Source organism: Theropithecus gelada, chromosome 3 (genome assembly GCF_003255815.1).
Source record: "Theropithecus gelada isolate Dixy chromosome 3, Tgel_1.0, whole genome shotgun sequence".
NCBI classification, from domain to species: domain Eukaryota; kingdom Metazoa; phylum Chordata; class Mammalia; order Primates; family Cercopithecidae; genus Theropithecus; species Theropithecus gelada.
The window spans coordinates 175175299-175312726 of NC_037670.1; the positions used below are offsets into that span (position 1 = coordinate 175175299).

Sequence of the window (137428 nt, forward strand, 5' to 3'; positions counted from 1 at the left end):
TGGCCCAGAAGGTAGTGGCCTTGCGGAAGAAGCAGCAACTGGCCATCGGGCCCTGCAAGTCACTGCCCAACTCGCCCAGCCACTCGGCAGTGTCCGCCGCCTCCATCCCGGCCGTGCATATCAACCAGGTTCGGCCTGCATCCTGCCCCGCCCTGCCTGTGTCCGCCATGTCTGTCTTGCCTCTGTGCGTCCTGCCACTTGTGCTGGCCTCCTGCTCACACCTGTCCACCTTCCTCTGGCCTCCCAGCCTTGCATGTGGCTTAGAAACATTGGTTGGAATTCCATTTAGCCTGCACCATAGCCTTGGCCTCATCCCTGCCCCATGGTGCCTGACCCTTCCCGCTGCAATCCCCACTTCTGTCTGCTCTCCACCATTCCACGGCCTGCATTCCCTACCCCGATGCCCTCTGCTGAAAGTCCTGGGCCACCCACAGATGGTGTGGTCAACGCAGCAGCCACTGCACTTTATCTCTGCGAATGGCCATCATCTTTCCAAGGCCTGCCCTGGCTGCAGCTGGCGTTCCAGGACAGCCTGGTTGCATTTCAGGGACCCCCCCTTTAGGGCTGTGAGAAGGCGGCAGCATTCCCACGTGGGAAAAAGGAGGAGGAGGGCTGTGTCCTTCTCACTGTCTCTGAGCAGCCCCGCCTGACACCGACAGAGTGGGACTTGTGCAGCTCACTTCTGCAGTGGTCCCCGTCCCAAGGGGCAGGTTGTGGAGGGGCAGTGGTCCAAGCACCTCTTGTACAGGTTAGGATTCAAGGGAGGCAGCCGGGCAGGCCACACGCTCTAGTGAGGGCAGTTGCGGTGCGGGCCACCTGGTTGTGCCGTGCATGTTTTCCTGAGTCCTGGAGGAGCTGCCATACCGTTTCTTCTCCGTTCTGTGATCTCTGTCTTTTTCTCTTTCTTTCCCTTCTCTGTTCTACATCTACACCTTACTCTGACTGGGAGTCGTAGCTCTGTTCTCTCTGCCCCAGCTGTCCTGGAATCCCTTTTCCCTGCCACGGGCATGCTAGGAACCACCCTCAGCCTCCCGCAGTGCCCTGGGCCACCCCCGGCTCCCGGCTCCCGCCTCCTGGCCTCCTGCACTCTAAACATACATCCCTGAATGTGAGAGTTTGTCCGGGGTGACCCTCTACCTCCTTCCAGACCACCTGCAGGTTAGGACTCCAGTCTGTTCACTGCCAGGCTCTGCAGCTGATTCTCGCCTGCCAGCCTGTGCCTCTGACTTAGCTCCCTGGTTGGCCAGAAGCACTCTTGCCGGGGTCCCAGGACGAGGGTTTGCTGCCCTAGTGGGGCAGCCCTGGCAAGGTGACAGTAGATCCTGCTGGCCTCTAGGCCAGGTGAATGTTTCTCCCATACCGCCTGTAGGGGCTAGTGGCCCCTCTGCTGCCCATGAGCCCTGGCCAGGCCCCCATGAGCACAGGGATTCCTGGCACCCGCCTGGTGCCCGTCCCGCTCCCTGACCCAGAGCTGCCCTCAGCAGCCCTCTCTGTCCTTAGGCCACGAATGGCGGCGGCAGCGCCTTCAGCGACTACTCGTCCTCAGTCCCCTCCACCCCCAGCATCAGCCAGCGGGAGCTGCGCATCGAGACCATCGCTGCCTCCTCCACCCCCACACCCATCCGCAAGCAGTCCAAGCGGCGCTCCAACATCTTCACGGTACGTGACCGCCCTCCTCCCCCGCCCAGCCGCCTTTGCTGCACAGGCAGGGCTGAGCGCCGAGCTCCCAGCCAGGAGGGGCGTGGGCAGCCCCAAGTCAGGAAGACGGCACCTGCAGTCTCTCCCTCAGATACACACGGCTCCTGAGGGTCCTTGCCGGTGCCCTCAGAGTCTTCCATACTGTTCCTCTGCGCCCACAAGGGGCTTCCAGTAGTGGCCCTCACCCTGTCCCTGCAGTCCTCCCTGCCCTCTGCCGCACACACTCACCCTCCCCGCCGCCTTCCTCTCTCCTAGGCCCCTTTAGGGTGTCTGTCAGCTTGAAGGTATCCTTGGACTCACTTGGCCTAACTCCCCTGACCCCCTTTGATTCAACAGCTAATGAACCGGCGGCCGGAAGGCTGTTTGCCCAAGGCGACACAGAGGGTTAGCTGGCCCAGCTAGAGTCAGAGCCCAGGCCTCCCCGTCCGCCTTCCGGCTCTTTTTCCGTTACCCCACTGCCGAGGGGAAAATTCATGCTTTCCACCCACCGCTGTGATTGGTTTAACAAAGGCTTAGCCATCTTTTCCTGGGCTTCACCACGCTGCCTCGTTCCTCCCTCTCAGGTTTGTCCTGTCTCCTTGTGAGCTCCTCACTCACCCCTCACAAACCTCACACCCCACACCCGGGGGCTGTTGTGCTGGCCCGGCTGAGGGTGGCCCCTGGCTCTCAGGCCCCAGGGCCTGCTGTTTCTCCACTCCCAATGTGCGACACACAGAGCCCATCCAAACCCTAACCCTCCAGCCGGGCTTGGCTGGATGTTCCAGGAGTCTTGGGCCAGACAAAGGTGGGTGAACCCCCGTGTGGGTTGTCACGAGAGTGCCCGCCCCTCCGCGTCACTCCATGCGCCTCTTTCCAAGAGCAGGGCTTGGCTTGGCTCTCAGCCTGGGCCTGAGTGCGGCCGGCCAGGCCAGATCTCCGGACCCTGCCCGGACAGAGCTGGCGCTTCCAAGCCCTGCTCACTCATCCTCGCCTCTGCCTGCCCAGCTCACTTCTCCCTCCCTGCTGCCTGCCTCCGTCCCGAGCCCGCCACCTGCCCTCGCGGCCATCCATGCTAACAGAGCCTCTGTGCTGACGGCTCTGCCACACATTGCAGCTGCCCGGCCCTGACCCTGCCTAGATGCGCAGCTTCTCCTTTCTGTCCATGGCCATTGAGACATTAGAGCGGGGAGGGGGGGCTGCTCGAGCCCACACCTGCTGCTGCTGCTGCTGCGGGGCCCTTGGGTGCCTCTGTCCACAGTGACTGCCGCCAGGGCCTGGGCACCCTGCTCCCTGGCATCATGCCTCAGTCATCCTCTGTCTCAGTTCCATTCTTAATCTCCCCTTTCCCTTGCTGGCGAGCTCTGTAGCAACCCCAGGGCACCCCCTGCCTTCCCCTGCCCTGCTACCTCTCCTCCACCCTTGCCCAGCCCCCGGCCTCCTCCCTTGCGCCCCGTGCTTCCTGCCATTCTGTGCTCTCTGCTGCCTGCCTCGACTGTGCTGCCCTCCATCCTGGCTGCTCACGGCACGGCCTTCCCTCTGGCCCTTCCATTCTCTCCATCCTCACAGCGGCGACCTTATATTTTCTTTCCATTGTTTCCGTGGTGACCTCACTTGCACCATTATCCCTGAGGCAGCCTCAAGACGCGTCCGTCTCTGTGGGTGTATCTTGGGACCTCCCCTCTCATCATTGCTGTTGGGGCCTCCCCTCTTCTCCCTCATCGTCCTCCCCAGCAGCGACGTGCTTGCTTGAGGGCGAGCCCCTTATGTCCTGCTTGCTCTGTGGCTAGTGACCCCCACTGGACATGGTTGTGCTGTCTGCAGTCTCTCCTGTGACTTCATGTGCTCATTTCGTTGCTGCTCTTGCCCCAGTTCCTGTCCGCATGGGGAGGTGCCCCTCTGGGCTCCCAGGGGTCCTCTGGTGGTTGGGGCCTCTTGGCTCACAATCTGGCTGGGGTGGGCTTCACCCCACTCCCCCCAACCGGCTCTTCTGTCTGGGGACCCGGTGGCAGCAGTCCCATCCACCTTCCTTCTCCCTGGGCCGAAGGGGCAGAGGGCTGTGGCGGTTCAGGCCGTGGAGCCTAGGAGGGGATGGGGCAGTGCCACCTGTGGAGCTGCTGGGCGGCACTTTGCTCTCTGGTGGCTCTTTTGCCCGGTTCTCCTTGTTTCCTTTGGCCTTGCTTTCTCCCACACTGCAGTTGTGGCCCTGTGTCCCCTCGCTCTGCCCTTGGCTCCTGGCAGCCTGGGAGAACAGGAGGGATGGGGCCTGGGCTGCCTTGTGGCAAACATACCATCCCCTGCTGAGGTGGACGCTTGGCCTGTGTCTGGCCAGCAGGTGCCGCTGCCGCCCGCCGCCGCCGCCTCCTCCTCCTGGTCCTTCTCCTCGTCCACCTCCTCCTCCTCCTCCTCCTGTCCTTCTCCTCCTCCTCTTCATTCCGCTGCCGCCGCTCCCCAGGCGCCTGGGTCTCTGCCCTCACCGGTGCTGACCGACTTGTGCGGGGCTTGAGTATAACTTGCCAAAATCTTTATTCTTTCGATATTTGCAGATATGTGCCACTGTTTCCAACTTTTCATCAACAAAAAGGCCTTTCCAACTCCTTCCAAATTAGAAGACCAGTTGGTGACACACAGCACCTCTGGACATGCCCCCTGTGCGGGGCCGGAGGCGGGCCGGGCCCTGGGACTGCTCTCAGATGAGAAGCGGCCGCCGAGCTCCCCACTCCAGAGACCCACGGGAACCTTTGTAACTAACCCCACCCCCAGGGAAGGCTAGGAGCGCCGGAGCCCGCGCTGGGGGCTGCCGGGGACCAGGCCCGGCCGGACGCTGCAGGCTCGCTGCATGGAGAAGAAGGCAGCTCTGCCCCACGCCCGGCGCTGGCCAGCGCGACGAGGCCCAGAGGGGCGGGGGAGTCCAAGCCCGCCCAGCCCGGCTGCTCCTGGGGGGCGCTTTCCTGCCCCTCCCCTCCTCTGCTCCTTCCTGCATGGACCTCTGCCGTTCCTGCTCCTGCTCCGGAAGCCGCCGCCGCCGCCGCGCTTGCCTTGCCCCCTCTTTTTGGCCTCCCCCTATTTCCTAGGATCCGCATTCGGGTGGACTCTGCCCCAGGAGCTTGACAGGGTGCAGGGCCTCTTCTGGCCTCTCTCCTCTCTCTGTCCATCCACTGTGCCCCTTGGGCCACGCCGACGCGCTCGGTGCCACGTGCCATGTGGTGTCTGTGCCGCAGATGGGCCATCTGCCCGCTCACTTGTGGACTTTGCGCTCCCGGTTGTCGCGCCCTGTGCTCCCGACCAGCAGCCCCACCGACCACCTCCTTGCCCCTGCTTCTCTTACGCCCCCGCCCCGGGCGTGCTCCTCGCGCCCTTGGCCTCTCTGTCCTTGCTCTTTTGTAAGGGGCGGGCCCGGCTCAGTGACCTGTGCTGCTCTGTATGGTGCCGTGTGTAAGAATAAACCCGTTGGAATACTCGTGGTCTCAGTTCCTTCCCGTCCCGCCGCCCCGGCCCAACCCACTGCTAGGGCTGCCCAGGAGGTGGGAGGCAGGAGGGAGGCCGGGAAGTCCAGGTGGGCAGTTCTCGGCAGACCCTGGGCCTCGTTAACACGCCTTTTGTTTTCTCTTCCAGTCTCGGAAGGGTGCTGACCTGGACCGGGAGAAGAAGGCCGCCGAGTGCAAGGTGGACAGCATCGGGAGCGGCCGCGCCATCCCCATCAAGCAGGTCAGCCCTTCTCTTCCCGTGTGCTCCAGGGCTCAGAATGAGGCCCAAGAATGTGGCTCTTCCCAGAGCCTCTTCTCATGGGGGAGATGGCATCAGAGGCCAGCACCACCCTCCCAGGCGGAGTCCTTAACAAGGGACAGGGTCTCCCGTGAGAAGCCGCCTTCCCTGCGCCGCCAACTTCTGGCCGCCAGATCTGCCTGAACCTTCTGATCACCACAGGAGGGCAGCAGAGAGCTACCTGCCGTGTTCAGCCAGTCGCTCAGCCTGTCCCGCTGGTTCTGGAGTTGGGTCTGGAGAGGGTTGAGTGGCTAAGGAAAATGAGCAACCCGAGGAGCCTGCGTGGAAGGGGATACTGAGGGCTAGTCCAGCGCTAGGTCTGTTGCCATGGTTTTGTTAATAAGGGCCTCTGATTGTCTTTAAAGAAAAAAGTTGAGACTCTACCTCCTCACCTCTCCCACCTCCTTTCTAGTCAGTTCTGGGAGCAGTGGGCCTGCCTTCTTCCAGACCTCTGGTCTTGGGTTCCTGCACTGGACACGGTATTGCCCCACAGAGGGCGTCTCTCTGGTGCGTTGAGCCAGAGCTGCTGGAGTAGAATGGGGAGGCGTGTCTTTGGCATGTGGGGAAGAGCCTGAGGGGCTGGGGTGCCCATAAGGATGGGGGCATTTGGCACAGAATTTCTTGGGATCTGGTGGCTGGAGAAGCCACGTACATAGGTAGCTGTACTGCCAGGTTTTGACCACAGAGGAGGCTGATGTGGCCAGAGCACCTGAGCCCAGTGTGGCAAGGCCTGCGGTCAGGTGTGGCTCTCCTGGGCTGGGACTCATGGGCAGTGTGACCGCTTGTGAGGAGGGGCCAGTGTGACCAGGATTCATTCTTTAAGGCTGGGGGTTTCTGACCCCCAGCGAAAGTCCATTTAGAATGAAGAGTCCCAAGCAGGGTAGTGTCCCAGAGGGCAGGGTCCCACAGGGTCCCATGCAGTGATCTGTATTGTTTCCGCTCACCCCTCCTTGAAATGTTCATTGCATTTATGTCTGACAGTGACCACTCCAGTTGGGCCAGCCTACTGGGAGGCCCCCTGAAAAGCCAAGAGCACAGTGACAGCAGCCAGAGGCTTCACTGTTCGTTCATGGAGTGCCTCTGTGTGTGTGTGTGTGTGTGTGTGTGTGTGTGTGTGTCTTTGGGCAGAATCAGACCCTGCACAAACCTGTTGCTCATTTGATCCCCTCTCTCCGGGCACCTCCTTTGTGGGGGCCCCTGCTAGATGATGCCCTGTGCTTTGGGCGTAGGCTTCTCAGCTCCCTACTTGGAGATGGGGAGTGCAAGGGAGGGCGTGGGCGGTGAGTGGGTGTGTAGACACACTTCACTGAATTCACTACGAAAATGGGACCACTTTCCTTAGGGTTGTACGTGCTCCCTTTCCTCACTGGGAGTTGTGGTCATCAGGGGCTGACTTATTTGTTCCCTGAATCTCTCACATGGGAAGGAAGGAGAGATGTTGGGTTGGGGAGGAAGCCCTGTGAACTTGAACCTGGGGTCCAGTCTTAGAGTCAGTAGGTCACGGGTGTTTTCACCCCTAAATCTCAGGGACGCTCAGTAGGAAGACCCTCTAGCTGCACAGCCCAGAGGGGTGCCGCCTGCTGGGGGCAGGTGTCAGAGGCTTGTGCCTGATGCAGTGACACCCTATAAGGGGTGCCCGCTCCTTCCCGTTCTGTAACGATCACTCGCTAGGGGCGGGGCGCATCCGTTCTCTTCTTCCAGCTTGGTGGCCATTTCTGGCGCTTCCCCGCTCGGACCTCCCCGCTGCCACCGGTCCAGCCCCGCCAGATCGGTAGCCCCTCCTTGCTCCGCCCTCCTGTCCCGTTCTCCCGGTTCTGTTCCTTCCCCTCCCCCCAGCTCCTGCTGGGAGTGGAGATTGCATTTCAGTTGCCATTTGCATTCCCAATCAATCCGGACTCCGCAATTAAGTCGGCTGGCGGAGCTGGGAGGGAGGCGGCGGCGGGAACGGGTCCTCTGGGGGCTGTCGCCTCCGCGCCTCCGCGCCGCTCCCATTCCGCCCCAGATTGCTTCCTGCTCCGCCGTGCGCAGCCGGCCGGCCGGGGAGGGAGCAGGAACCCCTGTAGCTTCTTTGGAGAGGGAGTGGGGAGAGGCGCGGGCTAGGCGGGTTTCCTCCCGTCCGCTTCCGTGAGCAGGCGGGTGAGCAGGGCGGGGCTGAGCAGCCGGGTCGTTCCGCCCGCGCCCCCGGCTAAGGAGCGTCGTTACAGCGGCTCCCCCGCCTCCGCCCGGGGCGGAGGACCGGGGCGTTCAGGGTGGAGGAGGGACCCCCGCCACGATCACATTCTCTGCCAGGAGGGAGGAGCCACACGTTCTGGGTCGGAAAGGTGTGGAGACCCGTTCCCACCCTGACTGTCAAGAGAAACTGCGCGCAGCGCAGGTCTTGAGCGGCTCCACGTTCCAGGCCGCTGGAGCTGGGAGCGGAGCTGGGCGGGGGCCGGGGCCCGCCGTGGAGTCTCCCGCTGAAGGCTGGGAGAGGGAAGCACGCCCAGTGGGGTGAGGGAAGTCGGGACAGGGGCGGGGAGCTGGGTCCCTCCCTCACACTTGGTAATTTCTTTGATCTGTGTGTTGGGGGCGGGTCGGGGGCAGGGGATTGAGGATGACTCCAGGGCATCTCCAGAGCCCGAGGGTCGCAGCGGAGGGGGAATAGTTGACTGCTTCTGAGCTCTCGGTGCACCTGGTCCCTGGCCAGTGACAGGAATAACACACCCAGAGGCAGGTCACCAAGGCCCAGCCGACCTGGAAGACTCCTTCACAGACCACGAAGCAGGGCCTGCTTGCCTTGTGGAAGGCCCCCTTAATGCCGCTTGTCTTCAGAAGCCCCTTTTGAAGGTAGGGTCTCCCAGGCCAAGGGGGCCAGGTAGCAGGATGTGTCTGCACATGGCCATGTACTTCAGCTTCCAGCCCGCATGCTCGCACCTCCCGCAATGGCATTTGGCCCTGGTGTGGCCGGAAGAGGAGCAGCAAGGATGTGAAATGTGCTGGAAAGTCGGCAACTGATGTCACAGCTGCTAGGGCCGCTGGAAGTGGGTGCCCTTTCTGGCCTCCACCCACCCCCCATCTGTTGGGGAGGGGAGAGGTCCAGGAAACGGGAATCACTTTTACCCTAATTGCTTCCATCTAGGGTTGAGCCTTCTATTAGGAAAAACTTAGAGGAGGAAGGTGTAGTTGAATCCCATATTCACCCCCTACCACTGGGTGTCAGGACCACGAGCTGCAGACAAGGGACTGCCATTTCCTTGTGCCTACATCTCTTAGTCCCCGTGTTGTTGGCTGTCTGCTGGCGGGGCTCTCCGTTCCTAAAGGAGATGCCATCCTGGGGCCTCTTCCCTCTCTGGGTGCCCCCTTCTCTAAGTATGGGAAGAGTCTGCTTTTTCAAGGGTCCCTGCTGGGCGTACTGCCCTTTCTGCTCTCCCAGCTAAGGGTGAGCCCCACACTCAGCCCCCCGTTTGTGGATCTACCTGTGCCCCTCTTCCTCTTGTGGGATTTTTGCCTTGAAGTCTCCAGGGAGCACTGCCTCTTCTCAGCCCTCTTGAGGTGGGGGTTTTGGAGGATGGGGGCCCGTGGATGGTGATGTTGGTCCTGGATCTGCCCCTGGTCTCCACTGTGGCACTCCCTAGTCCTGAATGACCCCTGCCTCCCATTCCCAGCTGTTGCCTGGGAGAGGCAAGCACACCCAGTGGGGTGAGGGGAGTCGGGACAGGGGTGGGGAGCTGGGTCCATCCCTCACACTTGGTTATTTCTTTGATCTGTGTGTTGGGGACTGGGGACGGAGGTGGGGGGGGGGAATTGAGGATGACTCCAGGGCATCTCCAGAGCCCGAGGGCCTTAGCCTTAGAGTACGCTAGTCCGGTTGCTGTTGTGTGTTGTTTGAGGGAGAGAGCCTGAGCCAGTGAGGGCGTCTTTATAGGGTTCTCACTAGAGGGAGTAGGTTTCTCCTGGGAAGGAGGCCACAGCTGTGGTTGAGCGTCGTCTCCTGCCATCTTCCTAGTGGGGTCTGTCTCCTGCATTAGTCGTCTGACAGCCAGGGTTTTAGGGGGCTTTTCCCCAGTTCTTCCAACAGATGTTTACTGGGTGTCAGCTGTGGCCCAGGCCTTGTCCCCAGGGCAGGCTCCTTGCTGTGGCACTTTCGCTTGTCCTTCTAGCCATCCTGCCTCTGCGTTCAGCGAGTCTCACTGGCTTACACAGGAAGTGTGGTTGCTGAGAGGGAAGGCTGGCTCTCCCTGCTGCCTGGCTTGGTGGTCTGGGGGATGCTTGGGACAATTAGGGGATTTTCTGCCCTATTATGGAGCTACCACAGGGGGTGGAAGGCCGGGACCTTACCAAAATCTCTGCTGTTTTGACCCTTGGAGCCTCTTGGGGAGGAGCATCACTGATGGCCACTGTCCACACCCCTGAGCGTCTACTCCTGACCATCTATACCCCTGACTGTCTACACCTCCGATCATCTACACCCGACGGTCTACACCCCGACAGGCTTCTCCTGTGGAGGTGGCGCCACACACTGGGGAGGGAAGATGCCCACCTGCCAGAACAGTGGTCCAGCTGCTTCCTGGTGGATGATGGGGGAGAGCCGAGTTCTGGGGAAGGACTGGTCTAAGGGGCCTTCCCAAGTTCAGTGATAGGTCCTTAAAGTCTGCTTTGCTCAAAGTGGCCCAGGAGAAGTAGGGAGGGAGGAGGGCATTGCCTAACGACATCGTGACCTTCCCGTGCCCTATGAGGCTGGCTTCTCCGGGGCTGGCTCCTGGTTTCTGATCAGACCTCTGTTCTCAGGGGATCCTGCTGAAGCGGAGCGGCAAGTCCCTGAACAAGGAGTGGAAGAAGAAGTACGTGACACTCTGTGACAATGGGCTGCTCACCTATCACCCCAGCCTGCATGTGAGTCTGGGAGGAGGAGTCTCCTGGGGGAGTATGGGGAGGGAGTAAAGGGAGGATAACAGAATGTGCGCAGCGAGCAGGCTCCAGGACTGGGGGGAAGCAGACCTTAGTGATTTCGAATGGATCATCCCTGGAGAAGGAACCTCGCACTGGAGCTTGGGACATGCACAAGACCCAGCTGGCCCCTCCCTCGCCCTCTGGGCAGTCAAGCTGTATATCAGACTTTCCAGTTGTCTAAGGTGGGGGATTCAGCCACTTCCACAGAATTTCTAGTTGGGGTGCCAATGTTGCCCAGCAGTTGTGTTAAGCTGGGCAGTGCCAGTGGGGAGCTGTGGGCTCCTAGGCCTGGGATGGTGGAGGACCATGGCTGTTGAGAATGGGCTGGAGCCTCAGACAGTTCTCCTGGGATGAGAGTGAGGGTAGCCTTGTCTGTGGTTAGGAGGGTCTGGTGGCCGCGTGGCCTGTGTCCCAGCTGGGGGGTGTTGTGGTGACTGGAGTGGCCCCTGTGCAGCTCCCTCCACCCTTCTTTCCTCCCCTCCCCTCACTGCGTGGCTCCAGCACACAGCTGTCACCGGAATCCATCTCTGTCACCACCCCACTGTGGGGCTAATGAGTTCTCCTGTGAAGCCCCTCAAGCACAGCGCGTGCCCCCCCCCCCCCCCCCCCAGAAGCCCTGGGCCTGCCTCTAAATCCGCCCAAGATGTCAGGAAGGCCTGACCCGAGAGGTGCTGGGTCCCTGTGTCCTGGCCATCACCCAGGCCCGAGAGCACCGCCCAGACAGTCCTGCGGAGAAGACGCGCAGAGAAGGCCTAGCCCTCCCGGGCTTCCGGGTATCTGACCATCCTCAGGCAATGGTCCTCCCCGTCAGCTCAGGGGACACCACCAGTCAGCCCCTCACCCTTCGTAACATGCCTTACTCCACAGGGCAGGGCCTGGTACCTGGGAGACTGGAGGAGGGAGCACCCGCATTCGGTGCAGCCAGCTCCTGAGCTCCTGCTCAAGCCACCCGCTCCCCACCGCGGGCACAGACCTTGTCCCGCTCGCGAGTCCTTGCGAGGCGATGAGAGAGGCCGCCAGGCCTGCTGGGAAGAGCGCTGATGACAGAGGCAGAAAGTATCGTAGGAGGCCAAAGGGCACTCTTGTGGTCACCAGGCTTTGTTACTGTGTACAGAGCCCTACGCTAAAGGAAGGGCCAGAAGACAAGGAGAGCCCCAGTATTTCCCTGTCGAAAGGCTCCAAGGCTTTCAGGGCCACTCACAGACAGGAAGTCCCAGGTAGGAGTGCTGAGGCCAGGAGACCACACCAGAGTCTTCTAAGTCCCAGCTTAAGGTGTTTCACGGCCGACACCACCAGGCAGCTTAGCCGTGCCCTTCGCTCATGTCCAGCTGCCCATCTCGGTGGCGGAGCTTGGGAATGGGCCTGTTTGTAATGTCTGTTTCCCCACCTGTGTGGAGCTGCCCTTCCCCTTCCCCCTTTGCCAGGTTCTTACCTGCTCCTCTCTTGTTTTATGTGACCCTAGCTTGGTGCACTGTCTGTGCCCTCTGCCAACAGTGGAGGCAGCGAGGATGAAGAGGAGTGGCAGAGGGTGTCTTGGGATGTGGAAGAAAGGGTGGGTTGTGGGGTTGGGCTGGGTTTTGGTTTCAGTAGAGGGAACACAGCCAGCTGGAGAGCAGAGCTCGGGGGTTGGTGGCTTTTCAGAGTCACCCGGCTGGTGGCTAAGACTTGGACTTATGACTTTGGCTGTGAGCATTACCCAGATTTTTCTGCACTTGCTAAGAGCACCTCCCTCTGGGGCTGACTGAGAGAGTCATGTAAGAGTTAATAACAGGGCGAGTGTTGTCAAGTAAGCGGGGAGCCAGGTTTGCCTGCCTGGGGCTAGGGTGGGCATCTGAGCCCCCCAGGAGTGCCCCTCCATGCCACACTTGTTGCACTGTGTGAGTTCTTAGAATTCACCCTGCAAGGCCAGGCCTGGAAGTCCTGGCACCCAGATCCTGTCACAGGCCCCAAAGCATACTTGGCTATACATGGTGCAAAAGCACGAGTGGAGGCATGGCCAGTCGTGGCTCCATGTGCTCACGGCTCTCTCTGGAGCTCTGGCAGAGGCCGCTTCACTTTGTGCCACGCCACCCTCCCCCGCCACTACACTTTCCCTCCCTCCGGGCTGCTGCCTCGCCTCCTCCATCTCCCCTGGCCATCCTCTTCCAACCTGAGCGTGCTCTTCAGTTGCCAGCAGTGAGCAGGCTGCCTCCCTACCTGTGAGCAGCCGCTTCTCTCTGGGGCTCTTCAAACCCTAAACCCTGGCAGGAAGCATGTCCAGGAAGGAGCTCCAGCAACTCCAGAGGCTCCGACAGAACTCTGGGCTGAGCCTGGCTCTCCGCTCCAGCAAGGGTCTCCCCTGAGCCCCAAGGGCATTGGGGCTGGTAACTCACCTATGGATGGGGGCTGGGCGGGACAGGACACACAGAGGATGAGTTCGTGGGCCAGCCCTGAGCCCCACGCCCGATTCTCGCCTGGCCCAAGAGAGCCCGCCACAGCCTCCCCCATTTTGCAGCCAGCGGAGCCATTCACACAATCACCTTCTGTTAATTCTATCTGCAACATCAATTAAATTGTTTGTAGAAACTAATTGAATGTGGCTTAATCACACATCTTAATAGCTTTCCACGCTCTGAACTCGTTGTTAATTCCAGTAATAAAACGAGATGAGAACGCTGGCTGGGTAATTAGCGAGGAGGCTGGGGAAGAAATTGCTGTTTGATGGTGGGTAATAAAGGCAGCCGTGGTGACCGCTCTCCTGAGCAGCCGCCACTGCCACCATGCTCCCCGTTCTGCTGACGGAGGGAAACGCTGCTGCCTGGCTGAGGTTCCCATCCCTGCTGCTGCTCCTCAAGCTTCTCTCCGCTCTCCTCTGGGCCCAGGCTCCAGGGTTGCCCGGGCACGGGAGTGTGGAGTCCGGGGCTGTGGGCGCCAGCCTGCCCTGGGAATTCGGAGTGTCTGGCTGGTGCCATCAGAGATGCTGAAGTTGAGCCATCCTTTCCCCTGAGGCCAGTTTCTGGACCTTAGCTCCGAACGGAGTTCACCTGTGCAACTCTTCTTCTTGGCGTGGGGTCAGCTTTTCCTGCCATGTCCCAGCCTGGGCATCCCACGGCTGTCGTGGGGCCTGAAAACTGTTGCAGCTTCTGTGACCTCCTTGTGAACTAGAGCAGCCCAAGCCCCTCCCCTAAGGAGGGAGTGCAGCTGTGCCTTTGGCCCAGCCAGCTGTTGACTGTTGTCTGTAGTAGCCGATCTAAGATGTGATTGTGTACAGGGACTGCTGACGGGGACCAGGGACGGGAAGCTGAATCTGTGGGATGCAAGTCGAGAGCCGTTGAGGCAGTGAAGTCATTTAGTCGACACTGGGCTGAAAGCAAGACAGAGGGCCAGTGGGGCCAGTGGCGTGCAGCCCAGTGTGCTGGAGAAGGATGGATGGAGGTACGCTGGGAGGGCAGGAGGGGTTCCTGGGTCTGCTTCCTTCCCAGCCACCTTGGCAAGGCCCCAAGCTGTGGGCAGAGTGCTGCTCCGCCAAGTGTGGGCCGAGCGGTTGTTAAAAGAGATCCTGCCTGGGCGGGAGGCTGCTCACTGATTCCTCGGTTATGTTGTTCTGTGGTTCTGGGACAACGAACAAGACTTTAGCACGTGTGCTTGGGGCCAGGCACTTAGTACTGTCCCTTACAGAGGACTGGGGTGGCTGGAGGGCACAGGTAAGCCCAGGGCTGCCAGGAGCAGCAGTGGCAGGGAGTGGGGGCTCCTTCCTGAACACACCTTCTAGGCGTGGCTCTTCTGCTGTGGTTGGTTACTCCCCTGGTCCTATTCCTGAAGGGCTGTCTGCCTGGGAAGATGCCATAGCCACCTTGAGAATGAAGGCGACTGCAAGCTTGGCCAGACCCACAGGGCTGGACCTGGGCAGGGAGGCCGCGTGCTGACGCCAGGCCTTTCCACCATTCCCCTGATGACACGGAGCCGTGGGTGACGTCCAGCCCAGCCACAGAAGTGCAGGTGGAGGCTGGTGTTTGGCGCCTCTTTCCTCCATCTAGGTGGTAACCTCCTCACCTTCTCTTAGTGACCAGGGACCAGGTGACTCCTTGTCTACTTGCTGTCCTCATTCCTCCCAGAGGGAGCCCTGGTGAGACTTCCTGCCCTTCCACTGCTTCCCAAGAGGCAGCAGGCCCCCTGGGCTCTTTCCAGCAGAGAACAGTGTGGGTTTTCCCTGGAGCTAACGGGGTGAGAAGGTAGAGCCAGCCTCGGGGGAAAGGCGTCTGATGGCCGGAGCGGTAAAGGTGAAGGCCGGGCTCCTCAGCGTGGGAGGACCGTGTCTGGGAAGACTCACACGACCGCCCTCAGGATGCAGACATTCCGGAGGCGCTCACGGAGGGGAAAGGAGGAGCAGATTTATGTCCAATCAGTGTCATTCAGTCAGAAGTTAAATCTGGCACCACCACCCAGGGTCTTCTCTCAGGAAGGGCATAGACCCATGGAGAGGAATTCGTGCCACTTTACCAAGGGCATTAGCTAGGAATTGCTGCGGAGCTCAAGGACAGCGACAGGGACCCAGAAGCAGGAGGCAACAGGCTGGGACAGCCCTTGGGACAGTGTATGATAATAAATACTTGTCGAACAGTTTAAAGGGAAGCCTCTGGAGGAGAGGCTGGAAGCAGGAGGCCCAGTGGGGGCTCCAGGCCAGGAAGCTGCAGGCCGCCACCCTCCCTCCCTGCACTCGGCTGTGGTGCTCCCTAAATGGTGGGGGGAGTCCAAGCACAAAGTGGTCCCCCATCTCCGGGGCCCTGACTTGAAGGCAGGGTGAGTCCCGAGCCCAGGACAGGCTGGAGGAAGCCTGCGTACAGGGCACAGGGTTGGGAATCTGAAAAAGCTGGGCTTGAATCTGACTCTGCTACCATTTAATTGTGTGTTCCTGGGCAGATAAACCTTTCTAAGCCTCAGTTCCTTCATCTACAAAACAGGCACTACCTCCCTCAGGTAGTGAAGATTACACGAGGTCATACGTGGAATGTATAAATACACTGATGTAGGATGGTAAATACCCTGCACGCGACAGGCAGATGATATGACAGCGATGACAGTGACTGCCGCCAGGGAATCAGTGGGACCTGTGAAACCACCTGTTGCTGTATTCCAAAGTCCAGCAGAAAGAATCAGAGGCTTCCCTTTAAACTGTGCGACAAGTGTTGATTATCAGACACTGTCCTAAGGGCTGGGACTATGCTAGGCTTTAGAAGTTTCTTAATGCCCAGGTGAGGGCTGCAGTGCTTGGTGGCCCCCCTGTCATCCATGTCCCCGAGTCTCTCCACTCCCCTCCTCAGCCAGGGGCTCTCCCTAAATCCCAGCATGGCCCAACACTCGGCCTGTTTTGTGCTGTTGCCTCCGAAGCCGTTGTTCCTGAGGCCTGAGCCTCAGCGCTTAGCTCCAGGTGCTTAGCCACCCCCAACTCTACCTCCCTCCTGGCAGAGTCCCCCTAGAGCTACTTTGAGCACCGTGGAGATCGGGGTGTAATCCAGACTCAGAGACATTCTGTGGCTTAGAATCCTGCTTTTCAAGATTGGAGCCTTCCCTCCCTCCCACAGCAGGGAGAGACCTAGGAGCTGCGAGGCTCAGTGCTGGAGTGACTGCTGCTAACCAGTCTTCATCTGTCTCCCCCACCCGGCCTTAGGATTACATGCAGAACATCCACGGCAAGGAGATTGACCTGCTGCGGACAACGGTGAAAGTGCCAGGGAAGCGCCTGCCCCGAGCCACACCTGCCACAGCCCCGGGCACCAGCCCCCGTGCCAATGGGCTGTCCGTGGAGCGGAGTAACACACAGCTGGGTGGGGGCACAGGTGAGGCGGCTGCTGAGGTGGGGTCTGTGGGGTGGCTGCTGTGGAGCCCAGGCAGGCAGGCATTCTGGGTTTGGCTGCTTCTCAGCCTGGGCACAGGGTGCTGGCCAGCATCACACTTCAAGGTCACCTCAGCCAAAGACATGTGCCCTAATGCAGCCCTAGTGGCGTTAATTGAGTTGGCAGCAAATGTCTAGAGCAGCAGTTGATCTGATGTCAGATGGGGCCAGGTAGCGTCATGTTTGGGCAGTGGTGCTGGTGGTCCTAGGCCCATCTCTGCATCCGGATCCGAGGCAGGCGACGGGTGGGGGCAGTGCCTCTGGGTGCATGGCCAGCATCTCAGCCAAGGTTGACATGTGGAGATGGGAGAGGCAGAAGGGGACGGAGCTGTCTGGGGTCAAGCTGGTGCATATTCTCAGGCCTGAGTGAGAGGTGGGATCTCTGCTCAGAGAGGGCTGAATTTAGACAGGAGCTGGAGGCAGGAAACTCCAGTGAAGAGCTGTCGTGTTCTTGCCTTTTCAACTGATAGTGCTGGCTCAGGCGAAAGGCCTCCTGTCCCAAGGAACTCCCTTCCTAGCGCCGCTTCATTCCTCCTCCTTCGGGCCCCCAGGCCCCGTGCTCTTCCAGGGTCCGTCCTTCCACACTCGTTTCCCTCACTTCCAGAGCCGCTGACTCCCGACTGCTTTCCCCCAGACTTCAGTATCCCCGACGTTGTCCTAGACCATTGTATCTCATGTTCCTGGGCCCAGGAACAGCTGCCCCAAACCCTGCCAGGCTGGGGCCATTCCTGTGCCCTGTCCCAGCAGTCAGTGCCTGGTAGCACAGGTCTGCAGCTGCATGAGTCACCTCCCTAGAGGGCCTGTGCTTGTCACAGTGAGGGGAGGATGTGACAGACTTAGTGGACAGGTGGCTGGGGATACGAAGTCCCCTGGAATGGATGGGAGAGACCCCAAACAATAAAGAATTGTCTCACTCAAAGTGCTGATGGGACTCCGCTGAGAAAGCCCAGGTTAGAGGGAAGGAAGGCGCAATGATGCCTCCAGGTGTGGTCCTTGTTGGAGGCAAGGCTCCTGAAACAGGTGTGCTGGGCCCGCTCTCGCAGAACCGCCATGGACCGGGCTGAAGGCAGGGGAGTGGCCGGGGAGGGGCCTGACACAACTGAGATGTGCCATACACTGTGGATATCTCTGCATCAGGCCCCAGGTCCACAGCAGCTCTGAAGTGGACATTATTGTCCCCATTTTAATGAGGAAACACAGGCTTGGCATAGCTAACAAACTTGTCTGTAAATTCCACAGTAAGTGGGAGACCTAGGGTTCAGCCTAATTGTGTCTGACTTGAAGAGCCATGTTCTTTCCTCCAAGCGACCCTGAGCTCAGAAAGGAAGCCTGTGAGGTGGATGGAGGGAAGGAAGGAAGCCAAGGGGGAGAAAGCCAGCCACTCCCCATCATGGGGCTATGCCAGTGGGGGACCTTGAGCCTGCTGTGGGGTTGCACTGGCCTGATGGCAGGTCGAACGCTGTCTTTAGTGCTCTACCCGGAGAGCGGGACAGAGCTGCAGGGAGCCCTCTGGCACCGGCCCCCAGGAGCCCCTTTGGTCAGCTTGAGGTTTCTCTTATCATTCCAAAAATGAGGAGCAGGCCCAAGTGAGTCCCTTTCCTTGATGGCAGGGAGCCAGAGGACAGCTGGGCTGTTTCCCTAGAGTGAGGGAAACGAGAAGATGCTGTCCTGTCCCGTTCCTGTCCCTGACATCCCTCACCTGGGAGCGGCAGTGGCATGGAGGAGGCAGCCCCGTGCTCTTGCTCCTGTAATGACAGCGCCCACACGCAGGAGCTCGCGGACGGTGCCCACCCAGCCCGCGTCCCGCTGCCGCGTGCCGACACCGACACCGACCCTCATGCACACTCACACATGTCTCTCGCTCACCGGGCGATGTTAACATCTCATTATCTTTGTTACTGTAATTACATTATCCGCTGCTTTATGCAGAATTATCCTCCGAGGACTAATTGATGGCTCCATGTTTAATTCATTAATCATTAGCATCAAATTCGACAATTACAGTGCACACTGATTGTGGGATTGCAGGCGTAATGAGGGGAGAATTAACAAAGGAAAGGGAAAGCACTTTCCCTCCCTCAGGGTTTTGGGCTGGGGGCTTGAGGAGGAAGTTGGGCCTGTGATGTCTTTGGATGGGGCTAGGGATGAGGGGGAATACGATTTGGAACCTGGAAGGCCATGAAAGCAGGCGTGAGGAGAAGCAAGGTGTCTGAGAAATGAGGGACCGAGTGTGCACCCCGGAAGGTTTCCTGAGGCGGGACCTGTGAGGGCGGAGGAGGAGAGGTGGGCAGGATTCTGAAGAGGCAGCATCTGTGTGTTCCTTCTGGGCCTGGAGATGGAGACCGGCCTGTAGCCTCAGTGCTGCACGTATATGACTAAGTACTTACTATGTGTCTGGTCGTGTTTGGGGTGTTGTGACAAATACAAGAGGAACATAAAACTTGCTCCCTGCCTTTAGGCGTCATCCCAGTGGCAGAGCAGTGACATGTTGGGCCGTTCCTTTCCCTTCCAGCTGCTGCAGCCCGGTGCCGCCTCCCCATAGGCTTCCCCTCAGTCCCACCGCCTGTAGGGCTGGTGTGAGGCCTGGTGCCTGCCCTTCCCCTGGCTGGGCCTCTGCCTGCTGTCTCCAGCTTTGGCCAGCTCCGAGCCCCTTCTCTGCTTTCTCACTAACGTCCAGCACCTGGCTGCCTCCTCGGCTTCAAGGTTCAAGCACCCCAGGTTTGGCCCCCCTGTTCTTAGACCTCCTAGGGCCATTTCCTTCTGGTCTCAGTCTTGGGTGGACTGAAGAAGGGGAAGGAAGCTTAGGTTCTTGGTGTTCCAACTCAGGCCTTCAAGTGTCACAGGCCTCTGAGGCCCCATGGCTGTTCCCAGAATCTCTCCAGCAGGGGCTCAGCCAGGGAGTGAGGTGGGAGAATCGTGCCGCTCTCTGTCCTCCTCCACTGCCGGCCGCGCCTGCCCCAGCCTTGGCTTTCCTAGAGCCTTTGATTCCCCCTGGCTCTGCCATTCTTCCCTGATGGGAAACGAAAGATTAATTTTCTCCAGCCCAACAGGATAATTACTAATACTAATTAGACATAATTACTTGAATTTGATACAGTTATTTCTCGTCAGAATGGCGGTAAAGCTGAGGCAAAGCAAATGGCATATGTGGACTAGAATGGAAGGTGCAGGGGCCCAAGCCAGGAGGAGCCCCACAAGGAACGCTGCAGAGATGGGCGTCAGCACCACCCAGCTCCACAAGTTGGGAGATCTCTGATGCAGAGACCTCTCCCTACTCCCAGATCACAGTGAGGGGACAGAGCTGTAGGCCTTTCTGCTCATGGAGGGAGGAGGGCATGAAGGTCTGGGGACAGGCTGCTTCCTAAGGCACACAGGGCCCCTGCGCGGCCTCTGGCTCTCCCAGAAGCTGGCCTGCTACCTGATGAACCCGTGCCCTGCTGGAATTTCTCCAGCTCTGCCCTGCAGCCCTATTTTTAGGATAGTATATTTGAGCATTCTCCCCGGCCCGGCCTCCCTTCCCAGTCTGACCCTTCCCACCCCCAGGTGCCCCCCACTCGGCCAGCAGCGCATCCCTGCACTCTGAGCGCCCCCTCAGCAGCTCGGCCTGGGCTGGCCCGCGCCCTGAGGGGCTGCACCAGCGCTCCTGCTCCGTTTCCAGCGCCGACCAGTGGAGTGAGGCCACCACTTCCCTGCCCCCAGGCATGCAGCACCCTGGTGAGTGGTGGCTCTGCTGCTTCCCACCTTTTCTGGGGCCCCAGTGACAGAGAGGAGGGGAACCGGGCAGCATTCTTTGCTTGGGAGCCTGCAGTGGGACAGTGTCCAGGCCAAGGGGTGGGGCCCAGCTGGGCCCTCCAAGGCTTGTCAGAGAGACCTTGCTTCGGGGCTAGTACTGATGTTGTCTTGAAAGCAGAGTAGGGGCACTGTCCCTTCTCCAGCCTCCACGTGCAGCCCTTTTCCCCCCAGAGACCCCATCGCCTGCAGCCCTGCCTAGGGCCAGCGCTAGAGGCCCGCCCTCTGCAGCTCCTCCTCCCCTTCGTCCCCAGGCGGCGCTGGTGGCGGCTCCCGCATCCCCATCAGCCCCCCGCGCAGTTAGCTCATCAGCCTCTCGGCAGGGGGACAGGGAAGCGGCTGAGTAGGGAGGTCGGAGGCTGGGCGCTCTAAGCCGTGTGTGCCACATTCCGAAGGCAGCAGCATCTTACGCGCTACTGTGGAGTGGAGGGGGGGTCCCTGTGGAGTTGTCCTGAAAGGTCATTTTCCACCTGACCTGTGCTGCCCCCCTCAGATAGGCCTCCACCCATCCTAGGTGGGTTGGTGACTCCACCGTCTCTCCCGTCTGTCCCTTCCACCTGCTTCGAGGGCCCTTCCGTTTGCCCCTTTGTCTGTTCTCTTTCTCTCTCTGCTTGTCTTCTTTTGACCCTACTTCTTACTTTCACCATTGACCACAGACCCCATCAGCAGTTCTGAAGGCTCAAAAGGGCATGGAGCCAGCTCTCCTGTCCCTTGCCCTTTCCATGCCCTTGTCCTGAGTGTAATGACAGGAAGACCCAGGGTTCCCCACTGTCACCCCAGCCAAGGGTGCTTTCCCTAATTGGCTTCCCAAAGGCCTTCCTTGAGTCTTCACAGTAGGAGCCCTGAGGCCCAGCCTCTGAGCTGCCATGGCCTCAGGAGCGTGGGCTGAGGGAGGAGCTGGGCGGTGCCAGCACAGGGATCTGCCCCACCTCTTGTTGCACGCCCAGCCCACCCCTGGGGGAAGTGAGCTTGGAGCGCATGAGAAGGGGAGCCAGGGGCCCTTCCCTTGGGTCACCGGTCCAGTGGCCTGTGCTGGCCTGCATGAGGGCCCTCTGTTGAGTCTGGAAGGAGGAAGGCAGGGAGGGAGGGAGCGTGTCTGCCTCTAATGAAGTTTGACATTTAGTGGTGAGCGCCGGGCGGGGTGTGGGAGACGGAGCTTGATTAGCGCGCTCTAATTGACAGTAATTAGGCAGCTCCCTGATTGTTTCTAATTCTGCTATTAATTGTGAGGAGCGGGGAGTGTGATTGAGGATAAATTTGGTGCGGAGCTGCTGGGGCTTCAGCTCCCCGTGAGTTCCCTGGGCTGCCTTCCACCCCTCCAGGCTGCAGAGGCAGCTTCCTCCCTTTGCCTCCATCCTGTTCTGCCTAAGTTTCCTACTCTCTCTCTCCACATTTGCCTCCTCCAAGGCTGGGGAGCTTTGGGACTGGGAAGCCCAGGCAGACCTCACCTAGAGAGAGGTGTCCGTCTGGCTCTCCTGAGTGTGGCCCAGCTACAGTTGGCAGGACTGGTCCTCTCCTCCTCCCAGTGCCCTGCGCCCCTCCCCTCCTCTGCCTCCCTTCTTCCCACACTTCTCCAACTCTCCCCTCACCAGCCAGTGGCCCAGCTGAGGTACTCAGTTCCAGCCCCAAGCTGGATCCTCCCCCATCTCCCCACTCCAACCGGAAGAAGCACCGGAGGAAAAAGAGCACCGGGACCCCCCGACCAGACGGCCCCAGCAGTGCTGCTGAAGGTTAGGGGGACCCAGAGGGAAACCGGGCACAGGAGGTGGGCAGTGGGACTTGGGGATAGTACCCTAAAAGTAACACTTATATTTTTTTTGTATTCAATGGATTAAGCACTTTCTAGTAGTTGCTAATCAAAGTAGTTCTACAACTTCTTTTGGTAATCTAGACCTGGTATCTTAGAAAAGTTCTTCTGCTAACTGAAACCCTTTCTGTTGAAATGTGGGCTTACTTCATTTATTCTTAAAGAAGGTAAACGACAGCAGACGGCTACATCAATAGCTCCTTTAAGATGTTCGGGCAGGACCTGTGTTTTCTGTCTCTTGTGTCATCCTGAGTTTAATAAGTGCTGGGTATTTACTGGGTGCTTAATACATGTGTACAGATTGACTGAGTCTCTCCTTAGTTTTCCTTAGGCTAAGGAATTCCAGGTCCTGAAGCCTTCTTCCATAGGACCTTTCTCTCCCTCTACTGATTATACTGCTGCTCCTCAGATTTTCCCCAAAGTATCTTCAAAACCTGCCTCTTCTTGGTGATTGGAGTTTCTTTGCTCCCAAATAAGTTTAACACTTCTATAGACTCATAATTTCTCACTTCTACTCTAATCGTCAGGGTAGAGGTATGGGTCAGGGGAGCAGAGACGCCTAGCCAACCTGCGACAGTGATGCTTAGTACTTACAGCATGGGGGCTCCCTTCTGGTCCGGCAGACCGAGCCCCACAAATGATCATGGAGATCTTGTAGTTCAAAGGCTGTGGTCAAAAGCAAGGTGAGGCGCAGTGGTGGTGCCTGGGGAAGGAGGCGCCGGTTCTATTTCTGTGGGAAGGCAGTTCTGCTAACAGTCCCTGAGAGCAAGGGCCCAGCAGAGGAGAAATTCCAGGGGAGTCGGCGTCACTGAGGTTGCCTGGGGCCAAGATGCAGTGAGGACTTACAAGCAGGGATGGCCTTGGCAGAACTGGGGTTCACCCTGGGGCCTTACCATAGGCACCTGTGCTGTCTTCCCAGCCCCCAGGACACAGTCACACTGCTTGTTAGGAATTGTTCACCCATGGGGCGGTGACCATTGGGAATGAGATTCATGCGGCTGTCTTCTGGGGCCTGGGGGAGCAGAGCTTGGAAGAGCTTCACCACATTGCTTGGGATCACAGTCCAGCCCTCAGTGCTTGTCACTACAGATGCCCTCAGGCCCCTATTTGCTCACATACTGCAGGTCCGAGAGAAAACCTCTCCTCCTCTCCCCCATCCACTTGCCCTTCCTGCCTGTCTATGCCATGGCAGTGGGGGAGGGGCCCAGCTCCCATGAGCCCCACGCTGACGCCGTCAGGAATATTGGGTTTAATGAGCTGCAAAATGAGGCGGCTGCAGCTGACATGTACGGATGGTGCCCACACCCGCCTTCCCCCACCCTCTCCCAGTGTTTGCCTCCTAGCACCCCGTCGCATCCTTCTCCAGATACTCAGCTCTTTCTCTGGGAAGCACCCCTCTGATTTGACACCCATTCCTGGCAGTGCCAGGGGTGCCAAGATCTTGCACCCCCCATCTGTTTTCACTTAAGCTCCACAGGTGGTTAGGAAGGCGGATTGGGAGCTCACACTAGTCTTGCAAGTTTACTCTGGCCTCCCCCTGCAAGTTGTCCTGGAGTGTGTGGCCTTGTGGCTGGGGAAGGATCTAGGGGAGGACACGTGCCAGTGGAGCAGGGTAGTGAGTGGCGTTGTGGCGATAGCATGCCCTGGGTGTGCACACAGGCCAGGAGCCCTGATGGCATGAACGCCCCCCAACAGAGGCAGAGGAGTCGTTTGAATTTGTGGTGGTGTCCCTCACCGGGCAGACGTGGCACTTCGAGGCCTCAACGGCGGAGGAGCGGGAGCTGTGGGTTCAGAGTGTGCAGGCCCAGATCCTTGCCAGCCTGCAAGGCTGCCGCAGTGCCAAGGACAAGGTGGGTACAGAGTGACTGGGCCCACACAGAGCACCTGGCTGGGGTGGGACTGAAAAGGGCCTCATGACTGACCAACCGCCCCTTGTCTCTCCTGCTGTGCGACAGACTCGACTGGGGAACCAGAACACAGCTCTGGCTGTGCAGGCGGTCCGCACCGTTCGTGGCAACAGCTTTTGTATCGACTGCGATGCACCTAGTGAGTGCAAGGCTGGTGGGGCTGGGAGCTGGGGACAGCCCAGGGAAAGCTTCGTAAGCATCAAGGAGCAGGGAAGAGGGCAGGGAAGACTTCCGTAGTTGTCCCAAGCTCTGGTGGCCTGCCTGCTGTCGCTATATCATTCTCCTCTCCTTGCCTAGATCCAGACTGGGCCAGCCTGAACCTGGGTGCCCTGATGTGCATTGAGTGCTCAGGCATCCACCGACACCTGGGGGCTCACCTGTCCCGGGTGCGCTCCCTCGACCTCGATGACTGGCCGCCTGAGCTGCTGGCTGTCATGACTGCCATGGGCAATGCCCTCGCCAACAGCGTCTGGGAGGGGGCCTTGGGTGGCTACTCCAAGCCAGGACCTGACGCCTGCAGGTGAGCGGATGGCACCCTGGAGCTGGCCAGGAATGGGGGAACCGCTGGGGGCTCCCAGCATGGGGAAGATTGGAGTGGCTGTGATGGTATTAGAAGGGTTAAAACTGTCCGTTGCTCTGCTTGGCAGTTGGCCCCTTGGGGGTGCCCCTCCTGCTCTGGTGCCTGTCACTCAGTCGCCTCACAACAACGGGCCCTTTCTGAGCGTTATCAGCAGGTCAGGGGCCAGCAGGAGGCGCATGCGCAGGGCCCCTATCATGGTGTGGTGCACAGCGCCCACTCCGGAGCTCTGAGATGGGGAGAATGGGTGGGAGATAGGGGAGTGCATGGCCCCCCAGTGCAGGCCCCCACCCGCTTTGTTCCAGCACTGCCAATCCAAGAGAGTTCAGACGGCCAGATAAGCTGCAACACGGGCCTGCCTGGAATCTTCCTGCCCTCTCAGCCCCCACATCCCCACTGTCCCCAGGGGGCCTCCCTTCTGTGTCCCTTCCTTTCAGCTTCTCCCACCCCCCTTTCCATTACCCACTGCCCCTCTGTGTGCCTGGTGTTTCCAAGGCTTCCCTCCTCCCTTTCTGCTCCGTCTCATCTTCTCTGTTTCTTCCTTCTTCCCCCTGGTGCTTGCTTCCTTTCCTGCCCACCTTCTTGGCCCCACCCGTTGCTTGGTGTCCTTCCTTGGCTCATGCCCTGATGGGCCTGTGGTTGCAGAGAGGAGAAGGAGCGCTGGATACGGGCCAAGTATGAACAGAAGCTCTTCCTGGCCCCACTGCCAAGCTCAGATGTGCCGCTGGGGCAGCAGCTGCTCCGGGCCGTGGTGGAAGATGACCTGCGGCTGTTGGTGATGCTCCTGGCACATGGCTCCAAGGAGGAGGTGAATGAGACCTATGGGGACGGGGATGGGCGGACAGCTCTACATCTCTCCAGTGCCATGGCCAATGTTGTCTTCACACAGCTGCTCATCTGGGTGAGTCACGTGTCTCTAGCCTGCCCTGACCACACTCTTCTTAGCCTTATTCTTTGAAAGCCACCTCTTCTTTCCTCCCCTACAACCAGTCTGTCTCCTCCCATGTCATGCCAACTGTGAACATGTGTTTTCTCCTACAGTACGGGGTGGACGTGAGGAGCCGGGACGCCCGGGGCCTGACTCCACTGGCCTATGCTCGCCGGGCCGGCAGCCAGGAGTGTGCAGACATCTTGATCCAGCATGGCTGCCCTGGGGAGGGCTGTGGCTTAGTGCCTACCCCCAACAGAGAGCCTGCCAATGGCACCAACCCCTCTGCTGAGCTTCACCGTAGTCCTAGCCTCCTATAAGGCCCAGGAAGAGGGCAGAGGGGCCAGAAGGACTCCATGGCCCGAAGACCATCCTCCTTGCAGGCACTGTGGGAACAGACACAGAGATGGACAAGCAGGGACATGCCGAGAGGACGAAGCAGAGGAAATTAGGGAGGAGAGTCAAAGGGATCAAGGAGAGTTGGGGATTTGAGCTGCAGCAGAGAGGGATGAGGGATTTAGCCCTCTGCCCTAAGGTGCCATTGAAAAGGGACAGGACCCTTCGGAGGTGCCTGTGAGGAGAGGGGAGCAGGACCTCTCCCTCCTCCAGATCCCTGCCTCCTAGTGCCAGCCCCTCACACGCCTTCATCCTGAAATAGGAGGACGGCCCAGTTTGGGGGTGCTGGATGAAAGAGACGAGGGGTGATCTGTGAGTCCCATGTAAACTTTGTACATTGGAATATTTATGTTTGTGTACATATTTGATGTGTGTGTGTATGATGAGCCAATAAACCAGATTGTGTGCGTGGTCTTGTTTCCCCCTTTTATGTTGCTGCCCTCCCAAGCGCGCCCCTCAGCTCTGCTCTCTCCTTGTCCTTTTCTTCTCATTGTTTACCATGTTCTGAGATTTTCTTCCCTCTGTTTGGCTGGGTCCTAGGTGGTCTGTGTGCATTGCTTTCTTTCGGCCTTCCCTTGGTAGGGTGTGGTTGAGTTTTCAGCAGCACAGCACAAGGCCCCTGATGAGAAGACACAAAGCTCTTCGCTTCCTACTGGGTGCTGCCTCCCCAACCTTCAGACAGCTTTTTTTTTTTTTTTTTTTTTTTGAGACAGAGTCTCGCTCTGTCACCCAGGCTGAAGTGCAGTGGCACGATCTCGGCTCACTGCAACCTCATTCTCCCGAGTTCAAGCGATTCTCCTGCCTCAGCCTCCCAAGTAGCTGGGATTACAGGCGCCTACCACCACACCCAGCTTATTTTTGTATTTTTAGTAGGGAGGGGTTTTTGCCATGTTAGCCAGGCTGGTCTTGAACTCCTGACCTCGGGTGATCCTCCTGCCTCGGCCTCCCAAAGTACTGGGATTACAGGCGTGAGCCAGCATGCCCAGCCATCAGGTAGCTTTTCCAGCTGCTCTCTTCATTTGTCATCAATATTCTACGTAGAAAGCTTGTTGCCACACCCTGTACTGGCCAGAATGCACCCAGAGAGAGGGCGTAAGCATTGCCCCTTTCCTACAAGTCTGGGAATGGCCATACAGCAGGATGTACAGGGAGATACTTGAGTCAGTACCCAGGAGAAGAACTGAAGGTGCCGCAGGATAAGTGGCAGCACTTCTCTCCAGATAGCTGTGTTACAACATAGACTGACTTGTGCCTGGGCTTTGCTTGTGAGGAAAGGGGAGGAGGTAGGTGGTTAACACCAGAATAGCTGCCCTAACTCCCACCATCTTGCCAAGCCAAGCTGGGGGCAGAATCCAGAGTTCCTGCTTTTCCTTCTGACTGAATCCCTTAGTCCAGAAGGAAGACCTAGGGGAAGTGCTTCTCCCTGCTGGTTCTGAAAGGATGAGAACTTGTTGAGTTAGAGTCTTGGCCCTCTGAGGAGTCTGTTGCTGTCCCATTCCTGGACCCACGTTGCTGGTAGCCCTTGTCTTCTCTTTTTTAAAAAAAATTTCCCACAGACCAGGTGCGGTGGCTCACACCTATAATCCCAGCACTTTGGGAGGCCGAGGTGGGCAGATCACGAGGTCAGGAGTTTGAGACCAGCCTGGCCAACATGGTGAAACTCTGTCTCTACTGAAAATACAAAAATTAGCCAGGCGTAATGGTGGGCGCCTGTAATCCCAGCTACTCAGGAGGCTGAGGCAGGAGAATTGCTTGAACCCAGGAGACGTAGGTTGCAGTGAGCCGAGATCGCGCCACTGCACTCCAGCTTGGGTGACAGAGCAAGACTCCATCTCAGGGGGAAAAAAAAAATCCCACAGACCTGACATAGGCCCTTTCTTTTTTTTTTTTTTTTTTTTTTTTTTTGGGACGGAGTCTCGCTCTGTCACCCAGGCTGGACTGCAGTGGCCGGATCTCAGCTCACTGCAAGCTCCGCCTCCCGGGTTCACGCCATTCTCCGGCCTCAGCCTCCCGGGTAGCTGGGACTACAGGCGCCCGCCACCTCACCCGGCTAGTTTTTTGTATTTCTTAATAGAGACGGGGTTTCACCGTGTTAGCCAGGATGGTCTCGATCTCCTGACCTCGTGATCCGCCCGTCTCGGCCTCCCAAAGTGCTGGGATTACAGGCTTGAGCCACCGCGCCCGGCCGACATAGGCCCTTTCTAAAACACCATGAGCATATGTTGGGTGTGGTGGGCTGGTGTGTTGTGCAGGTAAATAGGCAAGTAACACTCTTCAGAGAGGAAGCCAGGCTTTATTTTCTCAGCCCACAGCCCCTTTTGCAAGGCTGATGCAAACCTTACATATAGATAGGGCAAAATAGAGACAGGGCTGTGGGTTATGTGTAGGAGTAGGTGCCTGGGCTCCAAATACTAGCAATAGTCACCTCCAGATTCCCTATGGAAAACAAGCTGCTTGGGCTGGTTGAATACTGCTTTGAACAGGTTAGGAGGCTTCATAGGTAGAGCCAGAAAACCCCTGCAGGTCGGGGCCTTGGTTTGAGCTGCTTCTCATCTGTGGGCTTCCTGCCCAGGTGCTCTCTTGCCTGCCACCACAGGGGACGCATGGCCACAGAAACTCTGCTCCAGCTCTGCCAGAATGACAATGGCTCCGGTGATCCTCAACCTCTGCCTGGCTTATCTCCTAAAAAGATCTAACCATGGCCAGGTGTGGTGGCTCATGCCTGTAATCCCAGCACTCTGGGAGGCCGAGGTGGGCGGATCACAAAGTCAGGAGATTGAGACCATCCTGGCTAACACAGTGAAACCCCATCTCTACTAAAAATACCAAAAATACAAAAAAAAAAAAAAAAATTAGCCGGGTGTGGTGGCGGGTGCCTGTAGTCCCAGCTACTCAGGAGGCTGAGACAGGAGAATGGCGTGAACCTGGGAGGTGGAGCTTGCAGTGAGCTGAGATCGTGCCACTGCACTCAAGACTGGGCAACAGAGTGAGACTCCATCTCAAAAAAAGAAAAAAAAAAAAGGTTCTGGCCGGGCGCGGTGGCTCAAGCCTGTAATCCCAGCACTTTGGGAGGCCGAGACGGGCGGATCACGAGGTCAGGAGATCGAGACCATCCCAACATGGGCTAACATGGTGAAACCCCGTCTCCACTAAAAAATACAAAAAACTAGCCGGGCGAGGTGGCGGGCGCCTGTAGTCCCAGCTACTCGGGAGGCTGAGGCAGGAGAATGGCGTGAACCTGGGAGGCGGAGCTTGCAGTGAGCTGAGATTCAGCCACTGCACTCCAGCCTGGGCGACAGAGCGAGACTCCGTCTCAAAAAAAAAAAAAAAAAAAAAAAAAAAGGTTCTAACCCCATAGGTTTCCTGTGAAGGCTGAATCTAAGGTATCAGGGAGACTTAGCCTTGATCTAGACCAGGCTGGGAATGGGGCTGGTCTGGACTACATATTTTTAGCCTGATTCTCAAGCCCTGCTGAAATTGAGCCAAAAAATAGAGAAGACCTGCCCTAGCTCTGTGTCCTAGCTGGAGAACTGTGGAACCATTGTTAATGACCAGTTATGGCTCCAGGTTGCTTTGTTTGGTTGCCCAAACTAGCTAGGAGAAATGGGCTGCCAAGGGGAGCTGTCTTGGTCTCGCCATAAGAAGTGTCCAGCATGTGTCAGGGTGATGAGATGTTGATAAGTCTTCCATTCCAGGAATCAGGAATAGCCAGAAGCTTTCCCTCTAAGGAAAGTAAGGAGGCCAAGTATTTGAACTGTACTTCCATCCCCTTCCTGACATTAATACCTTCATTTCCTGAATTTCTTGGCCTCATTCACAGCCCATTTTTCTTCTCGATGGCTCTGCTCTCTACTGTATCTTCCCTCCCAAATCAATACAGGTCATATTTCTTCCCAGGAAGCCCAGTTACCATGAAACCAACTTCCACTGGTTTCTGTGCCCTTTGCCTGCTGTCTGCAGATGGATCTGTGAGCCCTGCTCCCTGTGTTCACTTTGTCCACTAATGCTGTTCCAATCCCCAAGCCTCTACTATGTCTATCACACAAATTCATTCCTGTCCCATCCACTTTGCAGTGCCCCTCCTCAACCGATCTCATTCTGTAACAGAAGAGGTAGGGGTATCCCAAGCTTCAAAAATGGTGCAACGGGAAGAAGAAGAGATGACAGTTAATGCCGTAAGAACAGAAAACTGGAAGTGGGTCTTTCCCCCTAGGCCCTTGGATCCGGAATATCAAAGGGTGGCAGAGACAGACTAAGCTGCCATGTCTTCTGCATAGAAAACAATTTATTCATGAGCTCACAGGTGATATGAATGCCCCAGTCATTAGTGACCTCCACTTAGTTAGATGGCTTGGACATACCCCAGCTAAACTAGGGTCAAGTACTTCATTTCCCTTCATAATAAAACAGGAAGTTAATCTCTCCCAAAGTCTGCCAGCTCATCCAAGGAGGAGAAAACAGAGCTGGAGAAGCTTGCCTGTTTAATGGGAAGCAGGAAGAGATGGCACGTTAGGAGCACAAGGTATAGAGGCAAGAGCGAGCAGTGGGCAGCCCTAGTGGAAAAGCGCGGGGGTAGAGGTAGTTAACATGGGGTGGGGGAGATGGGGGAGTGCTGAAGAATTTCTACAGAGGCCAGTGATGGTTGCATTTCATTTCTTTGTAAAGAGAGGCAAGATGGGGCCTACCCCAAAGCAGCAGGACAGATGAACTCTGGCTGAGGATTAAGGAAACAACTTTCCCAATCCCTCTCAGGGGTGCAGACAGACGGACAGAGACAGATAGCTCCATATATACACATTTACACAAATAAATAAGGAGCTGCGATCTACTTGGCTAGGTATCACCTGATCCCTCCACCCATCAGAAGCTGTTTCAGGGCATTCGCCACAGAACCTTCAGGCCCTAGGCATCTTAGAACCCACCCCGTCCCCAGGAGTCCACCTCAGTCTCAACAGCTCCTCAGCAATTAGAACCCCAGCCCCTCTAACCTTGAAGCCCCTAGTCCTGAAGGTTTCTGGAACAGGCTCAGGGCCAAGTGCTCACATCTCAGGTTCTGGAAGGAACACACGCAGGGCTAGGCTAGGTTAATTGCCAACTAGTCCCTCTCAAGGCAGAATCACAGTTGCAGCCCCTCTGGTCCACAGAACCCTGACAGTCTCAGAGCAGGCTCAGGTACAGATCCCTTGCCTTCCTAAGTTCTTGGGCGCCCATTCAGGGCCGGGCCCCCTGCTCCATTTGTTGATGCTGGCTCCGCACAGCAAACCTGTTGACATGCACAGGTATGGGGACAACAATCTTGGGGTTTCTTACAGGCTCCCCAGAACGGCTGCTCACATTGCCAGCTTTGATGCGCTTCCACTTGGCCCGTCGATTCTGAAACCAGATCTTGACCTGCACCTCACTGAGCTTGAGGGCGTGGGCGATCTGAGAGCGCTCTGTCAAGCTCAGGTATTTCTTGCAATGAAATTCCTTCTCCAATTCCAAAAGCTGCTCACTGGTAAATGCTGTGCGGCGCCGTCGGCTTTTCCCCCCAGGAGCTGTGACCCCTGCTGCCACCGGTGCCCCCTCCTCAGCTCCAGTCCCCAGGCTTCCCTTTAGCTTCGGTTTAGGTCCCAGAAGAGCCCCTGGGCCCCCTGCAGAACTGTCCAGGAAACCGTCGTCCTCGCTGTCACCGCCTGAGCCCTCTTCCTCCTGTTCGCTGCCTGCTGGGTCTCCTGCTGGTGCCTCCAGCTTCTCCTCATCTGAGCTGTACACCTTCCCCTCTGCTGTGAGGAGCAAGAAGCCAATGGATGGGGAGGGAGAAGCAAGGAAAAGCGAGTTTGGAGGAGGCACATGGAACCATGGCCAGAAATGGGGGGTTGGGAGACAAGAGCAGGAAAAAAGAGAGCCATAGAGAGGAGAAGATAGGGGGAGACAGGAGGCAGAAGGATGGTACGTCCAGGATATGGAATGGGAAGAGGTTTAGGGAAGACAAAGAAATGGGAAGAAAGGTATTAACCAGCACAGATTTCACTACGGAAAAGTGTGGGAGGCAATAAGTGTATGGACAATGACCCCTCAACTTCCCCACCACCCCCATCTCATTCTCACCCACCACCTCCCCAGCTTTCTCGGAACCTAGAGACCAACGGCCCAGCATCGCAGTCATATACCACCCCTCCAGAGCCAGGCCTCGCAGCCTCAGGGGCCAGAATGAAGCAGTATGGGACCCAGCTTGGGATCCTTCTGGAGCCACTGTGAGGAGGAGTGAAGCAATGCAGAACTGACCTTGACAGGACAGATGGGGAGAGGAAGGCTCAGCCTTTGCTGTTCTCCTGGGAGTCCTCATCTGGTCCAGCTGACGAGAGCTGTCTCATGGCTTCTGTTCTGTCTCCTCCTCTCCCTCTTCCCTAGATCTGCAGTCCCTGAACCTCATTTCCATGGCTCCCAGCCATGCAGCACCCTCAGTGTGGCCAGATTTTTTCTCCCACTTACTTAGGCTTCCTGATCCCCTTTCAATCCTTTCCCTTGACCTTAAAATGACACCATCTCTTTCCCACCTTCCCTTTTCCCCAGCCAAGGATGCCTGAGCAACACAAACAGCTGTTTTTCTGCTCAGGTTCAGAATCCTGAGGCCCCTAAGCTTGATGTCAGCTGGGAGAACTGGAAGGAATATGGGAGGAGGAGGAAGAGGGAAAAGTACAACAGGGATAAACGAAGAGAAGGAAAGGGTAAAAAAAATTTGATTCAGTAGAATACTGATTATTTGTAATCACAAGCATATAAACATTTTAATCCACACAATTCTAAAACTTAATTCAAACCATTGGTTTTAATCTTTGTATCCAATGATGTTTATATCAGAACTGCAAATATGCATTACACATGTTTTCAGTGAGTTTTACAAACTCCATTTTCTGCTCAAAGGACCAAAAAGCAGTGAAACAAGTCAAAAGACAATCAATAGGCAGAAGAACAAGAGAAAATGGATAATCTGCAAGCTAAATAGTCAGCTCCTTTCCAGAAGTGTCCACTGTGCAAAGGCAGGAGGCCTGCATAACTTATATGTAGGAATGCATCTCGCTGTATCGGCCACATATCAGATATGCCTAAGATAGGCAGACTCAGGTTGAGAATACAACTTCAAGTAAACTAAATTCAGGGCATGGGGAAATGCTTTATTAGGGAAAGAGGGTATGTGTGTTCACAGATAGAACATCTCCTGGCAGTCAGAGCGTCCTGGTGTTCTCCTTCAGCACACCCCACCCCACCCCCTACCATGTTCCCTTTCCCCTCGCAGGTGCAGTCTACACCTAGTCTTTTTCCTCAAGAGCCACAATGATATTTTCTTTTCCTATCTTTCTTTCTTTTGAGACAGACTCTCACTCTGTCAGCAAGGCTGGAGTATAGTGCACAATCTTGGCCCACTGCAGCCTTGACCTCCCAGGCTTAAGTGATCCTCCACCCTCAGCCTCCCAAGTAGCTGGGACCACAGGCACACACCATGTCTGGTTAATTCTGTTTATTTTTTGTAGAGACAGGATCTCACTATGTTGCCCAGGCTGGTCTTGAACTTCTGGGCTCATGCAGTCCTCTAGCCCTGGCCTCCCAAAGTGCTAGGATTACAGGTGTGAGCCGCTATGCCCAGCTGACATTTTCCTTAGTGGCCAGAACTCTCAACCTTTTTCCACATCACCCATCTATATCCCAATCAACTTCATACCTCAAAGGTATTTTCATCCCTCTCCTTTTCTTTCTGGAGTGCTTCCTGTTTCTTCTAACCTTCTCAAAGTCCATGCGGCATGCCCCAGTTTGGGCTCACCCAGTCTTCCCATGCCACTCCTGTACGTTGCTTTTCACCAGCCAATGGCTTTCGTTCTTCTTTACTAGTTTTCTCAGGCTTCACTGGCACCCAGCATCAAGTCCCATCTGGATAAGTACTGTATCCTGTCTGTAGCTAATTCGCTCCTCATAATATCTCCCATCAGCCTGTTCTTTCTCCTCTATCTCATCCCTAGCCAAATCTATGTTGTCTTTTCTAAGATTCACACCCTTAGTTTCCTCCTTCATTTCATTAAGAGCTCTTCTCCCACTATTTTCCACTTCCACAGAACTCAAACTTAACATGGCCCAAACTGAACTCCAATCAGATCATTCCCCCAAACCAGCTCTTTCTCATCTTTGTCCACATCATCCCCATCTCAGTTACTGGCAACTGCATCCTCCGTGTGTTCAAACCTAACCTCGATGCCATCTTTTCACTCCTCTCTCTCACAACCCACATCCAGTCCACCTGCAAGCCCTGCTAGTGCTGTTGCCTTTAAAATACCCCCAGAGCAGGCGGGCGCGGTGGCTCACGCTGTAATCCCAGCACTTTGGGAGGCCGAGGCAGGCAGATCATGAGGTCAGGAGATTGAGACCATCCTGGCTAACATGGTAAAACCCCGTCTCTACTAAAAATACAAAAAATTAGCCGGGCATGGTGGTGGGCGCCTGTAGTCCCAGTTATTTGGGAGGCTGAAGCAGAAGAATGGTGTGAACCTGGGAAGCAGAGCTTGTAGTAAGCCGAGATGCACCTCTGCACTCCAGCCTGGGTGACAGAGTGAGACTCTGTCTCAAAAAAAGAAAAAAAAAAAAATACCCCAGAGCCCAATCCTTTCTCCCTATCTCCTGCTTCCAACTAGCCCACGCCACAGTTATCTCTGACCTGGTTCATTGTCATCTTCTAACTGGTTTCCCAGCTTCTGTCCTCCGCACTCCACTTGGCCCATGATTCCTCTTTCTGTCTGGAATACACTACTCTTCACCTAGATCTTTGCACTAGCTTATTCCCTACCTCCTTCAGGTCTTTATCAATGACACCTTCCCTGGTCATCCTTTTAATATTCATACTCTCTGATACTCTCTATCTCCTTTCTTTGATTTATTTGTTACTTTGGTCCATGTTACCAATTTTATTCATTTATTTTACTGGCTGTCTCTTCCTAATAGACTATAGCTTCATGAAGGTAGATATTCTGAATATTTCTCATTCACTGCAATATCTTCAGTGTCTTGAACATGACCTTCACAGAGTAGACACTCAATAAGCATCTGTTAACTAAATAAAAGAAATGATTTCCAAATGCTCATGCATGTGCTCCCTGTCTCCTTTCTTTCCCTCCCTGTCCTTTCCTTTCCCAAGCCCCTCCTATGATAATCACCACAACCCCACCCCACCCAGCTCCAGTGCATAAGACATCTCCCTATGAATATTATCCTTCCCACTTTTCAGAATGCCCTCAGATCTCACATTAGCTGGAGAGGAATTCATATGCAGTAGGAATCTATAGGATCTTAAAAATCTACAGGATGCTTAAAAAAATTAATGACAATTCCATTAGTAAATCCTCTATTTTAATTTTTTAAAAACAGAGTGTGTAGTAAATAATAACAGAAAGAATAACAAAGGCTTTTACAAACTCAGCCCAATATTACAACATGTTAAACAGTGCTAAAAAGGCAGAAACTAGACTTCGAGGCTTGAAGGATGAAATCAGTTAATACAACTCCAAGCACCCAGGGGGTGTCCAATAAATCTAAATTGATGATGATTGAGATGAGGCTCCCAAGTTCCCGATATGGCAGGGCCCTCCTGAGATCATATCATCCATCCCTCTGTGTTCAGACAGATCCATAAAATCAAGCACACATGAGCCGGCCACCCTCAGTGCTGCTTTTAAAGCCATACAAGGAGCACAGGTTCACAACCTCTCTTGGTTACTTGATCCCAGTGGGATGCTGAGCGGCAGGAGCAAGAGTTTCTCTCTGAGCCTTTATAATCATGACATTGAAGACTCTGATAAGTAACTCTTGGAACGAAATGGGGTGGGACAATAGAAGAAAGCAACGAGAGGAGAAAATACAGTCACATGACTCAGAGGAGAGTCTGGGACAATGCGTAAGACCAACAAGGAGTGGGAGAGAGAAGGAAAGGCCAAGGAAGGCAGAAAGAAGACTGGGGAAAGAAAGAAGTGGGGTAGAGAAATAACAACAACAAAAAAAATGAGTCAGATAAAATAAAAGGGCTGAAAAGTCTTGAGAAGGGAGAGAGAAAATACGGGAAAAATTATGGGAAAGAAAGCAAAAGGTACTTTTTCAGAAACACCTCATCTACCTTTCCCCCTAGAATACAGATACATTTGAAGCAAAGCAAAACATTTTGGTCCTGCCATTTGCTCTTGCTGCCCCAAGAGAAGCAGCACTGTAGATTGCAGTAGCCAAAGACACAGGCAGAGAAAGAATGTGATCCTTTACAATGTGGAAATTTCAAAACAGCTAACTATTTTCTCAGGAATTAGCCAAGAAATAAAAGTATTTCCTTTTATCCAATTTATAATGAATATTAATAGTAAAAAAATAAAAATTGAACATAAAAATTTGCTATTAACTAAAAATTGAAAGAAGCAAATTTTTTTTTTTTTTTTTTTTTTCCGAGACAGGTTCTTGCTATGTTACCCAGACTGGAATGCAGTAGAGCAATCATAGCTCACCGCAGCCTTGAACTCCTGGTATCAAGTGATCCTCCTGCCTCAGCCTCCTGAGTAGCTGGGTCACAGGCGCACACCACCCTGGCTGGCTAATTTTTTTAATTTTTTAATTTTTATTTTTTTGCAGAGCTGGGGTCCTACTATGTTGCCCAGGCTGGTCTCAAACTCCTGGACTCAAGCAAACCTCCCACCTCGGCTTCCCAAAGTGCTGGGATTACAGGTGTGAGCCACCATGCCTGGCAAGAAGCAAATCTCGTTGATAAAATTTCTGTTTACAAAATTTGATTTAGAATAACTGGACTTGGTGGATACAATGTTCATAAAAGTAAATTTCTGGCTGGGCATGGTGGTTCATGCCTGTAATCCCAGCACTTTGGGAGCCTGAGGTGGGTGGATCACCCGAGTCAGGAGTTCACCACCAGCCTGGCCAACATAGTGAAACCCTGTCTCTACTAAAAATACAAAAATTAGTCTGGTGTGTTGGCGTGCGCCTGTGATTCCAGCTACTCATGAGGCTGAGGCAGGAGTATCGCTTGAACCCGAGAGGCGGAGACTGCAGTGAGCAGAGATCGCACCACTGCACTCCAGCCTGGGCGACAGAGTCTCTGTCTCAAAACAACAACAACAAAAAAAAAAAAACAAAAAAACACACACACAAAGTGAATTTCCAATTGCAGACAGTATAATTGGTTGGTATGAACAAAAAACAATCAATAAAATAAGAATTAAAAATTTTGGCTGGGCGCGGTGGCTCACACCTGTAATCCCAGCACTTTGGGAGGCCGAGATGGGTGGATCACAAGGTCAGGAGATCGAGATCATCCTGGCTAACACGGTGAAACCCCGTCTCTACTAAAATATAAAAAAAATTAGCCGGGCGTAGTGGCGGGCACCTGTCGTCCCAGCTACTCGGGAGGCTGAGGCAGGAGAATGGCATGAACCCAGGAGGCAGAGTTTGCAGTGAGCCGAGATGGTGCCACTGCACGCCAGCCTGGGCGACAGAGCGAGACTCCGTCTCAAAAAAAAAAAAAAATTTTTTTACATGGAAAATTGCAAGTTGTTGGTTTGCATGAAAAAAATTTCCTATGGAAAATAATGAAATAACGGTTCTGATGAGAATACTTCAGCAAAATGAAAATTTTAAAATTGTAAACTATTTTGTTGTGCTAGGTAGGTAGGCCAAACAGACAGAAAGGTTCTGGCCTTTATGTATGAGAATGATATTATTGGTAATAAGAAGAGTATATGGAGTTTCCAGCTTGTTCCCTATGGTTGAGTCTAGTCTGTGAAAAAAGGTTTGGCCTCTGGCCAGGGGAAGTGATGGTAGGACAGACTGGTCATTAGGAAACAGAGTTCATGTGAATTCCCCTGGTGGATGCTATTATCCTAAGAACTAGAAATCACAAGGTTTGAACCTTGATTACTTGTAGAGTTCATGCCAAGGGCATTAATCTCATTCCAGAGAACAGCACTCATGCTCCAGGAGACGTGCTTGCATGGGGCATTCCTTCCAAGAGGAAGGGGAGCAGCTCCAGAGTCACAAAGAAGGCCCATCTCGGTAATGGGTCAGTTCAGGCTAGGGAAGAAATCAAGGGCCAAAGATCCATGGTAGGTGTTCTCCAGCAGAAAGAACACAATGCCTTAGACTCACTCCATCTAGGCAGGGAGGCCTGCGTTGGAGGCACCAAGGAAGAGGAGAAGCCACAGAGGGAGTGGAGAATAACTTTAGGCTCCCAGCTGCAGGAACTCATCTAGCCCCTGTGCTGTCCCTCATTCACCCTATTACTGCAGCTCCTGCTGTTATCGCTGTAGGAAATCAATTATCTTTAGTATTCTTAGAAGAGAAGCCCCTCAGTTCTGACTTCTACTTCAAAAACAACTATCCTAACACTTGCCCCAACCACTCTTAGGAAAGGTTCTCTCTTGCCCTGCCCATCTTAGGACAATGAATCTCCTCCTGATTTTCCCAGGCCAACTACTCATCTCCCTGAATCCAGTTCCAGTTTGGGTGAGGTCAAAAGGTGGGAAGAAACACAGGTCATTCCTCAAAAAAGAGACATATTTGTCATCACTCCCACTTCCAAGTCCTCATTTCATCATGCCCTGTACAGAATTATTTCTCTGTTCTTTTCAAAAACAGTACTTTCTTCCATTGTTTAAACCAACCAGCTCACTCTCAGTTTATTTTTCACTCATTCTCATGAATTTCATGCATCCGTTATGCTCCTACTCCTGCCTATAATTTTAGGTATAATTGGAAACATTCATTTTCATTTTCTCTCTCTCTCTCTCTCCACTCTTCCTATGAGTCTTTAGCATTCTTTACTCCAAATCAACACAATTTTCTTTACATCACTGTCATCCAGAACCCCTTCCAGCTTCACGACAAGTTCAGGGCAATTTCCCACCATTTTAAGTTTAGACCTCCTTTCAGGGCATACTAACATTGCCATTTCTAAGAGCACCCTTGTATGATCTTTAACTTTTCAAAAAACTTTTCACATTTATTATCTTATCTTTGAGCAACTGATTGAAGTAAAGCAGATCTAGGAGAGGTAGTAACCTTATTTTCTGGTGAAGAAATGGAGTTTCGGACAGATTAAATGGTTTTCCTAAGTCACACAGAGAGGGACAGAGTGTCAGGTCTAGAATCTTAATCTCCTAAAGTTGCAGTTAATGCTGTTTTCATTCTTTCCAGTAAAATATTTTCTCCTCCTCTCCCACTTGTAAAAGTCTTCTCCCTAGATGTCTCATTAGATAAATAACCTTCTTATCAAATCCAAGTTTAGATCTCACCCCTTTTGGTCAGACTCAGAGGCTCACACCTGTAATCCCAGCACTTCGGGAAGCCAAGATGGGCCGATCACTTGAGGCCAGGAGTTGGAGACCAGCCTGGCCAACATGGTGAAACCCTGTCTCTACTAAAAATACAAAAAAATTAGCTGGGCACATTGGCTCGTGCCTGTAATCCCAGCTACTCTGGAGGCTGAGGTGGGAGAATCACATAAACCTGGGAGCGGAGGTTGCGGTAAGCTGACATCACATCACTGCACTCCAGCCTTGGCGACAGAGCGAGACCCTGTCTCAAGAAAAAAAAAAAAAAAGAGAGAGAGAAAGAAAAAGATCTCATCCCTTTTACTTACTAACACAGAGTCCTGGCCTAATTGTTAATATCTTCCCTTAACATTCTCAGAGAAGATTCTTAAAATTGTCATCAGAGAGACTTCACTCACCAAACTTCACCTGTCCTTTAACAAACTACTTTTCCTATCATTCCTGAGACAAAATTCCCACCAAATCTTTCTCCCATTCTTTTGTCCTTATTGGTTTGCATGATGTAATCTTACTAGTCAGTGCTTCCTTTATTTAAAAGTGTATTTTTGCCTAGGCACAGGGGCTCACGCCTGTAATCCTAGCACTTTGGAAGGCTCAGGCGGGTGGATCACTTGAGATCAGGAGTTCGAGACCAGCCTTGCCAACATGGTAAAATGCTGTTTCTACTAAAACTACAAAAATTAGCCAGGCAGGGCAGCGCGCGCCTGTAATCCTAGCTACTCAGGAGGCTGAGGCAGGAGAATCGCTTGAACCCAGGAGGCAGAGGTTGCAGTGAGCCGAGATCACACCACTGCACTCCAGCCGGGTGACAGAGCAAGACTCTGTCTCAAAAAAAAAAAAAAAAAAAAAAGGTGTATTTTCTAACTTTGAAAATAATACGGCCAAAGTAAAGAAAGTTTTGTTTTAATACCAACGCCTGTAATCCCAGCACTTTGGGAGGCTGAGGCGGGCAGATCATGAGGTCAGGAATTTAAGACCAGCCTGGCCAACACAGTGAAACCCTGTCTCTACTAAAAATACAAAAATTAGCCGGGCATGGTGGCACATGCCTGTAGTCCCAGCTACTCGGGAGGCTTGCGGTGAGCCAAGATTGCGCCACTGCACTCCAGCCTGGGCAACAGAGTGAGACTCCATCTCAAAAACAAACAAACAAAAAAAAACATCCAATGTTCTCTAGCTTCTAGTTTACAGCTTTCTCTCTCATTCCTCGTAGAGCTCTTTCTCGTATATGTATCAGAGCAAAGAGAAAGCCTCACTGAGGGTTGGAAATTTTTCTACTATCTTCATCTCTCTCTCTGCCTTCCTCGTTACAGAACTCTCTTCAGAGCTTCACTGCCAGGATCTCTTTATCACTATTTAGCTAGCCAGTGGGGAAACAAAGGATTTCCTTTCAGTATTTCTTCCTAATACTGAAAGAGAGCTGAAGGCCCATTCTTTTCCTTCTTTCTGGTTGAGGCAGACATCCGTCTTGGGTTGTTTTCGTCTCCCCAGCATACCTTCCCCCTTTTGCTCAGTAGCAGTACCCACTTCCTTTAGGTACTGCTTCCCCGCTACACTACCCACTACTTGGTGGGACTGTTAACAGCATTTATCTACTTTCCTGACTAAAGGTGGGCATGTGACTTGGTTCTGACCAATTGCAACATGCTATCTCCCTGGGGCCATGGCTCAAGCTAGTGAATCAGTCATCCCAGGGTTTTATATACACTAGAATCCACTCAGGTCCTAACCTGGGATTACAAAAATTTAGAACTGCATGTGCTTGTGCCTTCTCTTACCTCTAGCTAAATTAAGGAAGCTGTCTTAAGGAGAGAATGAGTTGAAGACAGAAAGAGGAGCCAGGCTGGGAGCGAAAAAGAAAGACCTCACAACACTACTTGCATTTCTGAATCCACTCAGGTATTTTGTAGTTACAGAAAGCAATAAATCCCCATTTTAGCTGAAAGCTGAGCCACTATCACTACCAACCCAGAGTTCTGACTAAATACAGTGCTGTAACCAGAAGAGACAATGGTCACACGACTCCAGGGAAAGTAAGCCTCTCCACCCCACTCCCACAACTCTCCCTCCACGCTAATGTTTCCATATTACCTAAAATTATTCACAGTAATACCACGTAAGATTCCACCAGTTTGAAATTCATTTGGACTTTTAAAAATCTCAATCCACTCGAGTGTGAATTAGTTTAATCCAGTGGCTTTGATTTTAACATCAAATTGAGATGAAACATATGAGGGAATAGACATTTTTTGATAAAGCAAAAAGAAGAGTTTTTTTTTTTTTTTTCTTTTAATGGAGAAAGGGAGAACAGGCCCCAGTGAGGCACAGTAAAGGGGTTTTCAGCAGCCTTGGGATTTACAGAGTACACCAAAATGTGAGACACGGAAACCGAAAAGAGGGAGAAAGAGCCAAAGACATGTGAAATCTACCTCTATTAGCTTCAGTACAATGTTCTTTCCTGGCAGTCCCTGAATAATCAGTTCTCAGAACACAGAACTACTCTATCATCACTTGTAGAAATATTTGTCCTTTTCAGTACATAGAGTGTCACCTATCCTACACCATTCCTAGTAAAAGGATCTTTCCCAACTTAATTCCCAGGAAAGCTCCCCACGTATTTCCAAGGCAAGGACAATAAGGATAATTTCTTGAGCATCTATTACTTTCATGATGCTGCACAAATATCTGTGCATTTAATCCTTAACCCTGTGAGGTAAATATTACTGTCCTTATTTTGCTGGTGAGGAAACAGACTGTAGAGGTGAGTACTTTCTATAGATTACAAAGAAAGTGCACCACCAACATTTGTACCCAGCTTTCCTGACCAAAGCCCATGCTTGTTTCTTTGCACTACACCTCATCTCTTTGTTAACATTTAATGTAAAAAAAGAGTCTGATTTTTTTTTTTTTTTTTTTAAGACGGGTCTCACTCTGTTACCCAGGCAGGAGTGCAGTGGCATGATCTCGGTTCAGTGCAACCTCCACCTCCCAGGCTCAAGGGATCCTCTTACCTCAGCCTCCTGTGTGGCTGGGACCACAGGTGTGCATCACCACTGCTAGCTAATTTTTTGTAGAGACAGGATTTTGCCATGTTGCCCAGGCTGGTCTCGAACTCCTAGACTCAAGTGATTGGCCCACCGCAGCCTCCCAAAGTGCTGGGATTACAGCCATGAGCCACTGCAGCCAGGCAGAGACTGAATTTTTGTTTTTTGAGACAAGGTCTTGCTCTGTCTGTTGTGCAGGCTGGAGTGAGGTGGTGCAATCACATCTCACTGCAGCCTCAAGCCTCAACCTCTCAGGTTCCAGCAATCCTCCTATCTCAGCCTTCTGAGTAGCTGAGACTAGAGATACATACCACCATACCTGGCAAATTTCTTTTGGTAGAGACAAGGTCTCACTATGTTACCCAGGCTGATCTCAAACTCTTGGACTCAAGTGATCCATCTCGGCCTCCAAAAGAGCTGAGATTACAGGTATGAGCCACCACACTGGGACGAGACTGAATTCTAATGTCAGCCTATCATTAATATTGTTCCAGATATAGAAACAATATAGAAGGCTAGGAACCAATTTTACGACACAGCTTCTCTTCTTTTCCACTGCTTCCTTCCTCACCAGTTAAAGTTGGTCCCAACTGATCCCCACTCTATTTGGCCTATACAAAATCTACCATCTTTATCAAATGTTTCTCTCTCTCATTTAATGTGACAGCTATACACAGTCACAGCTCAGGTATGCCCTCCCCAATCCCAGAAGACAAGCCTTTTCCACCTAAAGACCAGCCCTGATCTCACCTCAAGATGCATGTATCTTACCTTGCTACCTCCTTATCCTCCATGACTACAACTCACCACCGAAAAGTATAGAGTTTCCTCAGGCCCTTTGCTCAGGATGCCTTTCTTTTTTAAAAGAAACAATTCATTAATAAAGATATCCTTATAGATAAAAACAGAATTGTAGAGCTGGAAGGAATCTTAGAGATCACCTAATTCAAACCCCTAATTTTACTGATGAGGAAGCTAAGACACTTCCTTTGCTTAGGCTAATCAGTTTATGTACTTGTAGTGTCCACACATAATTCATAGAATAGTTATTCATTGCAGCACAAAGCACTTCTTACCTTCACACTCAGGGTAATTACATCTCCTTCCCTCAATGAAGACACCTCTGCATTACTTCTCCTCCCACCGTCCCCACTACAGAGTTGTTTTCTCCATTACTTCTATTATAATACCATCTTCTCCATAATTCAGTCAAGACATCTGCCTCCCACTACCCCCAGTCAGAAGTATTTTCCTCTTCCTCCCAGTCCTCATATTTTGAATAGTGCCTTTTGCTTATAACCCTCATCTGAGTTCCTATAGCCCCTCTACTTCTAATACAAATTCTTTTCATCACATAAGGATCATTGCTTTCCCTTCTATAATGGCCAGTGAAGACACTGCTTGCGGCACCTGTCTCTTTCTACTACACCTTAATTCAACTTGTGTGGGCCACTCCTCTATAGCACCAAATGCAAGCGTCTCTTCTCCCTATCACCCTTTCTCTCAATTAGTCCTAGCACATCAACATTTCACCCACATTACTCTAAGCTGATAACTTTCTCCCAACAAGATCAGACTTCCAATAAAAATTTCCCGCTTCTTTTTTACTACTCCTAATCCAGACCTTTTGTTGGCTATGAGCACTACCTTGCATAGAGAGCTCTGTCCTTTTCACTGCTTCAGATACAAAGTTTCTTTCCTACCCCAGCACAGGGCATTTCCCCATTCCCTCTAAACAAATGTTCCTTCTTCCCACCAAATTATTTCCTTCTCATCATTCCTGTTTAAATCTCTCTCTTTTTGTACATCTACTCAATTACTTCTCTCTTTTCTATTTCCTAATTCCAAATCAGTTTCTTTTTTCCCATTACTTTTCTTTTCCTATTACTTCCCAGGCAGAATTCTTGCTTCCTGTTGTAACATTTCTGTCAATGCAAAGCACTTTGCTCACAATGCATGTTCTTCCTTCTTTCCAATTAAAATATTTCCCCCATTATACCAAATATTGCCTCTCTGCATTATTCCCAGTACAGTCTACTCATGCCTGCCACTCCAAGTGTAAGAATCCTCCTAATCATCTGTTATATATATCTCCATATTTACATGTGCCACCTTAGAGACTCTTTTTCTCTCTGCCAACCCCCTGAAGGGTTACTTTCACTATGGCACAGGGCATCTCAGACTCTGATTCTAATCCTCCTAATAAAATTTTCCTGTTGTCACTCCTGAGGTCTGTCTCTGATCCAGGGGGTTCTTCACCCTTTTGTGCCCTTAAGTCCTTTGTCAGTCTGGTAAAGCCTATGAACACTTTCTAGAATAATGCTTTTAGATGTACAACATAAAATACATAGTATTACATTTGAAGCCAAGTATATTAAAATATAGTTTAAAACAGAATTTGTGATATAATCATGTTTCTTTATTCATTAAACAAGGTTCCTCCAAAGACTGTAAATTTATATCAAACTATCTGTGATTTCTTTCAGTGACAAAAACATCATGCACTGCTGAAACAACTATGATTTTTGGCCTATATTCATGACTGAAGTGATAAAAAATAAAGGTATAAATTTTCTCCCACCCATAGCCAACAGATTCCCTGATGAAAGGTCTGTGGAGTCCAGGTTGAGAGCTCTACTTTAAACACTTGAGGCCTAGAGAATTGAAAGGAACATTAAAAATCATCTGAACCAAAACTTTTGGCCCAGCTGAGGAAACCAAAGCCTAGAGAAGTCACATGACTTTGAATCTCCCACTATGTCTCAAATATACCAAGTCTGTAATAGACACACAATAAATGTTCCCTGAATTGAACTAAGTGACTTGTCGAAATTATACAACTAATGAGTGACAAAGGTGAGAATTGAACCCATGTGTCACAACTCCTAAACAAATGTTCCATCAATCACATTAAGTTAATGCAGTATTTGCCTTTCTATAAGTGTCAATGTAGCAATCACTCTCACTGTATGCTCAAAAGTTCTAGGAAAACATACTCCGGATCTCCATCACTTCCCCCAAAAATCTCCCTCTTGTTTCCAACAACATAATTCTCTAATTCCACGTCATACTATCATTTTCTGTTTTCCTCTCATAAGTAAATACCATATCTTGACAATCATAGGGGATACCTATTCAGAAATTAATTGATGGTCATCCAAATGTTCCCTAGCTACCATCAGATGCTTAGCTCACAGTAATCAGCACTTGAATACTAGGCTCCTACGAAGTCTCCCTGGTCTCCTTGTATGATTTCAATTATTATTGCCAACCTCTATTCAGAAATTAGCAAACCTTTTTATGCTTAGTTTAAAAAAACAATGTTTACTACATCAACATGTCTCAAGTTTGTCCCATTATATTCCCATATCTTCTATATAACCTTAAACTACAAATGTTTTCTTCACCATGCCCAGTACTGGTATTAATTTTCATGTCAATCTCTCACTACATTTTTGTCATCCATCTAACAAATATATATGGAGTAGCTACCATTCCTCACTTCCTAAGCTTTTGCATTCAGGCAATCCAATCTTTTTTTTTCCCCTGAGTGAATAATAGCTCTAGACACCACCAACTCAAAGTTTTCTTTTGCCTTTTTTTTTTTTTTTTTTTTGAGATGGAGTTTTGCTCTTGTTGCCTTCTGGGCTGGAGTGCAATGGTGCAATCTCGGCTCACTGCAACATCCGCCTCCTGGGTTCAAGCAATTCTCCTGCCTCAGCCTCCTGAGTAGCTGGGACCACAGGCATGCGCCACCATGCCCAGCTAATTTTGTATTTTTAGTAGAGACGGGGTTTCTCCATGTTGGTCAGGCCGGTCTCAAACTCCCAACCTCAGGTGATCCGCTCATCTCGGCCTCCCAAAGTGGTGGGATTACAGGCGTGAGCCACTGCGCCTGGCTTTCTGCATTTCTCCACATTCACAGCTCTTTTCATCATTTCCCCAGCACATAGCATCCTTTTCACCCATTGTTGCTGTGATGCATATCTGCACCACATCTTGCACACAGCAAGTTAGCTTTGATTACTCTCAGGCAGAGCTCACACAACCTTCAGACACACGAGATCATCTCTGCCCATCCCACCTAAGGCAGAATTCTGTTCTCTCCTGTCATTTAGAGCTTCCTGCTGTCTTCTCTCCATTATTCCTAAAACACTGAGGACCCATTATCCAATTCAAAGCTCCTTTTCTTCCATCACTTTCACATAACTCTGTTCTTAAAACTCTCTAGATCCGTCATGTTGAATATGGTCACCACTGTTCACCTGTGGCTACTGACCAACTGAAACATGGGTAGTCCAAATGGAGATGTGCTGGAAGTCTAAAATAACACTGGATTTTGGAGGCTTAATATGAAAAGAGAATATAAAATTATCTCATTAAAAATATTAATATTGATTAATGTTGAAATAATATTTTGGACATCTTGAGTTAAATAATTAAAATTAATTTTACCTATTTTTATCTTTTTAATGTGGCTAATAAAAATTTTTTAATGCCATATATGGCTTGCATATGGCCAGCACTACTTTGGGCTCTTCTATTGAGTCATACTTTAATCTTTCCTAACAGTTCAGAATTCTCTTTATCGCTCTTACTAAAGACATTATCTCAATTTTCCCCACTGCTTCCCACATTCCAAACTTGGGATTCTTTTCAATCTACCATTTTCAATAACTTTCTACCCAATTACTTCTATATATCGTATTTCTTTTCATCTGCTAATATAGCTTAGCTTCTACTCCTGCAATCAAATCATAACAAAGTTCCTTTTATCCTTCCTCAAGTCTAGTAGAGAATGGTACCTGTCTTAACTCTCAACAAATTTAAAAAAATACTCCCTTTAATTCCCAAAGAAAATACTAATCATTCTCCAAACTGGCCTATCTATACTATGATTTTATTTAAACGGGCTAGTAGTTGTAAAACACTAAAGAAATGTAAAATAATCATTTCAGACCATTGTCACTCATTCACACAAGGAAAACAATTTCTCCTCTTTCTAAAGATTGCATTATTTCTCCAAACTCTTCTAATGTTGAGGTTTCAATCCCATTATTCACAGCAGAGAGCTCTGTCATTTCACTCCAAATACTTTAATACAATTCCCAAAACAGAGTATTTGTTTTCCAACCATTTTCAGCCTGGGTCATGTGTCATCAGTCCCCCAATTGATTTTATGTCTCTCATTTCTGGAATTGCATTTTCTTTTCTCAATGATTTCAGGAAAAACTCAAGATTGGGAAGGTGGATATGAATGACTTGGCCAGGAAGAGTTGGAAGCATGTTTACTGAGAGTGACAGAAGCAGCAGTCACAGATAGGAACTCTCATTCCTCATGCTCTTTGAATGTTTCTTCTGAAGTCTCTGCTCCTTACTACTATGTCCCAGCCGCCCCACTATAAACCCTTTATCTCCTTCCAGCATGAGTGATTACCTTTATTCCAGCACTTTTTCAAAATTCTTCCTCTGTTTAAGTTCTCCTTTCCATCATTCTTGGCAAAAAGATTCCTTGCCTTTACTCCACGAACAACACAAATTTCCCTCTTTTTTTTTTTCTTTCAACATTTTCCTCAGATGTTGAAGCTCTGTCATCATTTTATATAAGTTCCAGTTTCTCATCACTCTCAGTATTAAAAACCCTTTAAAGAAAATTACTTCTAGTGTTGAAACTTTTCCTTATTCCCCTAGTATTTTTATTTAATTACCCCCAAATCCTCTCATGACAGAACTCTTACACACACACACGCACTCACACTTGTGGTCCAGTAATACAGTTCACTTTTCATTTGGCCCAGTCCATAGTCCCTTTTCCAGCAGAGAACCCTCTCCTTCTTCATGTTCTCTTTGTATATTCCCAGTATACAACTCTTCCCCCGGTCCTTTCCTCTATTTTTGTTTCATCAATATTTCTCTTCTGTTTTTTCTCTGCTTATTCCTCTCTTTCTCAATGTCTGTTTTTATAGCCAATATACTATATGATCCAGAAAAAAGCCGCCATTATACATTTAGGTCGAAATAAGAACTGAGCAGACCTGAAAGGGTGGGACGAATTGCTTGTTGTCCTGGTTTGGGCATATTCTCCTATGTCCCCACTACCAAGAGATCCCCTCTCCATCCTCTCTTTTCAGCTCATCTCTTTCTATATATGTCTGGTTACACCTTCAGGCCCTAGCTCCTCCAAAGCCATCTCTTTGATGGCCTGCCTTGCTCTCTTTTCTGCCTTAGGACCATCCTATTCTGACAATCATACTAATCTTTTTTTTCTTAAGATCATTATGCTGGCTTCCAGGCTCCCACCCTGGGCCCTTTTATCTTGTGGACATTTTTTTCCACCTTCCAGTTGCTGCTCTATCTTTTCCTTATGATCCCCCTTAGAGGATGCTATTCTGACTTCAGTTACTGGGTCTTCCTGATCCAACCAGGTACAAAAAAGAAAACAACAGCTGAATCCCCAAAAGCAAAATGCCAGGGCAAAAGGAGAAAAGAATAGGAAGACAGGCCCTATGGTAGCCCTTGGGGTCTGAAAGAGTGATTAACCCTTTCGACAATGTCAGAAAGGGCCCAAAAACTGATAATCAAGAATTACCTCTGCTGGCAAAGGACAAAAGGACTCTTGCATTCCTTTCTTGTCTCTGTTCAAGTCAGCTCCCAGACCTACTGGGGTCATTTCCACCTCTAAGCTGGATGCAATGAATGGTTGAGCAGAAACGGTTCCATTCTGATGCTAAAGATGTTGAAGCATCAGAGTCCCCACACTTGCAAGTGGTCCCTATTTTTCTTAAATAGGGCCCAGTAAATTGTATAAGCTTTTGAACTCAGAACACCTGAATCTATCTAGCCAGAAGAAAGCTTATCTGGCTTCTAGGAATTAAGGGCCAATAGAGAGGTCAGGAGGGCTCTAATTGAATTGACTCTAAACAAGGTTCAGTTTAATACACCCTGCCTCTATGGAGAGGCACCATTCATGGAGGGTCCAGGGCCCTTGAATTATCTGTCGGCTGAATCTTAGCTGGGTTCTGCACCCTAGATCTTTGGGCCACACCCAACTCAGCCCATCCTGTAGCCTCTCTCTTGGTCTCCTAGCCAGCACTTGTCCAGCGTGTGCTAGGCCTCCCGTAGCTAGTGTTCTCTTTGGTCCTCTACTCAGTTCTTCAAGGCTTAGCTCTGAATCTGCCAATTCATAAGTCAGGGCTTTAAGACCCCCATCCCCTCCCGCCCCCCTACCCCCACACATTTTGCCCCTGCATCCACAGAGCCTATTCTTATCCTTTGAGCCTTTAGGGTCAGTATGATCTCCTTAGAAGCCAGAACGTGCCTGAACTGACAGCTGCTCCAACATACTCCCATCTTGGTGCCCCCGGAAATCCCATCCTTGTAGCTTGTCTACCCCTGGCAGAGGAGACAAAAAAAAAAAAATGAAGGAATTCTGAAAAGGAGCCAGGGCCAAGGCTTGATGGCTAGGATGCTGAGGGAAAGGCACTAATGTGAAGGGAGCACTGAAAAGTCTTTGGTTAGCCTTCAGGGCTGTGGGGACAGAGCAGGGCGGGGATTCTGGGATCTAAAGAAGCTGTATTTGGAACTGAATTAGAGTCAGAACCTGCGCGCGATCTAAAGGTATGGGACTTCCAGGTTCCAGGCAGGTGCCGAGGTTCCGAGCAGGTTCCTGTCTGGAATTTCCAGGTGAACCGGCCTCCCGCCCGCCCTGGTCGGCCCTAGCACTTACCGGGCAGACTTGGAAAAGTCTCTGAGAAGTGCGGAGGCGGAGGCGGTGGGGGCTCTGCCACTTTCTCGCGGGCCGGCAGCAGCTCATCGGCTTCCAGTCCACCCTCTGGGCGTCGGCCGCCTGGTTCAGGGTTGTTTCGGGCGGCAGTGGCGGCGGCGGCAGCGGCGGCAGCGAGCTCTGGGGGTCCATAGAAAGCGTCGGGCGGCTCCGCGAAGCTGGGCAGCGCAGTGGTCAGCGCCACCATCGAGGGCACAGCCTGACCCAGCCCCGCGCAGAAGGTGTTGGTAAGGCGGCCGGCGAAGGAGGCTAGCGGGGCGAGGGGCGGGAGACCAGCGGGCAGCGGCGCGGGGGCCAGCGCCTGCGGTAGGACGAGCGGCCGATAGGGCATGAACATGGGGTAGCCGGTGTACAGCAAGTGGCCGGAGCGCGGCGGCGGCGGCCCGATCAGGGAGTCGATGGAGAAGGCAGTGCCCGGGCCCCCGCCGCCGCCCCCGCCGTTGCCCCCGGGGGCACCACCGCCTCCGGCCCGCTGCATCTTGCTCGGAGCTGCGGCCGCCCCGGGGCGCTCCCCTCCGGGCGCCTCCTTGCGCCCCGCGGCTCGGGCGCCCCGCACGGACACGCAGGGCTCGCTCCCTGGTTCCTGGGCCGAGGTGGCGGCGGGGCGCGGGCTCGGCGCAGTGTGGCTCCGGCGCCGCGCTCCCTCTCTCTCATAAGGAGGGAGGGGGCGGGCGAGCGGGCGGGCTGGGGGTGTCGCCCTCCGGACTCATCCATCTTCCTCAAATTACGCTTCACTTCCTCCCTCCGCCCGCCGCCGCCGCGCCCGGCTCCCGCTCCCTCCGCAGTACCCGTTCCCAGCGGCCTGGCCGGCCGGCCCGGGACCCCCACCCGCCCCCCGCGGCCCAACCAACTATTATTAATGGAGATTGATGAGGCCGGACACGCCGCTTTGTGAAAGTTTGCGGCCGACGAGAAGGCGGCGGCAGCTGCTGGGCCGGTCCCCTTCCCTCCACCCAGTCCACCCCCAACTCAGCCCACCCGGCCCGAGCTCGGCCCGGCTCGGAGGGCAAGCGAGAGGTGGCCCAGGCTCCGACGGGGCGGCGGGGCCAAGCGTGGATGGGACACCGGGCGGCAGGCGGAGAGGGCGCACCAGCAGGGACAGGCAGCGGCGCCGAACCACAACGCCCCTCTGCTCCAGGCCGCGGCCCTCCGTCGGGCCGCGAGTCATTCCCCGGCGTGCCTCCCAGCTCCGACACCCCTCCCCCGCCCGTGGAGCGGACGTTGTGGCGGTCCCCAGAGCAAGCCCGGGCGCGACTAGCAGGACAGCACGGCCGCCGCCCCCTCCAGCGAGAGCGCGGGGCTGAGGGAGGCGAGGCGGGGCCGACAGGGGGCGCGCTGCGCCCGCCCGGTGCTATGGCTTAGCGCTACTCTTATGGGGCCCCTTTCCTCCTGTCTGCCCCATTGGCACTCTGGCCTCTGGTCTCTATTCTCTTGGCATTGGCTCTTCACCTTCTTCCTCATTTCCCTCCTCCTCCTCCATCTCCAACTTCCCCTAGTCCCTTTCTCTTGCCTCTGGGTAATTTCCTTGAGTGCTCACACTATGCCAAGTACTTACCATTCCTCTGACCTTTTCCCTCCATCTTTCTCCCATCCTTTACATTCTTTTTCTTCCTCCCACTCCTCTTCCCTTTCCCGTCCTCGTTTCTATTCCTATTCCTCTCTGATTATTTCTTTCCCATCTCTTACTCCTTATCCCAGTCTCTGTTACTCGATTTTTCTCATTTCTCTCCTTTATCTGTATCTCTTGTCTGTCTGTCTATCTCTTGTCTCCCTCCCTCGCTCTCTCTCCCTCTCTTCTGCTATTAATTTTCCCTGATTGGCTCCCCAGCTCCAGCGCCGCTGATGAGCCCTATTCATTCCTGGGCCTGACACTCCCGACCTGCCCTGGCTGATTGCTGGGGGCTGGCCCCAGGAGCGCTGATGAGCCCCAAGGGTCAGTAGCGCTAATTATCCGCTAATTGCAGATGACTCTCACCTCCCCCCTTCTGAGACACAGAAATGGTGGCGCCTTTTACCGTCCTCCTCCTCCTCCCAATTCCCAGCGGTAGAGTTGTCAATCTAGAGGCAAAAGTCACAGACACTTTGACTTGATAGCCACCTCAGGTTAGTGGGCAAGAAAGAGACAAGACAGGCAAGTCAACAGAAGAGTGACCCAAGCTTCAGGACACAGGGCAAGGCTGGCCAGCTACAGTGAGTATCATCTGGTCACAAGGAAATTGTTATTCAGGTAAGGCTAGGTAGAGCCAAGCTGGTTAAAATTAATATTAAAATTAATAACAGCAAAGCCAGGCAAGTTTAGGAAGATGCAGTCTAGATAGGGGAAGTGATTTGGCTCCAGGGAGGACAAAAACCTACACAAATTCCAGGATTGCCTGGCCAAGACAGAGCAGGGCAGGAGGGAACTCTGGGTCTCAGTGACATTTGTTCCAAATTAGGAGTGTTGTGTTAGCCTAGTGAACACTGTTAATGTCAGGCTGATGTATTTAAATCAGTACCTTCTTCTTTTTTTTTTTTTTTTTAGATGGAGTCTCGCTCTGTCGCCCAGGCGGGAGTGCAGTGGCCGGATCTCAGCTCACTGCAAGCTCCGCCTCCCGGGTTCCCGCCATTCTCCTGCCTCAGCCTCCCGAGTAGCTGGGACTACAGGCGCCGCCACCTCGCCCGGCTAGTTTTTTGTATATTTTAGTAGAGACGGGGTTTCACCGTGTTAGCCAGGATGGTCTCGATCTCCTGACCTCGTGATCCGCCCGCCTCGGCCTCCCAAAGTGCTGGGATTACAGGCGTGAGCCACCGCGCCCGGCCTTAAATCAGTACCTTCAAAGACACTGTCACCAGGGTGGACTGAGGAGGCGGGCAGGACTCAAGAAAGGATTTTTTTGGTTATGCCTTAACTGACAATTCATCAGAGAGATGAACAGAGAAGAATGTCATTTCCATGCAGTCTTGATCTATCTTGGGCTCCACATTCAACCAGTGCAATTTCTAAGAAACAAGTCTGGTGGTAAGATGTCACAATGGAGAAAGAAGAGGTGCCTTAGCTTAACTCCAACTCACTACTAAAGGACTTGTCTAAAGATACTCTTCGGAACACCCCTTTGCTAAATTAACCAAGCACTTTACCAGACCAACATGGAAGACCAAGCTTCAAAAATATATTGTATTTTTAAAGTGAGAGGGCTTATCGGTGGTGGATACATAACAGAGGCTTATTGACTTGACAAATTATTGAGGCAACTTTGGGCTACAAAACTGAAATTAAACCTGTATGAGCAGTTACAGGATCAGCCAAGTAAGGCATGAAGGAAGAGCCATTTTTAAAAGTAATTGCATTCATTTATTGCATAGGTAATAAAATCACATAGTACCAAATTCCAAAAGCTCAAAAGGATATATATTGAAACATCACTCTTCTACCAGTCCCTTCAATAAAAGGACACTTTAAGAAGCCTGTCACATTCTGGTATGTCAAGGACTCAAGGTTAAAAGACCCTCTGATTGTATTAGCCAATCATGGTGGCACACACTTGTAGCTCCAGCTACTTGGGAGGCAGAGGCAGGAGGATTGCTTGAGCCCAAGAGTTGGAGGTTAGAGTGAGTCATAATTGCACCATGTACTCCAGATTGGGTGACAGAGGGAGACCTCTAAAAAATGTTTTAAAGACCCTCTGGGCTGGGCACGGTGGTTCATGCCTGTAACCCCAGCACTTTGGGAGGCCGAGGTGGGTGGATCACCTGAGGTCAGGAGTTTGAGATTAGCCTGGCCAACATAGTGAAACCCCATCTCTACTAAAAATACAAAATCTGCTGGGCATAGTGGCGCATGCCTGTAATCCTAGCTACTTGGGAGGCTGAGGCAGGAGAATCGCTTGAACCTGGGAGGTGGAGGTTGGAGGTGGAGGTTGCAGTGAGCCGAGATCGCGCCACTGCACTCCAGCCTGGGCAACAAAGGGGAAATTCCATCTCAAAAAATAAATGAATAAAATAACCCTATGATCTTCAAGATATATGTCACCTAGTTCATGCCAAGAGCTTATTGCTTAGAACTATACTCAGTAAAGTGGATTCTCTACTCAAGCTGGCACAGGAAGTTCATACTTTTTTTTTTTTTGAGATGGAATCTTGCTCTGTTGCCCAGGCTGGAGTGCAATGGCACGATCTTGGCTCACTGCAACCTCCGCCTTCCGGATTCAAGCGATTCTCTTGCCTCAGCCTCCCAAGTAGCTCTGATTACAGGTGCCCACCACCATGCCCAGCTAAGTTTTGTATTTTTAGTAGAGACGGGGTTTCACCATGTTGGCCAGGCTGGTCTCGAACTCCTGACCTCGTGATTCGCCTGCCTCAGCCTCCCAAAGTGCTGGGATTATAGGCAAGAGCCACTAGGCCTGGCCAGGAAGTACATACTTAAAACTTAGTGCCAACAAATCCCAGTGGGCCACCAATTCTGAACAGAGGCAAGTGAGACCTCAAGTACTTCTATTGACCTGGTGTGGTTTGTGTTTGTTAGATACTGTATTTCATAACCCATTTATATCCTCGATGTGTTCCCTTGCCATGCTGGAGATACGAAGTGTGACTTCTGTGAAGTCCTTGACATTCAGTAACATTGGCATACATAGTGGCAACTGCAGCAACCCATTTCCTTTCCTTGCCCTTTCACAGAACATAGAACTGAGGCCACATGGTAAATGGAAAGAAGCATTGGCTAAAGTAAAAAGACCTGGAGTCAAATTCCTTTTCTGACCCCTCACTGGGCCCTGTGACCTTGACCCCTCTTTGACATCTCCATCTGTGAGGGAGAGTGATTAATATCTACTCTGGCTGGGTACAGTGGTTTATGTCTGTAATCCTGACACTTTGGGAGGCCCAGGTGGGAGAACCACTTGAGACCAGGAGTTCAAGGCCAGCTTGGACAACATAGTGAGACCCCCGTCTCTATAAAAAAAATTTAAAAATTGGCCAGGCATGGTGGCACATGTCTGTAGTCCTAACTACTCAGGAGGCTGAGATGGGAGGATCACTTGAGCTGGGGAGGCTGAGGCTTCAGTGTGCAGAGATTGTGCCACTGCACTCTAGCCTAGGTGACAGAGCAGGACCGTCTTACAAATAAGAACAACAAGGGCCAGGCGCGGTGGCTCACGCCTATAATCCCAGCACTTTGGGAGGCCGAGGCGGGTGGATCACAAAGTCAGGAGATCCAGACCATCCTGACTAACACGGTGAAACCCCATCTCTACTAAATATACAAAAAATTAGCCGGGCATGGTGGTGGGCAACTGTAGTACCAGCTACTGGGGAGGCTGAGGCAGGAGAATGGCGTGAACCCAGAGGGTGGAGCTTGCAGTGAGCAGAGATCATGCCACTGCACTCCAGCCTGGGCGACAGAGTGAGACTCCGTCTCAAAAAAAAAAAAGAACAACAACAAAAACTTTGTCTAGTCAAAAAGCAAGGGCAAGAGTCAACTGAATATGAAAAAACACCTTCCAAAATGAGTTCTTCCTGCACTGAATAGACAAAGAGTAGAGTGGCCAGGAAAGGAAGGGACTAATTTTCCCTGAAATCCAGAGCACTCCAAAACTACTTCTTACTCTCTCATCAGTACCAAGTACAGACCTTGCCTCTGTCAAATCTGAACAGGGCTAGCTCCTTTCTTTACCAGCAAAAAACTATGGTTTTCCCACTGAATTCCTGAGCAGACGCATTATGGGAAAGTACCTGGTCTCATTGTCCAAAACAGAATTCTAAAAGTACTGCTTTGTCCATATTCTCTGACATTTGGGAAATGCTCCTATAGAGGAATTTTATCTTTAATCTACCCTCTGTGTCCACCACGGCCTCATCATCTGGCCTGACTTGTGTTGCCAACTAGCACCAAGGATGCTGAGAAAAAACAAAGTATTCAAGTCAAAGACCACAAATCTATACCTCCAATCCACTCATTGGCCAGAGAAAGTCCTCTCATGGTGGGCAGCGTCGGGTCTGGCCGCGGGTACCCTCTGGTGGCAGCAGCGCACAACTGCGGGCACAGCGAAGGAGGTGCGGGGTGCTGCAGCGCCCCCTGGCGATAGTCCAGGAGACGCGCCGAGGGCAAAGAAACCACTAACTGAGCCTCCAAGGGCCAGCGCGCGGGACGCCTCTAGGTGCTTAACTGTGAACGCACTGTTTGGGCAGGGGGGTTGTACGTGAGTGTCTTAACGTCTAGTGTGCGTGAGTGTAGGGTTAAGTATGTTTAGTGTGCCCCAGTACCCGAACCCTGTATGTCTGTTGTGTTAAATGTGTACCGTATGTGTGAGCTCGCGCGTTCACTCGTGGGTAGGTGGGTGGTGGGGAGGTCCGCGCCTCTAGTGCAGGGCGGAGTCCTCACGGAGGCGTGAAATTGGTTTGGAGCAAGCACATTACGAAAAGCAATTACCAGGGTGAGGTTCTGGGCCCGCGGGACCAACAGCCAGGAGGCTGGGGAGGAAGCGCCCTGGCTCGCAAGAATCTGAATGTCTAACCCCAGTGAGGACCCTCCTGACATTGCCCCGCTAAGGGACAGTATGTGAAGTTGTGCACAGCCCCTTCATAGCCACCACTCCACATCGCCTTTCTTCCCTTCCCCGTCCTTGAAAAGGCGTCCCATGATCGCAGGCTCTCCAGATGTGGCCAGAAATCCTCCCCCGTCTTCCTATCACTTTAGAGGAGGGTCCTTCTTCTGGGACGCCCTCCCAGATCTCAACCCCATTCCTCGCCCTCGTCTTCACGCCTCCAGCTCCTGCTCCCACATTTATCTTGCATTCATCCTATTGCCCTTTGTATTCTAACTGGTTGTTCACACGCCTGTTTCTCACACTAGACTGAAGATTCACTGAGGGCAGGAGCGTGTCTCGTTCCCAGCGGGGCATGAAGCACCTAAAACGTGGGGACCCGGAAGCACACAGTGAACCAAGTGGATGCAATCGAATAGAATTTCCATCAAAATCCACCAGCAGGACTCTCTCGGGCAAGTCATCCCCGGGAGTCGGGATTCCCTGGGAGCAGAGCTCCAAACTCTTTCCCGCGCCAGCGAGCCCGCACTTGCATGATGCCCAGACCTGCGCTCGACTTGGGCCCAGATCCCCGTGCCCAGGCCACAGCCTCTGAGATGGTTCCTAGGCGGCTCCAGTGCCATCTCCCCAACAACGGCCTTCTGCTTCCCGTTCCTTTCTCGTCTTCCCCACCTTAGCATCTGGCACCACCTTCTGACCAGGAGTCCAAGGCAAAAACCTGCGAGTCCCCCTAGGCAGCGCTTTTCTGCAGCCCCTCCACATCCCCCCAGCAGCGGCCCCCCAGTTCTCCCCAGGGATGCCGAATCTTGCCCGCCGCGACTGCCTCTGACCTGGACCGCCGCAGGCGCCCCCCGACCCACGCCCGCAGCCAGGGCGGTCGGTCCTGCCACTCCTGCTGACCTGCTCTACTCAGGTCTCTGACTAAATGTCACCTCCTCAGAGAGCAAGTTTCCCTGTCACCCGACCTAAAATAGTTCGCACTGCCAACCCCAGTCCCGGGCTCAGCAGCACCTGCCGCTTCCTCCTGTGCGCCGCGCTCCGGCCACCCCGCGCACGCGGACTCTGGTGGGGCCTGGAGGGCAGGCCTTGCCCCCGGTGCAGCGGCGCCTGAACGCAGCAGGCCCTGGAACGGCTACGGAACAAACCAGCGAGCACTAGGACGTCCCCCGGGACCCAGACCCGAGCCGCGGTCTCCACAGGGCGCCCCGCAGGCCCTCAACAGGAGTGGGCCTCGCGCACCAGGTTCCCGCGCACGCCTTGGGGCAGCCGCTTCCTGCCCGCGAGGTGGGGTCTGTGTGGTCGGGGTCCGCCTGGGGTTTCCACAGCGAGGAGCCTCCACCGCTTGCCCACCGCACCCGCGTCCTCGAGCCGCGCCCCAGCACCTGAAGCCAGACAGACCGGTCAGCCCAAGGTCCGTGAGGCCAGGGTGAGAATCCGGGCCCTGTCACTTCCTCTGCGCTTCTCCTCAGCCGCCTCTCAACGCCTAACTGGGCTTCCGGCCCTGATCAGCGTGGCCTAAAGCCTCACGCCCTCCAGGCCCCGCCCCCGGCTGCCTCGCGCCCTCCAGGCCCCACACCCTGTCTCTTCTCGCCCTCCCGGCCCCGCCCTTCGCCGCCTAGCTCGTGCCAGTTGGCGGGAAAGTTGCGAGCTCTAGCGCGTGCGCACTTTGCCGCCTGGGGGAACTCTGTCCAGCGACCCTTGACGTCAGGGATCACGGTGCACTTGACTGGCTGCCCTGTCCCGACCACCTGCCCTCCGCCTGTGGTTGCAGGTAGCTCCTGGCTGCGGGGGCCTCTGGCAGGTTCTGAAAATCCTGATACTACAGTGACTCTCAGGGACTCTCCTCCCTCTCTTTTTACAGAGGCAGAAACGTGAGCCCGGAGAGGTAAGAGACTTAGGTTCCACAAGTTAATGGCAAAGTTAAGACCAGAACCTGGGTCATGGAACTTTCAACTCGACGCTCTTGCAGCCAGAGCTAAATTTAAGGAAGGAGCGGATAAAAGAGGCAGGAACCAGGTGTGCTTCTGGTCCTCCCTGACCTACCGTGTCAGGCAATAGGCAGAACTGGTTCTGTTTTTCTAAACCTGGGCCTTTGGCTCTCAACTGAGCCATGGCTACCCTCCGCGATGGGCCACCCTACATGCTCCTCCTTCCAGATGGCTCTCCTGCCTCCTCACCTTCCTACCCCAAGGGTTCCTGTGCCTTCCTGCCCAACTCTCTGCACTGCCGCCATGTGCACCCTGCACCTCCTTTAGGCCTTTTCTAACGCATTGTCACCTGGTGGTCATTCTGTCATTTCATGGAGCTGGCAAGCCTGGGACCTCTTAGCAGCTGGCTGATGCCAAAGGGGAAGGTGATGCAGCTGGCCCCATGGTGCACGCAGGGAGCCCCTGTCAGTCCACCCATCCCGACTCCCCGGCAAGGGAGCAAGTTCAGAGGAAGGTCTGCTGGAGACAGTACCAAAACAGACCTGAAGATTTTTAATGCACATACAGGGTTTGCACAGGCTAGAAGGGGGCCCCAGGAGAGCCCCAACAGGAGTGTGTCTTCATCAGACATCATCTGGCTGTGGCTGTTAGTCCGCTTCTCTGCACTGGGAATTGCAGCATCCACACCTGCCTGCGCAGCTGGGCCTCCGCTGCTAGGCTACCTGGCCTGAGTTAGTGCAGAGGTGCGCCCTCTGCAGGCTGGGGCATCTGCTTTCAGGCCCTCTCAAAAGGCCATGGACATCTGGAAGGAGAGGTTTGTATTCAGAGGCTTCTGGTGGTTCAGGGACAGGCCGGTACTGGCCAAGGCCTTCCCCAGTGCTTCTCTTGCCTTCCACCCATCCCTGGACCCCAAGCAGCTGTTACTGCTCACAGATCCCAGGGCTCACCTAGTAGAGCACGCCCTCAAAATCCAGCTGCAGGTAGCGGAGCAGGCGCGGTGGCAGGGGGAGGCGGGGCAGCGCGTGGGGCAGGCTGCCCTCCAGGTGGGAGCGGAGCGCACAGCGGCTCAGATGCTGCAGCGACCTGGGCTGCCTCACCAAGGCGAAAAGGGAGGAGTAGAAACGCTGATGTTTCTGGGGGCAGAACAAGGGGCTCAGTGAGGGGCAGCCTCAGACAGGTGGCGCTGGCTCCTCACAGGATAGGCAGGTGAGGGAGGGGTGGGGCATCTACCGGAAGGAATCTCTTAGAAACAATGAATGTTTGAGTGTTCACTCTGCAAATTCTCTCTTCTGGGACATGAGTGCGTCTTTGGATACTTTCTCTGGGGGGCTGTGGTTTAGCAGGTGGGAGTCTTGGGGCCAGGATGAGAGGCTCTATGTTCAGGGCCTTGGAATCTGACCTGCAGAGTTTCAGGAGGCACCAGGCCCACAGCCTCCTCAGGAAGCTGCACAACACTGTAGGTGTTCATCAGGACCTCGATGGTCTGAGGGCACGTGCTCCAGCGCTCCAGCACCTGTGGGAGGCAAAGACGTGTTGGGTCCCCAGTCAGTCCACACAGTGACCAGACAGCTCCAGAATAGTTGTTGTGGGTTGAACTTTGTTTCCTAAAAGATATATTGAAGACCTAACCCCCTGTACCTATGAATGGGACCTTAATTGGAAATAGGGTCTTTGCAAATGTAATCAGGTTAAAATGAGGTCATTACGGTGGGCCCTATTCAATATGACTGGTGTTCTTATGAGAAGAGAAAACAGAGGCACGGACACTGACACAGACGAGAAGGCCACGTAACGACAAAGGCAGACAGTGGAGTGACACGTGTACAAGTCAAAGGACACCAAGGATTGTGGGAAACCACTGGAAGCTACAAGAGCGCCATGGAACAGATTCTCCCTCAGAGGCTTCAGAAGGAGCCAGCCCTGCCTACACCTGCATTTCAAACTTCCAGCCTCCACTGCTGTAAGGGAACTCCATTTCTGTTGCTTTAAGCTATCCAGTTTGTGGTACTTCGTTTGATCCAGAAAGCCAATACAGCAGCTAACCTTTCTATTGTGCATAACTCAGGCCAGATGATTTTTCTAGCACTTTACATGTATGAACCCTTCACTGTTGTCCCTGCAAGGGATGGACTGTTAATGTCCCTATGTTATTATCCCATTTCCTTCACTACAGCCAAGGGAAACTGAGGGACAGAGAAGTTAATTGCCCAAGTTGTGGTTCCCACAGTCCAGGCCTGGAAGCGTGGCCCCTTGCCCTTAACCACACCACCATCCTGCTCTCCTCTCTACCTCTACAAGGTTCTGGGCTGGGTTTTCTGCTGGCTGGAAGGGGTCCCTGACCTGTGGGTGGAGCTCCTGAGCAGATAAAAAGATCACAGAATCCATACAATGCCAAGTGTGGGTAGAGACAGCTACAAGAGTGGGCCAGGGAGTGGGGTGGGGCTGGGTGGGGGACTCACAGAGGGAGGATTGGGCTCTGGAGGCAAGGGAACCCCAGAGTCAGGAGGGTATTCAGGGAGAAGGGACAAGGCAACCAGAGGCCAATGGACTGCCTGCAAGAGCAGGAGAGGATTTGATAGGAGCAGGAGTGGAATCTAGTTGGAGCCAGATTTGTGCTTTCATTGGTTCATTCGGCAACTATTTATTGAGGGCCTACTATGTGCCAAGCACTTCAAATTCAGCAGTGGGGAAAATGAAGTCCTCGTCATCCAAGAGCTTCTATTTCAGAAGGAAAGCATAATAAACACAGAAGTCATCACTCACAGATCTGCTGCTGCAATGAAAAACAAGAAGGGGCTGGGCACGGTGGCTCATGCCTGTAATCCCAGCACTTTGGGAGGCTGAGGTGGATGGATCACTTGAGGTCAGCAGTTTCAGACCAGCCTGGCCAACATGGTGAAACCCCGTCTCTGCCAAAAATACAAAAATTAGCCAGGCAGTAGTGGCGTACACCTGTAATCCCAGCTATTCGGGAGGCTAAGGCAGGAGAATCTCTTGAGCCTGAGAGGCAGAGGTTGCAGTGAGCCAGAATCGCGCCACTGCACATGTGGGCGACAGAGTGAGACCCTGTCTCAAAAAAAAAAAAAAAAAAAAAAAAAAAGGGAAAAAAAGTAGGGTCAGGGGACTGAGCATGGTTGGGAGGGCACTATCCTAGATGGAGTGGTCAAGAAAGGTCTCTGAGGTGGTGGTCCAATGCAGCACGTGGGCAAGCCATGCAGTGGAGCAGCCTGTGGACAGACCGTCCATGTGGTCAGAAAAGTGGCCTGACAGACACGGGCACCATGACTCCCGCTTGTGCCTGAACTTGGTACCTAAAGCAGATTCGTGCCTCCTCCACTGCACTCCACTCTCGCTGCATCTCTACAGGTGATGGCCACAGAGCCTTTTAAGATCTGAAAACAGATAAGTACTGTCTTTCAGGCAGTATCTCACACACAACCTACACGTGGCCAAACACACAACTGCATCTAACAGTGGGGGTTTAACAGCCTCTGTCTGCAAGGAGAGGAGACCCTTCTGTCTGTCGATGACAGTAGCGATGAGCAGTGGGAGCAGAAGACCTGGTCTTCCGGGGTCCCTGGAGAAAGCATGTTACACACCTGGGCCCTCTGCTTCTAGCCCTGCATCTGAGCAGTGCTCACCAGTCTGTCCCGGGAGGCCTCTTTTCCTCACTCCTCCGAGCTAGGGAAGAGCAGGCTGGTTCTCTCCGACTCTCCTCTCCATCTGCCCCTCAGGCCCATCTCTGTCCTTCCTGGCCCATGTTGATCCCTACCTCTGCACTGGGCTCAATCAGCTCTCTGTGCCTGAAATACCTGTCTCTTCCTCCTTCTTCCCTTCAAAACTGCCCATCCCAGTCCCACCTCCTCCAGGAAGCCTGTGCGGCTACACCAACCTGCTTTGCACTCCCGTGTCCAATGATATACCCTCATTGGGATGATGCCAAGCAGCTTACCAAGTGCTTTCTCATACATTACATAACGAGAACAACGCTAGCTAACAAGTGTTAAGCACTAGGCTTGATGTGTATTAACCCTTCTCACACTAACCCTATGAAGAAGGCATAGTGTCATATCCCTATGTTACAGATGACAAAACTGAGGCCTAGGGAGATTCAGCAACTTGCCGAAGGCCACACAGGTAGTGTGTCTGGCTCCAGAGCCTACACTCCTAGTCACCACTGACCTCAGAGGTTGCTGGGAGGACTGAGAAACTCCTGTAAGAGGAAATACAGCTTAGAACAGTGCCTGCTGTGTAGTCAAGGCTGTGCTTGCTCCAACTCTTCCCCAGTGCTCTCCTACAGTTTTCCATCCTCTTAGGGAGAGCCTGTATCACATGCAGTGACTTGCCTACAGCCACACAAACAAGCATCAAAGTCATCCTGGATCCAGGTCCCCTGAGCACCAAGTCCAAAGTGGTGGCTCCTAGAGAACCGGCTGGGGCTGGCGTTTCATCATAGATGGGTGGTGGAGGCTTCTGTGCAGGGAGGACAGAAACCTCTCAGCTGGCAGGGCTGCAGATCATGGAAAGGGACAAATGGGGTACTTTGCTCTGCCAGCCCCTTTGGTCCCAGAGACAGGCTGAGGGGTGGAGCAGGGCTGTGGGGTCCCAGGAAACCCTTTCGCTGTGCCGGGCCCTCCTCCCGCCCCTGCCTGCTGGGGAAATCATTAGCTGTCAGAGCTGCCGTCAGATTACAGGGAATTACTTGTCTCCTAATTATCTAGTGTTAATAGGAGATTAATTAGTGTTAATTGTTGATTTTCTTGTATTTTCCCAAAGGGGAGACCAATCTGCCGAACTCTTGGGCTGTTTAATTATTTGGTCTTGCTTAGGAATCCAGACAGATGCTTCTAGGTTTGTGAGCAAAGGGGAGAGGCTGGGATAGCAGGAGGTCCCAGGACAGGCAAGGCTGGGTGGGACAAGACTCTGGGCTAGGCCAGAGGGGACCTGCCTACTTAGAGGGTGGTTTCAGTTCTGACCCATCTCCTCTGAGAACGGATGTCCCCATTCCCAGACCCAGCGCCCTTCATGACATTATCTACGCTCCTCCAGACACGACACAGCATGGGGCAAGGCCCCCTCCCAGGGCATCAGTAGCACAGGTCTTCAAGTTGAACCTACTTAGGGGAAATTAAGATAAAGTAGGATATAAATTGAAATTGACAGTGAAAGGCATGTTCACAGGTGCCAGGACCATGGCAGCTGTTCTGGGGGCTGTGGGTCCTACTAGATTCTCAGAAGGTGGGATCATGTCCATTTGCAGACATTCAGGGGACCTCGAGGCTCCTGAAACAGGCTCGCTCCCTTCCCTTGGGGAGCCTCTCCTGCGTCTGTCACTGAACTGATCCCACTGCTAGTGGGAGCTTCCTCAAATGCTATTTTCAGCAGTTCGTTGTGCTGATGAAGACCCTTGAACAATGCCCACCACCCACATCAACCCTGACTCCTTCTGTCTTTTTGGATCCTTTATCATCTGGCCTCACTGCCCCCAGTCCACCTTTATCACACATGCACAGTATATACATGCACATATGTGCATGAACACATGTATACACACGCACACCATGTGAACACATGCACACACACATGCACACACACACAGTTCCCGCTGATCTGTGTCTTCACCTTGACCCCTATTTGGGCTTTGCTTACATGCTGAATGAAAGACAGACAGAAGGAACCAATCTATGTGCACAGGCCACATTCCAAAGTAAACCGGAGCACAGGCCTAGGTCTCCCTGTCCCCTCACCATGGTGGCCCTCCTGCTGCCTGCAGCCCCCATACCTTGGGGAGGGCCCCTGGCCAGACACGGACAGCACCGTGGTTGAGCAGAGCCCGAACCACGTGCTCGGGGCTCTGGGCCAGGGCTGCAGCTGGGCCCTGCAGAGCACAGTGCAGGGGTGTGTGTCCCCCATAGTCCATGGCGTTGGCACTGACGCCACAGGACAGGAGCAGCTCCACAACAGCTGCATGGCCACGGCGACAGGCCAGGTGCAGGGGTCGATGCTTGTCCCGGTCGGCAGCATCAGCGTCTGCTCCAGCTGAAAGCAGCAAGCTGCACAGCTGCAGGCAGCGGGCCGTGGTGGCCTCCGCATCGGCAGTGGACTGGCAGCGGATGTCACAGGCAGCCAGCAGTGGGGTCCAGCCTTCGGCATCGCGGGCATCAGGACATGCCCCCCGTCTTAGAAGCAGATCTGCCAGCTCCACATGGCCAAGCCGGGCAGCCACATGCAAAGGGGTCTCCTCTTCCTCCTCGGACCGACCATCCACTCTTGCTCCAAACCTCAGGAGCAGCTCCGCACACCTATTAGGGAGGAGATGGTGGTGGGGAGGAAAGCAGGCACAGACTCCCAGCAAGAACACACTTGGGTGGCTCTTTGTTCTGTCTCCCCCCACTCACCCTACATCCTGCCCGTCACTGGTCATGCCGGCACCATTCTGCAATATCAACAGTGCCCTTCTTTTTTTTTTTTTTTTTTTGAGACTGAGTCTTGTTCTATTGCCCACGCAGAAGGGCAGTGGCGCGATCTCAGCTCACTGCAACTGCCGCCTCCCAGGTTCATGCCATTCTCCTGCCTCAGCCTCCAGAGTAGCTAGGATTACAGGCGGCCCCCACCATGCTCGGCTAGTTTTTTGTGTATTTAGTAAAGATGGGGTTTCACCATGTTTGCCAGGCTGGTCTCAAACTCTTGACCTTAAGTGATCGACCTGCCTTGGCCTCCCAAAGTGCTGGATTATAGGCATGAGCCACTGTGCCCAGCCAACAGTGTCCTTTAACATCCACATACTTTTTGTTGGGATAATCCACTAAATCATCCGTGAGAATAAACGTCACCAGTAGTTATCACATGAGTGGTTAGAACAGGCGCCTGCTAAGGGTTTTACATGTAGTAGCTAATTTCATCCTCACTATATTCCCTTGGTAGGCTCCCTTAAGACACTTATGCCACAAAGGAGGAAACTGAGGTCTGAGGATCTCATGCAAGTTGATATGGCTAGTAGGGGGTGGGCTGCTGTTTGGGTCCAGGGGCAGCAGGACCGTTGGGGGGCTCTGCATGCTGGGACTAGAGGAGGAAGGGAGCGTGGGGCCTGGCAGTGGGCGCACATGGAAATGGGGCAGTGGGACAAAGAACAAGACTGATTGGCTGAGCGTGGTGGCTCAAGACTGATTGGCTGGGCATGGTGGCTCATGCCTATAATCCCAGCACTTTGGGAGGCCAAGGTGGGTGGATCACCTGAGGTCAGGAGTTTCAGACCAGCCTGGCCAACATGGTGAAACTCTGTCTCTACTAAAGATACAAAAATTAGCCAGGTGTGGTGGTGGGTGTCTGTAATCCCAGCTACTTGGGTGGCTGAGACAGGAGAATCGCTTGAACCCAGGAGGCAGAGACTGCAGTGAGCTGAGATCATGCCACTACACTCCAGCCTGCGTGACGGAGTGAGACTCCTTCTCAAAATGGAAAAATAAAAACTAAAAAAGACTGAAATTGGCCAACTGGATTTACTCCAAGATGGCAAGAAGCACAGGGAGTCACAGCAACGTGTGCGCCTCACTAACGGGACTTGGCCTCTCTGAGCTCCAGTTCCCTCCTGTGTAGAATGCGGATAATTATAACAGCTCCATCTTCCGAGGTGATTGTGAGCAGCATGTGAGACAACCCCCAAAAACCTGCCATCGTAAGAGCTCAAAATGGCGGGGGGAGTGGGAGGTATAGAGGGTGATGGATTGTGGGGGCGCACTTCATTATCCTGTCTGCCTTTCTATACGTTTAAACGTCTCCATAATAATTTTAAAATACATTTGTTTCCTCACAAAGGAAGGAAGGATTATCCCTGCATGTGATCTCAGGGAGGCTGGTGAGAACATGGTCAGAACTAAAAATGTGGGATCATTCACTATCCAGTGGTAGCTACTAGCCACCTGTGGCTATCAAGTTCTTGAAATGTGGCTAATCCTAACTGAGATGTGCTGTGTTATATGCACACCTTTTCTTCTTCTCCTTCTTCAGAAACAGAGCTGGCTAGGGACAGTGGAGAATCACTTTAGCCCAGGAGTTCAAGACTATCCTGGGCAACAAAGTGAGACCCATCTCCACAAAAAATTAGCTGGGAATGGTGGTGTGGGCCTCTAGTAGTCCCATCTACTCTACAGGCTGAGGCGAGAGGATTGTTTGAGCCCCGTAGTTTGAGGCTGCAGTGAGCTATGAACACACCACTGCAAATCCAGACTGGGTGACTGAGAGAAAGACCCTATCTCTCTCTCATTCTCTCTCTCTCTCTCTCTCTTTTTTTTTTCTTTTGAGATGAGGTCTCTCTCTGTTGCCCAGGGTGGAGTACAGTGGCATGATCTCCACTCACTGCAACCTCCACCTCACAGGTTCAAGTGATCCTCCTACCTCAGCCTCCTGAGTAGCTGAGATTACAGGTGTGCACCACCACGCCTGGCTGATTTTTGTTTGTTTGTTTGTTTGAGATGGAGTTTCCCTCTTTTGCCCAGGCTGGAGTGCAGTGGCACGATCTTGGCTCACTAAAACCTCCACCACTTCCTGGGTTCAAGCGATTCTCCTGCCTCAGCCTCCTGAGTAGCTGGGATTACAGGTGCCCACCACCATGTCCAGCTAATTTTTGTATTTTTAGTAGAGACAGTTTTACCATGTTGGCCAGGCTGGTCTTGAACTCTGACCTCAGGTGATCCACCCAGCTCGGCCTCCCAGAGTGCTGGGATTACAGGCATGAGCCACTGTGCTCAGCCTCAATTTTATATTGATTACATGTCAACATGATAACACTTTGGATTTGTTGTGTTAAATAAAATATAATTAATTTAACCTGCTTCACAGATATTTGTACCCACATGTCCACAGCAACATTATTTGCAATAGCCAAAATGTGGAAGCAACACAGGTGTCCCTCAGTGGGTTAATGAATAAACAAAATGCGCTCCCCACATATAACGGAGTGTTATTCAGCCTTAGACAGGAAGGAAATTCTGAAACATGAGACAACATGGGTGAAGTCTGAGGACATCATGCTAAGTGGAATAAGCCAGTTACCAAAGGATAAATACAGGATGATTCCACTTATGTGAGGTCCCCAGAGTGTTCACATTCAGAGACAGAAAGTAGAATAGTGATTGCCAGGGTTTGGGAGAGAGGATGCGGTGGGTGGTTAGTGTTTGATGGGGATAGAATTTCAGTTTGGGAAGATGAGAAGGTTTGGAGATGGATGGTGGCGATGATTGAACCACAACATGAATGTGGCTTAATGCCATTGAACTGTACACTTAAAAATGGTTACAAAGGGCCAGGCATGGTGGCTCATGCCTGTAATCCCAGCACTTTGGGATGCCGAGGTGGGCAGATCACGAGGTCAGGAGATCGAGACCATCCTGGCTAACATGGTGAAACTCCGTCTCTACTAAAAATACAAAACATTAGCCAGGCATGGTGGCGGGTGTCTGTAGTCCCAGCTACTTGGGAGGCTGAGGCAGGAGAATGGCATGAACCTGGGAGGCAGAGCTTGCAGTGAGCCGAGATCGCACCACTGCACTCCAGCCTGGGCGACAGAACAAGGCTCCGTCTCCAGAAAAAAATAAATAAATAAAAAATGATTACAAAGGTAAATTTCATGTATATTTTACCACCATTAAAAATTAATTTTACATATTTGTCCTTTTTTGTGTGTGAGACAAAGTCTCACTTTTTCTCCCAGGCTAGAGTGCAGTGGCGCAATCTAATCTCCGCTTACTGCAACCTCCACCTCCCAGGTTTAAGCAATTCTCCTGCGTCAGCCTCCCAAGTAGCTAGAATTACAGGTGCCTGCCACCACACCCAGCTAATTTTTGTATTTTTAGTAGAGACAGGGTTTGGGCATGTTGGCCAGGCTGGTCTCAGACTCCTGGCCTCAAGTGAGCCACCTGCCTCAGCCTCCCAAGGTGCTAGAATTACAGGGGTGAGCCACTGTGCCTGGCCATTTGTCATTTTTTGATGGGGCTGCTAGAACATTCTAAATTGCATATGTGGCTCACATTAGGTTTCCACTGGGCCACGCTAGTAAAGAACACATCTTCAACCATAGTATGAGGAAGTCTATGGAATCCTCTAGAGGCTGATGGGATTAACAAGGAGAGGGTCCATGAAAGGAGAACCTCAGGGTCAATAATTTGGCACCTTTCTCATGCAAGAGACAAGACCCGCAGGTGTGCAGTCGGCAGAGAGAGGGCCTCTATAGGATGCAGAGTTAGTTTACAAAATTGTAATTGGGATCCCATCCTCCAACGTTGCTTACACATGGGGTGCAGTTATTTATGTCACTGCAAAGGACTATTCCCTACAATAAATGATACATTGGCACATTTGGGTATATTCATCAGTTTCTTGGGAGTTTAGTTAGTGAGAGTCCGTTGAGCCCATGATCTGAGGGTGCCCTACCAATATGGAGATTCTAGACCTGTCATGGAGAACCAGACCCTGCCCAGAGGGACCCAGGCAGGTCCTCACTGGGGCCACCATCCTCTACTCCCTGTCTGGATCATTGAACAGTAAGCTCCCTGAGGGCAGGGCCTCAGGGACTTAGTTGCTCTTGTACTTAGCACAGTGCCTAGAACATAGGATAAGCTCAGAGTGTCTTTTAAAACTTTAAGCAACGCCACCTCCCCATAGTGGAGCCAGGCAATTTCCCAATGCAGCCCATGCAACTGCACCCCTGCCACAGTCTCCATCTGCCCCTGGGAGACCAGAAAACTGTCAAAAGTCCAGGCCACTCCAAAGTTCATGGGTTCAATGGGTGGATGGCTTGGGAAGTAATTGCACCCTGACCCATGCCCCAAGCCTGGACTGCTCTGCCCCACGTCCCTGACATTTTCCCCTATCCTCCCTGAGAAGGCCTCTTTGCTTCCCTTCAGAATGGAACTGGGGGTTGGGGTGAGGGGTCACTCACTCAAGGGTGCCAGGACCCCGGCAGAGATGCAGGGGGCGTTTCCCATCCTGGTCAGCGATGTTGGGGTCGGCTCCTGCCACCAGCAGCACATGAACACAGGCAGTGTGGCCTGCAGCACAGGCCTCGTGCAGGGCGGTGCGGCCCCCAGGGGCACTGTCTGGCCTTGCTCGCCGCCTCAGCAGCAGCCGCAGGACTTCGGTGTGGCCACGGCTGGCCGCCACATGCAGTGGGGTGGTCAGCTCCTCTTCGTATGTCAGAGACCACAGTCCTAGGGAGGGGAGATGTGGGTCTCAGATCCCAGGGAAGGCAAAGACCTTCCAGCTGATGGGGTGAGGTGGGCAGAGGCAGGAAGAGGGAGCCCAGAGCTCCATCTGAGTCCTCCCCTCTCTCCCGCTGCGACCCCCCAGGGCCCCAGCCCGTACTCAGAGCACGGATGTTGAAGCGGAAATCCCTCCATCGCTCTGGGTCGCTGGTATCAAAGACGGAATCAGGAGCCAGGCCAGTACTGGAATCCGCGAGGATGCGGGAGACGCAGCCCTCGTCCCCGGCCAGCACTGCCTGCCAGAAGGCAAGGGCAGGTCCTGAGGCCGTGCGGGTGACGATGGGTCCCAGGCCAGACTTGGGGTGCTCCTCAGACCCTCTACTTGGCTTCTCCAGCAGCCTGGCACAGAGGGGGTGTCTGTCATCGAGGGGCTCTCCCTGCCCCTTGCACTCTTCTGGAGTCCAACTCATGAGCATGTGGGCGGGGAGAGGGGAGTGGGGAGGAGGAGAGGTATATGCCAAAGGCAGAGAGAGAGCAGCAGGGAAATACAGACAGAGGCAGAAGGCCCCCGTGTCCCACGCTCTGAGCCTGACCTGGCCACGCATCCAGCAGGAGCTATTCTGGGCTCCGCATGACTGTGTTCCTGGGCCAAGGTTTAGGCTATTGGGCAAGCTTTGAGGTTGGGGAGAAACAGCTGGGGGCTTCTCCTGTCTCTCAAGCCCTTAGGTCCTCTATGGCCGAGGCAGTCAGCCCAGCCCCCCAGGTTCTCAGCACCCCCCAGATGCCCCTCACCCCTCTGGTGGCTGCTCCAGCGAGGCTCTGCGGCCCGGCTCTCCAGCAGCAGGTCGGCTGTGCTGTGCGGGGGGAACAGCTCCTGCAACCTTGCCAGGTCCCCGGTGTAGAGGGCATTCTGCAGGGCCATGTCTTGACACAGCAGTGGTGATGGCCGAGGGGTCTCCCAGGCTGGGCGGGAGTGGGGCCCCCAGACCCGGCAGGCAGGGGCAGAGGGAAGGCACCCCAGATGGTGTCCCCAGTGGGGATAGGAGTTCTTTCCCCAGGGCATGGCTTATTCTGGGAGAGCCAAAGCAGCAGGACTCCCAGCGATGTTGCTGGTGGACTAGGCAGGTGGGTGCTGGGCCCGAGCTGGGTGGGGCCCAGCACAGGAGGCGCAGGGGAGCACAACATCAAGCCAAGCCATAAATAGCCCCGATTGGCCCAGCTGTCAGTCAGGCAGGGTGGGGGAATGAGGGAGGGGCAGGAGAACAAGCGAGGCCTGAGCCCTCCAACTCTGAGCTTCACCCCAGGGCTGTATGACCTCAGGGTGGAAAGGGACCACCCAGACCATGCTGCCCAGTCTGTCATCTCGGCATTAGAGGGAAGCGGATTTCCCAAGATCACAGAGAGCTTGCCGCAGAGCCAGGACGGGAACCCAGGACCTCAAGCTCCTTCTTGTTTTTCCTCTGTTTCACCAAATCAGCCTCCAGCTGCCTGGGTTCTGATCCCACTGGGGAGGCCTGTAGGTGCCCGGTATTTCCTGCCCTTCCAAATGTCATCTGTTAGCCCTGCACCTTCCCACTCCCAAACCAAGGGACGAGTTCACAGTAGTGACAGAGATTGCCCTCGCTGTGTGAGGCACCCCTCAGGGGACTCCTAAAGATAGACATGTGCCTTGGTAACACAGCGTAACCCACAGGCAGCCACAGAAACTCCCCATGCTTGCCCTTGATGCCAACCCCCCATCTCCCTGGATGACGTTGGGTGGCATCTCTCCCCTGCCATGGTTACCTGGGGTCTTCCCTAGAGAGTGAGAAAGGAGAAATGTCTCTGTCTGCTCAGGCACTGACTTTTGTTTGGGGGTCGGGTGGATCAAAAGGAAAAAGAGAAAGATGAGAAACCAAGCCCTGGGGTTCAGCTCTGACCCACCACTGCCCACCGTGGGCTTAGGGTGCTCCAGCCCCAGTGGTCTTGCCCCTTTAGTTCACACTGGCTTAAAATTTTTTTTTAATCAATTGCTTTTTTAAAAGTTTCATTTTTAATTGACAAATAATTGTATATATTTATGGGGCTATAATATTTTGATACATGTATATAATGTGTAATCATATCAGGGTAATTATCACATCTATCAAATGATATTTACCAATTCTTTGTGGTGAGAACATTTAAATCCTCTCTTAGCTATTTTGAAATATACATCATTATTCACTACAGTCACCTTGCTATGCAATAGAACACCTGAACTTATCCTATCTACCTGTAACATCATACCCACTGACCAATGTCTCCCCTTTCCCTGTCCACCTCCCCTGAGCCCCCAGCCTCTGGGAATCACCATTCTGCTCTTCTATGAGCATGACTTTTTTAGATTCCACAGTGAGCAAGATCATGCGGTATCTGTCTTTCTGCACCTGGCTTATTTCACTTAGCACAACGTCCTCCAGATACATCGCATTTGAAAATCCATTCATCCATTGATGGACAACAGTTGTTTCCATGTTTTGGCGATTGTGAGTAGTGCTGCAGTGGACGTGGGGGTGCAGACATCTCTTCTTCATGCTGATTTCAATTCCTTTCCGTATATAGTGGGATTGCTGAATCATAAGGTAATTCTATTTTTAGTTTTTTGAGGAACCTTCATTCTACTTTTCAAAATGGTACTAATTTACAACACCACCAACAGTGCAGAGTCCCCTTTTCTCCATATCCTTGCCAACACTTATCTTTCAGTTTTCTATAATAGCCCGTCTAACAGGTGTGAGATAATATCTCATTTTGATTCACATTTCTCTGATGATTAGTGCTGTTGAACATATTTTCAGATATCTGTTGGCCATTTGTGTGTCTTCTTTTGAGAAATGTCTGTTCAAGTCCTTTGTTCATTTTTTAATAGGGTTTTTTGTTGTTGTTGTTTTTATTTAGTAGTTTGAGTTCCTTGTGCATTTTGGATATTCGCCCCTTATCCAATGTTTGATTTGCACATATTTTTTCCCAGTCTGTGGATTGTCTCTTCACTCTGTCATTTCCTTTGCTGTGCAGGGACCTTTTAGTTTGGTACAATCCCATTTGTCTATTTTTGCTTTCATTGTCTGTGCTTTTGGGTTCATATCCAAGAAATCTCTGCCCAGACCAACATCATGGAGATTTCCCCTATGTTTTCTTCTAGGGGTTTTATAGTTTCAGCTCTCTCGTTTTCTCTTACTACCTGTGGACACACCTTGGCCTTCATCCACACACTGTGTACATGGTCCACGGGTCTGCCTCTTCCAAGAGAACACTCCGGGGCTCCCCAGCCCTTGGTGGTATTGTTGCCCCTGCTCCCTAAGTTCTCTGACCCCGTCCTCCCCTGAGCTGTTCCCTCCCCAGCAAGGGGAAACCCACAGATGGACTCCCACCCTAGGAGCAGGAGGCCCTATCCCATTGAGCCCTAGGCTGTGGTCAGAGGATGCAGTGCAGAGCTGGGGCAGGCAGAGTGCCAGGGGAGGGGTCTTTAGGAAAGAGATGAAGAATACTCAGAGAAATTGGGTCGATCCAATGCTGCACTCCCATGTCCACTGCAGCATTGGGTCTACCAGCAGCCCTTGCCTTGGTCACAAAGCCCCACCACCTCCCCACAGCCTTGCTGAGCCCTGCTTCCCATCCTGCCCCCACTACTGCCCAAGCACCCTCCCTGCCCTGACTTCCCAGCCACTTTTGCTAGAACAGTCAAACTCTAGGGTAAAAGGGACCTTAGAAATTCCTGGTCCAATCTCTCCTTGCTTTATAAGTAAGGAAACTGAGGCCCAGAGACGGGAAAGCACTCTTCAGGTCACACAGGCAGTTAGCGCCAAGTGGGTTTAGAACCAGGGACAGTTAACTTCCAGACCTGTGCTTTTTCTGACTGCAGACCTTCCTTCTCCCCTCTCTCCTCTTTCCCTCTCTCCTCTTCCTATTTTTTCTCCCTTAAATGCCTCAAGGAGGAAGAGAGTCAGGGAGCCAGGATAGGACAATGACAAGGAGATGAAGACCTGGAAGTGGGGGCTGAGGACAGGGATCTGGGAGCCAGAGCAGGGAGGCGGCAGTGAGCTGGCAAGGGCCAGGGCCCAGGAGAGAGGTGGGGGCTAGACAGGGCCAGGCACAGGTGGGGACACAGAGGGAGGGGTGGGAAGACACGGACATGGATGGACAAGAAGAGTTTGTCCCCAAGTCATCTGGGCGTTTATGCCTCTGCCCCATCCCTTTACCCTTGGGCCACTGCCCTGTCCCACGCCACTAATCTCAGGTACCCACAAGCCTTAGCCATCACTTTCTTTTCTTCTTCTCCTTGGCCAGCTTGGCCTCCTCAGCCTCCAACTGGTCCATCCTGTGTTTCATGCTCTTCTTGCCCAGTGGGGTCTTGAAGTACCAGTCCTGGGTTGGTGGGCACAGGAGTGGTAAGGCCCTGGGACCCATCCTGACCTCACCCCTCCCCTTTTTACAGATTGTTTCCTCAGCAGCCTCTTCTCCTCTTCCCCTGGGTTCGGGGGTCCTTTTAGGGCTGGGGTTTCCCTTGCTCCCCACCAAATCCTTCCGGTATGATGTCAGCCATTCTTAGGGGGCAAGCCCTCTTCCCTCCACACCTGCAGCCCTCTCTGCTGTGCTCCCAAGGCCATCCTTGGCAGGTGCACTGAGTCTGGGGTGGGAAAGGTGGGTGGCAGCTGTTACCAGAACTCACAAAGGGCTCCTGATACCTCAATGGTCCTTGCAAGCTCCCACCCTCAGGGAAACCAAGTGGGATGGCCCCGAATGCATTTCCTGGTGATTTTCTGCTCCCTTCCCAGCTGAGCTCCACACATGTTTCCACCGATTGTCTTCTGGTAATTTGTGGGAGCAGAGGGAGGGGTCCGAGGTGTGCTTCAGGGGGCTGACTCCCCAAGGGCGCTGCTTACCCACAGCCCCTGGCCCTGCCACCTCACCTTCAGGGACTCCTCCTCCTCCCTGTATACTGGATCCAGCTTCGCCAGTTGTCCCAGGAACTCAGAGGCCACCAGGGGCCGCTTGGACAGTTGCAGGAACCGCCGCTCACTCAGCACCGATTGGATGGCTTGGAGAATGTGACCTGGCGTGTAGCCATCGGAGACCTTGGCTAGGGCACTGATGTCCAAGTGCTGGGTTGGCTGGACGCCCCGGGCCTCTATCATACGCTTCCAGAGCACTGCAGGCATGCGGAGGACATGGGGCTTGGAGGGGCAGTGGGCACCAGGCAGGGGCAACAAGGCCTGAGCAGCCCCCACCTGGACCTGGAAGGAGCTTTGTGCTCCGGGGAGCAGCTCCATGTCCATCAGCTCCCCTTCCCCAGGGAAGGTACCGGATCTCAAGCTAGGCAAGGGTCATCCTCCCAACTCAACCCGAGCAAGCAGAGCCTCGGAGGACATAAACCACCTGCTTGTGTCCACAGAGCCGAAGCCAGGACCCAGGCTACTGGGCTGCTTGTCCAGCAGCCCTTCCAGAAGATCTGGCTGTGGGGGTGAGGGCTCGCAGCAGCAGTGGGGTATGGGGCAGGAGGTGGGCAGGCTTTGGTAGGGGCAGCCAACCCCGTGTCCCCAGGCTTCACCATAGCGGGACGTGTAGTCAGGCCGGGGCATGAAGAGGATCCGCTCGTAGACCCGGCACAGCCCCCGAATATCAGCCAGCTGTGGCCGGGAGGTTGTCCCAATCAGCATCACACGATCTCCGGGAGTCAGCAGCCGCAAGGCCTTGGTGAGGTCCTTCTTTATCCGCTTTGGGTCCATCTGCTCCAGGGGAAGAGGGAGGAGTGGTGGGGCTGGGGGATGGTGGCCCAGTGTACGGGGCTCCCAAGTTCTCAGAGCCCACCCCACCCTCAGCCTCACCTCAGCCCTAGCAGGATGAGGAGGCTGCCCATCCTGCTTTGAGACAAGGAAACTAGGTGTGAGGAGTAGAGGGGCATGTGCAAGGCCCCAGTGGGTGGGGTTTGGAGTGACTTGAACAAGCCTAGGCCTTCCAGCCCAGCCCCAGCTCACGCCATCTGCCCACATGACCTTCACGTCCACGCTCCCTCACCTCCCTGTCTTCTTTGGGGATCCTCTTATAGAAATTCTTCTCAGCATTTCCAATCCAAATCACAGAGGGCTGTAGGAGTCTGGCTACCTGGATGAGTTGAAGAGTAGAAATCAGACATTAGATGTCTCTGGAGAAGGGTCATGTCCCTGCTGGTCAGAAGCCAGGATGAAGGCTGGCATTGAGCAGGGGCTGACCTTGGAGCCCAGTCTCCACTCCCCACACCTGCCAGTCCCACCTCCCAGCCTGCTGCTGCACACACCTCACACCTCAGGGTAAACTGAGTCACTGCCCCCCATGGGGGGCTGCATATTCAGCCTCATCCCACCATGAAAAGAAGTTGCTCTATATCCTCCCCTTTCCCTTCATTCCCCCACCACAGGGGCTGCAGGGGGAACCCAAGCTCCTAGCCCGGGTTGGTAGGGAGACCTCACCAGTTCAGCACCTGAAATCATACCCAGTAGGCTGATGGGTGACATGATCTCAAAGCCCACCCTCCTTTGTTGCCACAGGTCTGAGAACCACAAATGCCAAAAGCTGGGGGCTCCGGACCTTAAAGACTATATGCACCATCATCTGTGCCCCATTCCTGCCAGGATATTTGCCCAGCAGGTTGCCCGGTGACAGGTCGAACAGGTTGGCGCCAGTTTCTGTGCACACTGCCTTGACCAGCATCTTCTTCCCCATGCCAGAGGGGCCCACCAGGAGGATGGAGCGGATGAGCGGGGCCATGGCATGGATATCCGAGGAGCCTGAGAGCAAGGAAATGGGCCAGAGCCAGGTGTCAGGTCAGCAGCAGGAGTCAGGGCTGGAGATGACTCTGTGTAAGGTCAGGCCAAGGGCCTGGGGCTGGGAGAGGAGGTGCAGATCACGGGGCATACTACCTTCCCCAATACCACCAGATCGCCTGGTCCCCTAGGCCTGGGAGCCAGGAGTGGCAGCAGGAGAGTTTGAATGGCTTAGGAGTCTCCAGTATGAGGAGCTGTACATGGGACTGGGAGGGAGCCTGCTACCCTGACTAATGCCCTTTCTGTTTTCCCTTCCTCTGCTTCCACTCCTGGATTATGAGTGGTGGAATTGAAAGGTATGGGACACGGGAGGCGGAGGTTGCCATGAGCTGAGATTGTGCCACTGCACTCCAGCCTGGGCAACAGAGTGAGACTCTATCTCAAAAAAAAAAAAAAAAAAAAGGCAGGCACAGAATAAACCACTTCAGAAAGCTCTTCAGCTCCAGGGGTGTAGGGCTGGTGGTCTTCTGGCAGCGGGACAGACGCTGGGTTGTCCCTTGGGATTGAGTAAGGGGCTGGCAATGTGGGCTGTTCAGCAGGTCAAGGGCCCACCTGATTTCTGGGGTGGCCCAATCTGAGTGTGACCTCCAGCAGGGCCTGGGCAGGGCCCTGGGGCTTGGAGGCTCAGGCTGGACATGCCCGCCTCAGCCACCCTACCCTGACCCCAGCCCTCACCCCAAGGGTTGCCTGCCCAGAGCTGGCTCCTCACACCCCCAGGGCCTCTCACCAAGCCGAAGGACTGCATACAAAGCCACATTCTGTCGTATGTCAAACAGGGATGGCATGGGCAACTTCTTTGCCAAACTCAGAGCAGATCCAAGATAGAGGAAGTCACCTGTGGCGATAGGCAGCCACTGAGTGAGAGGCACCCTCTCTGAGTGGCAATCAGGCAACCAGCCACAGGCAAGGCGGTGCCGATGGGGGATAGGGGAGCCTTGGCACCTGGCCACAGACTGGGAGCAGGCATTCTGGGAGGGGTCTCACCTACGTAGTCTTTCAATGCTACTGACTCACTCTTCCTTAGAAGTCCAGAAATAACAAGCTCTTCATACAGTGACTCCACAGACCTGGCAGAGGATGGCACAGGAAGACCCCCACCACCACAAGGGATGTTAGCAAGTGAGAACACAGGGAAATGGAGGCAGAGATGGGGGGCTGTTGTCATGAAGACAGGGGATCAGTGGTTCTCCTGCCCAGCATTCTGTGCTCAAAAATATCTACAGTGCCTGCAAACAGGCAGAATCAGGTATGGCACCAAATCACTGTCCTAGGAGGCAAGCCTCCCGCAGTGGGTGCTCTGTAAGAGCGGTGTGAGGGGGACAGGGGCCTCTGTGACACTCATCAGTCTGCCCCCTGGCCAAAGATCCACCATTAGAAATCCAGTCATTTGAATTAAGCATTGCCCTCTTCTTAGAAACTACATTTAAGACGTGAGTGCTCCTGGGAGAGACAGCCATTAAATTCAAGCAGCTGACGTCAAGGTGCTTGTGTGCTCTCTTTACCAGATAAGTCAACAGGAAGGGACCACTGACGAGTCCCTGAATGCCCCAGAGTGGGAAGTCCAGGGGGAAATGGCTTTGGCAGAGACAGAGGCGGTTAAGGCAAAGGTTGGAGGGAGGATCTGGAAGTGGAGAGCAATGACCTGATTATAAACTCCATTGAGATCTCGCTCTGCATTTCATGTACAGAGCCCTTTCTTGTGCCTTTGCTTGATCCCCACAGTTATCATGTGAGTTTGGCAGGGCAGGTACTTGGTGAACAAGGTCAGGGAGTCAGAGAGGGAAAGCGACTTTCCCAAGGTCTCACAGCAGCAGAGTCAGGACCTGTCCTGGACTGGGACTTGCTCCACCACCACCACCATGCAAAGTGGGCATGACAGGCTGTGCTACCTGTTTGGGGTCAGATCTTTTTCCTTCTTTTTCCCAGTTTTCTTCCCAGGTGTTTTCTGGTTGGAAACAAGCGCATAGGTCATTGTGCCCTGTTCCTTGCCTCCACTGTGTGCCCTCCCCTGCCCAGTCCCAGCCCGTCATCTTGCCTTTGGAGCCTTCAAGGGTCTTTCTTCCTCCTTGTCCACAACCAGACGGAGGTTCCTCAGCTCCTGACGCATCAGCTCATCCACCTAGGGGAGACAGCTGAGGTATGGCCGGGTGGCCTGAGGCTGGGAGGACAGGTGGGAGAGAAGCAGGCAGGGATGGGAAGGAGGGGAGGAGCCTTACAAAAGAACCCAGTGAGCCTGATGAAGGCAGCAGGGACAGCCCTTCCCACACATTTCTCTGCGTTCCTCCCTCCCTCCCAGCACCTGTTCACACCCAGTCCTAATCCTCTTCCTGTTCTCCCAGGAGCCCTGCTCTCAGCCTTCAACGTGCGGAGAAGCCCCCAGATGGAATTCAAGCCCAACATCCCCCACTGAGGTCTCTGTGACCTAAACGGTTGCATAACTGCTTAGCCTCAGTTTCCCATGTGTACCATCAGGAAAACCATGGTATTTTCCTCATGGGTTTCGTGAAAGACCACATGATTGAACACTCCTGAAGCCCACAGCATGGGTGGGACACGTCGTCAGAGGGTTCCTGAGGATGGTGGTGGGGTGTGGACACCCTGGCTCCAAGTCCCTCCCATACCCTCCACATCCCTGCTGCATCAGCCCTGGGAGAAAGCGAGACCAGGGGGAGGCAGAGGAAGGTGGGAACTGACGTGGGCAGCAGGTGGAGCTAGGACCATGCATGGAGGCAGCAAAGTCTACAGAGGATGAGCTGGGGACTGGGGTTGGGTGTTCAGAACAAGAGAGATGCAGAGAAATGGTTGGGGAGGAACCTGAATCTGGATGGAAGTGTGGGTCATGGGGGAGGGTGCAGGGTAGTGGCCTGCAGGGAAGCCCTGACCCCGCGCTCACACCTGTATCCGGATCTCCAGCTCCACCTCCTTTCTCTTCTCCTCCCGGAGGGTCTCGGAGTCATAATTCTGACTGGGGTGTATGCTCTCACACCGGTTCTTCCATGTACCTAACCGCAGAGAGTGGATGGATGTGTGAAGGTCAGAGTCCCGGGTGTATACACACATGCATGCACATGTGCACAAGCACATGCACACATACGTGCATACACAGACACATGTGTGCACACAGGTCAGGAGCCAGGCCCTGGCTGGTTACCCTGTCCCCACCCACCAGCCTGGCATTGTTTCTACCCAGATGGCAGATAGACTTGACCCCAAGGCCTGTGGCCACAGGATTCAGACCCAAACCTGTAACGCCCCCACCCAAAGAATCACACCATACCTCCCTCTCCTCATTTGGTATTGTCCCCTTTGCCTACACACCCACACTGCCACTTCATGGTCCATGTGGCAGATGCCCACTTTCTCCAGGACCCAGGGCCCCAGGTCCCACAAAGCACAGACACTCTTCCCCAGCCGTCTCCCCTCTTACTTAAGTATTCCTCATGCCCGGCACTGATCATAGGGATACATTTGGATGGCAACACTTGCAGCACCGCATCCACTTCCTAGAATATAAACATCCTTTGACCTTGACTTCATCACCTCTACCTAGCACAAACTCTGGCCCTAACCTTACCTCAACCCATCTTCCTACCATGAGTTCCCCCACACCTTGCTCCTCCCTGTCCCTCACGCCATGCATTTGGGAGGTATCTTACCCCCTTCTTGGACTTTTCTTCCTTTCCTTTCTTCTTCTTCTTCTTCTCTTTTTCATCCTTTCCTTTTTCCTTTCTCTTCTCTTGTTCCTTTTTTTTGTTCTCTTGGACCTGCATTTCCAGTTCCATTCTCACCTGTGACCAATGACACAAGACATTTCAGAGAAGATCAAGGGGATTTTACAAAAGAGAGCCCTGGATTTTACAGAAGAGAGCTGGAGATCTCTCAGGCCCAGGGCCTGTGACTGGGGTGAACCAAGGATTCCCTAGCCTAGAGTAACTGATGGGGTCGGGACAGCTGAGCATGCAGAGACTCCACTGGGGTCCAGGGAGAAAGAGTGCCCAAGAAGGAGCGTTCTGGTCAGAGCCACTGTTCTCTCCTGGCCATGGGATCTGGAGCCACTGCAGTCTACCCAGACATCCTTCCTTTCCCAGTCACAATGCCTGCTCCAGCCGCAGCTGCTCCTTGCTCCTCTTCCCCATGCCATCTTTCTAGCTGCCTGCATTTCCCCCAGCCACCTCTGCCTCCATTGAGGCTGACCCCCTACTCCACCCCACTCACTACTCTCTGTAGCCTCAGACTCCACCTGCCACAAAAAACCGTCTGCCTCACCTCCAACAGGGTACCTGTTCTGGAGTTTTGTCTGCAAAGATTGAGTAGGATCCACCTGAAGACGCATCTGGATAATCAGGAAATCGGCCAGTAAGATCGCTAAGTGAACATAAGATGATTGAACAGAAAGATGAATAGATGGATGGATGGATGGATGGATGGATGGATGGATGGATGGATGGATAGGTAGACAGAGAGGTGGGTAGAAGGGTGGGTGGATGGACAGATGGATGGATAGACAGATGGAGAGGTGGGTAGAAGGGTGGGTGGGTAGATGGACAGATGCATGGGTGGATAGATGGAGAGATGGGTAGAAAGGTGGGTGGATGGTCAGATGGAAGGATAGACAGAGAGGTGGGTAGAAGGGTGGGTAGATGCGTGGATGGATGGATAGATGGATGGATGGATGGGGAGATGGAGAGGTGGGTAGGTGGGTGGGCGGATGGACACATGGATAGATAGATGGAGAGGTGGGTAGAAGGGTGGGTGGGTAGATGGGAAGATGCTTGGGTAGATAGATGGAGAGGTGGGTAGAAGGGTGGGTGGATGGATGGGCAGATCGACAGATGGAAGGATAGATAGAGAAGTGGGTAGATGGGTAGATGGGTGGATGGATGGATGGGGAGATGGAGAGGTGGGTAGAAGAGTGGGTGGGTTGATGGATGGATGGATAGATGGATAGATAGATAGATAGATAGATAGATAGATAGATAGATAGATAGATAGATAGATAGATAGATAGATAGATAGATAGATAGATAGAGAGTGAGCTGGGTAGAAGGGTGAGTGGATGGATGGATGACAGATGGATGGATAGGTAGATGGAGAGGTGGATAAAAGGGTGGGTGGATGGATGGAGAATGGCAGAGAAAAGTAAAGGACCAGGGGAGACAGAGGGAGACAGGGGAGGAATGGATTGTTACAAACAAGAGGACAGATCACTCAGGGGGCATCCATGGGTGCTTTCCCCACCCTATTCTGGCACTTTCTCTCCCTTGTGGAAATGGGAAGTCAGGTGTGGAGATGGTCCTGTACACTGGGGGCCCAAGGTGGTTGAAACCAACAGGGTCAGCAGTGTGTTGGGGACCTGGGGGTAGAGGAGAAAAGGGCCAATCTGGACTAGAAGGCAGAACCCATGTGGGGGATGGAGCAGGAGCAGCCCTGAGGGACCCTGAGTGAAGGGAATGAAGGATGAGGGTAGGGTCAGCTGAGGACACTGACTGGCACTCGATAAACCACTGTCGGATTTGCTCCTTCATCTTCTCCTTCATGTCAGGCCCCTCTGTCTCTGCCAGAGAATCATGGGCCTTCACCATTGCCGCCCGGAATTCCTCCTCCTTCTCTACCTGGCGGAGCCTCCGGACATCCTCCCAGAGGCAGGCCTGGGAGATGATGCTCAGGTGCTCTACCTGGTTGGGTGAGGGGAGCTGGGGAGTGGAAGAGAGGTTGAGGGGCTCAGGAGTGGGAGGAACCAGCATCCAGTCTGGATGTAGCCCCCAGCCTCAGGCACACACGCCTGTACCCGCTCCTTCTCCAACACGACGCTCACGCAAGGCCTCGCACACACCCCCACACGGAACAACGGGCATGCCTGCATTGGAAGAAACTGTATTTGGAGCCGAATTCGTCTGTGTAAATTACTCTAATAATGAGTTTGCTAGATGCATCCGGGCTGGCCCCTACCCGATTTCCCCAGCACACCCTCCCCTAGAGCCTCCGGCCCCAGCCCCCGCCTGCACCCCCGCCCCGCGGCCGAGTTGGCAGCCGCTTTTGCAGCCACTTTCCCGCCTCATTGGCTCCCAAATGTATTTTAAATATCACTCTGCGCAGAGACAATTACTGAAAACGCTGAGCTCACACTGTTGATAGGCCCGGGCGGCCGGGCTCATTCCTCACCCACTGCTGTGCACGGACCCCTCCCTGCTGAAGCCAACCCCTGCCTCTTTCAGCCTGCTCTCATCTCCTGGGGGTCCAGCCCTCTGGCCCCTCAACCAGTCTCTGACCTCCACTCCCACACAGCAGCCCCTGGCCCCTCCTTCCTCCCAAAGCCCCAAGCCTCCAGTGGTAGCCTCCCAGCCTGCCAAGATGTCACCAGACCTGGGAAGGCTCCCTTCCCTCCCATCCCTCCAATCCCCAGCCCAGCCCCCTCCCCAGCTCCTTCTGGCAGCCAGGCCTCCACAGGATCTGCCCAGGACAAAGCCCTTCCCTCAGGGAGCATGCTCCCGCCACCCCTCCAGTCTCGGCCTGCCTTTCCTAAGTCAGTGGAGATCAACTGGGTGAGAGGACAGAGAACAGGGCATAGACAGATTCAAGGAGCCAGGCCTACTCACTTTGGCCAGGCACACATGTATGCACACAGGCACATGGCCTAGAAAGGCCTGGTTTGGGGAGTGTGTCCCTACCCCAACACAGTCCCTGGTGTGTCCCTGTGGCTACCAGAGGCTTTGGGGGGCGGTGTGGGTGCCCCTGCTGGCTTTGTGGCCTCTTCCCTCTGGGGGCCCACCCCTGTAGCCCCTCCTTCCAGCTGGGGGTGGGAACGTGGGGTCCAGGATGCTCTACACAATACCCCTCCTGGCCTCACAGGTGAGCTGCTGCCAGGGGCCAGATCTCTACAGGAAGAAGGGTATGAAGGGATATGGCCTGGGGGCTTTCCTGTCCTTCTGCCTCTTTCTCTTCCAGGCTCTCCACCCGGCCTGAGTGGAGAGCACCGTGGGCAAAGTGGGGCTGGAAGAAGACTGTGCTCTGGGTGGGGGCCCTGCCCTGGCCAGCCCTGTGTTCCAGGCCCCACCATGGTGGGCAGGTTGAGCTCACCATGCCAATGAACTCCATCTCTGTCCGCCGGTCCTGCTGAGTGCGTTTCCTCTGCAGGTAGCCTTTCCATACCTGGTGGAGGGATGTAGGAGACACAGGGGACACACACTGTCCACCCTGCAGCAGCCTGTCTCTCAGAGAGGGTCCGAGAGGGTCACACTAGAGATTTTGGGTGGGGCGGGGAGGAGCCCTGGGGAAGTCTGCTCAGGTGCACACTGAGCAGGAACAGCCTAGAACAGGGTGGTTTCAGGTGGGCACTCAAGCCAACTGGCCCCAGGGCCCCCCAGGGATTTCTTCCTTTCCCTCGCCACCCTAATCTGCTATCTCTTTTGAGGGACAGATCAGAGCTCAAGCACCCTACACATTCCCTACACCCACTCCTCAGAATCCCCAGAGCAGCTGGAATAAATATCTGACTCCACCCAGGCACATAGACACTGGCGCTGTAGGGATTGTGGAGCTCCTCAGTTAATCCTCCATTTTTGACCCAAGGGAACTGAGGCCAGAGACTGGACATGACCTCTCTCAGGCCCAGGACGCCATCTGTGCAGAGCTGGACCCGTGCTCTTTCTCCCAGGCCCAGCCACTTCCAGACTCCAGGATCACTGAGTGCTAGTGGGACCAGAGGGTGGGGACGCTGGGCAGAGGAGGGCAGAGCCAGGGCCCGGGCCAGCCAGGGCTTTCCATCTGCCTCTCGGCCCCTCCAGGAGCTGGGGCTGCTTCCTGCACTTCTCATCTGGGCTTTGTCCTCCCACTCCTGTGACCCCCACAGGCCAGGCCCACCATGACTGGGTCCTTCATACGTTTTTTGCTTTTCTCAGTGCTCTGGATGACTCTAAGACCAGCATGCAATATTTCTGTACTCTTGATGTCTGGCAACAGGCACAAAATGACCAGCTTTGGTCTACAGGGGAAGTAGGACTCCATCTTTGGGGTCTATCCCCCTTCTTGACTTCTTTGCCTTAGTGAGCCCTGCTGTCGAGAACCTCCTTCTCAGACATTGACACAGTCATCCTGCCTCAGACCGACCTGCTCAGTGTACTGATTACTAACACACGAATCTATCCCATTTGCAGATGATATATCTTCATAGAATCACTATTGTTTGCTAGATGGTTGCCTGCTTTCGTCTTTCGGTGGGAAGTTCTAAGTTTTCTCTAGTGGGCTAGGAGGCAGAGGTTTTTGAGGTATTGGGATTTGAGAGAGAGAGGAAGGAGGGGGAGATTGATTTGAGAGAGAAAGAGGCCCACCCAGGTCAACACTTCCTGGAAAGAAAAGGTGGCAAGAGGCTTCTGTGACAGAGCAGGGCCGGTGGCCTTAGGGGCAGCGACACCTGCATGAACAGAAAGTGGTCTGTTCCTGCACTGAAATTTTGCCGGGGCTCCTCCAGTCTCTGGTCAAGCTGTTAACCACTACCACCAGGAGTCGGCGTGTGTTAGCAGCATTTTAAGGAATGGTAGGAGAGGCCATGTTCACACACCAAGGCAGACAGCAGAGGCTGACCCAGAGAGGTGCAGAGTGGCTGTCCAGAGCAAAGGAGAGGTGTGACAACCAGGATGGTAAGAATGCTCGGGGAACCTTAAGGCAGAGAAGGGCTTTCTGCAGTGAGGTGGGACAGGAGATAAAATTATGGAAATTATGTTATTTCCATATTAAAAGGTGACCCAGAAGGCACAGAGTTTGGGGATGCTCAGATCACATCAGTTATCAAATTAATTCATCATGATCAAGTTTCCCTCTGTCTTAGTTTCCAGGAGGCTCAGGATCCTTTCTTGTTTTAAGAGATGGGGTCTTGCTACATTGCTCAGGGCTCAAGCAATACTCCAGCCTCAGCAGGATACATTTTAGTGGCTCATTTTCAACAGTCGTAAGAGTTTCTGGAGTGATCATCTATTCTGTTCTGCTACTCTATTATGGATTTTTCTTCTCTAATTTTAATGATCCTTCTGTTTCTGGGACTTTTAAGGTATCCTACTGCAAACCCTTTTGAAAATAGAGATGTAGATTAAATAATAAACAAGTAAGATATATGCTTGCTGACTGATTAAAGTACTCACTGGTTTAGAATCTAGTTGTGGGGACTGGGCATGGTGGCTCATGCCTGTAATCCCAGCACTTTGGGAGGCTGAGGTGGGTAGATCACTTGAAGTCAGGAGTTCGAGAGCGGCCTGGCCAACATGGTGAAACCCATCTCTACTAAAAATACAAAAATTAGCTGGGTATATTGTCGGAGGACTGTAGTCCTGGCTACTCAGGAGGCCGAAGCAGAAGAATCGCTTGAACCCAGGAGACAGAGGTTGCAGTGAGCTGAGATCATGCCACTGCATTCCAGCCTGGGCAACAGAGCGAGACTCCATCTCAAAAATAAATAAATAAATAAATAGTTGTGGGGCTACAGAATCCAAGCGCCTGCACTCCTGTGATCAATTTCTGAGCCCAGCAGGCTTCCTGAATGAGGTAACTCTACCCTGGCCCTCCTCCTGGGCACCTAGGGTTACCTTCTGTATGGTGATAGCTGCTTGGCACTGACTGAACTTGTGCCATCCGTCCTCCCGAATCCTCCGATCCTGCTCCTCATCTCTTCGAATCTCTCGCATGAAGGTGGCTCGAAGCCGGCCTTGCCTGGCCCGCTCTGCCTTTTGCACTAGAATTATGGCCTCAGTCCGGTGCATTCCTATAAAGCTCTGGCCAGAGCAGGGGCAAAAGAGCAGAAGCACATGAAGGAGAGTTTACATCCAGGGTGGACTGCTGGGAGACTGGCCATCAAAGGGTACACCAGGGCACCATCCTCCCAGAGTATCTGGGAGCCCAAGTCTTGTCTTGGCATTGGAGGGTTACCATGAGCACAAGAATAGCCTTGAAGGAGGCCAGGGATTACCTAAAGGGCACTCTCGTAGAGGGCAGGGAAGGGCCTCTCTGCATTCTGGAGGCTTTCAGGAGAAGGGGTATGGAAGAGTCCGGGAAGGTGTCACCTTGTTTACCTTCTGGGAGGACTCTGGCTCCAGTCTGGACAGGATCTCAGCCAGTATCAGCTGTCGCTCCCGCACAGCAGTAGACTGCTCCAACAGGAAGTATTTGGGGATTGGAACCTCCAGGTCAGCCTTTGGAGCAATGTTGGGGGAGGAGGGTCAGGAATCAAAAGTCTGAGCCATCTGGCCAATCCATTACCATTTTCAGGGGCTTATACACCCCCAGCACTGTTTTCCTCCATTTTAGAGTCCTGAGGTGGGAAACTTAAATGGGGCAGATGCCCCCAAAAGTCATTCCTCTCTTCTTCTGCCCCCATCCTCTGACTGGAGTTGAATTCTGGAGGATAGTGGTAGGTGGCAGTGGTCTCAAACCTGGTTGTGCATCATAATCAACTGGGAAGCTCTTAAATGCAGATTCCTAGGTCCTCCCCAGACTACTACATCAGAATGGCAGGGCCTGGGGAATCTTTCCCATGGCCGCCGGCCCCACCAAGCGCACTGCTGCAGCTGGTTGGGGAAACTTTGAGATAGTCTTGGATATGAAGCAGTTACTGAACCCTGAGCCTGACTGGAGGCCCTACAGAAGCTCTGTGTTCTAGAACAGCCTTCTAGAACTTGCCCGTGCACACAGATCACGGGAGGGTCTTGATAAAATGCAGGTGCAGATTTAGCGGGTTAAGGATACAGAGTTTCTCATTTGTGATGTCAACGCAGCTGGTCCAGGGACCACACTTTGAGGAGATTCTAGAGGACTCTCCTCACCAATTCCCTGCGGTTTGTGGGTCTTCCCAGTCATGCAGGGGACCTCATCCTGACTCCATCCAACCCCTAAGTACCTCCATGCACAACCCCCACCGCCAAGCTTCCTGAAGCCCTTCCCACAAGGCCAAACTCCATCCTCTGATCTTCTCTGCCCTCCTTCCTTCCCTAGCAGGTGTCCCAACACCAGGGATATAGGCAGGGGGTGGTCGGCCCCATCCCTACCCCACCCGACTCCAAGCTGGCCGGGGCATGGCTCTGTGTCCCAGGTGGTCAAGGCGGGTCCTACCCCGCCTCTCCCCTACTGCCAGCTGACTGGGGGCGTGGCTTCGTGGCTGCGCACACGTACCGGGGTGAGCTTGAGATCCTGCAGCACGCGGTCCAGGCAGGGGTTTTCACAGAGGTCGGCGCGCACCAGCTCGTCCTTGAGCTCCAGCACGCGGCCCGCCACGCCGTCCAGCAGGCGCCGCAGCAGCCGCCGCTTCTGCGGCTGCACCATCTGGTCATAGACGGTGTTGAAGCGGCGCAGCAGCCCCAGGTAGTGCAGGTAGAGCGACGCGAGCCTGTACTGGAAGGACTGCCGCTCCCGGTCGGGCACAGGTTCGAGCAGAGGCTGCTCTTGGTCCAGCAGCTCCTGCAGGGTCACGTGGGAGGACTCCCAGAGGCGCTGGTAAGCTCTGGAGAGAGGGTGGCGGGCGCCGCGTGCTCTGAGCCACGGAGGAGTGGGGAGATGGAGCCTCCTGGCCTTTTGAGGAGTGTGGGCTTAGGGTACCAGAAGGTGTGATACCACTCATGGCTCCGAAATGGACTTCAATGAGGTAAGGAGCCCGCAGGGCAATGAGTAGACACTGACCTGGTCTTAGGGAGAGTGTGGGATTGGGCTCCGCTGTAGGATTAGCAGAGAGAATGGGCATGACCTTCGGGGGGTTGGGGGAAAGCCGGCCCAGGCTTGAGGCTCCGGTAAGGAAGGGGTCTTCGGGAGTCAGGGGCAGTGGGGCCCGCCAGGTGTGGGGCAGCCCACGGATGCTGCAGTGATCTGGGCTGGTGGGTGGGAAGTGGGGGTGAGGGATGAATGTGGAGGAGGGTCCCTTCCTCAGAGCAGAGCCCTGCTTCTGGAATTAACTGTCGGAGGGAAGTTTCCACCGTGAAAGCTGCCAGGGCAGCAGCAGCAGCTGGAGCGACCCAGCGCCCAAACTGCCACTCTGCCCCAGCCTCTCAGGACCAAGGAGGTGCTCTGACCTTTGCTCTCTCTGCCCTGGGAGCCCCACTCCAGCCCCTCACTCACCCCTCAGACATTGTGCCCACTCCTCCACGCTGCCCCTTGTTTGCTGGTGGTGGAATTCACAGAACCTCTGTGGCTCCCTGACTCCCAGGGCCACAGGGCAGAACAGCCTAGTTTTAAGAGTTCTGACCCATTGTGCCAGTGTTCTAGGGCTGAGGAGAGGGGACTGGTGGCGCAGAATGGGCACATTATCTCGGAGGACATCCTGGAAACAGCACACTGAAGGGACTGTGGGTGGGTGGCTTCAGGCTCCCACAGAGCAAGCTTTGGAAGCTTAGGGCAGAACATGTTGTCCAACTTTGGCCATTTTTCTTATAAGGAACAAGTGAAATAAATCTCTATTTGAAGTCTCCTAAAAGCTTTGGCACTCTGAATACATCTGTCCTAAAGACATTACCCCCCAACAAGGCATCACCGCAGCTTCTCACTCGGAGCTGCCTGTTCCCTCTGTCCACCCACGCCTCCTGAGCCCCACAGCCCTCCACTCTCTGGATGATGGCACGGAGAGGCCCGTGTGGTGGAGGGGAAAAGCACTGATTTGGAATCAGAAGGCCCTGAAGGCCCAGTTGCCCCCTTGGGTGAAAGTGAGCATAACCATGCTTGCCTCCTTGGGGCCTGCCAAGAGTTCACACCATTCCCATGAGCCAGACCCACGTGAAGGATCATGCTAGAAAGCATAGTGGATGCTGTTCTGCATGCTTGGGGCTCACTTGGTCACCTGTGGGTACTGCCTCCCATCACTGCTACAAGTTCAGGAGACAATTTTTCCAAAAAGACAAAATATTATACCACTAGCAGCCTGAGGCTGTCAGCTGGGGTGAGCTTTTTAGCTCAGTGTCATGTCGAGACTTATGAATAAGTAAATCTACGAGGAACAGGGCCAGGGAAAGGGATAGAAGGGAGACAGCAGCAAAGAGAAGCAAATAGGAGGACTCTTAACTCGAAGGTGCCTACGAGCTACCTGAGGGTCTCATTACAATTCAGATTCCGGGCTGGGCACAGTGGCTCATGCCTGTAATACTGGCACTTTGGGAGGCCAGGGCAGGTGGATCTCCTGAGGTTGGGAGTTCAAGACCAGCCTGGTCAACATGGTGAAACCCCATCTCTACTAAAAATGTAAAAATTAGCCAGGCATGGTGGCACATGCCTGTAATCCCAGCTATTCAGGAGGCTGAGGCAGGAGAAAAACTTGAACCTGGGATGGGGAGAGGTTGCAGTGAACGGAGATGGCACCACTGCACTCCAGCCTGGGCAACAGAGTGAAACTGTCTCAAAAATAGATAGATAGATAGATAAACAGGTTCTGCTCCAGATCTGAGGGGGTACCCAAGAGCTTGCCTTTCTAACAAGCTTCCAGCTGCTTTGGCTTCTGCTGGCCCAGGTCATGCCTGGCAGGGCAAGGTATGAACGCAGGGCAGAGTGGGCAGGAGTGAAACTTCGGGGCCAGATCTCCTGGGCCTGCCCCTTGCTAGCTGTGGATGTAAATGAGGATCATTAGTCCTCAGCTCACAGAGCCTTGAGGTGAGGCTTGAGATATGAGAAAATACACGTGACCTAGGTAGCTGCCGCTGAACGCCAGCTATCACTATAAGGTGATGCCTTTTCAATACATGGAGATGAAAGCGACCACAAGCTAGGTCTGTCCAATTACAAAGGGAACAAAGAAGGATTGGAGGTTTGTCTAAATCCCACCCCTTCATCCTGTCCAAACTTGGAAGAGGATTTATGGGTCATGTGCCCACAAGATAAGCAGAGGCTGCATGAGATAGGAAAAGCAGTGGTTAAGTGGTGAGCAGTAAATCTAGGTAAGGACATAGGAGTGGCCGTGATACTTCTTGCAGTTTTTCTGTGGGTTTCAAATTTTTCCAAATAAAATTGGGAAAGTTAGGAGTTTCAAAAACATCCCCACTGATTTGTACTGAAATAAAGGGGAAACTGAAAAATCATACTGATCTCAGCAGGTTATTTAGAAGCTGGTCTGGGCCTTCAGTTTTTTTTTTTTTTTTTTGAGACGGAGTCTCGCTGTGTCTCCCAGGCTGGAGTGCAGTGGCGTGATCTCGGCTCACTGCAAGCTCCGCCTCCCGGGTTCACGCCATTCTCCCGCCTCAGCCTCCCAAGTAGCTGAGACTACAGGCGCCCGCCACCACGCCCAGCTAGTTTTTTGTATTTTTAGTAGAGACGGGGTTTCACCATGTTAGCCAGGATAGTCTCGATCTCCTGACCTCGTGATCCACCCGCCTCGGCCTCCCAAAGTGCTGGGATTACAGGCTTGAGCCACCGCGCCCGGCCAAGTTTTTTATCTTGAATAGATCTGTGCGGCCCCTTCAAACAATAGTGTCTGTCGTCTAGGACGCAATGACAGTTGGTGGGAAATGACATGGGGAAGCCACAGCCTGAAAGAGGACCACACAGGAGGAATTTCAGGCCCAGAGAGGGAATCAGCTGGCAGTAAATCCAGATGCTAGTCCAGTCCCAGGTCCTATTTCAGCTCACTACCAAATAGAACATTCACATGTTTACAAAGCTATCACACGTTGCTCACGGGATACACCTAGAAAGCAGTTTCTAAGACATCTGAAGAAGTGCTGCTCCACCTGTGGTAGCCTCGAAGTGAGGACACCCTTGCTTCAGACCACACCCTGGCCTCACACATCCTTCTTTCAAATCACCACAGTGCACAGAAACAGTTCAGCCTTTATTTTTGTCAGACCCTGGGTCACTTGGAGCTGGTGTACTTGGTGACAGCCTTGGTGCCCTCGGACACAGCGTGCTTGGCCAGCTCCCCAGGCAGCAGCAGACGCACGGCTGTCTGGACTTCTCGGGATGTCAGGGTGGTCCGGCCCGAGTACTGGGCCAGCCGGGCAGCCTCACACGCCAGCCGCTCAAACACATCGTTTACAAACGAGTTCATGATGCTCATGGCCTTGGCAGAGATGCCGATGTCAGGGTGCACCTGGAGAGAGGGCAGCACCACTCGGTTAATGGAAGGGGCTGGGGGAGGGGGGTCCTGCCTACACTGCAAGCCTCACCCCTGAGCTGGGGTTCTAGGAAGCCAGAGGCAGAAGGCAGGGAGGCTCCTCACCAGCCCCTTCCCAGAGGCCAACAGTCATGGAAATAGGGATTTGTGTTTTCTTTGTACTACTATGGTATATCCAAGTTTTTTAAAAGAAGTTTTCAACTGCAAGAGGTAACATGATTAAGTTCCTTGTATGATCATGCACAAGAATCTATATTTAACAAATGGAACCAGTTACACATGCATCTTGCTGGTTTCATTGATGCATTTGCATAATGTTCCATGGTATGGATGTATCATACTTCCTATCACCATTCCTCTCTTCATGAACATTCCGGGTTTGGGTTTGGGTTTGGGGTGTTTTTTGTTGTTTTTGCCATTAGATGGTGCTATGGTAAATGTCCATCTTTGAATCTTGTGTGAGCATAGGGAAGGTTATTTCCAGAGGTGGGACTGTGGGGTCAAAAGGTTTGTGCACATAACTTGCTGGAGCACATAACCAGTGGACATGTGCATGTGACAGTGGCAGCCCCGAACCAGGAGGGAGGAGTCCTGTTCTGTGGCTGTATTGTGAATTGCTACGACCTCAAATATGGCCCTTTTCTCTGGGCCTCAGTTTCCTCTTCTGTCACACAAGCTTTTGAACTAAGTGATCTCTAGTAAAGCAATGGGACCTGACAGCAGTCCTGAAATGTGAGTAGGTAGACCTGGTCAGATGTGAAGTGGGAGAGAAGTGACTGTCCCACAACCTACATGGAGTCAGAGATGGAGACAGCACTAGAACCAACAGGCTCTGTCCCACCCACCCTCCCTGCCACCTCTGATCTCGACTGCCAACAGCAAATCTGCGCCTGGCACAAGGCTGGTTCTGCCCAAACCCCCTCTGCTGTCAGCACACCCCATTCTCCTTAGGGCTCTCACCCATATCGGGAGGTCGAGGGGTTATCCCTCAGCAGCACTCTCCTCTGCGGGTCCAGGCCTGGTCTGACCCATCAGTTGCAATTTGTGCCCCTCACAGTCAGACTAAGACACAGGACTCAGTGATACCCACTCCTACCCTACTTTCTTCAGGGCACCGGAGTCTGTCCTCTGGTGCATCTCTTCAGCCAACCCATATCAGTGCTGGACCTACTCACCCCCAACCCTACAAGAGCATTCCCAGGCACCCAGGTTGTCAATTCACTAAAACTGCTAATGGGATTTGGACTGGAGACAGGCATTACCTCTGGGGCCTGCCCTAACAGAGGGGTAAGTTTCAAGCAGGTTGGAGACCCAGGGTGGGCAACACATGGCTACCCCCGCTTCCTCCTGGCCTTGGCCCTGCTGAGCAGTGGCTTTGGATCCTCCAAACTGATTGTCAGTGTTCCAAGTGGCTTTTCATGCATGAATATAGGGCACCTGCAGCCCCAGTGTGTTGGGGAGAGGGACACACAGGAAGGATGCTAGAGGCTTGCCCAAAGCCAGGGGAGCTGGGACACTGCCACTGTCAGGCCACATGATGCAGGAATGCCATGGAGCCTTTAGGGGCCTCAAGCTCTTTTGTCTGTAACGTGGACAAACCCTAAGCCCCTCAAAGAACTGAATGCCACTTGTCCAGAAGACCTTCCCCAAGACTCCAGTTCACCCTGAACACTCCTCTCCTCAGTCACCACCAACACACTTTGTATCATAATGTGTTTGGCACCCGATCACCTTCAGCCTGGCACAGAAAGTGTGGTCCTCTTGTATTTTAATTATGTCCCACCTGGGCCGGGTGCGGTGGCTCACGCCTGTAATCCCAACACTTTGGGAGGCCAAGGCAGGTGGATCACAAGGTCAGGAGGTCAAGACCATCCTGGCTAACACGACGAAACCCCGTCTCTACTAAAAATACAAAAAATTAGCCGGGCGTGGTGGCGGGCGCCCATAGTCCCAGCTACTCGGGAGGCTGAGGCAGGAGAACGGCGTGAACCCGGGAGGTGGAGGTTGCAGTGAGCTGAGATCCGGCCACTGCACTCCAGCCTGGGCGACAAAGCGAGATTCCGTCTCAAAAACAAACAAACAAAAAATTATGTCCCACCTAATCATATTATCTCATCGTCATTCCCGTAAACTTCTGGAGCGTGTCAGGGAGCACACTGTCTCCCATCACCGGTGCTGAAGATCCTGAGAGGTAGAGACCTTGGAAATCAGGTCCCGCCACCTCAAGAGGGGCCCAGCCTGCCTGAGCCACTTGCCCCAATGCCAACACTAACCTCAGGGTCCCCGCTTCCAGCCAGTTCCCTTTCAAGGCGCTTTGCAAGGGCATCCCACACACACATCCTTGCTCTGCACTCACCTGCTTCAGCACCTTGTAGATATACATGGAGTAGGATTCCTTGCGCCGACAGCGCTTTTTGGACTTTTTGTTCCCAGAACTGCGACCCCCACGGCCCCCGGGCTGCTGCCGCTGTCCATACTCAGCGCTCATCCTCCTGCTCCTCGAATAGCCCCCGCCCACCCCCTCGGAGCTACTTTTTATCAAGTCAGCTGCCCCACCAGGTGTGGCTGGGGACATGCACCTGGGAGAGTGGGGGTGGGAGGTAAGGGGCGTGACTCAATCGCAATCCAGAACATGCTCTGGGCTAACCTTGAAAAGAGACTAATTGTTCCTTCCTCTCCCGAAAGTAATCCCTCCGAATTAAGAAACGCTTCACCAGGTCCCCTCCCCCACCCAACCATCTCCCAGTGTATTTACGCACTTGTTAAAAGTTCAGGCCAACTCCAGCCCACCAGCCTGTAATCACGGAGCACACAGGTGCCAGCACAGCTCAGAGTGCTGGGGACTCCAGAAGGAATGTAGGTTCCCTCCCCCACTGGGCCCCAGTGGAGCTGAAGAGACAAGACTGGTTCACGTCAAACCACCAGAGAAGGGTGAAGGGGCTAAAAGTGGTGGTACCTATGGTGAGGAGGGCTTGAGTAGCTACAGGCCGCTTATTGGCACAAATGGGATGTGCCTTTGTAGGCATTGTAGGATGTATCTTTGTAGGATGTATTCTTTAATTGGGAAGAATGAGAGAAATAAATGGTGTGAAAGGTAGAGTGGAATCAGTGTGAGCAGAGTGTAACGAGGCTAGGACTGAAGGCAGAAGATGAGCAAAATGCCTGAGCCTGGACTAGATGCAGAGAGCAGAAGCCCCCCAGGTGGTGAGGAGGCTGACAGTGAGGAAGACCACTGGAGGCGGCGAGAAGCAGAAAAACAATAGGTGCTCACCAGAAAAGCAGACATGGGGGTCTTGGGAGTTAGCAGTAAAGAAAAGGCCATTGCAAAATGGAGAAAGTCAATTGTCTCACTTAGCACCTATGGGGGAACAAATATTTCAGGCCCTTGAATGCTATGATTAAAGAAACCTGGAGCAATATGAAACATATTGGGGCATGGGCAAAAAGAGGATGTTTCAAATCAAGAGGCGGGGGAAGGGTTCCAAACACCAGCATCACCTGCTGGCTGTGTTAACGCGAGCAACCCCTCAATCAACTTACCTCTCCACCCCGCTCTGAATGGCAGGTCACATCCTACGTGCTAAGGCTTAAGAGAACAGGGCATTTCTCAATCCAAAACAAGGCACTGCTAATTTTAGAAATATGTATTTTGTGGACTTTTAAAGCATTCTTTAAATTACCAAGGTTGACATTTTTCTCGACAAGTAAGCTGACTAGACTATTTCCATTCCTCTAGGTTCCGAAGACCTCCTGTCCTAGCATGGAGACCAGAGATCCCGAGACTACCTAGATTCTTAGCAATATCCAGCACTTCCTTGGCTGAAGTAGCAGGGACTCTGTCCCTCCCTGTTCCCATTATCCCAGCAGCCCACTCTCCAGATGCCATTCTCCCCTGAACCAAGGCTCTGGACACTCAGGACAGACTAACTTGGGCCATTTTGCTCCAGGTCCCACTTAAGGCATAAAGCAGTCAGGCCAGTACTCTCTGGGGTCAGTGGGTAGAGGACTCCCGTCTGTCTCTGCTGCAGTGTCTCATGGGAGGCTCTTGTCCCTGTTGCCCAGGGCAGTTCCTGGACTTCGTGGCCATCTGAGAAGACCCTACTCATTTTCCAAGTGAGAGCACACTAATTCCACCTCTCTGGGCAGCTACTCACAAGAAATTTCCCTCCTTTTTGAATACTTCTGTCTCCTATCTAAATCACAATTTAGCATCTAATTTGTGTCCTGTATGGTTCTGTCTTACTGGCTTTCCAACAAGATCATGAGCTCCTAAGGGGTTTAAACACCATCTGGGACAGTTGCTCCCGCCAGTCCTGGCATAATGAGTACTGAAAAACCATGGCTGTGTCTTCCCATAGGGATGGCTACTGATTTCAGAGGCAGAGTGATGAATCCATACCAGGAAGGATGGCCACTGGTGAGGTGCTATTGAAGTTCAAAAGACCCAGATAAGGTATGCAGAGCCCTGGGCTGGAAGTGAATTCAATAGTGATGATGAAAACTATGGCTGTGGACAGGTAAAAATACAAACTTTCCTGTATCCCAATAGGAAGAAAGGTTCACAGATGTTGGTGTGAAAATGCAAACTCCTGGCCATCTCTGCACTTCTCTCATTCTACCAAACGTGATTAATCAATAGGTCTGATGCTCAGCAACCTTTATTTTTTGAGACAGTGTCTCGGTCTGTCCTCAGGCTGGAGTGTAGTGGCACGTTCTCTGCTCACTGCAGCCTCAACCTCCTGGGCTCAAGTGAGCCTCCTCTTTCCAGAGCAGCTGGGACCACAGGCACATGGTACCATGCCCGGTTCGTTTTATTATTATTTGTAGAGATGGGGTCTCCCTACTTTGCCCAGGCTGGTCTTGAACTTCTGGGCTCAACTGATCCTCCTACATCGGCCTCCCAAGGTGATAAGCTTACAGTCAGAATACAGGTGTGAGCCACTGTGCCTGGCCAGTCTGCATTTTTTTGAGACAGGGTTTTGCTCTGTCACCCAGGCTGGAATGCAGTGGTGCAATCTCAGCTCACTGCAACCTCCGCCTCCCGGGCTCAAGCAATCCATCCACCCCAGCCACTTGAGCAGGTGGGATTCCAGGCGTGTAAAGATGGGTTTCGTCATATTTCCCAGACTGGTCCTGAACTCCTGAGCTCAAGTGATCCACCTGCCTCAGCCTCCCGAAGCGATGGAATTACAGGTGTGAGCCACCGCACCTGGCCTGCGTTTTTAACAAGCAGCCCAACTTCTATGCAGTTGGGGCAGAACCTCAGATCACAATCGGAAAACCACGCTCCTGGACAGTGGTTCTCCAAATACAGCCCCTGGACCAGCAACAACAGCATCACCTGGAAACTTGTTAGAAATGTTCACGTTCTTGGTCTCCCCCAAAACCTACTGAACCAGAAACCCTGAGGCGAGATCTGGCAATCTGATCGCATGAGTGCTCCAGGTGATTCTGATTCACGTTCAAGTCTGTGAATCACAGGCCTGAGAAAAGGTGCAATTTCAAATCCGCAGTAAAGGGAGAACGTTCTTCGAGCTCCTACGGACTAGTCTTCGGTTCCCATCCACACACTGACGCTGGATCCAGCTCCTGCTGAGGGCAGTGCATGTTGGCACTGCAGGGAGGAGAAGGCCCCAGAGACCCGAGAAGGAAGGTAGGGACCGTGGCTTCCTCTTTCTTTATTGGGCGCTTTGTAGATGTCACGCAGGTCTAAAAGTTACACTGTTAAATAATTATTTAAAAACTGACCAGGACGAAGGTCCTGGTCCAGAGCTCCAAACCAGAAGCAAAAAGGAATCGGGGCGGTGGGCTGGGGGTACTCCTCCAACATCACCAAAACCCAGAAAACGAGGATCCTAAGCTCCTCCGCGGGCCAAATCCAGGGCTTGGGCCCTTGGGCTAACCCGCTGGTGCCTCTGACTGCATCACACTCAGAGTAAGTAACCAGCAAGGGGCTGGAGGGAACGGCCAGCCGAGTCCAGACATGGACAGACGTAACTGGAAGGAGGACAGGAAACAGACAGGTACTGTCCAGCTGTAGATAAGAGAGTGCAGCTAAGGCAGGTTGAGGGGCAGGGGAGAGGCTGGGGGAGCAGTATTGCAGCAATGCAGGAGTGTAGCCCCAGGGTCCTGTCCTGAGCGGCTGGTCAGGGTAGCAGCTGTTAGTTCCCAGATGGAGCTCCTGACCCGAGCCCAGGTAGAGGGCTCACACGTTGTGGGTCCTCTTGGTGAGCTGGGGCTCCTCATCCACCAGCTTGGACTTGAGGTGCTCCTTGTAAGCCAGGATGTCTCCAGGCCACTTGGTGATTGTCTGCTTCTCACAGACCCAAATTTCCTGTGCAACCTAGAGAGCAAAAACTAGACTTAATCCTGGGCTAGTCACTGTCCCTGCCTCTGCCCAGCAGACTATCCTGAGGGGCATCTAGGAAGAAAACTCCACCCTCCAAACCCATATCCAACTCACTGTCTCACTACTTCTAAGTTATTTGGGATGTTCTCACCCAAGGGTACCATAATCAGGTTTGGAGCCTTCCAAGCCAGGAACTGCTGTGTCACTCCTATTGTCAGCTCCCTGGCAGGGCCTAGATCTATTCAGAGGCTTCACTCTCAGCCTTCTTTTCTCCACCTCCCATCTTCTCCAGAGCTTCAGAGGAATGAGCAACAACTTCTTCTCCAATGACTGAGGTAGTTCTCTGTCTAATCAAAATCCTTCTTAGAATACTATTTTTGGACTAAAGAATCTTGGGACAGTAGTAAAAGCACCCAGTTTTCTACCCAACTCTCTTTCCCATTTGGGCCCAAAATGCTAAGTTGGTTGACATCTCCAGATAGCTACTGAAGAAATGACATTCTAAGTAGCCCCAAAGAGGCATAAGAACCGGTCCTCACTACTTGTGTCTATGCTCTGAGCCCCTTCTCTTAATTAAGTAGGCGGGTATTATGCACCCTCCACATGCCATGACTACCCTACCCAACCCTCTAGAAGCTCTCTGCTGTGCCTCACCCACTGGCCAGGGCCTCACCTGCTGAATGAGTCTGAAGTCATGGCTGACCAGCATCATACCACCCTCAAACTCATTGATGGCATCTGCCAGGGCGTCGATGGTCTCAATATCCAGGTGATTGGTGGGTTCGTCCAGGAAGAGCATGTGGGGGTTCTGCCAGGCCAGCCAGGCCAGACACACTCGGCACTTCTGCCCATCTGACAAGTTCCGGATTGGGCTCACCTGAATAGAACCATGACCTACATATAACTTGGCATTATCCCACCAACCAGCACAGCTCATCTCTCCCTCATTTCTCCGTGACTCCTCCATTAGCATCGCCATTTTACAAAAAGTGAGGCTCAGAGAGACCCACTAGTCTCTTGAGGCCTGAAAGAGACTCGTCCGGAAACCTGAAGCCCTTGCCATTACTAAGCCGGTATCTCTTGCTCTCTTGACAATTAAATCTTAATGAGCTGGATCCTTCCAGATCTGAATCCAGAAATTTGTTTTCTAGACTGCAAGTTCCTTTGCCCTCAAGCACTATGGCACAAGGGCATGTCAGAGACTGGCACGCTATCCTTGCTCCCTTAAAATGCTCCATTACATAACAACCTAGAGTAAAGAAAAGGTAGTAGGTTCTTAGGGGAATCAAATGGCGGAGACTCTGGTTTGGACAGCTTCGAAACCTAGCCTGCCAGGACAGTGTCCCTTGACCCACCCAGTCACAGTCTCCCAGCTATTTGGCATCCTCACCACACCCTCCTTTACTGACCTGTTGTTTCCCAGTAAGACCGTATCGCCCAATGATCTTCCTCATTTCTTCCTTCTCCTTGATCTCTGGGTAGCACTTCATCATGTACTCCAAAGGCGAGAGATCTAAGTCCAGCTGCTCTTGTAAATGCTACAGGAAAAATGGAAGCCATCTGGGTGTGACTGGCATCCCGCTTCAAAAAGAACCCTACTAGATAACTTCCTATTTCTATCTCAGGCACCTGTTCTGGGTTCAAGAAGCAGGTAGGAGCCACTTAGGCTGGAATTCCTGCCAGGGGGTGGGGGCGGCTGGCTGGAACTCGGCCAGATACAGCCCTTTCCTACACCCTGGGCAATTCCCCGGATCCCAACCCCAGGCCTGTACCTGATGGTAACGCCCTATCTTGACATGAGAGTGTTTTCGGATCATGCCATCTGTGGGTAGTAACTAGGAAGAAAAAAGTAGAAACGTTAAACATGAAACAAAGGAAGCCCAGTTAGAGACATAGGCAGAGCAGGCAAACACACACATGTTCACAATGAACAAGACTCAACTTCCTAAAAAGAATACATCACCAACTCACACACTGCTATTCTGGCCACTCTAAAAATATTTAGGAAGATGTACTGAAGCAGATGTTCTCAAGAGGCAAAGACACAATTTAAGTAGTTATGAAACGTCTACTGCAGAATGCACTATGCTGTATAACAAAGGACTTGGATGTAGGTGTAACATACATTTTCTAAAATTAAAAACAGTTAAGTCCTCAAAGTTGTCACTGTCATCGATAGGTTCTTAGACACAGACCTATTTTAAAGTTTCATTTTAAGTGAAACAACATATAACAAAACTAATTTTGCCACAGGCTAACTGATATAAAGAAAAATTAGGTTCCTGCAGCATTTTTGGTCACAAAAAAAGATCACCAAACTTCTAAATAAAGATCCAAAGATTCTTTTTTTTAAGAGGGAGTCTCACTCTGTCACCCAGGCTGGAGTGCAGTGGCGCGATCTCAGCTCACCGCAACCTCTCTGTCCCAGGCTCAAGAGATTCTGGAGTAACTGGGATTACAGACACCTGCCACCATGCCTGGCTAATTTTTTTGCATTTTTAGTAAAGACGGGATTTCACCATGTTGGCCAGGCTGGTCTCAAACTCCTGATCTCAAGTGATCTGCCTGCCTCGGCCTCCCGAAGCACTGGGATTATAGGTGTGAGCCACGGCGCCTGGCCAAAAGACCCAGTCACTTCTAATATTCAACATTAAAATACATGTGAGCTATACATACACTTAAGAAAGATTAATAGAAATGAGGTAAGTTATTTACCCAATTTTTGGTGAATCAGTGAGTGATGGCAATTGTAAGAGTGGTGGGTTAAACCAAGGAATAAATGTTTGCAAAGGGAAAATCGTAAGGAGCACCTCCTATCACCACACAGTTCAAAAATAATCACGAATGTGGCTGGTTTGCTGAGTGCATTTGTATGATTATCATAAACTTTATGAATTTTTCTTTTACAGTAATTTATACTCATTCATGCTATCATTTTCCAACCTGCTTATTCAAGTTTAGGATCATGGGCAGCCGGAGCCCATCCCACAATCCGGGGAACAAGGCAAGAACCAGCCCTGAAGAGGACGCCATTCCATTATAGGGTGCGCTCACACACACCCACACTCATTCAGACTGGAACCACTGAGACATGCCAAGTAACCTGACAGGCGCAGCTTTGGGATGCAGGAAGAAACTGCAGTACCGGGGAAAACCTATGTAGACGTTAAGGGGAAAGTGCAAACTCCACAAAGACAGTGGTCCCAGCTGGGAATCATTTCTATTTTTCATCAATATTAATGAAATGACATTACTTGAGAATCTGCAGCATCCCTAAACGCACAGATGTTCCTATATTCTAAATGCTCTGATTGAAAATAGAAACATGGGCCAGGCATGGTGGCTCACGCCTGAAATCCTAGCACTTTGGGAGGCCAAAGCAGGCAGATCATGAGGTCAGGAGTTCAAGACCAGCCTGACGAACATGGTGAAACCTCATCTCTACTAAAATACAAAAAAATTAGCTGTGGTGCATGCCTGTAATCTCAGCTACTTGGGAGGCTGAGGCAGGAGAACTGCTTGAACCCGGGGGATGGGGGTTGCAGTGAGCTCGGATCGCACCATTGCACTCTAGCCTGGGCAAGAGTGAGACTCTGTCTCAAAAAAAAAAAAAAAAAAAAAAAAAAAAAATGTGCTCAAATACATACATGTATTCACACACACACTATGAAAGACTCCCCCCTACATCCCTGTCCCAGGAAAACAGCCCCCAGCCTCAGCACTGTCCAACCAGACATTCCCCTTCTCCTGTCTGCTGCCCCGCCCCTCCAGATGGCTCACTCACCACCAGGCTACTCAGGCCCTCCCAAAGTAGTAGCCGCTGCATCACTTCCCTCTTCCTTAGCCATCGCAAGGCCTAATCTTAGAAGGATCCACGCCCACCTTGGCACTGTACCTCTCCAGTTAGCAGCTTCAGAAGAGTTGACTTCCCTGCTCCATTGGGCCCTACCAGAGCCACTCGTGTGTCAAGGTCAATTCCAAATTCTAGATTATTGTAGATGCAAGGCTGAGGTGGGGATGAGAGAGATATGGACACAAGGCTAGAGTACGAATCTGCTCTGACCAGCAGACCAAGCCCGCTGACTCCCCAGTTACCAAGAGAGGAGGAAAGAAGAGTAGTGGGAGGAAGCACTCATAGTAGACCCCGCCTCCCCCACTGCCTCCGCCCACCAACCCAGCTGAGTAGTCTTCTTTCCATATACACGAAGAAGGGCCTGTGAGCAGCCTTGGATGAAGGCATCCCAGCTGCCACACCTGAAAATCCCCCACAGCACGTGGGCTAGCAGGTGTGGTCAGCACAGGACAGGAGCAGCTCCCATGAGCTGCCACTCACCCTATAAGATACACCCCAGCCACCCATGCCCTGCCCTGAACTTACCCCATCTTTTGTATACTTGAAGCTCACATTTTGCACCATAATGACAGGTGGAGGGATCTTGCCACATGGTGGGAAATAAAATGACAGTGTCTAGGCAGAAAAGAGGGCATGTATCAAGTTGGCTCCCTTCTTATCCATCTCACCTTAGGCCACCCAACCCCACCCAATCACACCCTACCTTATCGCTCACGACCCTCTCTGTCAGTCCTGATGCCATCATTTTCTGTAGCGTCTTCTCCTTGCTCTGGGCCTGCCGGGCCAGCTTGGCACTGCCATGACCAAACCTCGCAATGTAGTTCTAAAAGAGACCAAAGGGAGCTTGGAGTACATGCAGGCGCTCAACAATTCATCTTCAATCCAGGGCAAAAATGGTGATCGTAACTCCTTCCCAACCTCCTCCATCACCCCAATTTGTCCCAATGCCCTCATCCAAGCCCCCTGCTTGTTTTGGACAGGAAGCCACGAGCCTGACTCTGCAGTCTCCCTACCTTCATGTGTGCAATCTGATCTTGCTCCCAGTGAAACCTCTTCATCTGGTTCTCCTCCAGCTCTAGCCGCGTCTTCACATACTGATCATAATTACCCTGTGTGGAAATGTGCCAGGTAAGGCGTGCAGCTTTAACCTGGGTTTCAATCCTGGATTCTCATTCAGAGTTTAGGGGGATGAGGGATGGCACTGAGTTGGCCCTGGCTCTAAGAATGTGCCGTAAGAACAGAAGAAGTGCATTACAGAAGCATATCCTAACCTCAAATCAGAGTCTTTTCAATTCTATGCCCCTTGCTCAGCGCAGCCAGGGTCAGGCTCCAGCGCAAATCCTTAGGTTAGCCAGAAAGACACCTGTGGCAATGGGAGTAGCCCTGAAAATCACGGTCATAGAGACGTCATGAGACTGAGAGCCTTCCAATACCACCTCCCATTCCTCTCCCAGCCCCTAGAGGCTGAAGCCCCACAAAAGACTACAAGAGCTGTCTCCAGATAGGAAAACAGACCAGTCAGATTTAGAAGCTGACAAACCCTGCATAAGTGGACTACCATGGCTTCTATCTGCAAACAAAAACTGGACTCAAGCTAAATATCCATCAGAAAGGGCCTAACACGTTACAGGATAAACACATAACGAAATACTGTGCAGTCACTGAAGATTGTGGTTGATTTATATATACTCACATGGAAAGCAGTCCAAAATATACTAAATTTAAAAAGCAACCTACAGAATGATTATTAAAATTGTAACTGTGGCCAGTTGCAGTGGCTCACGCCTGTAATCCCAACACTTTGGGAGGCTGAGGTGGGTGGATCACTTGAGGCCAGGAATTTGGGAGCAGCCTGGTCAACATGGCAAAACCCCGCCTCTACTAAAAATATAAAAATTAGCCAGGTATGGTGGCATGTGCCTGTGGTCCCAGCTACCTGCGAGGCTGAGGTGGGAGGATTACTTGAACCTGAGAGGCAGAGGTTGCAGTGAGCCAATATCACGCCACTGGACTCCAGCCTGGGAGACAAAGACAGACCCCATCTCAGGAAAAAAGAGGCCAGGTGCGGTGGCTCACGCCTCTAATCCCAGCACTTTGGGAGGCTGAGGCAGGCGGATCATGAGGTCAAGTGAGCAAGACCATCCTGGCCAATATGGTGAAACCCCGTCTCTACTAAAAATACAAAAATTAGCTGGGCATGGGGGCGCGCACCTGTAGTCCCAGCTACTCAGGAGGCCGAGGCAGGAGAATCCCTTGAACCTGGGAGGCGGAGGTTGCAGTGAGCCCAGATTGCTCCACTGCACTCCAGCCTGGCAACGGAACAAGACTCGGTCTCAAGAAAACCAAAAAAAAAAAATGCTGCAATTGTATAAAAAGATATGTATATATGAAATTTTCTACAAATGCATGCAAGTATACATGAAGTGTCTGAAAGGCTATATTAAAAACTAATACTCCTATGACTATGAATGAATAGGACATCAATTGTTAATTTCTTATATGCTTTTTGAAATATAAAATGAAAAGGCAAGGCACAACAGTGGGCTGTTGAGATCCTGATCCCCATTCTCCTGTGGTCATGGAAGATGGGGTAAATGTGTTAACTCCAGTGAAGCAGAGTTAAGACGGCATTCAAGAAGGCAGAGGGAGGCCTGGTACAGTGGGTCATGCCTGTTTTTCCAAAACTTTGGGAGGCTGAGGTGGGCAGATCACCTGAGGTCAGGAGTTTAAGACCAGCCTGGCCAATATGGCAAAACCCTGTCTCTACTAAAAATACAAAAACTAGCCAGGCGTGGGGGCGCATGCCTGTAGTCCCAGCTACTCGGAAGGCTGAGGTACAAGAATCACTTGGATTCAGGAGGTAGAGGTTGCAGTGAGCTGAGATCGTGCCAGCCTGGGTGACGGAATGAGATTCTGTCTCCAGAAACAAAAAGGCAAGGCAGATGGCACCAGGGCCTGCCTGGGCACCGTGAAAAGTCAACTTCTTTGACACAAGGCAAACATACACCATGTGCACAGGCTGCCAATCCATGGCCTATGGCCTGGAAGCAATGACTTTGGGATTAAAATAAAACAGGTGGCAGGACTCCTTGTCCATATCCTTTTCTTTTTTTGAGACGGAGTCTTGCTCTGTCGCCCAGGCTGGAGTACAGTGGCACGATCTCGGCTCACTGCAAGTTCTGCCTCCTGCATTCACGCCATTCTCCTGCCTCAGCCTCCCGAGTAGCGGGGACTACAGGCGCCCGCCGCCACGCCCGGCTAGTTTTTTGTATTTTTAGTAGAGACGAGTTTTCACCATGTTAACCAGGATGGTCTCGATCTCCTGACCTCATGATCCACCCGCCTCAGCCTCCCAAAGTGCTGAGATTACAGGCGTGAGCCACTGCGCCCGGCCGTCCGTATCTTTTTATAGCAATAGGTAGAAAGGAGCTAACAGATAGGTCTGGTTTTTTTGTTTTTTTTTTTGAGATGAGTCTTGCTCTGTCACCCAGGCTGGAGTGCAGTGGCGTCATCTCAGCTCATTGCAACCTCCACCTCCAGGGTTCAAGTGATTCTCCTGCCTCAGCTTCCCAAGTAGCTGGGACTACAGGCACCTACCACTACACCTGGCTAATTTTTTGTATTTTTAGTAGAGATAGGGTTTCACCATGTTGGCCAGGCTAGTCTCAAACTCCTGACCTCAAGTGACCCACCCACCTCAGCCTCCCAAAGTGCTGGGATTATAGGCATGAGTCACCACACTGGCATTCTTCTTTTTTTTTTAAAGAGAATTTCAGAGATTTGGTAAGCAGAGATTACCAGAAAGAAGCCGAGGCCCACTCACCGTATAATACTTCAGTTTCTTGTTGTGCATGTGAATGATGTTGGTACAGACACCATTCAGAAAATCCTGGGAATGGGAGACGAGGACCAAGATGCGCTTAAAACTGCAAAGCCAAAGAACCAATCAGTGAAGAGCTCAACAATGGGAGCTAGCTGACAACAGGTGAACTGAGAGTCAGGCCCATCCTTATTCCTAAGCACCTTTTAGATGTGTTGTCCAATTCCTGGTTGTCAGCAAGCACCTAAGCCACCACTTAACAATCTAACTCTAAGGGACATCTTTCAGTGTGGCGAGACAGCCTGAGTTTCCTCAATCTTCTGTTCTAATTTTCAACAGAATGGAGTGGAGACAGTAGTCACAGTGATAGTAAACAGAAATGTGTATGTACACAAATACACCCACGAATGTATCCAAAACTGTGGGTGGGAAGACACAATAAAAAACAAAATTCTTTACTTTTTGAAAGAAGGTACTAAGTCACTGTACCACTAAAAACCTTCTTTTAAAATTGGTACAGTATTCCAGCTTATTCAGTTCTTTAGCCGTAGGACCATGACCATATTGGCTATATTTTCCTTTGTCATTGCTTCATGATCTTAGATGGAAGACCTCCTTTTTTTGCTTTATACAATTAAGAAAAAAAAATGTCTTTAATTAAGATCTTGAATTTGAAATATGGAAAAAATCAACAAGGATTTTTTTTTTTTTAATGCTCATAAATTTCAAACTAAAGAAAAACAATCAAACAAAACGGCCAGCCCTAAACAGCCCTAAAGGTGCTCACTGCTTGTCCAAGCAAGTGAACTCCGGCCTTCCTTCAGTTCCTTTCTCACCGCTCTAACAGCAGTGCAGTTTCTGGGCAGCCATTTTCTAGATTCCCCGCTTTGGGACCGGCCCACTCACATCCCCCATTCCACCTTCTTACGTTTTTAGTTCTTCTTCCAACCACACACAAGCATCTAGGTCCAGGTGGTTGGTGGGCTCATCCAGGAGCAGCATGAAGGGCCGAATAAAGAGGGCTCTGAAGGACAGTAAAGGAGACAGAAGCACCTCAGAATTATAATGGATGTGACACAGGAGGGACCAACTTGCCTGCTACATGCAGTTCTGAGTAGGCTCCTGGCTTGAGTCTTGAAATCAATTTTAGGCTCTATACTTCAGAGGGAAAAGAAGTAGGACACAAACAAGAGTCGAAGAGGAGAGACTGAAGAGTAGAATACGGGACTCAGAAGCATATAAGGACAGTTTGAGGCAAGGCTGTAGAAGTCTCTATGAGTTGATAAGCCTTGTGCACTGAAGTTGGATACCATAGAGACAACAAAAAGATACAAAGGAAATAAACTGCTAAAACAAATTAGACCTATCTGAAGGTCTGAAGATAGACCTATCTGGTGGGGTGGCCACAGTCTCGCAAGGGATAGACTCTAAAGCTCTGGTTCCTCTAAAGTTCTGGTTCCCAAACCAGAAATCTGTGTTTTTAAAAGCTCCTTGGGTGAACCAGTGACAGCTAATCCTTGCTAGCAAGTGGAGCCACTGTGTTCATGTTCTAAGGCACACGCAGGCAACTTTCTAGAGCAGTATATCAAGTCTTATAAATTCCCTTCACAGAGAATGATGGGGCAAGGAATTACCTGTTTAGTGACTCAGGGGGGATTATTGGGGGAATGCTCGTCTATAGAAGCTCACTTTGAGTCCAGGCCACAACAGAGTAAGAATGATAGCTATCATAATCGCCGTCTAACATTTTATCTTTACAGCCAAAATTAGCAGGAGTACAGCACAAAAAAGGTGGAAAGGGAATCCTGGTGGGAGGACAGAAACAGACCTACTCTACCGTTTTACCTAGGACTACCCCTAGGATCTCTAAACTCTGTGCTGGGTGCTGGGAATCCAACAGAAAACTGAGTCACTCTACCACTTCAGCCAGGAAGCTCTCTCTCTAACCCATACGCAACAACCCCCTCTACACTGCAGATGTCCATGTCTCGTTTGACACTTACCGATGACTCCTGTTCCAAACAGTTCCACTGGAGTGAACACTAAACTCTGGAGAGATGGGGGAGTTACGGCGGTAAGGAAGGAGGGAGGGACTCACCTGGCAAGGGCAACCCTCATCCTCCAGCCCCCACTGAAGTCTTTTAGCTTCTTGCGCTGCATGGCAGGCGTGAAACCCAGTCCATGTAAGATCCGCGAGGCCCTCATCTCTGCCTTGTCAGCATCCAGCTCCTCCAGGCGCTCGTAGAGCTCCATGAGTTTCTCACACTCCGCTGTGGATAGTGTATGGCCATGAGGCTCCTGGGGGCCTTTCTGGGAGGACGCCCACCCCCATGCCCAGGTCTGGAGCCCTACCATCCTCATGAGCCAGCCGCTCTGCCTCCCTCTCCAGCATGGCCCGCTCTGTGTCAACTTCCATCACACACTGCAAGGGTGTCTTGTCACTAGGAGGCATCTCTCGAGTCAGATGGTAGATGTCAATGTGCTCAGGGATGGGCACTTCACGTTTCCCAATAGCGGAGAGCAGCATGGACTTTCCTGAGATGGGAGAGAAGCAGACGCTTGGTACACTGAGCTTCCCCTATTCCTCTTCACCACTAGCTCTTCCACCCCAGCCAAACTGGGACCTCATCCAATTTTTTTTTTTTTTTTTTTGAGGACCTTTCTTCCCTTTATTCGTTCAAACCTTGCCAGCCCCCATTCTTGGGATTCCTTTCCAACTTTCCTCCAATTCTTGCCGCACCCCTTCTCTGAAGCTTTTTTCATTTACCACAGCTTCACACGCCCCTGACCAACTTCTCCAGCACCTGCTGTCTGTAACTACTCATGTGGTACAGGGTGGACGCACCCTAATCCGAAAATCCAAAATCCAAAACCTTTTCAGAGCTGACATGATGCTTAAAGGAAATGCTCATGGGAGGATTTCAGGTTTTTGGATTAGGGATGCTCAGCTGGTAAGTATAATGCAAATATTCCAAGATCCGAAACACTTCTGGTTCCAAGCATTTCAGATAAGGGATTCTCAACCTGTACATACCACATACCACTCTGCACTGCTAGTTCCTTTCCCCTGGACGTATCTGGTCTCCCACCCACATTCTAAACACTTTGCTCTGAACATAGTTGGTGCTAAATACTTGTGAGTGACAGATGAGCCAAGGAGAGATACCTCCCACTTCCCCTTCCAAGGGCCTCACCAATTCCATTTAAACCAATGAGGCCATAACGACGGCCTGAGTTTAATTCCAGTTTGGTGTCACTGAGCAGCTCTTGACCATGAAAGGTGAGTGAGAGGTTGATAATGTGAACATCTGTACTGTTGGGGTGAGAGGCCAGGACGCCAGTGACAGCTCGAGCAGCAGCTTTCTTCATCTCAAAGTCCTCTAGCTCCTTGGTCAGCAAATCTATTTCTGGGGATAGAAAAGCCGTTTGGGAAGATGGCTGTGAGACAGACTCAGCTCTCCACAAAGAGGAACATCCTGAAGGACTGGGTTCCGATCCTGCTGAGCAGACTCAGATGTTTCCCAAGCTTTACAGAGTGCACACTGACACAGAGCTGCCCTGACACCCTGCTCGTTTTGACACCCGTCCTTTTAATTATAATCTCTCTTGCCCTTGTTTTGTCCCTTCATATCTGTTTACTTACTCCCATCATTCATAACTTCTGTCCTCCACTACTGTGGCCAGGAATAAAACTTCCCCACAGCCTGACTTCACTGCTCCTTCTAATCGCTTTCTAACTCCCCCTTTTCTGAATGCCTGTTACAATTTGCAAAACTAATTCTCCTTTCCTCTTCAAACATTTACTTAGTGTCTATCTGAGAAGTTCATAAAAAAACCCAAGACCTAGTCCTTGCACTCAAAGATGACACAATTTAGACAAAGAAACAGGAGATACAACATAAAAAGGTAAGTAACACTAAAAGAAAGCAAAAGCATATAGAGAATGGAAATATTGAGGTCAGGTTTGACTGACAGACGCTTCACTATCCTGAGCTAGGCCTTGACAGAAATGTCAAATGTAGCTAGCAAAAACATGATGGTATTAGAATTCAGTGTGTGAAAGAACAGAGATGTGGTGACTATTCAAGGGATAATAAATAGTCTGGATGGAGCAGAAGGCTGTTTAGGGAGTTTTCAGGGGGCAGGGAAGAGGGCTGGGATTGGACTGCCAAGGGCCTGGAATAGTCTTTACGGCATATTGCCATGTTTCCCCGTCTAGACGGTAAGTTTTTGGAAGGAAGACTGTAGTGCTTCAGTGTATAGCACCATGTCTAGCACTTGAGAAATAATAAATATTTCCCAAAATATAAATAACAGAAAGGGAGCTCTCTCCCAGGAAAAACCCCATGAAACAACCCATAAGTTACTCTCTGGTAGGGAGAGCCACTACTCCTGTGAGGACAAGCGTATAATGTAGCACCGAACCTGGCACACTGGCCACCATGCATAGAAATGGAAACTGAAAAAGGCGCAGGGAACCGAGCCCCTCCTCACAGTCTAATAGAGCAGCAACACAGCTCAGCAACTCCCACTTCTGCTTGCCACTGAGTATGTGAGAACCTTGTCTTCGGCTTCCTCGCTCAATGATAGGGTGGCACAAATTCCAACTCTACTGATTTGATTCATCATGAAAAGTTGCATGACACCAGATACATTCTCCACTGCCCCCAGCATCAAGATTCCGACTCTGGCTGGGGCATGCCTTAAGTCTTAGCAACCATTCCCAACTCACCCCTCCCTCAATTCACCTGTGGTCTCTCTGCCATTGGCCTCATTCTTCTCCTCTGCCACCTGTGGTTCTGTGACAGCATCTCCATTTTCTTCATGTCCTTTTCTGGGCCGCTGTCGAGCTTTGGCAGCCTCCTTCTTTTTGGCTGCCTTCTTCTTGGCCAGGTCGGAGGGCATGATGATGACCCACAGGGGTAGGTTAACTGTTCTTTCAAGGTGCCTGAAGGAAGGCAAACAGACACCCCCAAACTCTAAACTTACTAGTAAGAATGCCTGGGCCCTGCTCCATCCCTCTCAGGAATCTTCCTGTCAATATCAAGCCTCTGATGCCCTGGCCTGCCCCTGCCTCATCTCTCCCAACTTGGTCAGGGTCTCTCAAACCAATGCCGATTCTCAGCCGCTCTTCTAATCTTAACATCTTTTTCCACAGGCACCAGTTCCCCCATGAACTGCCTCACTTTGGAAACGCTCCTTCTTTCAGGGCCTCCGGCTGGGGACCAGGTTCTGCCCCTCAGCGGAGGTCCCCGTCTCTGGTTTCCCTACAACTTGGCGCTCCGCACTCAGCTGGCCGCCTCGCTTTCCGGGCTTCCTTCTCCCGTCCGTCTCGGGCCTCTTCTCGGTCGTCCCTCGCCACATCACCCGGCCGCAGAACCCAGCCTCTTGCCGGGACGCACTCGTCCTCGCCCGCGTGAGTTCCCTCCTAGTCTCCACGCTCGTCAGCCCGGGGTACTCCCCCACCCCGCCCGTGAGGTTCTCTCCCTGAGCTCTATCTTTCCCCTCGCAGAAACCTCCATCCAAACCCCGTTCCTCCTTCCTCCTCTAATCCTCTTTCCACATCACCGGCGGGCACCCTCTCCCTACAGCGCCCCTTCCCCTAACTCACTGGGCCTTGCTGCTCGGCCTCTGTCGCAACAGAGCTGCTCCTTGGGCTCCTCCGCGTGCGGCCGGCTCACCAGCCAATCACGACCTCGGGTGGTTCTCGGCGCGCCGCCGCGCTGCCTCCTGGGAAGTGTAGTCCTCAAGTTGCAGCGGCCAAGAGTGAGACCCGGCTTCAGGACTACCGCGTATCCCAGACACCTCGCGGGGCCGCGTGACGCCATCAGGATGCGCGAGGCTCGGGAAGGGGCGGGATTAGAGTCCAAGAGCTCTGTGCGAGCGGGCCCACTTCGGGCGCTGGAAACTGCAAATCCCAGGTTGCTCGTCGGATAAGCCGGCTGAGCCTTCCAGGCTTACCCCACCTCTCGAAAATCGATTGAGCTGTTGTGGAGTTACGAGTTTTTAGAGCTACCTAACCGACTCAGGCAGCAGGGCGTGCAACTACACTTCCCAGCTTGCCTCAGCGGGAGTAGGTCGAAACAATGGGAGAGGAGAGGTGGGAGGTGAGCGGAGAAGGACTGAAATGAAGGGGACGCTGAGCAGGGGTCCCGGAAAGCGGGGCATCCCTGCGAAGATGTTGCCAACGGAATTCCTTCACGAAAGAAAGCGCCTTGGTTTCATGAAACCGTAATTTTAGAGTCTGGTTCATTGTTAAACTTTTAGAAGGTGCCAGACGTTGTTTTGGAACCTCGGCCGCTTAGCCTACCCACTCCAGAATTGTTAGGTTTCCACTGAAGCCATGCAAGTTTCGTGGAAAGAGCCCTGAGATAAAAAGGCCCCTTGGCCGAGATTCGTTTTATTAGTTAGCCATGCTACGGGCCCGTTACTTTCCCTTTGAGTCTCACTGTTTAAAATCTCTCACATGACATTTTGGGCTGGATGGTTTAAAAATAAATACAATCTCTCACGGACTTCACCTTGCCTACCTTGTAAACTCCAAATGTTTAGCCTCAAGTACAAGGCAGGCCCTTTGTGATCTTTGTTACTTCTCCAGGCTCCTGTGCAGCAGGAGTATCTCCATCAGTGATACTGGGGAAGCAAAGGAAGCTATTACTCCCCGTGAGCATATTCTCCAAATGCAGCACCTTTTCGCCCACAGTCGGTGACTCAAAAAGTGAGAACTAGTTTTTTTTCTCAAACTCAAATACTTTAGTAGAACTTACCTACTTAAATAGTTCGGAGGTTAACCATGCTATTTTACACCTGCATGCCTTTGAACACACATTTTCGTAGAATATCCTCCACCAACGAAGTGCCTACTATCTGTCAGGCTCAGATATGTGTGCTGGAGTTGCAATGGTGCAAAGTCACTCCCTGACCTCAAGGAGCTCATAATGCAGAAGGAACATGTGAAAAGTAAACAAGCTGGGTGGGGTGACTCACACCTGTAATCCAAGCACTTTGGAAGGCCGTGGTGGGAGGATCACTTGAGCCCAGGAGTTCAAGGCTGCAGTGAGCTATAATCAAACCATTACACTCCAGAATGGGTGACAGAGATAGACCCTGTCTCTAAAAAAAGAAGGAAAAACAACAACAACAGAAACAGACCTTGACACCATGACATTAAGTGCCGTAAAAGAAGTGACTTTTGTGTGTTGCTGGGGTACCTAGGTGGAGACCTTGCTTGACATCGCATAATTAAGAGCATAACCCCAGTTCTACGCTTCATTGTGTGGCTTTGGGCAAAGTATATGTTCTCCTCTGCAAAATGGGAATGATAGTTACAAAAAGAATACAGTTAAATGACTGCAAACCCCTTCTGTATGAAGCAAAGGAGTTATGATTGTGGATCACATAAAAAGCACTCATTTGGCCAGGCGTGGTGGCTCGTGACTGTATTCCCAGCACTTTGGGAGGCGGAGGTAGGTGGATGTTTTGAGCTCAGGAGTTCAAGACCAGCCTCGGCAACATGGCAAAGCCCTATCTCTATTAAAAAAAAAAAAAAAAAAAAAAAAAAACCAGGCGTGGTAGCACACACCTGTGGTTCCAGTTACCCAGAAGGTCGAGGTTGCAGCAAGCCGAGATCATACCACTGCACTCCAACCTGGGTGACAGAGCAAGACCCTGTCTCAAAAAACAAAACACAACAAAAAACACAGATTCAAGTGCCTGTGCCTCCTGGGAGAAATATGCTTCTCCTTTCCCAGCCTCGTTTAAAAATGTGGTTTACAGAGAACAATATTTATTATGCTCTTTCATTTATGCCATCACATTAACCTCCCCCCGCCCCCACCACCAACAAACTCTGAGGTGAGTATTATTACCATTTTACAGATTAGGAAACTAAGGTGACAAGCAGCTCTGGGCAGCTCTGTTGCCTAGGCTGGAGTACAGTGGCGTGATCATGGCTCACTGCAACCTCAACCTCCTGGGCTCAAGCGATCCTCCCATGTTGGCTTCCCAAGTAGCTGGGACTGCAGACAAGTACCACCATGCCTGGCTAATTTTTGTGTGTGGTTTTTTTTTTCAGAGATGAGGTTTTGCCATGTTGCCCAGGCTGGTCTGGAACTTCTGGGTTCAAACGATCTGCCAAAGTCACTTTGGCCTCCCAAAGTGCTGGGATTACAATCCCAGGCATGAGCCACTGCACCTGGCTACAATTTTAAAATTTTCTTATAGAGATCGTGTCGTCCTATGCTGCCCAGGCTGGGCTCAAACTCATGGGCTCAAGAGATCCTCCTGCCTCAACTTCCTGAAGTGCTGGTATTACAGGTGTGAGCCACCATCCCTCCCCCTGCCCACCCCGCCCTGGGTTTAGCCAGAGAAAAGAACTTGGGATGAGGGGAGAAGAAATAGGGAAAGAGAAATGGGAAAATGGGGGAGAAAAGGAGATGAGTAAAGAGAGAGAGGAAAAGGACTGGCTAAATTTGAAAAAAATCACAGCGGGTCAGTGCTGGAAACAAGAACATTTGGCTTAGATTCTGTTTAAATTATGAAGAAATGGAGACCCAAGGAAGGAAATGTCTCTTGGAGAATTACCTAGGAACTTAGTAACTGAAAAGGATCTGGACCTGCAGTGTTGAATATGGTAGCCTCCAGCCATACGTGGCTATGGAGCACTTGAAATGTGGCTAGTCTGAATTGAGATTTGCTGTTAAGTGTAAAATACACATCAGATTTCAAATATTCTGCATAAAAAATGTAAAATATCTCATCAATAATTTTTCATATTGACTACATGTTGAAATGATTTGGATATATTTAATAATACAATAAAATATTAAAATTAATTTTACCTTTTTTAACTCTAAAAAATGTGGTTACTAAAAAATTTTAAACAACATATATGGCTCACATTTGTGGCTTGCACTAGATTTCTACTGGACAGCGCTGGACTAGAAATCTTCTGACCTTGAGCTAAGTGTCTCTGCTGTTTCCCAGAGTCTCTTCCAGCAAGTCATTTACCACCTACCATGTGCCAGCTGATGAGAAAAGATTCAGCTGCAGTCTAAGGATGGGACTAAAACAGGGATAACACGTGCTGATAGGCAATAGATCAGTGAGTTCTATCGTATATACTCCTAGAATGGTATCTATATAAGATATACATACAAGATATTCTTGAGTGGTTCTTAACGTTACCAGCCCCAATGTTGCATTTTAATAACATTTTTACAACTCCCCATTTACTATTTTGAAATGAAGTTTATAGATGGTATGGCCTAACTACATACATAATTTCAAAAAAATTATAGTGTCTGAATCAAAGCAGAAAGAAGAAATAAAGGAAATCCTTTATAATAAGATAATACTTTTATTTCAGTATGCTAGAAAGCATAATTAGTCAGATGCTTGTATTTATGCATAGGAGCACCTTGACTGTGGCAGTGCAAATGCAGACATGCAGACCTAACGCTATGAATAACACTGCTGTCAGTGACACAGTTCTCCAAAATGGTAACTCCGAATAAATTCCTGAACACAACAAAGTATAATCTTCCTTCTGTTAACATGGTGGTTACATTCCTTAAAAATTCAGCACATTTCACACCCCTACAAGATTACTTTGTTTTTGTATATAAGACACAGGCACATCAGATGCTTATAACCAGTGTTTTCCTTTTTTTTTTTTCTGTTTTAATCTATATGAATGTTCAGTAGGACATGTGAAAGCTGTGCGGGATCAGGACAGTTTTCTTGTGTGATACTATCTTGCAATGTGCAAGACACGGAGCCTCCTTGGCTCCTCTCCCCCAGTCATTTGACAACAAAATTGCCCCGTACATTTCCAAATTGCTCCTTAGGGAGAGTGCCATTCTGGTTGGGGAACCACTGTGGTGGTCCGAATACCCTACCTGTTCCCTGTTCCCCAGCCTTACTTTGGGCTGTTCTCCCCTCACCAGGCTCTAAGATGCCCTGGACCTTCCCAGTTCTTCTCCAAGCCAATCTCTTTCTTCTCTCAGGACATTCCGGTGCTCTTTTCTTTGCCTGGAAAACTGTCCACTTCATGTCTGGATAACTCTTCCTGAACCTCTGGACCTCAGCATTACCAAATTCCCAATCTAATTTAATACTTTCTGTTTAGATTTTTCCACAGGACTCTGTGCTTTTCTGCAATGGTACTTATCACAGATTGGGATTTCTACCTGTTTTATTCTTGCTATGTCAAGTGTGTTTATTACCTGTCTCCCTCAACTTACAGTTCCCTGAGAGCAGGGACCATGCCCATCTCGTCCACCACTTGTTTACCCAGCACTCACGAAGATGCCCGGAACTTAGGTACGTGTCTGGCAAACAACAAACATTTCTTAGGCAACTGAAAGGCTGATGGGATTCCCCAGCCAATTGGGAGAAAAGCGCTCTCGAGGGTGGGGGTATGCTTTTTCCAGGACTGATAGGGTTCAGCCCAAGCTACGGGGCAGCTTTGGTCCACTCTGGATTTGCCTGGATTCGCCTATGTGGGGGCGGACGCGTCTTACTGAGGGGCTGCCGGCTGGGGCCAGGCAGCCCGCATCCTGGCGGAGGCTGCTATGCGCTGTGCGGTTAAGCCGTGGGAGCGACCATAGAGAGCGCGCGGGCGGAGCGAGCGGCCGGATGCGGTCACCATAGAGACGGGTGACTGACAGGCAGCGGAAGAGGAAGCTGCGGACAGGGGCTGTGAGGTGGCAGCGGCTGCAGCAGCGGAGCCGGCGCCTCAGCGGGAACTGGGGTCTGTTCCCCCTTCCCCGTCCCTGCTCCCTGCCAGGCGCGTGTGGGACGCGGCTCTTGGTCCCCACGTCTCCGCCCCGCCCCTTCCCTGGACGCCGGGAGCCCCTGGCCGTCCTTTATCCGGCGTCCGCCGGCCCCGGGCCCTGAAACCCGTGCCCCCTCCCCGAGGGCCTTGGGCATCCCTCCTGGTCCTGCGCTCGCTGCCTCGGTGCTGTCTCTGGCGCGGCCTCCGCTCCCGCCGACGGGCCCGAGAACGAGGTCTGTGCCCCAGTCTCCCAGCCGCGACCTCCGACCCCTACTCGCAGAACGACCTGAGCTGGACTCCCGAGCCCCCTTCCTAGCAGCCCGGTGACGTGGCCAGTTTCTGTTTTGAGACGAACGGCGAAGACTCGCGTTGGGCCTTCGTTCTAGGGCTAGATTTGGTCTCTGATCGCCGAGAGGTAGAGCAGGGGCTCTGGGACCCCGGCAGGGGTCCTGTCGGAAGCCGGCCGCGCTTCTCTCTGCGTTCCCAGGACCCTGGCGTTGTCTCTAGTTGCTGCTTGTCCTCTGTTTGCTTTTGGTTTGTTTCGTTTGCCCCCTGGGGCCTTGGTAAAACCAGGCACCGAATCGCTTGCACACAGTAGGAGTTCCAGTCCGTGCCTGCTGTCTCCTCAGCAGCTGGGGTTCCGAGGAGAATGCCCTGCAAGATGGCTCCATCGGCCATGGCGCTCCTGAGAGGCTGTCAGTGCTGAGTCACCGATCTACCTCATTCGGGTGGGCAGAACTTGTGTGTGCCATGCGAGTGGCTCCTGACCGCTTTCCTGTAGCCATTGCGTCTCCTCACACGCAGGGAGCAGAGTAGAAAGAGGCTCTGACCCCTTCCCTTGTGCCCGCCGGGCCTGCCGCAGTAGCCCGCCTGAGAACCGGTGCCAGAGGCATGCTCCGGCTCCTCTGTTTGAGGGCTGTTGTTTTGATGGATCGTGTGCTTTTCCCTAACCTCTTATCACTTGCTGTCATCTGTTGACTTAGGCCCAGTCTGCAGATGTGTGTAGTGCTCCTTTTTGGGTTAGCTTTGGCAGTATTGAGTTTTACTTCCTCCTCTTTCTAGTGGAAGACAGACCATAATCCCAGTGTGAGTGACTTTGATTGTTACATTTATTACCGTTTTGGCTGGGGGTTAGATCTGACACCTTCACCTTTGAAGAGCAGGCAGAAGGAGTTGTGAAGACAGGACAATCTTCTTGGGGATGCTGGGCCTGGAAGCCCTCAGGCCTTGTTCTGTCATTGGCCTCACTGACCCCAGGTTCCCTGGTTAAAACTGCAAGCCTACTACTGGCCTGGTACCCATCAATCCATTGATCCTTGGGGCTGTGCCCCTGGGCACCCACCTGGCAGGGCCTACCACCATGCGGCTGAGCTCCCTGTTGGCCCTGCTGCGGCCAGCGCTTCCCCTCATCCTAGGGCTGTCTCTGGGGTGCAGCCTGAGCCTCCTGCGGGTTTCCTGGATCCAAGGGGAGGGAGAAGATCCCTGTGTCGAGGCTGTGGGGGAGCGAGGAGGGCCACAGAATCCAGATTCGAGAGCTCGGCTAGACCAAAGTGATGAAGACTTCAAACCCCGGATTGTCCCCTACTACAGGGACCCCAACAAGCCCTACAAGAAGGTGCTCAGGTGAGAGCAACATGTATGCATAGTCCCCAGACACTGGCCCTGTTTGGGGCTGGTGTAAATCCTTGCCACTGCCTTTCCGCTGGCAATCGGCGTCAGGCAACTTGGAGCAATTCTGGCTTATTTTCCATCATGGTTTCTTCCTGTATTTTCCCTCCTTCTCAGGTCTTAGAAAGTCTCACATTCATTGGTGTTAAATTAGGGTTCAATGTTTTTTGTTTGTTTGTGTTTTTTTGTTTTGTTTTGAGATGGAATCTTGCTCTTGTCGCCCAGGCTGGAGTGCAGTGGTGCAATATTGGCTCACTGCAACCTCTGTCTCCCGGGTTCAAGTGATTCCCCTGCCTCAGCCTCCCGAGTAGCCGGTATTACAGGCGCATACCACCATGCCCAGATAATTTTGTATTTTTAGTGGAGACGGAGTTTCTTCATGTTGGTCAGGCTGGTCTTGAACTCCTGACCTCAGGTGATCCGCCCGCCTTGGCCTCCCAAAGTGCTGGGATTACAGGCGTGAGCTACCGCGCCCGGCCAGGGTTCGATGTTCTTGAACAGAGTAGGAATTGCATCTAACCTATCTAGTCTATCCATAGTAGACACCCTCCCTTCCCAAATCAATTCCAATGTCAGCTACTTAGTGGATACTCAGTTGAGTACCTAATTAATATTGACAAGGAAGGAGGTTTCTCCCTTCTCAGCCTCAGCTCACTCACTTCTAGAGGGGGATGTATATACTGAATAAGCTGGGTTCCTAAAGATTAGGGAGTTGACCCTTGGCACACCGGTCTCTCCACAGGACTCGGTACATCCAGACAGAGCTGGGCTCCCGTGAGCGGTTGCTGGTGGCTGTTCTGACCTCCCGAGCTACACTGTCCACTTTGGCCGTGGCTGTGAACCGTACAGTGGCCCATCACTTCCCTCGGTTACTCTACTTCACTGGGCAGCGGGGGGCCCGGGCTCCAGCAGGGATGCAGGTGGTGTCTCATGGGGATGAGCGGCCTGCCTGGCTCATGTCAGAGACCCTGCGCCACCTTCACACACACTTTGGAGCTGACTACGACTGGTTCTTCATCATGCAGGATGACACATATGTGCAGGCCCCCCGCCTGGCAGCCCTTGCTGGCCACCTTAGCATCAACCAAGACCTGTACTTAGGCCGGGCGGAGGAGTTCATTGGCGCAGGCGAGCAGGCCCGGTACTGTCATGGGGGCTTTGGCTACCTGTTGTCACGGAGTCTCCTGCTTCGTCTGCGGCCACATCTGGATGGCTGCCGAGGTGACATTCTCAGTGCCCGTCCTGACGAGTGGCTTGGACGCTGCCTCATTGACTCTCTGGGCGTCGGCTGTGTCTCACAGCACCAGGTGACAGCTCTTTCAAGTCATTCCCGGTCTCTGATAAGCTAGTGGGGGATGAGTGATTAGCTTTCCTCCCAGCAGCACCTTGGAGGCCATTGTTCCTCCTTCCTGGCCACTGACCGCCCCCGTGGGCCCTCTGTTGCTCACCTTTGGCAATCTGAGAACCTGGGGCTATCAAAAGTGGTACCTTGTTAGGAACCCGTAAGCAAGACCAAAGGGTGCTCCTACTCACCAGTCCTTCTCCCCTGCCCCCCTGCCCTCCACACCTCTCCCGATATCAGCACTTCAGTTATGGCAATGTGGGCATGTCTTAGAGATGGCTACTCCCCAGAGAAGTGAGGTGATCACTTTTCCAGCCCAGAGAGCTGCCCTGTTTATTGTCCCGGAGAAGAGTGGAAGAACCCAGAGGTGGCGCATCCTCTCAAACCAAAGTATTGGGAAGATTTTCTGGCTTACTTCTTTCATTCCCTTGAGGAACAATGGGAATCTTTGGGGGAAGAGAGTATCCTTATTACTTTTAATATGTTATTTGTGTGACGGCTCCTTGCAGAGCAGGGCTAGCCCAGAGACAGTGCACTGAGAGTAGCCGAGAGTGTCCTTAGTTGCCTACTTACTTTCTACTTTCCAAAATGTGGGCAGTGAAAGAACTGGGGTTAAGCGAGGTGCTGGAAAGGGTGCCTCCTCTGTCCTCTGTTCTAACGCAGCAGTGCTAACAGACGTGAACACTGAGTATGGTTAAGGGTGGTTTGGGACTGGCAGCTCTTGTGTGTGTCATTGATTGGTCTGATTGTCCCTCTAGGGGCAGCAGTATCGCTCATTTGAACTGGCCAAAAATAGGGACCCTGAAAAGGAAGGGAGCTCGGCTTTCCTGAGTGCCTTCGCCGTGCACCCTGTCTCCGAAGGTACCCTCATGTACCGGCTCCACAAACGCTTCAGCGCTCTGGAGTTGGAGCGGGCTTACAGTGAAATAGAACAACTGCAGGTGAGCTGAAGAGGAGCAGGTGGGCAGAGGACTGCAGTCAGAGGGTCAGAGAGAGCCTGAGATGTCCAGGCGTACAATGAGCGAGCAGCTGGCAGTGGGGCTGGTCTAGGCCCTGTATAATGGCAGGGCAGGAAGAGGCTGACCATACTTACATTTAAAACAACTACAGGGACTAAGGTCTTTGGGGGTCCAAAGCAATCATAAGGTAAGCTCCCAGGACAACTTGAATGCAGCTAAAGGGGTTTGCAAGTAGACTCTGAGGATCAGGAAGCTCCGCACAGTGTTCAGACAGAATAGTTTTAGCTCTTCCTCAATAGTGCCTGTCCACTGGGGAGGCAAAAACTGAAGTTTCTTAACTTCTAGAACTGTCCCAAGAAAGCCCAAGGGTGGAAGGTAGAATTCTCAAGTTGAATGTCGGGGTTGGCAGAGGTGGAGTATAGATGAAAACAAGGGTGTGATTATGAAGAAGATGTGAGTCCTTTGGGTATGGGAGAGAAAGGCTGTTGAGCTTCTATTTCAAGATATTTTTACCTGTGCAAAAAGCACATTTTCCACCTCCTCCTCATGGCATTTGTGTAAGGCGAGTAGGATTCCTGTCTGTTTGCATTTTAGAGGTGAAGAATAATGTACAAGGGATTCAGTGATTAGCGAGGGACCCATCACTAAGTGTTGATGGAGTTGGGACAGAGCTCAGCTGTTTGAATCTTACAGCCCAGGCAGCTGGAGCTGGCACTAACTTTAGGCGCATTCCCTCCAACCCAGGCTCAGATCCGGAACCTGACCGTGCTGACCCCCGAAGGGGAGGCAGGGCTGAGCTGGCCCGTTGGGCTCCCTGCTCCTTTCATACCGCACTCTCGCTTTGAGGTGCTGGGCTGGGACTACTTCACAGAGCAGCACACCTTCTCCTGTGCAGATGGGGCTCCCAAGTGTCCGCTGCAGGGGGCTAGCAGGGCGGACGTGGGTGATGCGTTGGAAACTGCCTTGGAGCAGCTCAATCGGCGCTATCAGCCCCGCCTGCGCTTCCAGAAGCAGCGACTGCTCAACGGCTACCGGCGCTTCGACCCAGCACGGGGCATGGAGTACACCCTGGACCTGCTATTGGAATGTGTGACACAGCGTGGGCACCGGCGGGCCCTGGCTCGCAGGGTCAGCCTACTGCGGCCACTGAGCCGGGTGGAAATCCTACCTATGCCCTATGTCACTGAGGCTACCCGAGTGCAGCTGGTGCTGCCGCTCCTGGTGGCTGAAGCTGCTGCAGCCCCGGCTTTCCTCGAGGCCTTTGCAGCCAATGTCCTGGAGCCACGAGAACATGCGTTGCTCACTCTGTTGCTGGTCTATGGGCCACGAGAAGGTGGCCGTGGAGCTCCAGACCCATTTCTTGGGGTGAAGGCTGCAGCAGCTGAGTTAGAGCGACGGTACCCTGGGACGAGGCTGGCCTGGCTCGCCGTGCGAGCAGAGGCCCCTTCCCAGGTGCGACTCATGGACATGGTCTCGAAGAAGCACCCTGTGGATACTCTCTTCTTCCTCACCACTGTGTGGACGAGGCCTGGGCCTGAAGTCCTCAACCGCTGTCGCATGAATGCCATCTCTGGCTGGCAGGCCTTCTTTCCAGTTCATTTCCAGGAGTTCAATCCCGCCCTGTCACCACAGAGATCACCCCCAGGGGCCCCGGGGGCTGGCCCTGACCCCCCCTCCCCTCCTGGTGCTGACCCCTCCCGGGGGGCTCCCATAGGGGGGAGATTTGACCGGCAGGCTTCTGCAGAGGGCTGTTTCTACAATGCTGACTACCTGGCGGCCCGAGCCCGGCTGGCAGGTGAACTGGCAGGCCAGGAAGAGGAGGAAGCCCTGGAGGGGCTGGAGGTGATGGATGTTTTCCTCCGGTTCTCAGGGCTCCACCTCTTTCGGGCCGTAGAGCCAGGGCTGGTGCAGAAGTTCTCCCTGCGGGACTGCAGCCCACGGCTCAGTGAGGAACTCTACCACCGCTGCCGCCTCAGCAACCTGGAGGGGCTAGGGGGCCGTGCCCAGCTGGCCATGGCTCTCTTTGAGCAGGAGCAGGCCAACAGCACTTAGCCTGCCTCAGGGCCCTAACCTCCTTACCTTTCCTTTGCCTCAGCCCCAGGAAGGGCAAGGCAAGATGGTGGACAGATAGAGAATTGTCACTGTATTTTTAAAATATGAAAATGTTATTAAACGTGTCTTCTGCCAAACTGTTTTTTAGGTCTAGGGAAAATTGAGTGAGGAGAATCCAAGGGAAGGGTATGGGGAGTTTGTCCAAAAGGACCCACTGTCTCCTCACCCTCTTCCCTCCCCCTTCCCCCCCCTTCACCCCCCACCCTCCCCAGTTTCCAATGACCACGCGGCTGCTGTCAGATGAATGACTTTTAATCTAGCCCCGCACCCCAAGGTGGCAGAGGAGTGATGCTGGAGCCCAGGGCAAAGCACTGGGGCCCGGGGCACGGCCGGAAGTTCCGTCGTGCTGCTTATTTCTGGGCTCCTAGGTGTTGCGCACAACCAGCGACTGCTCCAGCTCCTGCCTGCGCTGCTGGATCTTTAGAGGAAGTGAGAACAGGAGCAGGTGTCAGTGTTCCTGGTGAGTGATCAGGACAACCCCCACCTACTGACACCGCCTGCCATGGAAGAGCATCTGGGAGCAGGGAGGGCCATTGCATGGTGAGGCGGTATGGTGAAGCTTTACTGTAGGGAGCTGTGAGGGCTGCCCACAAGCTGAACAGGGAGGTTTCTCTTGGAGTTGAGGAGGGGGAAGCCTTAGGGCAAGGGTCCCTCCATACCTTGCAGTAGAAGTAGCGACTGACAGCCTCCTGGGACCAGGGCTGGTGGTAGAACTCAGCCCGGCGCTCCTCTTCGGGGTTGCCGGCTACATCTGTCATCACCTGGGAGGGAGCGTGGGGTGAGCCCTGAGCCCCGAATCCCCTCACCTGCCCCTGGAGTACAACGTTTACTGTCTTTCCCGATGTGCTTGTCTTCCACTCCAGTACTCCCTGAGTCTCCCTCTTCACCTTGAGGTCCCGGCTCTGGGAGCGGAGCAGGTCTTGGACATAGCCTTTGGGGTCTCTGGAGAAGCTTAGCATGAAGTCCCTCTGGATCTTGAGCTGGTTTATGGACTCAATCGTCTCATGGATCTGCAGGTAGAAAGATAGATGCTTTCCACCTGGCTGTGGTGATGTGGGAGAGGAGGGAAAAGGAAGTGGGAGGGAAGGGGAGGCCTGTGAAGGACAACCCCTCAGAGCCCCTGATTCCTCTGAAGTCCCAGGGGCGGAGGGGATGGGCAGAACTAAACTTGGAATGAGGTTCAACTCCAAGCAGCATGGAAGGGCCATTTGTGCCCCATTGGCCCGCAGTCTGGTCTCTCTGTTTTGTTTTTTTTTTTTAATTTTTTAATTTAACCCAGACTGCTCATCTGCAGCCACACCCTGGTCTCGGAAAAGTCTCCTCTATCATCTCTGGGTTAATATCTCACTCCGGCTCTGGGCTTGGGCCCCACCTTACTGTCCAGAGCACTGATCTCCTGCTGGTTGGCCGTGGACAGGAGGAAGCTGCTCATCTGTCCCTTTAATGGCTCCTCTACCTCCACGTCAATGTCATAGCACGCCGTCTTCTTCTGGTCTGAAGGGTCCACGCTGCCAGGGAAGTCCAGCCCTTGGTGTCCACGATGCCCTCATACAGGCCCCAGGGCGCAGGGGCTGGGGCAGATCCAACAGGGAGGGAGAAGAGATGGGAGTGGGAGGAGAGGGAGGGGCAGGGAAGGCAGGAACGAGATCATTCCCTGGTCTGAGAAGCAAGCTGGGGCCACCTCACCTGATGACATGGTTGATGACAATTGGGTCAGGGGGCAATAGCAGGGCTGTGAGGCGCTGGGGAATCTCAGAAAACTTCAGCCGGGGACAATCAAAAATCTGAAGCAGGACAATTGGGGAGAGAGAGATCACTCTTCTTGAAGAGATCATCACGCAGTTGTAGATCCTTTTGTTGTAGAAAGGCTGCAAGAAGCTGAGAGGAAGTCTGATTCCTTAGTGCGCATGGGGATGGGATTGGGGTGGGCTGGTCTGGCAGTGGAGCCACCCATACGGCTGACAAGGTAGGGGGTGGGTCATTGTGGGCCAGGGGTTGAGAGTGCGGGCCCTGAGTCAGCCTGTGTATGTATCACTCCTGCCTCTGCCACTTACTATGCAGCCTGGAGCAAGTTAACACCTCAGGGCTCATCTCTAGAGTGGGGATGGAAAGAATACCCATCTCCTAGGGCTGCCGTGGGAAGGCAGTGAACTAATACACATGAGGTGCTTGGAGCAGTGCCTGGCACATGGTAAGTGCCCAATAAATATCAACTGCTGTTTTAACTCCTCAGGTTTATCTGCTGTATTTATTTTTAAATGCATTAATAAGAATATTCTCTGTTTTGGTGGAATTTTGCTGAATCACTTTTGCAGCAATTTGATTTTCCTAACTGCCCAGGAGAGTAGATAGGACAGGTATTTTCACTCCACTTCAAAGATAAGGAAACAAGGTTCAGAATCGCTGAGTCACTTACCCAGAGTCCAGACTCAGGACTAGAACCTGGGGATCCTAACTCCAAGTGCCAAGAATATTACATTCCAGAAAGCGGTTGGCTTTGTAGGGTTTCCAGGTCTTCCTAACTTGGGGGGGCTAACATGGATTGACTGCAGCACAGAGCTAATCCACAGTAGGGCCTGAACTAGAATCCTGGTCGGTCTCTTGGCTCCAAGACCATGACTGTGTACTGCTTCTGCTACTCAGGAATCTAGAAGGGAGGGTGGTAGTTACCTTGGTAGAGGTACTTCCCCTGCTGGAGAACTCTGCCTGCTCCCCAGATCCCAGGGTTCAGGAGAGAGGTTACCTGCTGGAAATACTTGTCCCCATTGATGTATTCCTTGTCATGGGAGTCCTGCAGCCTGTTGGTCTTCACATACTGCCACAGGGCCTGGACGATGGCTGAGCGGCTCTGTGTGTGCAACCCCAGCAGCCGGGCTAGGCGGGGATCCAGTTTGAACTGGGGAGGCTGAGAAAAGGGGACCGTGAAAGTTAGAACAAAGGGAAAGAAAGGAAGGAGCCCAGGGCCAGGCCATTCAGGACTATGGGGATGTGCTGATTGAGGAAACATGCCCCTGGGGAAGGATAGGGTTGGGAGGGGAAGGAGGTCTCTCGAGATGCACCACTTTGGGACCTAGGCCTGCCCTGAGAGCCTTGTGTGGCGTGTATGGGGCAGCGTGGCAGGTGCAGACCTGGTAGTCCAGCATGAGGAGCAGCGTGCAGCGCACACTCAGATCCCCAGGCCGTTTCACCTGGAAGCCGTCCGTCTCCTGGGTCGTGGGTGTCCGATGCCACTGTCCAGGAGAGAAGAGCTGTGTCTTCCAAAGGCCCATCTGGAGTGGTGGGGCCCAGGACTCTAGGGCGGTCCCTGACCCAAATCTGTGCTCGTTCTTCAGGGATTCTGGCCTGTGGGAGGGTGGCAATTCAAGGGCGGAGGGGCTCTTTGTCTTACCTCAACAAGGTGGTTGTCAGGACCATAAAGATCTTTGTCCAGCTCGATGACCAAACTCTTGAAGAAAGAAGAGAACTTCCGCTTCTGTTTGCTGGGCTGTGGGAGAGGAACAGGGACCATGGGGGCAGAACAGGGACAGGGTGGGAGAAGCAGAAGGAGGCCAAGTTGGCAGCAGACAGGGCAGTGGGCTTAGATGAAATCCTCTGCACCCGGAATGTCTCTAGGCTTGTCCCCACCTCCCCAGCCTGGGCTGACTCCCTAGCCCTTAGTGCAGACACTTTGTTCTGTTCTCAGTGCAGCCCGTGCCCACCCCAGGACACCTGGAGAGACCTGGGCCGGGACGTACATCATCCAGGAGCTTCCCCTCCACCCGTAGCTCCCAGGAGGCAATGCTGCCATCGGAGTCCTCAGCGTCAGGCTTCGCAGGGTTAAAAGTGTTGGAGATATAGAGACGCAGCTTCCGCTTTTGCTGTAGAAATAGAGTGTAGAACCGGGCAAATGCTGTGTGCTTCCACCCTGACTACCCTGCTTCCCCATCCTGGTCACGCGACTCAAGAGTCCCCTTCCTACCCCCGAACTAAGGCACCTTCATGGGCCTCTTCAGAGCCTCCTGGATGTCCACCCGCTTCCGCATGATGGTTTGATCCAGTTTCCTCTCAAATGCCAAGAGGTCCATGTAAGCCTGGGACTCGGGGACCAGCTCCCGAATCTGGAGGAGGAGGAGCAGGGCAGGAGTCAGAGGCTCGAGTCCAGGGTTGTACCATGGAATGTATGCATGTTGTGCAATCCTAGGGTGCAAAAGATGTCGGGGGAGCCATCCTACTTCTGGGCATGGAGCTTTGACAGTGGGAACAGGACCTCTCCCCAGGATGCCATTATCCAGCAGTAGGGGCCTTGCTGTGTAGGGATAACAATTGCTTCTCCCTTTAGGAAGAGCCTTGTGTATCATCACGGGGAGGAGGTAGCAACTGTGGAACCCAGCAAAGCACTAGCCTTTAGTCTCCTCATCCTGTCATTTTCTATGTCATATGCCCACTGGGCTTCCCCTGGGCCCCTGCAAAGTGCCTAGTAGGGGCTCAATCCCTGGGACAGTTGGACAGCAGTGCTTTCTTCTTTGCTGGCACATTGCTCAGCCCCCACACCTGTCCCAACTGTGCTGTCTCCCATATCCAGCTGGACCTGGGTCCCTTTAGGATGCTCAGGATCTCTGGCCACCTTCTATCCCCTTCATTCTGCCTGGCAGCTTTTGATCCCCTAGCTCTTGCCCCCTTCTTGTCCCACAACTCTGTCTTAGTACCACTTGGATCCAGCCCCCTGACAGGCCCCTGTGTTCTGGCCCCAGTGGCTCTGCTGCTTCCCTCCACCTCACCCCCTCCCTCTGGCCTAGGGAGCCTCACTTATTAATGAGTTTTTTTAAACAAAAAGTGAAAGTGACTGTGACACTGAAGCTCTGCTTTTGAGGGGGGAGGGGAGGGCAGAGCAGCAAAGGGTAGGGGGTGGGCTGGGGGCTGCTGTGAAAGACACTCACCCTTTGAGGGAGGATTTTGTCAGCCATCTTCCTCCTCTTGGCACTGTACATTTTTTAAAGAAAAAACCAGGTTACCATGGCGACAGATCTGGGAGTAACGAGGCCACCTGCTAAATTATCCCGACATCTCCGCCCGCCTGGCTGGGGTTCCCACAGCCCGCTTGTCTGCCCGCCCAAGGGCTATGACGGTGGTGTGTGGAACTGGTGCTCTGTCCTCTCTAAGGACACAGGGGTGACCCGTCCGTTCTCTGGCCTGGGAGCCCCCTTCTACCCTGCCACATCCTTAGGGACAGAGAAATTTAGACTTAGGAGGGACTGGCGAGTGGAGGTGGTGCTGCCAAAAGATGGGAGCTGCAGAAGTGTTTGAGGAAAGGTGGGGATGAGGGAGGACAAAGGAGAGGGAAGCCAGGTCTGAGGACCTTTTCTGGAAAGCAGGGGGTGCCCTGTCCAAAGGATTCTAAGCTCAGAGGGAGGGAGATAAGACGACTTCCTTCCTATCCATGGAGCGGTAGGTGATGGTGTGAAGCTGGCGGGACTTGCATCCCTTCCAGGCACCCTGGGCTTGGAAGAGAATGCTGATGAGCAGGGGTACTCATGCCCTGGGACTACCTGGCAACAAGGTGAGGGACATGCTGCAGCCATAGGCGCCCAGAATGTGCATGGGTGTGACTTCAGGCTGAGGCCAAATTGACTAGGCCCAGGGTAGTAGCAGCTGGATGTGAGTTCTTTCTGACCCACTAGCTGCTGCTGACTAACCCAAAAACCCCCAGAAAAACCTTGGCGGGTCAAGAGATGAAAACGCAGCCTAGAGAATAGCTCCATACTGCCCCCGTGTGGTGTTCTCAACCACTACCCCCTCCCTATGCAGAAATCTAAGGCTAACAAGCAGATTTCATTAAAGGTCTGGTTTGTTTTAGACAGATTATCTATGTGTAACTCTCCATTTATACAAGATAAATCAGGGAATTACCGTTTGCTGTACAAAATGACGATGCACTTTACAAAATAATTCATCAAGGGATTCCTATAAGTGGTGAATTTTCCCTGATGTGTAAAAAATACTTAATGAGGTAAAATTGATATTACACCTTTTATAGAAATCCATCTGTTGTGCACAAAAAGCATGTGTATTTGGCTAAATACTGAAATCCAGAGGGGCACTGCTGTTGCCAGGAGCCAGCAGGGGCTTTGAGGGTGCCACCAGCTGCTGGAGGAAAATAAGGCAATGGGCTGGCCCTGGTGGCTTGGGAGCAGACCTGGTCCAGAGTGCCTAAGAATTAAGAGCGGAACTGGGCAGAGACCACCTACCACAGGGCAAATCCCCAAGCTCCACCCCCAGGGCCAGAGAGTCCCATTGAGAAAATCTGGAGTGGCTTTGAAACAGTCCGGGGTCTGGCAGGAAGGCTCAGCGGAGAACTACACTTTGGGCAACACAGTCCTACAGCTCTGCCCTCAGTCCCACTGGAAGCCCCGCCCCCACCCCAAAGACTGAAGCATCACCCAGAACCTGATGGGTGGAGAGAGGGACTGAGCAGGTGACAAGGAGAAGGGTGAGGGGAGCGTGCAGGGAAGCGGTACCGGCTGCCGACGGCCACAGCCTGTCTCTACCGTGGGCACACAAAAGAATCAGGCCGGTGCCCCCTAAGCCCACCTCCCCAGAGGGCATCCGATCCGGGAAGCCTCGCTCCCCGCTAATCATTCTTCCTCACCTCTTCCAATCCCCGCTACTCTCTCACCTGGTCCCTGCGGGTCCCCAGGGCCCGCCCCTGCACGCCCCCTCCGCGCCGGGCCTCCCACTCACCTGCGGCTCCGCGCGGGGGCGGTGGGCACCGGCTGGCCCTGGCTCTGTGCCTGGCTCTGCCCGGGCGGGGGCGCTGCTCGCTTACGGGCGGGCTCCATGCCCGCGGGGGCCAGGCCGGGTCGCACGGCGGGGCTGCCCATGTAGGGGGAGCCCGGGGGGCCCATGGGCGCCCCCTGGTGGGGCATCCGGGCTCCAGACGGCATCCCGGGGCGCTGTGGGTGGGCGGGAGTGAAGCAGAAACGGGCGCCCGTGGGTCAGACCAGGGCCCCCAGCTCCAGGCGCGGTGAGCCGGCGTCTCCCCTCCCCCACCAGACCCTCGGCTGGTGACCCTGAGCGCTGAGCGATGGGTGGGAACGATGGGTAGGAGGGGCAGGGGCGCGGGAATACGCGCGGCTCTGGCGGAGGGGCTTGGCGTCTGGCTGTAGGAAGCTAACTGAAGCCAGGCACCGCACAGGGCATTGCGAGCCTCGGGGCTGCGGAAGGTACCGCAAAAATGAATATTAATGGCTCCTTTCAACCTTTCAAAGATGTTCACATCCACATGCTCCTCTACAAGACAGTCTGAGCAGGTCCTTTCATCCCCACTTGACGGATGGGGCCACTGTGGCTCAAGGAGAAAAACGACCTCGCCAAGGTCACACAGCTCATCCAGGCCCGGCCAGCCCCTGAAGGGCTGCCTCCTGTGGGCCCAGGGCTTTGCTCTCTGCAGCTTGGTTGAAGTCAGGTACCCGGCTCCCTGCTCCGACTTCTGCTCCTCCTCCTGCTCCTCCTTCTCAGGCTTCACTTCTTGGGCGGTTCTGCCTGGCACTCACTAGCTCCTCATCTCAGCCACTCTGCTCCCTGCTTTGACCGTTCCGTCCCAAACCCCACTCCCCTCGACTGACTCCAAGTCCCCACACCCAGGGTCTTTGCTGACCCAGGGTCTAAGCTGCCCTCATAATTTCTCCCAGGGTGAGGGCTGGAGGCAGGGCAGGCAAGGGCAGCCTGCGGGGGCACCCCAGACCCTGCCAGGATTCTCTGATTGGGAGGAGGGGAGCTGCGTTGGAGGTGGGCTGCCCAGGGGGCCTGAGGTGGGTCAGGGCAGTGACACTTCCACTCACATTTCCCTTCCTGTCTGCCCAGGTCAGCAGCCACCTCCTCCTCTTCCCATCCCCACCCCAGCAAGGTCAGCAGTCAGGGTTCAGGGGGCTGTGGAGACTGAGAGGAGGCGGCTCCTCCTCCCTTGCCACTACCCCTGGGTGGTCAGATGGGGTGTAAATGAGATGCAAATGCATCGAGCGAAGTGTTCCAAACCCCACTTGTCCAGACTCCAGAAGGGAGATGGGGAGGGCCAGAGAGAGTTTCAGGGGCTGTGAAACAGAACGAGTGGGGTGGGATGGGGACTGGGACCACGAGAGCAGGAAGAAGATCAGAGGGCAGGGGTTGCAGACCCTGGCCCTGTTAACATGGACACACCACCCACCACATCCGCAGGCATGAGGAGGGGCCCCTTGGGCTTGCTGTTTTCCTTCCAACTGCTACCTCTCCCTCCTGGCCCTCCAGGCTCTGTGTCTAACCCTAATGTCCTCCCACCCTCGGTCAGCAGCTGTCTCTGCCTATCTCTCCTGCAGTGAAACCTGCCTGTCCATGTGTCTGCTTCCCTCACCCCACCTGACCCTGTCACTCACGCCTCCAGGGTAGCGGCCCAGAATGGAACCCAGGCCTGGCCACCAGCTAGATGGGGCACTGGGGCTCACAGTCACTCAATAACTGAAGCTCTAAGTTGACCAGATAAAAAAAAAAAGTCCACGTGTGCAGCCTCTCCCCACTAGATGGGCCTTTTTAAAGGGGCTCCCACCAGCAGCCAGGTTAGGATTGGTAACTCAGCTAGCTGACATGGACACCTTGGGAAGTTACCCCCAGGGGTCCCTGGGGTTGGAGGATGGGCCACTCCAGGGAGGCCCCCTCTTCCTGTCAGCTGCTCTCCCCAGTTATCAAGGCCAGGGATACTGGCTCATCTGCTGAAGAGGCCCTGAGAGGGAGGCTTCCAGAGCCCCCAGAGAGCTGTGCCCACCTCCAGCCCCACCCCCATGAAAGGCCAAAATCCTAGGGACTCTGGTCTTACTGAGAAGGTGCCTTCCTTGGGGTCACAACCAAATTTGGCCATAGTAAACCTGACAGCTTCTTCTACACAGGGCCTCCACCCCCTCACCCATCTCAAGAGTCGCAGCCCCTGCCTCTCCCATTCCACACCTCTCCACACCCCTCCCAGCCAGGCCCTACTGACTCAGCTCCAGCCTCCCGGGCTCCCACGTGCCTTTGCAGCCTGCCTGTGGCAGGACAGTGCTCCCCTGTCCCTTCGGTCTCTAGGCCTCACATCCCCAACTCCAGCCCTTCCTTCACACCTTCGAGGAGTTAAGGACATCAGCTTCTGGTGGCTGAGTCCGCCAAGGGGACCCTCAGAACCCCTAACTTGGGCTAAGTCCCTAGAGCGGGCCTCTCCCCGACCCTGAGGCAGAAGCTCCAGAGCCCTCCCGCTGGGATGCAGAGGTGGCTCAGCCTGCGAGCTTCCCACTACAGTGCCTCCAGGGTCACCTGCTCCTTGCTCCGGAGACACAAGCAGTGACACTGTCCCAACGGATGAACAGACAGCCCAGCCCAGCCTCTGCCATGTCCCCATCCCCCACCCCCACCCCCAGGGCAGGGGCAACACCTGGGCCCACAAGGAAAAGAACGAAAGTCAACCTGTCGGCTACAGCGAGGACTCCCCACTTGGAGGGGAGAGTCCCCAAGTCCCACCCCCGCCCCTGACAAGAGCCATGCAAACGCCTCCCTTCCCCGCCTCGCACCAGACCCGGCCGGCCGCCTGGCGACGTGTTCGGGTGCCAGGGCGCCAGCACAGTCCCGGAGCCGGGCCGTGGGCCATGGCGCCCCCCACCAGAGGGGTGGGAGAGCGGGAGTGCCCTCCCGGCCCCTCCCGATCAGCCCTCCATTCAGCCCGAGCCAGCTCGCTCGCCCTCCCCCTCTAACTTTCCCCCACTCACCACCCCATGGACCAGAAACTCAAAAAGTTTGCTTTTCGTGGCTTTGCGCGCCCCTCCGGCAACTTCGTCCGCGGCCATCGGGGTGGGCTCAGCGGCTCCTCTCACTCTCTCTCTCTCTTCCTCTTTCTTTCCCTTTTCTGCCTTTTTTTTTCCTCCAACTCTCCCCTCTGAGTCCTGCTGGGCTCTCTCACACTTCTACTCGAGCGGAGTGGGGAGGGGGCCCCTTCAGGGCTGCCCTGACGGCCCACGGCCCACGCCGCCGCCGCCCGCCCGCCGCCGCCGCCGCCGCCGCGGCTGCCGCATTCCTGCACTGATAAGACAGAAATAGTCCGGCGGCCCGGGGTCTGCCTGTTGACTCGGCGGGGACGGGGCCGCCTGCCTTTCCAAGCCCGCTGTCCAAACAGCGCAGATAAGCGGCGAGGCGCGCCGACCAGCCCGGCCGCGGGCGCTGGGCAGCAGTGCTGCAGCCCGAAGCCGCCGAGGCCCGCGGGAGGCGGCGCGAGGAGGGGACGCCAGGGGAGGCGGCGGGGGGTCGCCGGCCACCGGCTCTCGCCACAAATAGTTTCTCCGTCAGGGAATTCGCCGGCCGCGCCAGGCAGGGAACAGTCAGTTCCAACTTTTCCCCCAGCGGGCTCCTGCTGCATTTCTGAGGCCCTTTCCCCAGAGACCTGGCAGGCCGAGCAGGGAAACATTCGCTGGCAGGAACCGGGGGAGCCCGGCCCGCGAGGCCTCGCGCCTGCCCGGGGCCGGCGGCGGTGGGTGTGCCCGGGCGGCGGCGTGGCCCTGCGTCCACAGCTGTGTGTGCCCTTGTCTCACACGCCGTGTGTGTCCGCGCCCTTTTGTGGTGTGTCAGCTTATGTGCGTGCAGACAGACGCCCTGTCTGTGTGCCTCCCTCCACGACAGCCTCCGTGCGCGCGCCTGCGTGTGTGGCAGGACGTGGCCTGTGCCTTTCAGCTCTGTGCAAGGCTATTTCTGGGTATGTGAGTCTTTGTTTGCCGCTCTGTGAGAAAGTGAGGGCAATAGGGGAAGTATTTCAGAAAGAGGGACAGGGATTGTGTTCATGAGAACAGGAAGAGAATGAATGTGGGGAATGGCGCAGCGCCAGGGGGGTGCTTGGGTGGGTGCGTGGAGAGAACGAGGCAAGCCGGGCTTGGTTTTCTTGGGGTGGGGGGGGAGTGGGGTTAGGGGACCCAGAGGAGTTGGGGCAGCTGGGCTGGGTATAGTGGGTATATTGGGCCGGCCTCAAGACCCCAAAGAGAGGGATCTTGAGGCTGCGGTGTGGGGTGGGGTGGCAAGGGAGCCCCAGAAGGGGCGTGTGGAAGGAGTTGGCAGTCCCTGGAGTGGAGGAGGGACCGGAAGGAGGAGGGGCAAATCCTGACATACCCAGGCTGGGAGCCCTGGGCCTACCCAGGTCCCCAAAGGCCACGCCCCTTTTTCCTCCTTCTGGGGGAGAAGCCCGTGGGCTTTGGAACAAGGCCCCTTGGGTCAAGTTTGGGGGCCTGCTGGGGCCTCACTGTGAGAATCCAGGTGAAGGCAGGGCCATAGCCTAGTGCCTAGGGGAGTTTGTTGAAACACTTATTTGAAGTTGGGTCCTGAAGACTAAAGTGTCCTGACCCTAAACCCTTCAGAATGCCTTTGCCTAGGGGTCTTTTCTGCCTGCAGCCTGATTTCTGCTGGCCCTGGTTGTGCTCTTGGCTGTCACTGTTCATTTGGGTGTCCACTGTCAATCTGAAATGTCAGGGAGGGCATCTGGTCCAGGATGCTCTTCTACCACCCCTAGCTTGAAAGGGGACCTAGAGATACCCTTGCTGCCAAATCTCTCCCAGGGCTTTAGCCTAGACCCCCCCTCCACACCCACACACAGAGCCTGGGCCCTGACAGGGTGGGGATGGGTGGGTGGCCTGCCTCTGTCTGCCACAGGTCATGCAGGTAGCTGCTGGGAACCTGGGGAAGTGACTTGTCCAGTCTGCCTGCTAACCTCCAAAATCCCTGCTCACTCCCATCTCTTAGCCCCTGCCCACGATTCTTTTACCTGGAATGCCCTTTGTCTGCCCTCTGCCTTCCCTCTGCTTGTCCAAATTACATCTATCCTTTAAAGCCCAGCCCAGGCCCCACTTCCTCCAGGAAGCCTTCCCTGGTCCTACTTGTATGCAAAGATTTTTCTCTTCTCCAAATGCTCATTGCCATCTACCCAGCACCATGAATTGGCATTGGACTGGCCTGATGTGCACAGTGCTTCATGGACATTAGCTTTGCTTTTTCCCAAAGAGGCTAGGTCCCTATGAGGTCAGGGACTGATCTTTAACTCCTACTCTTCCTCCATGCCTGGGCACAGGAACTCAACAATACGCCGGATACCTGATGCTTGCAAAGTTCAGTGAGCCAATGGATGGAGCTGGTACTCTGCCATTTACCTGATGGTGTGAGTTTCATGGGTACCCCCACCCACCACGGGTGCATCTAGCAGGGGCGTGGGAAACCACAGGCCTCGGAGGTTCTGGGGGTTGGGGATAGACACCTCTAGGCTTTGTTAAAGCTCAGTGTTCTCAACTGTTAGACCTCTTGGAAAAAGAAGACAGCAGAGGAGATGCTGGGCACTCCAGTTTGGGCAGCTGGGAAATTTGAGGCAGGGCCTGGGAGATCCGGGGCTTGGTCTTGGTGGTGGAAGAGGTTGCAGGAGGTGGTCAGAGCAGGGGCTATGGTTAGGCCCCTGTGGAGGAGCTGGTGGGCTTCACCCAAGTCCATACATAAGCCCCCTCCTGAGCCACCCCTCTGGAAGACATCCTTAAATGTACAAAGACAATAGATACACCGTGCACACATACCCTCCCGACACACACACACCAGGCACACACAGCAATGCAAGCGCCAGAAGGTCGAGGAAGCCACACGGCTCTGCACACACAGGCACACCTTGAGCACCTCCAGATCCCGTGGTGGGCCCCATTCCAAAGGCAGGCCCAGACACATTTGCATACTGCTTTTAGGTGGGCGACATGAGGAGCCTTCAGACCAGAAAACTGGGGCGGCGCCAGTGTGGGGGCCCGGACCAGGGCTCCCTCCTCACAAAGGCCAGGATCCCCAATGGCTCAACCCCAGAAGGGGGCTCGGCCGTGCCACGCCGCCGATGGCTCCTGCGGGTGGGAAGGAGGCCCGGGAAGAGCCTGGATTCTTCCCAGCGCAATAGGGCTCCCGCCGCACTTGGGGCAGGCCGTGCGCCTGTCGGGGGCGAGGGCGGCCGCCTGGCGCCCGGAGCCGCAGTCCCCCCTGCCGTCCCCCCATCGCTCCTTCCCTCGCTGAAGCACTACCAGCACCAAATGGCAAAGCGCCGCTCCCCGCGCAGGGAGAGATGCGCCGCGGCCTGCGGGACGGGCTCGGCCGCCTCGCCCCCACCGCGCCCGAGCGAGCGGGCGGCGGCCGGGGAGCTGGGGGGCCCGGGCCGGCCCGGCCCGCGCCGCCCCTCCCTCCGCCCGCGCCGGTCCCCAACCTGGGCATGCGCGCCGCGGCCTCCCTCCCGGTGAAGGTCAGCCCGGGGCCCAGCTGCAGGACTCCGCGGCGGCCGGGGAGGCGGCGGAGGGAGGAGGGATGCGGGGAAGAGACTTAACCCCTTCCCTGCGGGAAGATGGCCACCGAGGCCGGGCCCCAGCTGCAGTCCCGCCTTCCTGCCCTCCGTGAAGGTCCCACCACTAGGACTCCGCTCGGGGGGCGCGGCAAGAGGAGCGAGAGAGCGGGGAACATGGAAGAAGGGGCTGGAAGGAGAGAAGAGAAGCTGGCGAGGGGAGAGGGAGGAAGGGAAGGGAGGAACAAAGGAAGCGAGACTGGAGGGAAAACGGATTGCTTGGGAGAGAGCTCTTTCCTCTACTCCCTTTTCCCTACACTCCCAGCAATAAAGCTTTCCTTAGGGGAATACGATCACCCTCACTGGGGCGGCCTGAGTGTGTGTGTGTGTGTGTGTGTGTGTGTGAGAGAGAGAGAGAGAGAAAGAGAAAACGTGAGAGGAGAGGGAGAGAGAGGAAGAGAGAGAGAGAAAGAGGGAGAAAGTGAGACCACTTGACGCTCTGAGGACCACAAAGCCTTGCTTTCTGTGTTCTGGCCATCCCTAAACCAGGCCCCACTTTCCACCATCCAGCCTACCGGCCCGGGCTAAGCCCCAGCCCCAGGGGACCTCTGGCTAGTCCTTGGGGTCAGGCCCAGCCCCAGAGACGGCAGGAGGGGAGACTGTACCTCAACCTCCGCCTCTGGTGAGGGTCAGCAGAGGGGACCCGAAGGCCACCTTCCTCCTCCTCCTCCTCCTCCTGGCTGCCCCCATGCTGCTCCCAGGCCAGGGCAGCTGTGCACCTCCCTGTTTGTGTTGGGATGTTTCTGTAACCCCGACACTCTCTGCTGCTATCAAGGGGGCTGTTTCTCTGTGACTTTGTCTTTCTGTGTCACTTTTGCAAACACACCCGAAAGAGACAAATGCAATAGATGGAAGCAAAAAAAAAAAAAAAAAAAAAAAAAAAAAAAAAAACAAAGAAAAACTAGGACACCAAAATAATGGTGCGACCTTGGGCAAGTCACTGTACCTCCCTGTCCCTCAGTGGCCTCAGAAGTGAAAGGAGAGGCTTAAGTCAGAGCATTCCTAGAGCCCTTCCAGCCCTGAAATCCAAGAATTTCCTAAGACAGAGGCAGGAACCAAGGCAGACTGGGAGGAAGGAGAGGGCAGAGGGAGGGAGCAGAGAGAGGGAGCTGTGCCGGGAAGCAGACCCGCACCAAGTGAGTGGGGGCTGCTCACCAGGAGTGAAGCCTGGTCCCAGCTCAGCACCCCCTCCTCTATGGGGTCCTCAGGGACACGGCCCTCCCACTCACTCCCTCCATCCTCCCCTCAGAGTAGCTCTCTCTGGGTGGCTCTCCCCTGTCATACACACCTGGCTGAGCCCTCACCCCTACACCTTCAGCATCCAGCCAGCAGGGTGGGCCTTACCTTGGGGTCCCCAGGGTCCTGTGCGGCAGGCAGGTGCATGCGAAGCTTAGTGGAATGAATGAGGCCTCCTTCCTCTCTTTGCGTGCGTGGGATTCCTCAGTCTAATGGGATGCTCCTTGACACCCCTCCCACCACACACAACACAATCAACTGCTGGTGGCAGGAGGAGAGCGGGGCTGGGCCGCTGGGCTCTGAGCCTCCCGCTGGCCCACAGGGAAAGCACATGTTGGATCCATAGCAGGTTTTTTCTTATCCCCCATTAATGAGGTGGTCGCTTGTAGCAGGTCACGCACCCCATAAAAATGTGCCACACAGGCCTGGTCCCCATTTCTGCAAGGACAGAGCTGGGCTGTGGGACAGTGTTTACGTGGGATCCTGAGGGGTGCTATAACCTCTCTCCCACCTTCCAGGGTGTGGCTCTGCCTGGCGGGCAACAGGGATGCATCCAGGGACCCTGAATTGGGCAGTGCCCTGATCTGCTGGCTGTATGGCCCCTGG

General features: G+C 53.2%; 7 protein-coding genes across 22 annotated transcripts in view; 2 read left to right on the top strand and 5 right to left on the bottom strand.

Moving 5' to 3' along the window:
* The window catches only part of AGAP3 (ArfGAP with GTPase domain, ankyrin repeat and PH domain 3), a 57559-nt gene extending 31503 nt beyond the window's left edge, over positions 1–26056 (top strand). For 2 of the 8 annotated variants that reach the window (XM_025379768.1, XM_025379769.1), the window contains 12 exons: positions 1–128; positions 1501–1659; positions 5290–5382; positions 10207–10311; positions 16016–16184; positions 19784–19954; positions 21622–21759; positions 23532–23686; positions 23792–23882; positions 24041–24263; positions 24966–25221; positions 25362–26056. In XM_025379768.1, the coding sequence (XP_025235553.1) occupies positions 1–128; positions 1501–1659; positions 5290–5382; positions 10207–10311; positions 16016–16184; positions 19784–19954; positions 21622–21759; positions 23532–23686; positions 23792–23882; positions 24041–24263; positions 24966–25221; positions 25362–25568 (1895 nt within the window). In that variant the 3' untranslated portion in view covers positions 25569–26056. Of the gene's footprint in view, positions 129–1500; positions 1660–2034; positions 2262–4220; positions 5135–5289; positions 5383–10206; positions 10312–16015; positions 16185–19783; positions 19955–21621; positions 21760–23531; positions 23687–23791; positions 23883–24040; positions 24264–24965; positions 25222–25361 lie in introns of those variants that run through there. The other 6 variants (XM_025379772.1, XM_025379770.1, XM_025379775.1 and 3 more) reach the window with 4 other exon arrangements.
* Positions 26057–30855: 4799 nt separating this feature from the next.
* GBX1 (gastrulation brain homeobox 1) lies at positions 30856–50292 on the bottom strand. Its single transcript, XM_025380957.1, has 2 exons — positions 49758–50292; positions 30856–31409 (listed from the first exon to the last, which is right to left on the bottom strand). Exons 1-2 carry the CDS (start codon positions 50290–50292, stop codon positions 30856–30858), a joined length of 1089 nt encoding a protein of 362 aa, XP_025236742.1.
* An 8507-nt stretch (positions 50293–58799) lies between these two features.
* ASB10 (ankyrin repeat and SOCS box containing 10) lies at positions 58800–70634 on the bottom strand. Of its 3 annotated transcripts, none has more exons than XM_025380216.1 (6): positions 70254–70634; positions 69200–69467; positions 64046–64565; positions 59663–59776; positions 59211–59396; positions 58800–59065 (listed from the first exon to the last, which is right to left on the bottom strand). In XM_025380216.1, exons 1-5 carry the CDS (start codon positions 70522–70524, stop codon positions 59211–59213), a joined length of 1359 nt encoding a protein of 452 aa, XP_025236001.1. In that variant the 5' UTR covers positions 70525–70634; the 3' UTR covers positions 58800–59065. The 3 variants fall into 3 exon arrangements, with proteins under 3 accessions (XP_025236001.1, XP_025236000.1, XP_025236002.1); XM_025380215.1 differs by lacking the exon at positions 70254–70634 and adding an exon at positions 69622–70192; XM_025380217.1 differs by lacking the exons at positions 59663–59776; positions 70254–70634 and adding an exon at positions 69622–70192.
* Positions 70635–73632: 2998 nt separating this feature from the next.
* IQCA1L (IQ motif containing with AAA domain 1 like) lies at positions 73633–88419 on the bottom strand. The gene is made up of 19 exons (XM_025380704.1): positions 88373–88419; positions 87437–87764; positions 86341–86460; positions 85858–86043; positions 83360–83431; positions 81770–81975; positions 80563–80647; positions 79939–80070; positions 79710–79785; positions 79178–79284; positions 78318–78401; positions 78172–78227; positions 77267–77349; positions 77010–77117; positions 76047–76246; positions 75498–75584; positions 75031–75208; positions 74393–74631; positions 73633–73847 (listed from the first exon to the last, which is right to left on the bottom strand). Exons 1-19 carry the CDS (start codon positions 88381–88383, stop codon positions 73740–73742), a joined length of 2466 nt encoding a protein of 821 aa, XP_025236489.1. The 5' UTR covers positions 88384–88419; the 3' UTR covers positions 73633–73739.
* Positions 88420–91051: 2632 nt separating this feature from the next.
* ABCF2 (ATP binding cassette subfamily F member 2) lies at positions 91052–111393 on the bottom strand. 3 transcript variants are annotated; one of them, XM_025378230.1, is made up of 16 exons: positions 110980–111393; positions 110117–110316; positions 108563–108775; positions 107721–107903; positions 107467–107638; positions 106297–106392; positions 105372–105474; positions 102562–102657; positions 102252–102371; positions 102074–102163; positions 101591–101701; positions 99468–99530; positions 99105–99233; positions 98369–98572; positions 97556–97689; positions 91052–91322 (listed from the first exon to the last, which is right to left on the bottom strand). In XM_025378230.1, the coding sequence occupies exons 2-16, from the start codon at positions 110271–110273 to the stop codon at positions 91286–91288; spliced, it is 1908 nt and encodes a 635-aa protein (XP_025234015.1). In that variant the 5' UTR covers positions 110274–110316; positions 110980–111393; the 3' UTR covers positions 91052–91285. The 3 variants fall into 3 exon arrangements, with proteins under 3 accessions (XP_025234015.1, XP_025234014.1, XP_025234016.1); XM_025378229.1 differs by lacking the exon at positions 110980–111393 and adding an exon at positions 110674–110846; XM_025378231.1 differs by lacking the exon at positions 91052–91322 and having other exon boundaries at positions 97005–97689; positions 110980–111194.
* A 5250-nt stretch (positions 111394–116643) lies between these two features.
* CHPF2 (chondroitin polymerizing factor 2) lies at positions 116644–122303 on the top strand. Its single transcript, XM_025378227.1, has 4 exons — positions 116644–117768; positions 118556–119120; positions 119914–120096; positions 120859–122303. The coding sequence occupies exons 1-4, from the start codon at positions 117506–117508 to the stop codon at positions 122164–122166; spliced, it is 2319 nt and encodes a 772-aa protein (XP_025234012.1). The 5' UTR covers positions 116644–117505; the 3' UTR covers positions 122167–122303.
* Positions 122304–122460: 157 nt separating this feature from the next.
* Positions 122461–137428, bottom strand: part of SMARCD3 (SWI/SNF related, matrix associated, actin dependent regulator of chromatin, subfamily d, member 3) — a 39094-nt gene continuing 24126 nt past the window's right edge. Inside the window, exons 1-13 of one of the 5 annotated variants that reach the window (XM_025378235.1) lie at positions 131967–132455; positions 128944–129155; positions 127143–127185; positions 126201–126323; positions 125961–126083; positions 125615–125710; positions 125355–125456; positions 124970–125131; positions 123913–124010; positions 123599–123734; positions 123114–123236; positions 122886–122987; positions 122461–122644 (exon numbers count right to left, since the gene is read on the bottom strand). In XM_025378235.1, coding sequence (XP_025234020.1) covers positions 122591–122644; positions 122886–122987; positions 123114–123236; positions 123599–123734; positions 123913–124010; positions 124970–125131; positions 125355–125456; positions 125615–125710; positions 125961–126083; positions 126201–126323; positions 127143–127185; positions 128944–129155; positions 131967–132044 — 1452 coding nt within the window. In that variant the 5' untranslated portion in view covers positions 132045–132455 and the 3' untranslated portion in view covers positions 122461–122590. Of the gene's footprint in view, positions 122988–123113; positions 123237–123598; positions 123735–123912; positions 124011–124969; positions 125132–125354; positions 125457–125614; positions 125711–125960; positions 126084–126200; positions 126324–127142; positions 127186–128943; positions 129156–131966; positions 132456–137428 lie in introns of those variants that run through there. The other 4 variants (XR_003118475.1, XM_025378236.1, XM_025378232.1 and 1 more) reach the window with 4 other exon arrangements.

Bases quoted from the DNA above. Each gene is read 5' to 3' on its own strand.
- GBX1 (XM_025380957.1), bottom strand. From the start codon at position 50,292: ATGCAGCGGGCCGGAGGCGGTGGTGCCCCCGGGGGCAACGGCGGGGGC. The intron at 31,410-49,757 runs GTAAGTGCTAGG...TGCTCCTCACAG, and splicing joins GACTTTTCCAAGTCTGCCCG to CAGAGGGGAAGGTGTACAGC.
- CHPF2 (XM_025378227.1), top strand. From the start codon at position 117,506: ATGCGGCTGAGCTCCCTGTTGGCCCTGCTGCGGCCAGCGCTTCCCCTC. The intron at 117,769-118,555 runs GTGAGAGCAACA...GTCTCTCCACAG, and splicing joins CCCTACAAGAAGGTGCTCAG to GACTCGGTACATCCAGACAG. The intron at 120,097-120,858 runs GTGAGCTGAAGA...CCTCCAACCCAG, and splicing joins GTGAAATAGAACAACTGCAG to GCTCAGATCCGGAACCTGAC.
- IQCA1L (XM_025380704.1), bottom strand. The intron at 75,209-75,497 runs GTGAGGGAGCGT...CCCCTGGAGCAG, and splicing joins TCCCCAAAGAAGACAGGGAG to ATGGACCCAAAGCGGATAAA. The intron at 73,848-74,392 runs GTGAGGTGGCAG...CCACCAACCCAG, and splicing joins AGGAGGAGGAGTCCCTGAAG to GACTGGTACTTCAAGACCCC.
- ASB10 (XM_025380215.1), bottom strand. From the start codon at position 70,066: ATGCGTGGCCAGGTCAGGCTCAGAGCGTGGGACACGGGGGCCTTCTGC. The intron at 59,777-64,045 runs GTATGGGGGCTG...TGCCTCCCACAG, and splicing joins GGCCAGGGGCCCTCCCCAAG to GTGCTGGAGCGCTGGAGCAC. The intron at 59,397-59,662 runs GTCAGATTCCAA...TTCTGCCCCCAG, and splicing joins TGCCTCCTGAAACTCTGCAG to AAACATCAGCGTTTCTACTC.
- ABCF2 (XM_025378229.1), bottom strand. From the start codon at position 110,732: ATGTGGCGAGGGACGACCGAGAAGAGGCCCGAGACGGACGGGAGAAGG. The intron at 97,690-98,368 runs GTGAGGCCCTGG...TTTGCTCTCTAG, and splicing joins ACTTCAGACTCATTCAGCAG to GTTGCACAGGAAATTTGGGT. The intron at 91,323-97,555 runs GTGAGCCCTCTA...CCCTCTCTCCAG, and splicing joins ACCAAGAGGACCCACAACGT to GTGCACCCTGACATCGGCAT.